The 144,179-nt window shown below is 47.4% G+C and overlaps 2 protein-coding genes and 1 long non-coding RNA gene across 3 annotated transcripts; all 3 read right to left on the reverse strand.

Moving 5' to 3' along the window:
• Positions 1-3,536: 3,536 nt before the first annotated feature.
• LOC115083553 (zinc finger protein 585A-like) lies at positions 3,537-12,781 on the reverse strand. Its single transcript, XM_029587443.1, is given in 3 exon segments — positions 3,537-3,829; positions 3,831-6,664; positions 12,728-12,781. Coding segments are annotated over 3 exon segments (3,138 nt in total). The 5' UTR covers positions 12,768-12,781; the 3' UTR covers positions 3,537-3,565.
• A 3,169-nt stretch (positions 12,782-15,950) lies between these two features.
• On the reverse strand, positions 15,951-116,360 carry LOC115083554. The gene is made up of 4 exons (XR_003854354.1): positions 116,242-116,360; positions 115,688-115,754; positions 115,488-115,578; positions 15,951-16,684 (listed from the first exon to the last, which is right to left on the reverse strand). It is a non-coding gene; the product is annotated as an uncharacterized LOC115083554 (long non-coding RNA).
• Positions 77,831-88,169, reverse strand: LOC115083552 (zinc finger protein 585A-like). Its single transcript, XM_029587442.1, has 2 exons — positions 88,115-88,169; positions 77,831-81,275 (listed from the first exon to the last, which is right to left on the reverse strand). The coding sequence occupies exons 1-2, from the start codon at positions 88,152-88,154 to the stop codon at positions 77,965-77,967; spliced, it is 3,351 nt and encodes a 1,116-aa protein (XP_029443302.1). The 5' UTR covers positions 88,155-88,169; the 3' UTR covers positions 77,831-77,964.
• Positions 116,361-144,179: the final 27,819 nt, after the last annotated feature.

A 144,179-nucleotide genomic window follows, 5' to 3' on the forward strand; every position in this document is an offset into this window, starting at 1 on the left:
GCTGAAGAACCGCCGGCGAATGGGACCTTCCGGCAGCGGTAGCGGCCCCGGGGAATATTACGTCGTGGGGCGGACACGAATGGAGGGGGAAGGGAGGGGGGAGAGGTTAGAACCTCTAACATGCATCCCTGGCGGTCTGGCGCGAAAAAGACAAGCCTGTGAAGAAATAAAAAACAAACACTTACCCGACTCTAGAGAGGGGAGACAGTAAGGAAAGAAACAGGCCTGTCAGTAAGTAGCATGGGGGGGGGGGGGGGAAGTCAATGGAGTGAAGAGCTCCGAACTACAACCAGCCCCCTTTCAAAATTTTACTTTTCTGTTGTTTTTTTTTGTCAGCTTGATCCCTTAGAAAATAAGGTAAGAGAAAGCAAAAACAGTAGCCTAGGTGAGACAAGAAAACTCCACCAAGCTATTGAAAACAAGGGGAACTGGAATTCCCCTGCTCCTTCTGCTGGAGTCAGAACACTACTGGGCTACGAGACCTGAGATATGGGCGTATGTAGCTCCTCCCCTAGAAGTTTGGTCTGACTCCCTCTGCTGGACGGGGGACATAACCCACCGTCTGGACTGATCCTGGTACGTACAGGGAATGGCCCGTTCTAAAGTCTACTCCCCGCTTGTGTCCAGTTTCTAATTTACCAATTCTTTGTAGTATACTTAAACGTTTTTCATTTGTTTTTTTCTGCAAATATGATACCCTTGCTTTCAGTTTACCCCGAGCCACCGTTTTAAAGCATTCCCAAACTGTAGCTGCTGTTACATCTTCCCTAATGTTTTCCTGTAAACATTGTGTCATTTCCTGTTCCAAAACGTCACAATATTCTTGATTGTTTAGAAGGCTTTCATTAAGTCTCCAATATCAATCCCCAGATTGAACCCCCAAGCCCTTTAGTGTGTTCCAGATGGCTGCATGGTCTGACCAGGTTATGGGCTCTATCCCCATATCCTGTACTTTATTCATCAGGGCTTTGTTAACTAAGAAACAGTCAATCCGGGAATAAGACTGGTGCACCTTAGAATAAAATGCCATGCGTCAATTAAGTTCCATTCTTGCAGGAGGAATTTTAATCCCTTTCTGTGAGCTCTCGAATAATCACCAGGTCCCTTACTAGAATCTAGGAACGGATATCTAGTCAAATTAAAATCGCCTCCAATTAGGAGTTTGCCCTCACTCATTGCTTCATAGTATTGGATAGTTGTATCAAGAATGGCCCTTGCCCAGAATTTGGTGCATACACGTTAATCAATGTATATATGGCCGAGCCCAACATAAATTTAAGGATAAGGTATCTACCCTCGGTATCACGCACAACCGAGAGTACGTTCACAGTAACAGATTTAGCAAAAAGGATCGTTACCCCACCGCTGAGAAATATTGATTGGGAAAATGGGTGGAGATCATTAATATTTTATTTTTTTTCCTCAAATGTGTTTCCTGGCATAACAGGATATCTACCCGATCCCAGATTGCATCTTGTAGTAGGCATTTTCTCTTACGTTGGGTATTTAGACCTTTAACATTCCAAGAACATATTTTGAGTTCTCCCATATTAGCGGCAAATTACGTAGAACGCGATTCTGTCACCCACTGTACAAAGCACAAGATACACCATACCCCATATATACATAATGACAATCCTTCCGTTATATAGACACTCGTAGCCTCCCCAATAACTGCCCTACGATCCTGCTGTGGTGAGTCCCCACAAGGCTCCTCCCTGTGGGTGGAGTCAACTCTTGCCACAGTCTAAGGGCCCACTTTCTAGTTCAACACACACAGAACGTAACACTCCTAACCCTGCCCACAAAGCTGAATGGGGAAAGGGACCCTGTTACTGCTGCACTCGTTCACTATGCTCTGTGTATGGAAGTTGCAGAGCAAAAAACACTCTGAACCACTCAATGAGTGATGACACTCACCCCACGCACTGAGCCTGATGTCACCTTTGCCACCAGAAAAAAAACAGGTCTATTGTGTAACGCCACTTGCCATCCCTAACATTCACTCAGGGTAACCCTGTGGTCACTTGGAAGATCCCGCCAAGCACTGCCCAGGCCAGCCTACACCAGCATGGCAATTTCTTATGTTCTTATACTGGTACCTGCCACCTGAATTCCTGCTTGCCTCTTGGCAAATTGCCCACCCACAAGCTATCCCCTGGTGGTTTCTAGGGACACTGAGGCCCCTCACAACAAGGGTCACACAGTTCCTAGAAATACACCCCCAGACCATCATTACAGATTATTGGGATCATTAGTTCAAGACAGGGAGAGCTAACAAACCAATACGTTTATTAAGAAAAAGTAGGAACAGTGACCAGATAAAAGATTTAAACTGTAAACAGAAATAGGCAAAAAAGGACGATACTGCAAAAGTTAACTGAACATTTTCAATACTTAGCTGGGGAGGTCAGGAAAAAGGCTGTCCACTCTCGTTTGTTTGGAACGGGTCCACAGAAACTGAACAGGGCCTCAGCACAGAGATCTTCCTCTTCACTGCTAGCTGAGGCTGGAGAGTTCCAGAACCCTCAGGGTAAGTTCTCTGTCTCCAGGGCCAATCAGGAAACACAGTATTAATAGTGAGCTTTCTGGCCAATGGCACTGCAGGGTGTGTTTTAGTGTTACATCTACTCAGGGCTGCTGGGATGTGAATGCTGATCAAGCCACCTTCAGTCAAGGCAGCATCCAAAGCCTCTGCCTGAACTACAGTGCAGCGGTCAAACACTACCTGCAAGCCAGCACACAGGGAATGAGCTCTCTGGGGAAAAGTGTCACATGGCAAAAAAATAAACTACAAATCATGCAAAACCCCCATGTTGCCAAAATCGCTACTTAGCTGAATAACATATTCAGCTAAGTAGCACTGCTCCGATCCACCCACTGCCCACCCATAACTTACTCAGCCATTGAACATAACTGGATATTCAGTAGCAGTAAGATAGATGGATAAGTCCTAATTATCCAGTTTTCTGACATCTGAATATCAACCTCCCTGATTCTTATAGCTTATGTGATGGAAATGGAGAAGTTTTATTGTTCTTGCATCCAGCATTTTAATATCTTTATTAGGCCAGTCTTCAATTCCAAAACTATATGAAAGCATATTAACTGAATTTGACTCCTGTGCAACTTTTCTGGTGGCTTGCAAAGTCTTCCTTTCTACTGAAGTTTTACCAGACACAGTACATTAACTTGATTTTCCTCCAGTATGAATTTTCTGATGCTGCATGAGTGATGTCTTCTGACTAAAGCTTTTACCACATTCAGTACATTTATTTTTTTTTAAACTTTCTTTATTAGGTTTTTCAAAGATTTACAAAGCACAACTCTCAAAGAAATAAAAGTAGTGTTATACAACAATGAATGATATTGAACAAGCAAAACCTAGAATTTTAACCTCCCCCTTCCCCTTCAAAAAACTCCAGCCCTCCCTATTTCCCCCCCCTCCCCCCTCTACCCACCCACTGTACACGGGATTAACAAGTATAAATGTCTTTATGCCAGTATTCCAAGATCCTTATGTCGTGTTCTCTGCGTAATAAACTTGTCCGCTGGTGAAGAAGGCTCATTGCATCGTCTGGCAGTTGTATGTCATCTTTTCCAAAGCCCATGGATCTCGATAATTTCCAATGCGTGGAGTTAAATATTTTGTAAACGCTGCCCATATGAGCTTAGTCTGCACAGATCTCTTTGGTGACTCTGGCTTAATAATAGCGTGCTCCATACAGCAAAGGCGAATCATTTTCTGGAACCAATTGTCATAGTTAGGGGGGTAATTATCTGTCCAATTTGCAAGAATGACTTGTTTCCCCACCTTCAGTACATTTAAATGAATTTCCTCCAGTATGGATTCTCTGATGCTGCTTGAGAGACGTCTTCTGACTAAAACTTTTATTACATTCAATAAATTTAAAAGGTTTTTCTCCTGTATGGACTCTCTGATGCAGCATGAGAGAGTGCTTTCGACTAAAGCTTTTACCACATTCAGTACATTTAAACGGTTTCTCTCCAGTATGCGTTCTCTGATGCATTGTAAGATATGTTTTGTCACTGAAGCCTTTCCCACATTCAGTACATTTAAATGGTTTTTCTCCAGTATGGATTCTCTGATGCTGCATGAGAGATCGCTTCTGACAAAAGCCTTTACCACATTCAGTACATTTAAATGGTTTTTCTCCAGTATGGATTATCTGATGCTGCATGAGCGATCCCATCTGACAAAAGCTTTTACCACATTCACTACATTTAAATTGTTTTTCTCCAGTATGGATTATCTGATGCTGCATGAGATGTGTCTTCCTACTAAAGCTTTTACCACATTCAGTACAAGTAAATGGTTTTTCTCCTGTATGGATTCTCTGATGCAATGTAAGACATGCTTTGGATCTGAAGCCTTTACCACATTCAGTACATTTAAATGGTTTCTCTCCAGTATGGATTCTCTGGTGCACTGTAAGAGCTTTTTGGTCTCTGAAGCCTTTACCACATTCAGTACATTTAAATGGTTTTTCTCCAGTATGGATTATCTGATGCTTCATGAAAGATGGCTTCCAATTAAAGCTTTTACCACATTCAGTACATTTAAATGGTTTTTCTCCAGTATGGATTCTCTGATGCAATATGAGAGATGTCTTCCGACTGAAGCTTTTACCACATTCAGTACATTTAAATGGTTTTTCTCCAGTATGGATTCTCTGATGCCGCATGAAAGATGTCTTCCAATTAAAGCTTTTACCACATTCAGTACATTTAAACGGTTTCTCTCCAGTATGCGTTCTCTGATGCACTGTAAGATATGTTTGGTCACTGAAGCCTTTCCCAGATTCAGTACATTTAAATCGTTTTTCGCCAGTATGGATTCTCTGATGCTGCATGAAAGATGGCTTCCAATTAAAGCTTTTACCACATTCAGTACATTTAAATGGTTTCTCTCCACTATGGATTATCTGATGTTGCATGAGATTTGTCTTCCTACTAAAGCTTTTACCACATTCAGGACATTTAAATCGTTTTTCTCCAGTATGGATTCTCTGATGCAATGTAAGACATGCCTTGGATCTGAAGCCTTTACCACATTCAGTACATTTAAATGGTTTCTCTCCAGTATGGATTCTCTGGTGCACTGTAAGAGCTTTTTGCTCGCTGAAGCTTTTACCACATTCAGTACATTTAAATGGTTTCTCTCCAGTATGGATTCTCTGGTGCACTGTAAGAGCTTGTTGGTCGCTGAAGCCTTTACCACATTCAGTACATTTAAATGGTTGCTCTCCACTATGGATTCTCTGATGCCGCATGAAAGATAGCTTCCAATGAAAGCCTTTACCACATTCAGTACATTTAAATGGTTGCTCTCCAGTATGGATTCTCTGGTGCTGCATGAAAGATGGCTTCCAATTAAAGCTTTTACCACATTCAGTACACTTAAATGGTTTCTCTCTTGTATGGACTCTTTCATGCAATTTGAGAGATATCTTCCGACTGAAGCTTTTACCACATTCAATACATTCAAAAGGTTTTTCTCCTGTATGAATTCTCTGATGCAATATGAGAGATATCTTCCGACTGAAGCTTTTACCACATTCAATACATTTAAATGTTTTTTCTCCGGTGTGGATTCGCTGGTGGATAATGAGATTGCACTTTTGGCTGAAGCTTTTACCACACACAGTGCATATAAATTGACTTTCTACTTTGGGGATTTTCTTCTGTTCAGAGTCAACTGCCTTACCACGGATGCTTTTTTCAGACTGAATGCAAGACAATGGTCTTTCACCAGTAAGTTTTTTTCTGCCTCTTAAAATGACTTCCCCCTCACATAAACTTTTATTGCATTCATTACTTGAAAATGCTCTCTCTCCTGGTTGGAATTTTCGTTGTCTTGTGAAGTTTCCTTTCTGATTGAAGTTTCTGTCACCATCAGTACTAATGAATAATTCTTCTCTCTGTATTGCTTGGTTTATTATTAGGTCTTGCATTTGAATGTTTTCTCCACTTTCAGAACATGAAAATGTTCTCTCTTCGATCTCCATTTTCTGATGATGTAATGAAGAGAACTCAGAACTGTAAGATTCTCCATCTTGAGGGCAATGAGAGGGTCTCTTACCTGTGTGCGTTCTTTGGTATATTAATAAGGATTCCCTGCAAGAAAAGGTTTTCTTGCATTCGATACAAGTGAAAGTGCTCCCTTCAGTGTGGATTCTCTGGTGTAATTTCAGAGATAACTTCTGTTTGCATGGAAAAGGTCTTGCTCCTGGGTGATTTCTCTGGTGCAACACAAAATGACACTTTCTATTAAAGTTTTTCCCACAGGTGTCACAGTGAAAGGATTTCTTCCCTTCCTCCTCTTTCTGCTGGAAGTCAGAAGTTATTTGATCACTGTTATTACTTTGGAAGGGATTCTCTCTTCTCAGATGTCTCTGGTGCTCAGGAATGTCTGTGAACTCCCTGTCACTTCTCTCACAAGCAGTGACTCCATCCGGTGAGTCTCCTGCAGAGTCTTGCTCCTTCTTCTCTGATTCCTTCTGTCTTTGGCTAATGTCTCCCCCCTCAATCCTCTGGGCAAGATTCTCACAGACATTTCCTGATTGTCTTGGTGTAAGTGCTAATACTATAGGGTGTTCTTCTCGATTCTCCTCCCTCTTCTCTTTCTGTATGACCTCATTGTCTGCTGGATATAAAAAGAAGGAATTAATCATGTGTAAGTGACAATGGCATGGAAAGCTACCAATAACCTGAGATGATTATTTGATCCTTCTGAACGTCTCAACACATGGTATCTCTGATATTAAAGAATTCTATGACTTAGCAGAAAGCTTTATGTGATGCCTATGAAAACTTATCTAAGCTGTCTTTATAGAAATATTCAGAGAAGTTAAGAAAATCAATGAGTTCTCTCTACCATACTGCGTAGGATGCAGAAAGAAAGCTGATGCAATATAGGAACTTTGGAGATCACACAGGTCCCTCCTTTAGGATTCCTATAGGTCTGGTTCCTCTGGGCTTATCTTTTTATTTATTTAATAACATTTATAATCTGCTTATAGTGGATCTGCCAAACTAAACATTATAATAACAAGTTAAAATAATAATCATGGACCATTAACCTTCAGCGATCTAAAAACAAGGGTTAAAATTTTAAATTTAATCTACTGCTACAGCAGCAACTGAAGTAATTCACACAGCAGTAGAGTTGCATGATCCCAAGGAAAGCTTCTTATAACTAAACGGGCTGTGGATGTTTGGAGCGTCTGCAAGGCTCGCAGGCTAGAGTGAGGCAGACCAATCCCTAACTTGATGCAATCATCAACAGTAGAGGGCAAAATAGATTGTACATCCAGATTGCCTCTCCCAGCAGATTCAGAAACCCAGGAATAAATGGGTTACAGTGGGCTCTGGTAGAACAAGATCTGTAACTCAGACACCCAATTTCCCCAACTTTGCAGCATCCTGTATATCCACCCCACTACTCCCACACAGGAGTCAGACATCCAGAATTAAAAAACCCAGGAAGGTGAAATTACTACTCAGCTGATAATTTTCTCTCCTCTAGGACAAGCAAGCCTGTCCACATAAGTGGGTTATGCACACCTACCAGCAGATGGAGACAGAAACCAACTGACTCGCTGATGTCACCCTCATATAGCCCTGTACTGACGTCAGTGTTCCAGTATTCTGCAAAAGCCAACTGTGGCAACTAATTAACACTAGAACTGTAAGTCCGGAGTTAAAAACACTTCCTCCCCCACTCATTCACTTCTTTTTTTTCTTCCAGCGAGCAAAGCACTGGGCTCAGACGAGAAGGAAATGCAGAAGCCGTAACAGACAAAGGCGGCAAACACTTACAAGGCCCTTAGACAACCCGAAGATCTGCATAGGCCTACGAATTCTACCTCAAATAATGTCCCTGAGAAAGGGGAAATAGAAAAATCAGTACAGTCCTGTAGAGGCAGCTCAGGGCAGGATTGTGGCTTGGCCTGCCTCTCAGAGAGGAAAGGAAATTATCAGGTAAGTAGTAATTTCACCTTCCTCTGCATCCAGGCAGGCCAGTCCACACAAGTGGGATGTACCAAAGCTACTTCCTCGTAAGGGAGGAGGCTGCTCATGTTCTCTCAACACCTGCTCCAGCAAAAGACGCAACTTCTCGAACCCTCACCACCATACAGTAATGCTTGGAGAAGGGATATAACCAAGACAACGTCACTGCTAGGCAAATCTTCAACAAAGAAACAAACTATACCTCTGTCCAAGGTACCAGTTCCTAAATGTAATCCACTTTGAAGTGCTGAATAAAGTGCAAAAAGCGGAATATAAATCTAAATAAATAAATACCGTTTGCACTGTCGAACGAGCCCTAATTAGCCTGGGTAATGGCAGATCCACATCCACCTACGCCGCTGTAATCCCATCTTTAATCCAAACTGCCACTGTGGTACGAGAAGCTGTTTCTCATGAAGTACGAAGAGACGATCTGTTCTCCGCAAGGTCTCAGTAACCCTAAGTTAATGCAACAGATGTCTCCGCACATCCAAGGGATGCCACATCCACCGCTCCATCCAACGAGGGCAACAATATGGACAGATTGAAAGAAAAAGTCAGGTACCACCTTGGACATGAAGGAAGGTACAGTCCTAACCTATACTCTGTCCAGTGTAAGCACCAGAAACGGGAAACTACCGAAGAGGAAGAAATGTGGGGCCTGCCAAGAAGGTCAGCACCAAGGTCAGGTACTAAAGCATACAAGTGTCCATAGTGGCAGTCAAACAGGCTTAACACCCTTAGAAAATCTAGACACTTCTGGATGCGATGGAAAAAGGTCTCCCTTGAACTCGACCCCTATACCAAGCCAAAGCTGCAACTTCTAACTTCAGCGTACTTAGCACCAGCCCGTTAGTCAAACCTTCCTGCTGAAATACCAAAATCAAAGAAATCACCGCTGTGGTGGGAACAGAGAACCATTCCCAAAGAACCTCCAGAGATGCACATTCGCCAAGGACACTAAACCTTCTCCTCTGGCCGAGGTACGGACCAATTCACAGCCCGCATCTGCTAAAAAGAGGGCAGAGAGATCCATAACCGTTCTGGAATTCACTCCAGAATCATCAACTTCCTGAGAGAGGAGCAGACAAGATCGTGCCACTAAGGCGTAACAGGAAGCAATCTGTAAGTCATCACCACTGCTTCAAAGGCCTGCTTAAGGATAGCCTCAAGCCCCTATCATGCTCAACCTTCAAGGCCACTCCTCCCTCCACAGAGATAATCATCTGATTAGAGATGGCACAGACAAGCGCATCCATGTTGGGAAAATAAACGCTCTCTCGCCGCTGGATCCAGGAGATACAGGCGTTCCAATGTACGACACCCTTTAAAATTTGCCTCTGCGGCGCCCTATTCAAGATCAATCATAGAAACATAGAAATGACGGCAGAAAAGGACCAAATGATCCATCCAGGCTGCCCATCAAGCTTATGGTAGCACCAGCCGCGCCATACAGGTTTCCCCCATAAAAGGGATCATCAGGAGGTGGCAACTGCCGTGGCATACAAGTTACCCCACACTTAGTTTCCCAAACTGCTAAACTCAGGGCCCTCGTTGTTCAATTCTTTGTTATCCCTTGTGTTGAAGCAGAGAGCAATGTTGGAGTTACATCACAAGTATAACGCTTATCAGTTAAGGGTAGTAACAGCCACATCAGCAAGTTACCCCCAGGCTTGGTTTCCCAGCCCGTAAAAGTCAGTCATGTGCTTGTTGGGTTGCTGTCCCCTTTTCCTCTTGCTGTTAAAGCAGAGAGCAATAATGAGTTGCATCAACAGTATGAAGGCTTGTTGGTTAAGGGCAGTAACCACCACACCAGCAAGTTACCCCTGAATGGCATCCATAACAGGGAAAAAACAAGAGGCTTTATGCAAGGAAGACAAAATAGGATTCTTCTTCGGTTCAGACATGGAATCCGCACCAAGAACACTCGGCATCTTTAATGTCTGGGAAATCAGGGCCGGCAGTTCATCTCTATGTAAAAAAGGCAACATGGTTCAATACGGTTCCAGGGTCTGCCTCATCATCAGTGCCATCCAGGTTCCTGTCGGGAACACCCTCAGCAAACTGAGACGAGCTCCGGCACTTAAACATAGAACTGGAAGAGGGAGGGTGAGGGTCCGACCTGGCAGGATTGGGCGAAGCTGAGGACTGTGCCTGAAGAAAGGATTGCAAACCCTGAAAAAAAAACTCTATAGTACGAGCCACAAACACAAACTGTGCGCACCACCAAACGGAAAACCTTGTGCGTGCAAATGTCGCTTCCAGAACTGGGCGCACAGCACATGTGCAGAGCCAGACGCACTAGAAGCACCAACGTTCCACTAGAGGGCAGTAAAGCAGGCACAAAAGCGGGCAAAAATGCAGCCTGCGGCCTTCCATGCGGCGTGCAAGAAACAAGCCTTGCAGTGGGGCCTAGCCCACCGGTAGCCACCTCAACCTGCCAAGTTCTGCCTAACACCACCGGGAGATGGGAACAAACGCCGGAACGGCGCACCAAGCACGGAGACCGGAGGAAGTCCTGCAGAGCCCTCTGTCATCACTACATTTTTTATTATTTGTATTTTTTTTAAACTCACCTGAGCTCAGCCCTTACCGGTGAGTACAGACACCACCGCTTTCGGCCTCCTGCACCCACTGCCTTTAAGCTGTACAATTGTTTAGCCTCAGCCTTACTGTTCCTTCTTCCAAAGGGTTTCAGTTCCCTAATTATCTTTATTTTAGATCAGACTGCTTGCTGTGGCTAAACCTTCGGGGGAGGCTTCTCTCCTGGATCCCTTTCTGTAATATAAGTCTCAGGAATCTCACAAGGAAGACTTTTTCTTTTTAGAATTTTACAGATAATTCATCTTTTATTAGTATTGAATCACAACAGTAAGCATAAGTTTCATTCTATGTAAATAGGTTATAAGTATTCCAGTATAACTGTAAGAATGGTCGTCTTCCTGGGGAGAAGGGTACAACGCAATGTACCTGCTGAGAGAGTGCAGGCCTTCTCCCAGTGTCCAGGGCTCCAACCACCCCTTATATACAGGTTTTTCTCTCTCTCTGACCTCAAGCCCTCTGCATGCAGTCAGCAGTCATCCTTCTGACCGCCAGGACACACATTTCCCTTCGTTCTACAAATAGCTTTACTTCTCCCATCTGTTTCCCCTTTGGTGCTCTCAGGCACGGTTTCCACAGATAAAACAAAACTTTGGGGTCACGGTGATTCACAGGCACATGCACCCGCCCTCTGCCAGATCCCAGGTTTCCCTGAGTTGCTGCAAAGGAACAAGAACAGTACAAGTTTCCACAGTTTTGCAGCCCTTATGCCTCAAAAGGTCATAGGTCATTGCAAAACTGTTACAAGGGTCAGGTCTTGTCTCTACATTTCCCTCTTGAGGAATTCCATGAATTAGGGATTCCTCACTATTAGGGAAAAATGAAAGAGCAATGGGTGCACGGGTAGGCAGGGCTCTTCAGCAGTGATTATAGATTATTCTTTTTCACTCAACGCACAATAAAGCTCTGGAATTTGTTGCCAGAGGATGTGGTGAGTGCAGTTAGTGTAGCTGGGCTCAAAAAAGGATTGGATAAGTTCTTGGAGGAGAAGTCCATTAACGGCAATTAATCAAGTTTACTTAGGGAATAGCCACTGCTATTAATTGCATCAGTAGCATTGGATCTTCTTGGTGTTTGGGTAATTGCCAGGTTCTTGTGGCCTGGTTTGGCCTCTGTTGGAAACAGGATGCTGGGCTTGATGGATCCTTGGTCTGACCCAGCATGGCAGTGTCTTATGTTCTTATTCAGAGGGGATCTGGGAAATCCCCACCACCACTTTTCTTCTCCTGGTGCTTCAGGTTTATCTCCCTTGCTACCTGCTCCATTGATGGCGCCGTGGCTGCAGTGATTGCCCCCGTGCTGTGAGTGTCCTTGCCCCTCCTTTGCTGCCTGTAGCCCCTCTTCCTGCTTTGGGTGATGTTCAGATGCGACGTAATGATTCCCGGAGCCCTAGTAATCTTATAATATATTGAGACAATAAAATAGGTTTCCCAATCTTACTTGTGTCTGTAGAAATTCTCTCACTTTTACTGGTTGAGGAAAAGGGATCTCAGGTATCAGCACAGGGAGGAGATCTCAGGGATGGGAGGGAGAGGGAAGGAGTATGAGAAGGCCAGGGATGGGGTGAGAATAAGGAGAGAGGATTAAGGACAGGAGATTAGAAAGTTTGAAAAAGAGGGGGAGGTTTGGAAATCTAGGATGGGGAAGAGGAGGAAGGAGAAGAGGAGGAAGGAGAAGAGGGGAGGATCTGGGAGCAGGGAGCAGGGGAGAGGTAGGAAGGAGAGAAGAGGAGGTTCCACTACCTGCAGACAGAATCTGAGATCCCGGGAGGGAGATCCAAATTGCTATTGCTGTAGTGGGGAGTGGGAGAGTGGCCCAGAAAAGAGAAGGAGATACTCCATGCCGCAGGAGACGGAGGGCTCTGGGGATACACCGGGCTGCTTCATTCTTACAGCATCAGTTATAAGCTGCCAATTTCTTATCAGGGGGTTCACTCCAGCTCTGTCTGCCTCAATCCCGCCCTTCCTGTTCCCTACACAAGAGAGGGGGGAAATCCAGGGCTGTGTGCACATTTACTGTGAGGCGCTGACCCAATGATGTTTAGTAAAACATCCTCTGTGTAAACTAGAAATGCAGATAATGCAGTCCTTACCTAGACCTAGAGAGCTCAGGGTCTCATAATTCTCCTTCATCACCTCCCTGTAAAGCTCCTTCTGCCCTTCATCTAAATACTCCCACTCCTCCTGGGAGAAAGAGACAGCGATGTCCTCAAACGTCACCCGGCACCTGAAACACAAACCAGAAACACTCAGGGACACGAGGAGGGGCTCAGCGGCTTTAACCTCTTAACATTTTATCATGGAAGAGAGGACACCAGGACCCCTCATCCCCAGGAACTGCCAGACTTGTTCCCCTGGAGTCAGTTTCCTTTCTGGACCTCGGGGTTTACAAGTCTAATCCCAGAGACAGAGAATATCAAACGTCTCTGCCTGGATAAATCAGTGAATAATAAAACCCAGGATCTCACAGAGCATTACCCAGAACCTCAGGAACATCTGATTCTGTCACATCAGGAGGGCTCGCTGTGCTCTCATCCTCCTGACTGCTCAGCCCCTAACCTTCGGTCATCTTTGATGCCGTTCCCTCCTTCTGCACATCCAAACACTGCTAAAGTGAGTCCGTTCCTCCTCTATAACTCTGCTTAAATCTCTCCCTTCCTCCTCGAGCCTGCCACCAAAACCCTCCTCCCCTCTCTTATCTCCTCCTGCTTAGACTTCTGTAACTCGCTCTTTGAATCGTTTTTCTCCCCTGCAATCTCTTCCACATTCAGCTGCATGACTTCTCTTCCTTTAACCTCGCTGTGATCTTCTCAGGTCGCTACATTGGCTCTCTGTCCACTTCCACCTACAGCTCAAGCTTCTCTCCCTCCCCTCACTCTGCAGCTCCTCATTTCTTTCTTTTCTCTCCCTTCCTCGTGATCGCTGTTCATCAGGCAAGTTGCCCTTATCTGTCTCTTTCTCCACCACTTTTCAATTCTGTGCTTTCCACCCTGCTTTGCCGAGTGCCTGGAAGAGACTTCCTGAGTCCGTGTGTATTGCTCCCTCTCTGGCCATATTCAAATCCAGTTTAAAAACTCGCCTTCTTGGGGTTGGATCCAAGATGGCTGCAAAGATAGACTCGCTCGGCATTGGATCCCTCGGGCGTGTTTACTTTGAGTCTCTTTTCTTGCTGCATTTTACCTGCGATGGGGAGAAAACGCAAACCAAGGTCTGAACCTTACCCTGCGGTTCCTCCGACGTTGCCTTTCTCCGGCCCGACGGACGCCCATGTGGGGCGCAGCGACACGAGGTCAGGGCTTCGGCCGCTGGAGAGTGGGGGAGGGGAATTTGAGCTCCCCCCTCTCTCCCTGGCTCAATATCGCCACTCAGCTATGAAGCTCTGTCACACGAAAGCTTAAAGCCATCGATCTTCCTCGTCACTCAGAAACAAAAACCCAGCGAGCTTCTGGCCAAGCCAATTGAGATTTTGTAAAACAAACTGAAGGAACTCAGTGAATGCAAGAAAAAAACTGTAGCGCAAGCCCCAGGCAGCGGAAGCGCCTTCTCGGGAATCTTTACTGCTTGCAAAGAAAGGGGAAGCCTCACAGGGCTGGGGGAAGAGTTAATATTTCCAGCTGGAAAGGAGATGGAGAAGGCCTGCAAGCTAACAAATTTACTCTCACTGGCAGAATGCACCGGCAAGGAGAAACGGCTGAGCAGGGGCAGAAGATGTAAAATCGTTATTCTGCCCTGCAAACGGAGGACTCCACCGACACTGCAGACCTTCTCGCATTCCTCAGATGTGAATTCAATGGCGAGATGCTGGAGGAAGTGCTGGTTTTTTTTCAGGTCCCATTCCAGTTCCTGCTTCCAGGCGTAGACGTCTTGGGGTATCCACTCCTCGGGGGCCCTCTCCTCATCTTGGCTATCCGCTCCTCGGAGGGCCTTTCGCTTGGGACGTCTGCCTGCCCCATTCCCCGGGGCTTCCCTGGAACCTTAAGCCACACTTCCGTGAGTACCACGCTCCGCAGACTCCTTCCTGTGCTACCGAGGATTCCTCTGGTGTACCCCGCTTCGCGGACCATTACCATCCCTACTGAGGTCCTCACCTGGTGTTCCCGGCTCCGCCGGATCACTATCATGCTCTACTGAGGATCTTCAGCAGTGAGTATCCCCCCGCGTCCACCGTGGGCCCTTACCCACCCTCTATTAAAGGGGCCTCAGCCACGTGCCCTGGCTCTGTCGGGGACCAGCTACTCAGCACTCCCTGAGGACCCTCTCCAGTGTACCCTGCTCCGCGGACCGTTACCATCTCTTCTAAGGACCTCATTGGTGGACCCCGCTCTGCGGACCACTAGTGACTCAGCTGAGGACCTGCTTCAGGTGTACCTGCTCCGCGGACCACTACCATCTCTACTGAAGACATCATCAGTGTACCTCGCTCTGCAGCTCATCATCTACATTACGGAGGTATCCACTCGGGGTATTCTCCTATCCATGGACCCGGTGTCTCTGAGACCTTCTCTCTGACACCCCCCGCTCTGCAGGTTGTGTCACCCTTTCTCTTTAATACAGACTCTAGCCTGATACTGTGTCTGACGTCACTGTGATGGGGAGGCTCACAGGGCTCTCCCTGTGGGCGGTACCATCTCTCACCTCGGCCCAGGGCCCAGACACGAACTAATCCTAATACAGAGGAGTTCTTCTCTACTTACCCGGGCTCAGCGCTTACCGACTGAGTACAGAGACGGTCTCTGGCTGTGGGGGGAGAGGGCTAAGGCCTTCACCGCCGCACTCAGCTTCCTGCACCCGCCTCCTTTCAGCTGCTTCAGCAGCAAAGTCCACGCCAGGAACCAGCTACTGGACCAAGGCAATCTCTGAGGGATCTCGGAAATCGCCTCAGGATTTCTCAACTGGGGGAGGGACCTTTAGGTATCACCACAGGAGAACGGGGCTCGATCTTTCTTCAATTGGTACGGGGATAGCACCTGCACAACTGCTGGGAGACGGAGAGACACTGGATGGCTGAGGTCACTGCAGGGGTGTATCTAGGATGACATCAGCTTTGAAATCTGACTCCGTCTCCATCTGCTGGCAGGGGAGCATCACCCATTGGTCCTGGGTCCATCCAGCTACACGCTAGGAAATTTGTTTTTTAAATTGACTTTGTTGTTCATTTTAGTTTATTATCCATAGATGTTTTTACTATTTATGTTGTAACATTTATATTGAATTTAATGTTTTGTTTTTAATCATTTATAATTTTTAATTGATTTTATTTATATTTATACTGTGAACTGTTATCAGAATAACGGTATATACAATAATATAAACAAAATAAATAAATACAAGCGGGGGAGGGAGAGGTATAGACGTGACCTGGCTGAGAACTGAACACTAAAAATGACCAAGGTTTAGAAAATTAGTTTTTGGATTCAACTTCTTCTTCCTTGAAATTTGTGGACCAGCAACAAGAGACAGAAGATCTTTATACATTTAATTTTCATTAGAAAAGAAATGTTCTTAATTGGAGGAAGAGATTCCTTAGATATTTGCAGAGCCTCCCCTAAATAATGATTAATCGTCTCCCCTGGTGAAATATTACCTCTTGGGAAAGTTGATAATTCTAAAATATTTCTCTTTTGGCAACATTTTCCATATTCTTTATTTTTCTTCTAACAAACTTTATCCTGAATGGACACAGGAGAATTAATGAGTACATTTCCCACCTTGTTCTCCAGCGCCTGCAGCCGCTTAGCATGAGCAGAGATTTTCTTCTCCCGGGTCACTGAGGAGATTTCCTCTTCAGTCCTTCCCAACTTGCTGCTCATTGTTGCCTCCGGCCGCCCCACAACCAAAGTCCTGGGCTGCAGTGGATCCAGAGCCAGCCCTGCCCCCTCCTCTGAGCCTGGGGGCTCTGCCAGAGGCTGCATCGAGGAGGGATCTGGCTCCACTGAAGTCCCAGAACCCATAAAGCCATCCATCGGCTCGACAGGAACATCCATAAGAGACGGGCAAGATTTAGACTTTCCCTTTCTATTCGATGTAGTCAGCATCAGAGACAGGTCGGGCTGAGGACACGAGAAAGAGAGAATTTGGAGAGTTAATTCCATCCTGTACCGGGCACTTTGTGAATTAACAGAAAACCCTCTCAGCACCTTTGTATCAAACCCATCCCATTTAAACAGCGCTAACTCCCAAAACTCACATAGCAACAATCCTATCTATGAAATAACAAAACCAGAAATGAGGTAGGCTGCCCTAAAGCAGCTGTATAATGAACTTTTTGTAATGGAGAAGTTACTTACCTGATAATTTCGTTTTCCTTAGTGTAGACAGATGGACTCAGGACCAATGGGTATTGTGCTTTCCTGATAGCAGATGGGAGACGGAGTCAGATTTCAAAGCTGACGTCAGCCTGCATAAACCCGTGCAGCGTGCTTAGCTCTTTAGTATTCTCCTCGAAAAGCCAGGGTGGATATGTGTTGCTTGATACTTGATTACACTTGAGTATACTGGATTAACTTTGAACATAATTGGTTTAGCTCTTACCTTTCCAACCAAAATTACAAAGTCAAAATTGGCAACCACATATCTAAGGAAATTCCCCTTATGCAAGGAGTCCCTCAAGGCTCCTCACTATCATCTACTTTATTTAACATTTATCTATTACCCCTCTGCCATCTCCTCTCCAACCTTAAGCTTCCACACGTTTTGTATGCTGATGATGTACAAATCCTCATTCCGATATCTGACTCAATACCTAAAGCCCTTGAAATTTGGGATACCACTCTCGCTTCCATCAACAACCTCTTAAATACCATACAACTTGCACTTAATACCACAAAAACGAAACTCATGATTATATCTTCTCCCACACCCCTACATACCACTCCTACAACACTCATAACTTTTCCACACATGCAATTCTCCCACCAAGTCCGAGACCTGGAGTCATACTTGACGATCAAATGACACTCAAAAAATTTATTAACGCAATACTCAGAGAGTGTTTTTCAAGATACATACACTCAAAAAACTTAAATCTTTACTTCACCTTTCTGACTTCCGCACAGTTCTACAAGCTATGATATTTTCCAAAATTGACTATTGTAATTCACTTCTATTAGGCCTACCCAAAAACTCCATCCACCCTCTACAAATCCTGCAAAATACTGCAGCTCGTATCCTTACCAATATTACCTCAAAGGAACATATTACCCCTATTTTGAAAGGGTTACATTTGCTCCCTATTCAATCTCGCATACAATACAAGACACTATCACTCATTCATAAAGCCCTCCACAATCCCGAAATGAAATGGTTTAATAACTCATTACAATTTCAGACATCTAACAGACCAATTAGAAATCCATACCTCGCCACCTTACAGACCCCCTCGCCCAAACTATTTAACCATGCATCTACCAAAGCCCGAGCTCTTTCCTTATCTGGCCCCATGTTATGGAACACTATGCCCACGGAACTACGTCTTGAGTTGTCTCCTAAGATATTCAAGCAAAAACTCAAGAAGACATGGTTATTCACTCAAGCCTATACATGATACCTACATGTATTTCTACACCCTATATTTACCCTTCGTTTATTCACCTAATACCTTTTCTTTATGCACCAATTCTGTCTCGCTCCGTACAACTACCCTGTACCTTTAATACACCTTTATTTAACCGCTACTCTGTGGTATCGCCTTCACTCCCTCCATATGCCATCTCTAAGTTACAACTCCATTTTTCACTACTCCCTTTCATATTATATTTATAGTGTTCCTAGGCTCCCTATATTTTTCGTTTAAGTTATGTTTAATTGATATATATTGCATTATTTATGTTTACTTGTTTTATGTATAAGACTTTATATTATCTTCATGTTAAATGTATAATGCCCTGGCGTATGTTCCTGTTCTCTGTACACCGACGCGCTATCTCTGATGAGCGGCGGTATATAAAAAACAATAAATAAATAAAATAAATAAACAGGTTCAACTGATTATATATATAAAAACGTTTTGGTACTGGAGACTGCCGGTGCGCTGAAACAATAAACGCCGACACCTTAACAGTTGTCTTAACAGAAAAGTAGGCCGAGGCTTACCCGTACAGTCTCGAGATTGATATCAGAGGTTCTCTATTTCTGGAGCAGCTGTGGGCGGGGTACTGAGTCCATCTGTCTACACTAAGGAAAACGAAATTATCAGGTAAGCAATTTCTCCATTTCCTAGCATGTAGCCAGACGGACTCAGGACCAGTGGGATATACAAAAGCTACTGCCCTACTGGGTGGGAGACTGCCCATGGCCCACTTAGTGCTACCCGTGCGAAGGCTGTATCCTCCCTGGCCTGGACATCCAGGCGGTAGAACCTGGAGAAGGTGTGTAGGGAGCACCATGTTGCTGCCCGACAGATCTCGGCTGGTGAAAGCAGCCTGGTTTCAGCCCAGGAGACTGCCTGGGCCCTTGTAGAATGCACCTTGACCTGTAGAGGTAATGGTCTTCCAGCCTCTATGTAGGCAGCGTTGATTACTTCTTTGATCCAGCGGGCTATGGTCACCCGCGATGCTGCGTCCCTTTGTTTCTTCCCGCTGTTAAAAATGAAAAGGTAATCAGTTTTGCGCAAGGATTCTGATCTCTTGAGGTATCGGACTAGGATTCTCCAACATTCAAGTGGCGAAGGAGACATGAGTCTTCTGAATCTTTGTGTTCATCTGGTGATGGTAAGGATATGGTCTGGTTCATATGGAACTGGGAAACCACTTTCGGAAGGAAGGATGGTACCGTACATAACATAAGACACTGCCATGCTGGGTCAGACCAAGGGTCCATCAAGCCCAGCATCCTGTTTCCAACAGAGGCCAAACCAGGCCACAAGAACCTGGCAATTACCCAAACACTTTACCATAAGAAAAAAATCAGCAGAACCAGGGGTCACGATTTGAAGCTCCAGGGAGGAAGATTCAGAACCAATGTCAGGAAGTATTTCTTCACGGAGAGGGTGGTGGATGCCTGGAATGCCCTTCCGGAGGAAGTGGTGAAGACCAGAACTGTGAAGGACTTCAAAGGGGCGTGGGATAAACACTGTGGATCTATAAAGTCAAGAGGCCGCCAATGAAGAGTAGGTGACTCGCCAGAATGATGGCTAATGCCTGGAGACAATACCCTTATTCAATAAACATACACATGGTTACTGTGACTCCAACATCACTCTAAGCTTCAACAGCAAGAGGAAATGTGGAAAAAAGGATTTGCACTCACAAAGACGGGAGTAGCTGGCTTGTTACGGCGGTTACTACCCCAAACCAAATATCCAAATTACTACCTCCACCTTCCTCTATTCTGATGCCTTTCAACTAGCTTGATCACTCCATTCTTATACTTCACTTTCAATGCATATCCAGCATAGTTCTCTGCTTCAACAGCAGGGGAGAAGAAAAACTGTTACTTCACACATCCAGCAGAGATCTCTGCTTAAACGGCAGGGGAGAAGAAATAAGGGTTCGCACTCACAAAGTGGGGAGTAGCTGGCTTGTTACGGCGGTTACTACCCCAAACCAGATGTACCTGATACTTCACTCTCGACGCATATCCAGCATGGCTCTCTGCTTCAACGGCAGGGGAGAAGAAAAAAACTGATACCTCACGCATATCCAGCATAGCTCCCTGCTTCAACGGCAGGGGAGAAGATAAACAACCAATAAGGGCAGTATAACATAATCTGGGTAAAAACAAATAAGCATGGGTGTAGCTTGCTTATTGCGGCGGTTACTACCCCTACTACCTCTAACTAATCAAGCTAGATATTTCACTTGGATGCAGCTCCATCACCACTCTCTACATTAATGGCGGGGGTGGAAGGGAATTAGAACCAAGAGCTAAGAGAAACAGATAAGTATGAGAGAAAAAAATGAGGGAAGCTTGCTGGGCAGACTGGATGGGCCATTTGGTCTTCTTCTGCCGTCATTTCTATGTTTCTATATATGTTTCTATAAGATCCCATGCTACTGATGCAATTAATAGCAGTGGCTATTCCCTAAGTAAACTTGATTAATAGCCGTACGCAGCTCTATGGGACCTGGGGTAAACCCGAGAAACGGTTCTCGACAGGATAATGCTTGAAGTACAGAGATGCACTGAGCTGAGCATACTGCGATCAAGAATGCAGTCTTTAAAACCATAAGAACATAAGAAATTGCCATGCTGGGTCAGACCAAGGGTCCATCAAGCCCAGCATCCTGTTTCCAACAAAGGCCAAACCAGGCCACAAGAACCTGGCAATTATCCAAACACTAAGAAGATCCCATGCTACTGACCTCAAGAGGCGTAGAGACAGGCCGCTTGTTGGTCTGACCCTGACCCTAGAAGTCTAGTACTAGGTTGAGGTTCCACAGAGGCACCGGCCACTTTAAAGGTGGCCAAAGTTGTTTAACTCCTTTCAGAAGCAAGACACATCAGGATGAGTTGACAGTCTGATGCCGTATGCTTCGGGCCTAAAACAGGCCAGTGCTGCGACTTGAACTTTGAGGGAGTTGAGAGACAACCCCTTCTGCATGCCGTCCTGAAGGAATTCTAGGATCGTGGGAATCTTGGCTGTCCTCAGAAGGAGGGCGCGGTCTTCACACCAGGCTTCGAATACTCTCCAGATCCATATGTAAGACAGAGATGTGGAGAACTTGCGTGCTCGGAGCAGGGTGTCAATCACAGCTTTTGAGGAGCTGCACTTCTTTAAGTTAGTCCTCTCAAGGGCCATACCGTAAGAGAGAATCGAACTGGGTCTTCGTGGGAGATCGGTCCCTGCTGAAGAAGGTCCCTGTGTGGCGGTAGACGCAGAGGATTCCCCGCCAATAGTCTTCGCATGTCCGCGTACCATGGTCTTCTTGGCCAATCTGGGGCAACTAGTCCCCTGTGGTGCTCTATCTTTTGAATCACCCTGCCCAGTAGCGGCCAGGATGGGAAGGCATACAGGAGGTCTTCCTCTGGCCAGCTCTGTACGAGAGCGTTGATTCCTTGAGACTGTGGTTCTCGTCTGCAGCTGAAGAATCTGGGGACCTGGGCATTGTGACGAGTTGCTAGGCGGTCTATGGCTGGGGGACCCCATTGATTCACTATCATCTGGAAGGCTGTATTCGCCAGTGACCATTCTCCCGGGTCTAGGCTCTCTCTGCTGAGGTAATCCGCTGAGATGTTGTCTTTTCCCACGATGTGGGAGGCCGAGATCCCTTGCAGGTTTGTTTCTGCCCACTTCATGAGAGGGTCTATTTCCAGAGACACCTGCTGGCTCCTGGTTCCTCCCTGGCAGTTGTTGTAGGCCACGGTTGTGGCGTTGTCTGACATGACTGACAGACTCGCCTCGGAGTCTGTGGCTGAATCGCAGGCAGGCTAGTCTGACCGCTCGAGCTTCCAGGCGGTTTATGTTCCATTCTGCCTCTTCTTTGTTCCATTGTCCCTGGGCTGTTAGTTCCTGACAGTGGGCTCCCCACCATCGCAGACTCGCATCCGTGGTGAGCAAGATCTACTTTGCTGCAGACAGGTTTATGCCTCTGCTTAGGTGTTCTTACTGTAGCCACCACTGAAGCTGATGCCGAACCACTGTCGGTAGCTGGAGGCGAATTAAGTAGTTCTGGGACACTGGATTCCATCGTGACAATAGGGAGCGTTGCAGTGGTCGCATATGGGCCCTTGCCCATGGAACAACTTACAGAGTTGAGGTCATGAGGCCGAGGACTTGAAGGTAGTCCCATACCTTGGGGCGAATCGAGTTCAACAGTTTCGCAATTGACCCATCAGTTTCCTTCTCCTTGGAGGGGGAAGGTAGACTTTGTCCAGCTTGGTATCGAACCGGACACCCAGGTATTCTAGTGGCTGGGAAGGCTGTAGGCAGCTCTTGGCTGTGTTCACGACCCACCCGAGCTCTTGTAGTAAGTTCTTGACTCTGGTGGTCGCGTGGCGTCTCTCCTCTGGAGACTCTGCTCTGATCAGCCGATCATCCAAGTAAGGATGTACCAGAACTCCTTCTTTCCTCAGTGCAGCCGCCACTACCACCATAATTTTGGTGAAGGCTCTGGGAGCGGTGGCTAGTCCGAAGGGTAGCATTCGAAATTGGTAATGATTGCCCAGTATCGCGAAGCGCAGGAAGCGCTGGTAGTCCTGATGGACCGGAACGTGAAGGTAGGCTTCGGATAGGTCCAGGGAGGTTAGGAATTCCTGCCATTATGACAGAGCGTAGGGTTTCCATGCAGAAGGGTGGTATCTTCAGATAATGGTTGGTGGCCTTAAGGTCCAGGATGGGTCAGAATGTTCCTTCTTTCTTGGGAACAATAAAATAGATGGAATAGTGACCAGTATTTTGTTGAGACATAGGCACCAGAGTTATTGCCTTCAGGCTGAGTAGGCTTGCTCGCGTGGTTTCCACTGCCAGTCTCTTGGAGTGGGAGTGGCATGGTGATCTCATAAATTTGTCTGGGGGATGCTTTGGAATTCTAGGGCGTACCCCTCTCGAATGATCGTTAGGCTCCAATTATCTGTTGTTACTTCGACCCATCTTTGGTAGAACAGGGTAAGTCTGCCCCTATGTCTTCTTCCTGTGGATGGGTCTGCATCTTCTCATTGTGGGGCACGGCCGGAGCCTGCCCCTGAGCTTGCTCTTCTCTTAACGTGTTTGTTCCGAAAGGACTGAAACCTTCCTGTAGTACAAGGGGCTTGGGACTGTGTGTTCCTGTAAGGTTTAAAACGCTGCAATCCTCTACCCTTGATTCTTCGAGGGGAGGAGCATTGATATGTTCTTTAGTTCCTGTCTTCAGGTAATCGGGGTATTGGAGATTCGCCCCATTTGTTGGCCAACATCTCCAGTTCGCTTCCGAATAGGAGAGATCCTTTAAAAGGCATTTTTGTGAGATTCGCCTTGGAAGTTGCGCCAGACGACCATTTTCGGAGCCATAATTGTCTTCTGGCTGCCACTGTGGCGGCGACACCCCTGGACGATGTGTGCACGAGATCAGCAGTAGCATCAGTGAGGAAGGAGACCGCAGGTTCCATTGCTTCTCCGGGTGTGGTAGCGTCTCTGGAGAGGATCAAATAGGAACGTGCCACCAAGGCGCAGCAGGAGGCAATTTGTAGCGTCAATGCTGAGACAAAGGACTGCTTAAGGATGGCTTCCAGCCTTCTGTCTTGGGTGTCCTTCAGTGCCGCTCCTCCGTCCACAGGGATTGTGGTGTGTTTTAAGACACCGCAGATCATAGCGCCCAGTTTAGGGAAGCGTAGAAGTTCCTTGGCTGTGGGTTCCAGCGGGTATAGGGCTTCTAGTGCCCGTCCCCCCTTTAAAACTGGCCTCTGGAGCATTCCATTCCATGTCAATCGGTTCCTTGATGGGCTCTAACATAGGAAAATAGCATGAGGCTTTACGGAGGTACACCAACATGGGATTCTTTTTAGGTTCCACTGTAGGGTCCATGCCTGGGAGACCCAGTGTCTTCATAGTTTGGGATACGAGGGCTGGTAATTCGTCTTTGTGGAAGAATCGGAGCATGGTCCAGTATGGCTTCATCCCTGGGGGGGATTTCCCCTTCTTCCAGGGAGTCTGTTTCCTCCTCTGCGGTGTCTGGATCCCCATCCGGGATGATCTTGGATAGGAGAGGCATGTCTCGAGAGCCTCGGGAGGTGCTGGGAAGGGCTTGTGCTTCCGGCAGAGTTTGAGGCAAGTGGACAGCCAGGGCTGGTTGCGCCTGGACAAAGGTTTGCAGCCCTTTGAAAAATTCCACCCAGGAGAAGGTTCCTGGGTCCATGATGATGCCAGGAGGGATTGTAGTGGTAGCCCCAGAGGAAATTTCCTGTGGGGGCGCCGAATTGGACATAGTTAGGTCCGGGGTGCCATCATCAGTGGTTCCGGATCCCTCTCCTGGCTGTGGGAGGTCTTGATTGGGCTCTCCCTGGTTCTGTTCGCACTGCTGGCACAGAAGGGATTCTAAATCAGGCTGCGCAGCTCTCAAGTGGCAGACTGGGCAAAGGAAGGGTCCCTTGGCCTTCTTGGATGGTGGTGCCATTGTTTGCGCGCGTGTAGAGCTTGAAAACTCGTCCGTGCGAGAGTTATGCGCGCAGATGCTCTTAGTTGTGCGTGTCGGGGGGGGGGGGGGGCACAGAAGTTATGCGCAGTACGTATGCACAAGTTATGCGTGCAGGTGGCGGATTTTGTGCTCATGGCACAGTTATGTGTGCAGTTGTGCGCGCCACTATGCGCACAACCCAGAAGTGCGTGCAGTTAGGAGTGTATCCCTACGGACGCGCTCAAGTTAGGCACCTCGAGCTTCTGGCCTGCTCCGCGTGTACTGTCTGTGAGGGGGGAAGATGGCGCCGATGACCCCAGCAACAAGATGGCGGCCCCCCCAGAGGGTCTCCACGTGTGTGGACCCTCGCACCAGATCGGGGCCTAGCCAGAGGATGGCTGCCCAACCCGATTTAAACCTCGTCGGAAGAAGGTCGGTACGGCTGTTCGAGCCTTGGAGATCGGAGACTTAGAAGAAAAGGTTTCTACCTTACCTGGACTCGGTGCTTATCGGTCGCGTGCCGGGCGGTCTCCAGCTGCCGGGGAAGAGGGAAATACCTTCACCGCCACGCTCAAATCTGCACCCGCTGCCTTTCAGCCACCCTGGGGGCTACGTCCACGCTGGGAATCGGCCGGCGGACTAAGGCTCACCTCTGAGGGATATCGAATTGACCCCAGGAAAGTCTCGACTGGGGGAGGGACCCTTAGGTTTCACCGCAGGAGAAGCAGGGCTCTGTTCTTAAAAGTAAATTTTCCTCTTTCTTGTAAATGTTACACTATTCTTTTGGATAGTGTCCGCATCTGCTATGGGAGATGGAGAAATACTGAAGAGCTAAGCATGCTGCATGGGTATATGTAGGCTGACGTCAGCTTTGAAATCTGACTCCGTCTCCCAACTGCTATCAGGAGAGCACAATACCCACTGGTCCCGAGTCCATCTGTCCACACTAAAGAAAACGAAATTATCAGGTAAGTAACTTCTCCATTATCTGGTCGGTGTGGCTTGTAAGCTGCATGGAGCAGGGACCATCTACACGCTAGGAAATATGTGAATTAGAGATTTATTTATTTTAAATCTTTTCTATACCGTCATTCGGTGGGGACCGTCACAACGGTTTACAGTAAGGCACATAAAAGTAATGATACTACAATTTGTCCATTTACACAGGTGCCATAAGGTTCAGTAACATAGTTTGTAATCAATGTTAATTGTTAAATACCCCTTACCCTTCCCCTGTTACTTGTAATTTCCGTTGCTTTTGTTCCATGTAAACCGAGGTGATGTTTCGACTAACATCGGTATAAAAGACTTTTAAATAAATAAATAAAGATAGCAAGTAGCATATTTAAGACTAATCGGAGAAAATTCTCTCTCACTCAACGCACAATAAAGCTCTGGAATTTGTTGCCAGAGGATGTGGTGAGTGCAGTTAGTGTAGCTAGGCTCAAAAAAGGTTTGGATAAGGAAGTCCATTAACAGCTATTAATCAATTATACTTAGGGAATAGCCACTGCTATTAATTGCATCAGTAGCATGGGATCTTCTTAGTGTTTGGGTAATTGCCAGGTTCTTGAGGCCCGGTTTGGCCTCTGTTGGAAACAGGATGCTGGGCTTGATGGACCTTTGGTCTGACCCAGCATAGCAATTTCTTATGTTCTTAATCATGTCCAGGTCTCTCTGTCTCAGTTTTGAGTACAGAACTAACTTTATAATTGTAACTTGTCCTTTAGTGAATATGCGCTATCTATTAAGAAAACGACACACTTGGTGATTACTGGAGTGTGTGTGGGTGTTTAATTGTTCGTGCTTTGCTCCTCCCTGGCTTCTATTCTCCCTTCTCTTTTTGAAAAGCTTGTTTAAAGAGCCAGGTTTTTAAACTTCTTCTAAAGGTTTTGTTGTCTCTTTGTAATCTTAAATCCAAGGGCATGGAGTTCCATAGCATGGGTCCTGCCAATGATAGCCTGTGTTAGTCTTGCAGTTTTGACTGATGGAATGGTTAGGAGTGCTTTGTTTGCTGACCTTAGGTTTCTGTTAGGGACGTGTACACGGAGGGCTGTATTTAACCAGTCTGCATGTTCGTTATGTATTAACTTGTGTATGGTGCACAGTGTTTTGTATTGTATTCTTTGTTCAATGGGAAGCCAGTGTAGTTCAGCCAGTGTTTCAGTGATGTGATCTCTTTTACTTTTGCCAGTTAAAACTCTTGCAGCCGAGTTTTGCAGAACCTGCAATGGTCTTAGTGAGGTGTATGGAAGACCTAGTAGAAGTGCATTACAATAATCAGTGCTTGCAAATATTAGTGCTTGTAGTACTGATCGAAAGTTGGCGGTTGTTAGAAGTGGTTTCAAGTCTTCTGAGGACCATGAGTTTAGCATATCCTTCCTTTACTTTTAGAGCTATATGTTGTTTTAAGCTTAGTTCTGTGTCAATTATTACTCCTAGATTCCGTACTTTCTCTGCTAGTATTATTTGTTGGTTGTTATTGAGTGTGATTGGGCTTTGTTTGATCTCCATGTTTTTCATTTTAAATGTAGGAATTCTGTCTTCTCTGTATTAATTACTAATTCCATTTGGTTTAGCAGCTGTTTGATGATATCTAGATACATGTTGGCTATGTTTAATGTTTTCTCAATTGTATCGTCAATGGGTAGAATTAATTGAATGTCATCAGCGTATATATAGTGTGTGATTCCCAGACCAGCCAGCAGGTGGCATAGTGGTAGCAGGTATATGTTGAAAAGTGTGGCAGAGAGGGCGGATCCCTGTGGTACCCCCGTTTGCAGGTTTATTTTTTCGGATATAGCGTCTTTAATTTGTACTTGAAAATATCTGTTACTGAGATATGATCTAAACTACTTGATTGTTTTGTTGTTTAAACCTATTTCTTCTAGTCTATTTAAAAGTATGTCATGATTTACAGTGTCAAAGGCTGCTGACAGGTCAAGATCTTTTTAAATAAATAAAAATCTATTCCCTGCTGGAAAACTTTAGCCCCTACATGTGACAGGGGCCAACCAATGGCATCGGTAGCCCCTGTCACATGGTAGGGGCCGAAGGCCACCGCCGCCATTTTGCTTAGTGGCAACAGAGGCCCCTGGAGCAGCAGATCGCTCCCGGGATCTCCGCTGGACCAGTAGCGGGGGTGTCGGGAGGGTGGCACTCAGGGGGAGGCAGGGCGAGTCGGGAGCTGGCTGCCTGCCGCGGCGCCCCCCCAAGTCTCCGGCTGCAGCGATCTTCTTTCTGTGAGTGTGTGTGTATGTGAGAAAGGAATCTGCCAGTTTAAGAAAAAGAAATATGATAATACATATACCTCAACTTTTGAAAAGCTGGATGAAAGATGAAATTACTGAATTTTAAGCATCCCTCTTCTGGAAAATAAAATGTAACTTAAAGTGGGAAGAGACAAATACTAAAGCAAAAAAAATTAAAGTATTTAAAATGTTCATCTCAGCAAATTCACAAATTTAAGATACTGATGCCAGGTGGGGTTTGGTTGGATTTTTTTTTTAAGCCTAATTTAAGCATGACGACTAGAATAGAATCTGAAACGGTTTTGCTTTTTTTTTTTAAGCCTTTAGAAAATGTATATTTTTAAATGACTAAGACTGGAATCTTACCAGTTAAAAGGGAAGCTAAGGATGACTTTCTGTTCCATATCTCCCACATGAATAATCATACGACTGATAGTTTGAAGAAAGACACTTGCTTTATTGCCTGAAAGCGTAAAACAAGAGAAGCTGTACGGTGTGGGTAGCTGTCCCTTGGGAGGACAGAACCTGAAGGAAGGGTGTCATTTCGCCTTCTGATAGGAATGTGGTTTTCTTATTTAACAGTTGGGAGCATCACTTTCACTTTTAGTAAAAGTGAAAAATGCTGCAAGTCTGAAAGCAAGGTTCTTCTGTGAGAGTGTAATGTGTATGTGAGACAGGGAGGGTGCTTCTGTATGTGTGTGGTGTATATGTGAGTCAGGGAGGGTGCTTGTGTGCGTCAATGTGTGTGTGAGAGAGATGGAGCATGTTTTTGGCTGGCTTGTGGATGTGAGAGGGCATGTGTGTGATTGAGCCTGTTTGCGTGAGATAAAACATTTGTGTGTAAGTGAAATAGAGCATGTGTGTGATTGAAAGCCTGTGTGTAAGTAAGAGAAAGCGAGAGCATTGTGTGATTGAGAGAGACTGGCCAGAGAGGTGACATGTGTATGTGTGAGAAAGACTGATCAGGGAGATGACTGGTGTTTGTGTGTGAGTGTGTGTGTGTGTGTGGGGGGGAGAGAGACTGAGACTGGTTGGGGAGATGATTGGTGTGTGAGAGACAGAAACCGGTCCTGAGGGTGTGACGTGCGTGTACGTGTGTGTGTGTGTACGTACGTGTGTGAAAAGAGACTGGTTGTGGTCCCTAAGGAAGAGGACTGTGAGGACAGCTTCAGCAGCTACTGCTGCTTCTGGTATGGCCTGCAAGAGAAAGGAGTAGGAGAACTGCTGGAGAGGGTAGGTAAAGGTGGCTTTTTAAGTTCATTTTTCTTGATTGACTACCATTTTAATTATTGGGTAGTATGTGATGTGTCTGCTGTTTGAAATATTTTATTGGTGTTTGGTAAAGGTTTCAAAATTTGCTTGAGTCTTTAATTATTGGATATTCTATTCATCAGCTGTTTTGAAATTCTTTTATTTGTAATTTTATAATGGAGAAATTACTTACCTGATAATTTTGTTTTCCTTAGTGTAGACAGATGGACTCAGGACCAATGGGTATAGTGTGCTCATGCTAGCAGTTGGAGACGGATCAGATTTCAATCTGACGTCAGCACGTAGTACATATACCCCTGCAGGAAGTGCAGAATCTCAGTATTCTTTCTTGCAAAGCATTATGGATATATGTGTGGCTGACCGAATGATTAACTTAATGTGATTACTCTGATTAGATTGAATTGGTTGATCGACTATAGCTGGAGACCGCTAGTGTCCTCAGCCGGAAGGCGTCGACACCTGGCAGGGTGGATGCCCTATGTTACATAAGACATGGCTTACCTTGATTCGATGAACCACCATGTATAACGGCAGCCGAGGGTGGGCTGCTGAGTCCATCTGTCTACACGAAGGAAACCGAAATTATCAGGTAAGTAATTTCTCCTAGCGTGTAGCAGATGGACTCAGGCCCAATGGGATGTATAAAAGCTACTCCCGAACTGGGTGGGAGGCTTCCCATGATCCAATAGGGATTGCTCTTGCAAATGCTGTGTCTTCCCGAGCCTGGACATCCAGACGGTAGAATCTGGAGAAGGTATGAGTGGAGGACCACGTTGCCGCCCTGCAGACCTTGGCAGGTGACAGTATTCTGTTTTCTGCCCAGGACACCGCCTGGGCTTCTGATGGAATGGGCCATGACCTATAGAGGTGGTGGGTTTCCCCGCTTCTACATAGGCCGCCTTGATGACTTCTTTAAGCCAGCGGGCAATGGTTGTCCGTGGGGTTGCTTCCCCTTGCTTCTTCCCGCTGTGAAGGACGAACAGGTGGTCCTTCTTTCGTACTAGTTCTGACATTTCCAGGTATCTGGATAGGAGTCTGCCAGTGTCGAGATGGCGTAGGGATCGGCCTTCTTCCGAGTTCTTCAAACCTTCCATCGTTGGTAATGATATGGTTTGGTTGAGGTGGAAGTGTGATACCACTTTGGGTAGGAAGGAAGGGACCGTGCGTAGATGGATGGTCCCTATCCGGCAGGACAGCGCTTGTAGCTCTGAGATGCAGCGGGCCGAGCATACGGCCAGCAAGAACACCATCTTAAAGGATAGTAGACGGAGAGAGAGAGAGGCCTAGGAGGGGTCTGAAAGCGGGTCCCGCTAGGAATTCCAAAACTAGGTTGAGGTTCCACAGGGGCACTGGCCACTTCAGTGGTGGGCGAATGTGTTTTACCCCTTTCAGGAATTGAGAGACATCTGGGTGCACGGCAATGCTGTTGCCCTCGCTCCTGGAACCGTAGCATGACTGTGCTGCCCCCTGAACCATGATTGAGTTGAGGGACAGGCCCTTCTGAAGTCCATTCTGTAAGAATTCCAAAATTATGGGGACTTTAGCGGCTGTGGTTTGGTGCAGTGATCTTTGCAGCAGGCTTCAAATATTCTCCAGATCCTTATGTGCATTAGCGAAGTGGAGAACTTGCGTGCTCGGAGGAGGTATCTGTTACTGTCCCTGAGTATCCCTTCTTCCTCAGTCGGGCCCTCTCAATGGCCAGACCATAAGAGGGAATTGAGCAGGATCCTCATGGAGGATGGGGCCTTGTTGAGGTAGGTCCCTGTGTGGGGACAGGGGTAGAGGATCCCCTGCCAGTAGTCTTCTTGGCCAGTCCGGGGCCACTAGAAGAACTAGGTCTCTGTGTCGCCGAATCTTGTGAATGATCGCGCCCAGCAGGGGCCATGGGGAAAATGCGTATAGTAGGGTCCCCGGAGGCCAGGTCTGTACCAGGGCGTCGATCCCTTGTGACTGAGGGTCTCGCCTGCGACTGAAATGTCTGGGTACTTGAGCGTTGGATCTGTTCGCTAGCAGATCCATGTCCGGCGTCCCCCACCGATCCACTATCATCTTGAAGGCTGTGGATGACAGCTTCCATTCTCCCGGGTTTAGGCTTTCTTTGCTGAGGAAGTCTGCCGTGGTGTTGTCCTTCCCGGCGATGTGGACAGCGGTGATGTCCTGGAGATTGCTTCCGCCCAGGTCATCAGGGGGGCTATTTCTAAGGATACCTGTTGGTTTCTGGTTCCGCCCTGCTGGTTGATGTATGCCACCGTGGTGGCGTTGTCCGACATCACTCTGACCGCTTTATTTCGGAGTCTGAGGGCAAATCGCAGGCAGGCTAACCTGACTGCCCATGACTCTAGTCGGTTGATGTTCCACCCCGCCTCGTCTTTGCTCCACCACCCTTGGGCGGTTAGTTCTTCGCAGTGTGCTCCCCATCCGCTTAGACTGGCATCTGTGGTGAGCAGGGTCCAGGTTGAGGAGGATATTCTTGATCCCCAGCTCATGTGGTTGGACTGTAGCCACCACCGTAGCTGGGTCCGAACTCTGGTCGGTAGGGGTAGATGTTCGGTGTAGTTCTGTGATCGTGGACTCCACCGAGATAGGAGTGAGCGCTGCAAGGGTCTCATGTGAGCTCGCGCCCATGGTACTACTTCTAATGTGGATGCCATTAGACCGAGGACTTGTAGGCAATCCCAAGCTGTGGGCCGGGTGGCGCTCAGCAGGGTCTGGAGTCTGTTCCGCAGCTTTGATCTCCTCGTGGGGGTCAGGCTGACCTTGTCCTCCTTGGTGTCGAATCGGACTCCTAGGTATTTCAGCGACTGTGATGGTTGCTCGGTGGCTCTCCTCCGGTGAGTTTGCCCTGATCAGCCAATCGTCCAGGTAGGGATGGACGAGGATTCCTTCCTTCCTGAGTGCCACTGCTACCACTACTATTACCTTGTAAAGGTCCGCGGTGCGGTGGCTAACACGAAGGGTAGAGCCCGGGATTGGTAGTGTTGATTCAGGACCTTGAAGCATAAGTAGCGCTGGTGTTCCTGATGGATTGGGCTGTGCCAGTAGGCCTCCGACAGGGCCAGGGATGTGAAGAACTCTCCTGGCTGTATTGCACAAATGACTGACCGCAGGGTTTCCATGTGAAATCTTGGGACCCTTAGGTGTCGGTTGGCTGACTTGAGGTCCAGGATGGGCCTGAATGTGCCCTCTTTCTTGGGTACGATGAAGTAAATAGAGTAATGCCCAGAATTTATCTCCCGTGCAGGCACTGTGGTTATGGCCTTTAGGGTCAGGAGTCTGGTCAGAGTAGCCTCTACTGCCGCCCTCTTGAGGGGGTGGCAGGGAGATTCCACGAACTTGTCCGGAGGTGTTCGGAGGAATTCCAGGTAGTACCCTTCTCGGATGATGGCTAGATGTGTCTGTTCCGAAAGGGCTGGTTTCTGGCCGGAGGACGGAGTGCTTGGTAGCTATTCCTGTACGGGTTGAAGCGTTGTGAGCTTCTGCCTCTGGATGGCCTGGGGAAGGGACGCTGGTTTTTCTTTGTCTTGTCTTCTGGCAGACGAAGTAATAGCGAGTCGTCCCATTTGTTAGCCAGTTTCTCTAGTTCGCTGCCGAACAGGAGGGATCCCTTGAAGGGCATCCTTGTGAGGCGTGTCTTGGGGGAGGCGCCGGCCGACCAATTTCGCAGCCAGAGTTGGCTCCTGGCTGCCCCTGGGGATGACACTCCCCTGGCTGCTGAGCGTACTAGATCCGAGGCAGCATCAGTGAGGAACGAAAGCGTTGGTTCCAACTCTTCCCCCGGGGTGTTGTTCCTGGCTAGAGATAAAGAGGAACGTGTCACCACGGTGCAGCAGGTCGTAATTTGTAGGGACATAGCTGCCACCTCAAAGGCTTGTTTCAGTATGGCTTGCAGGTGCCGGTCATGTGCATCCTTGAGGGCCGCCCCTCCCTCCACTGGTGCGGTGGGGCGCTTAGCGGCTGCGCAAAGTATAGCGTCTACCTTGGGGCACGCTAGCAGCTCCTTGGGTCCAGGGGGTACATGTCGAAAAGGCTCGACCCCCTTTGAATGAGGACTCTGGCGCATTCTACTCCAGGTTGATTAGCTGTTGCGCCGCCTGTAGGAGGAGAAAATGGTGGGCCGTCTGTCGAAGGCCCTCTAGCAGGGGGTTCCATTCTAGGTTTCCCCCGGGGTGCCATATACCAGGTCCGGAAGCTCGTCCTTAGAGAAGAATGGTCTCATGGTTCGATGCGGCTCCATCCCCGAGGGGAGGTCTCTCTCCTCGAGGGGCTCAACTTCTTCTTTGGAGAAATCCGTGTCCCTGTAGGTGGGGCTTCTGGATGGTGGGAGCCTGTGCTTAGGCCTTGAGGTGCCTAGGGCACGAGGATCTTCCGGTGCATATGTTCAGTCTGCATCTTGACAAGGGCGTAAATCCCCTTTAAATGACTCCACCCAGGAGATCGATGCTGGGTCTAAGTTGAGGGGCGCCGGTGCCCTGGGCGTCCCCGTCTGTGGGCCAGCTAGGTCCGGGGTGCTCCCTGAGGAGCTAGCACTGGGACCTGGGTGGGAAAGGCCCTGGCCTGGTCTCCCAGGGCCTCCTCACCATGTGCGCATAGGGCGTCCGTTTCCTCGCTCTGTGCGGCTCTGAAGTGGCATGCAGGGCAGAGGCCTTGGGCTTTTATGCCTATTTCTGGAGGTGCCGCTTCTGTGGACGCGTAAGCTCTTATGCGCTCCATGCGTCTGGAATATGCGCGCCGGTTTTGCTCCAAGCCCTTGGTATGCGCCTTGTACTGTGCGCGAAGCTTATGCGCGGAAGTTTTAATGTGCGCCTAAGGATGTGTGCCCAAAGTTGTGCGCCCAATTATCGGAGCCCACAATAAGCGCCCAATCATTGGGCGCCTAGCATAAATATGCGCCCAGCTATTTTTGGGCGTCTATAATGTGCGCTTAGCTTAAATTGTGCGCTCGATCGGGCGGGAAAGAGGGACAAGATGGTGCCGGCGAGCGAGCGGGCAATATGGCGGTCTCCACGTGTGCAGACCCTGCTCTCCTCGATCTTCGGAGACCAGTAAGTAAAGATGTACGCCTTACCTTGTCTTTGGCGCTTCCCGGTTGCGACCCGGGCGGTCTCCGGCTGTGGGGGGAGAGGGTGATTACTTTCACCGCCGCGCTCGAGGATGTGCGCCCGCCGCCTCTAAGCCGCGCCTGAACTCGTCTCGCTCGGGGGCTAAGTCCTCGCCGCGAACGGCTTCGGACCGAGGCTGCCTCTATGCTGCGCCCGAGCCCTTCTCACTCGGGGGCTAGGTCCCTGCCGCGATTCGGCCACCGGACCGAGGCTCTTACCTCCGAGGGACCACGGAAATCACCTCGGGAAACTCAACTGGGGGAGGGACCCGAGGGTATCACCGCAGGAGTGCGGGGCTCGCCTTCAGGTAGTTTTGTTTGTAGTTCTGTTCTTTTATTTTGTTCTCACGCTCGGCGAGCGTGAAGATAGCTCCCAACTGCTTTGGAGACGGAAAATACTGAGGTTCTGCACTTCCTGCAGGGGTATATGTACTAGGGCTGACGTCATATTGAAATCTGATCCGTCTCCAACTGCTAGCACGAGCACACTATGCCCATTGGTCCTGAGTCCATCTGCTACACGCCAGGAAATTATGATTAATGATTTAAATATCTTGATTATATTGATTTGTTTCATGAGGAATGGTCCAAGAAAACAAACCGGTAATCGATCCAAGGTGGCTGTCAGCAATGAACACAAGTGGATGGATCAGTGTAAAACAGGATTTTATTGAAGCTTGCCCGACTCTGGCCGAGTTTCGCTCAAAGAGCTGCCTCAGGGGCTTAAAAGCCACTTGAATTGGCTTGAATCATCTCAAAACTATCGCGTAGCAAAGTCAGAGAAGTGTTACACCTATGCTGAGCGGCGAGTGGGAATGCAATACCACTATTTTGCTTTTAAAAGCACTTGATCAGGATACTGTTTTAAAAGCCTGCTGTGTAACACTTCTCTGACTTTGCTACGCGATAGTTTTGAGATGATTCAAGCGGCTTTTAAGCCCCTGAGGCAGCTCTTTGAGCGAAACTCGGCCAGAGTCGGGCAAGCTTCAATAAAATCCTGTTTTATTTATTTATTTATTTAGCATTTTTCTATACCGACTTTCCAATAACAAAATTATTGATCAATTCGGTTTACATTTTAAACAACAACAACAATGACAAGTAAATGTTTTACAATGAACAGGTCGAATTAACTTGGATTAAGATATATGGGGGTAATAACATAATTAACTTGAGCGGTGCCTAATATAGGCTAGAGGTTGGGTTTTAATGATAGACTGCCAAAGATAATAGTCTGCCAAAGATCATGTGATTTCTAGAGAAGATCTATATAGTTCTCTAGCGTGTTACCACTGAGGGGATATTGGCAGGGATATTTCGCAGGTTGATGTTATGGGAAAGCTTGGTTGAATAACCAAGTCTTGAGTCTTTTTTTAAATGTAGTGGAGCATTGCAGTGATCTGAGCTCTGATGGGAGAGAGTTCCAGAGTTTAGGCCCAGCTGTGGAGAAAGCTCTTTTACTTAATGCTGACTTCATCGGTGGAATTTGAAGGTTGTTTTTGTAGGCTTGTCTCACTGGTCTGGAAGATGTGTGGAGTTGGAGAGGGAATGTGAGCTCGAGTGGTGCCAGGTTGTGTATTGCCTTGTGGGTTACTGAGAGCACTTTGAATAGTATTCTGAATTTGACGGGAAGCCAGTGTAGGCTTTTTAAGATGGGTGAGATGTGGTCTCTTTTGTTGGACTTGGTTAAGATCCTCGCTGCAGCGTTCTGCAGCATCTGTAGCGGTTTTATGGTGTTGGCAGGGAGACCCAGTAGAAGTGAGTTGCAGTAATCTATTTTCGTGAGAATGATTGCTTGTAGCACTAATCGGAAGTCTTTGAAATGTAGGAGTGGTCTCAGTCTTTTTAAGACTTGTAATTTGAAGAATCCATCCTTTACGATGTTATTTATGAGTGATCTGAAATTCATTTGGTTATCAAGTATAACTCCTAGATTTCTGACTTGTGGGGTTATTGTTAATTGAGTTGACAAGATGGTACTTGGAAGTGTGTAGGTTCCGTTTTGGGAAATGAGGAGATATTCTGTTTTGTTTTGATTAAGGATCAAGTTGAGGCTAGTGAGTAAGTTGTTGATGGCTTGTTGGCAAGAGTTCCAGAAGTCCAGAGTTTTTTGGAGAGATTCAGTAATTGGAATCAGTATCTGAACATCGTCTGCATATAAGTAGTGGACGAGATTCAGGTTGATGAGGAGCTGGCAGAGTGGCAGAAGGTAAATATTGAATAAGGTTGGAGAGAGTGATGATCCTTGTGGGACTCCTAAGTTGCAGGTGACTGGTTGAGATTCTTCCTTGTTGATCTTGACCTTATACTGTCTGTTCTGTAGGAACGATTTGAACCAGTTGAGGGCCTCATCTGTTTTACACCGATCCATCCTCATGAGGAATGGTGACAATTTTGTTTTTCCATTGTTGCACTGTATAGAGTCTGGTGTGATGTGTTTTACAGTTCAGTTTTTGTCTGCACATTTCTATTTATACTTTATGTGGCTTTATTCTGTATTTGATGAAAGTTTGTGTTCTGCATACAAAGACTGAGATGAAGCGTTCTTTTAGCATGTGGTTTCTCTGTAGGGATCCGTAGTAGCTTGGCATGTTCTGTTTTCCTGATAGGAGATGTATTGATATTTTAGATTCTGGTGTAATATTTGTGGTATTCTTTTTCATAGGTGGGGTTGTTATTGTTTGAGAGTGTTGGCAGATAGTACTGTGTTGATATGGGAGGACCATGCGGAAATATATCATAATGTGGGAAATGGAATTTGAGTGTTATTATTACAGTAATAATGATAAATATAGAGTGCTCTGTGTGGCCTACTCTGTGCTGCTATGGCCCTGTAGACAGGATGGTGCTATGGATGGGCTGGGAGGAATGGACTGCTAGAATTGTGCTCAAAGCTTTGATAAACATGGATGGAGCTGGGATGAATATAAAAAATTGTGACTTTTATGTACAAGCTATAAGAGAAATCATGTAGTTTGAAGCAGTTACTGCAAAAAGAGTAAGCTAGAAGCTGTGAAAAATTATGGCGCGGTTACTATAAAAAAGAGGAAGTTAGAAGCCGTGAAAAACTATGGCGCAGTTACTATAAAAGGAGGAAGTTAGAAGCCGTGAAAAACTATGGCGCAGTTACTGTAAAAAGAGGAAGTTAGAAGCTGTGAAAAACTATGGCGCAGTTACTATAAAAGGAGGAAGTTAGAAGCTGTGAAAAACTATGGCGCAGTTACTATAAAAAGAGGAAGTCAGAAGCTGTGAAAAACTATGGGGCAGTTACTATAAAAAGAGGAAGTTAGAAGCTGTGAAAAACTATGGGGCAGTTACTATAAAAGGAGGAAGTTAGAAGCCGTGAAAAACTATGGCGCAGTTACTATAAAAAGAGGAAGTTAGAAGCAGTGAAACTATGGGGCAGTTACTATAAAAAGAGGAAGTCAGAAGCCGTGAAAAACTATGGCGCAGTTACTATAAAAGGAGGAAGTTAGAAGCTGTGAAAAACTATGGGGCAGTTACTATAAAAGGAGGAAGCTAGAAGCTGTAAAAAACTATGGGGCAGTTACTATAAAAAGAGGAAGTTAGAAGCTGTGAAAAACTATGGCGCAGTTACTATAAAAGGAGGAAGTTAGAAGCTGTAAAAAACTATGGGGCAGTTACTATAAAAAGAGGAAGTTAGAAGCTGTGAAAAACTATGGGGCAGTTACTATAAAAAGAGGAAGTTAGAAGCCGTGAAAAACTATGGCGCAGTTACTGTAAAAAGAGGAAGCTAGAAGCCGTGAAACTATGGGGCAGTTACTATAAAAAGAGGAAGTCAGAAGCCGTGAAAAACTATGGCGCAGTTACTATAAAAGGAGGAAGTTAGAAGCTGTGAAAAACTATGGGGCAGTTACTATAAAAGGAGGAAGCTAGAAGCTGTAAAAAACTATGGGGCAGTTACTATAAAAAGAGGAAGTTAGAAGCTGTGAAAAACTATGGCGCAGTTACTATAAAAGGAGGAAGTTAGAAGCTGTAAAACTATGGCGCAGTTACTATAAAAAGAGGAAGTTAGAAGCCGTGAAAAACTATGGTGCAGTTACTATAAAAAGAGGAAGTTAGAAGCCGTGAAAAACTATGGCGCAGTTACTGTAAAAAGAGGAAGCTAGAAGCCGTGAAACTATGGGGCAGTTACTATAAAAGGAGGAAGTTAGAAGCTGTGAAAAACTATGGGGCAGTTACTATAAAAACTATGGGGCAGTTACTATAAAAGGAGGAAGTTAGAAGCTGTAAAAAACTATGGGGCAGTTACTATAAAAAGAGGAAGTTAGAAGCTGTAAAAAACTATGGGGCAGTTACTATAAAAAGAGGAAGTTAGAAGCTGTAAAACTATGGGGCAGTTACTATAAAAGGAGGAAGTTAGAAGCTGTAAAAAACTATGGGGCAGTTACTATAAAAGGAGGAAGTTAGAAGCTGTAAAACTATGGGGCAGTTCCTATAAAAGGAGGAAGTTAGAAGCTGTGAAAAACTATGGGGCAGTTACTATAAAAACTATGGGGCAGTTACTATAAAAGGAGGAAGTTAGAAGCTGTAAAAAACTATGGGGCAGTTACTATAAAAAGAGGAAGTTAGAAGCTGTAAAAAACTATGGGGCAGTTACTATAAAAAGAGGAAGTTAGAAGCTGTAAAACTATGGGGCAGTTACTATAAAAGGAGGAAGTTAGAAGCTGTAAAAAACTATGGGGCAGTTACTATAAAAGGAGGAAGTTAGAAGCTGTAAAACTATGGGGCAGTTCCTATAAAAGGAGGAAGTTGGAAGCTGCCAGAAAGCTTTATTATAAGGGAAAAGACAGTGGTATTAAACCATGTCCTGCAGAGGTCCCTTCTTATAGAAACACAACACCTGAGTAAAACTCCCCTTGTTATTAAGACCATGAGCAGGCCTAAGTAATGAACTGAAGTGCACAATTGCCTGTGCAGCTTCTGTGAAGTCAAATCTTTCTGCAGAAACCGTGAGCTGTAATATTAAGAGATGTTGAAAGCAGCCCATACCCCCCCCCCCTTTTTTCCTCTTGTTCCAGACTAGAATTAGGGAAGTACAAGAAAAGCAACAACCACAAGCCTCCTCCAACCCCCCTTCTCCTAACCTCCCCCCCCAATATGTACCAATGCAGAAAGAACAAGTTAACCGCAAGGCTTAAAAAGAGGAACTAAACTGAGTATATAAACCCCTGTATTTTAATAGCAAGCTTATGCCTCATTACTGACACCTGCTGGGGTTGGCTTTGGGTGCATCCATTTGCAAATGTTACAATAAAGACTTCCTTTCGCTGAATTTGTTCACTGTTTTATATTGCCCGCAAGGGAAAAGTGTGTTTTGTTTCCCACAGCACTGCTTGGGGCCGAGCTTTATTGCAGTCGCTAAAGAATCATCATTCTGCGACTGCTGGTGGAGCTGCTCAGGTGGCCAGGTTTTCATGAAAGAACAAGCACTTTTTTCCCAAAAAACCAAGCCCCAAAACATGTGAGATTGAAAGTTCAGTCCCCTCACGCTCATTCCCCCTTCCTCTCATTGCAGACAAGAGGCTGAACCCATGCTTTCAGTTCACCTTCCTCTTCCCACGCTGTGCAGTACCTTTTACCCTACTTAGCCCAGTTCCTTACTTTAGCCATAGATCAAAACCATTCAGTAGCGTAGCAGCCAATGATGGAAACAGCAGGTATGGACAGGCTTTCTTACAGAGGTGATCTTCTGCAGGGAGAAGAAATGAAAGAGAAAAAAAAGGCAAAATTAGATGAAAGCAAAAGTGGTATAGAACAAATAAAAAAAATAGCATTACAAGTTTCCATCACATTTTTTACCTGTAGTCAGCAGGTATGGGCAAGCTTTCTTTTTGTCAAAATAAGGATTTCTTACAAAGGTGATCTGCTGCAGGGAAGAAATGAGAAAAAAATAGATCAAGCGGTGTAGAACAAATTAAAAAACACCAGCTCCTCACACTCATTCCCCTCCAAGCACACCCCTGGCCCCCACACACTCATTCCCCCCTCCCCAGCCCCCCTCTAACCCCTAAACCCTCATTCCCCCTCCAAGCCCATCCCCGGCCCCCACACACTCATTCCCCCCTCTAACCCCTAAACCCTCATTCCCCCTCCAAGCCCATCCCCGGCCCCCACACACTCATTCCCCTCTCCCCAACCCATCTCTAACCCCTAAACCCTCATTCCCCCTCCAAGCCCATCCCCGGGCCCCACACACTCATTCCCCTCTCCCAACATAGCTATTCCTCCCCTCCTGATACCTGGCTGTACCCAGCTGAGTGCTCCCTCCCTTCTGCATTCAGCTCTGCAGCTGCACAGGAGATTCCTCCTCTGTTACACTGCCCTGCTGGGTCTAACAACCTCTGACTCCTGTGAGGCTCTGCCCTTCTGATTGGCTTATTGCTACAATAATTTAGGGTGCGCCTGCTAAGACAGGCCTCATCGGCGGCAGCAGCAGCCAATCACTTCAACATCAGAGCACAAGTCCGGCCCTCCAAGCCCAAAAGAACGCGATTGGCAGGAAAAATGGCCCAATTAAAAGCAACCCGCGAATAAAAAAAAAACCGCGAATGACTAGAACAAAAAGCCCAATTTCGCGGGAAATAAGCGAGGTTGGCAACACTGATGAGTCATCATTCTGCGACTGCTGGTGGAGCTGCTGCTGCCGATGAGTCATCACTCTGCGACTGCACGTGGAGCTGCTGGAGGGCAGTGTTGCCAACCTCGCTTATTTACCGCGAGATTGGGCTTCTTTTTTGTAGTCATTCGCGGGGTTTTTTTTCCGATTCGCGGGTTGCTTTTAATTGGGCTATTTTTTCTGCCAGTCGCGTTTTTTTGGGCTTGTTGGGCGGGACTTGTGCTCTGAATCATGTTACAGTGATTGGCTGCTGCGGTTAAGCCTGTCCATAGCAGGCGCACCCTATCCCTATATTGCAGCAGTAAGCCAATCAGAGCAGAGCTGCAAGCCTTGTTGATGCACAGGACACATTTTGTGGGCAGACCCACCCAGCACAGCATCACACGTGGGCGGAACAGAAAGGCCAGCAGCAGCATTGGAGGCAACAGCAAAGGAATCCAGAGTGTGCAGCTACAGCCAGGAATCAGGAGGGAAGGAGTTAGTATGTTGGGAGGGGGGAATGAGAGTGTGGGGGCCAGCGATGTGCTTGGAGGGGGCTGGGGAGAGGGGAATGAGTATGTGAGTGCCAGAGATGTGCTCAGAGGGGGGAATCAGTGTATGCGGGGCCAGAGATGTGCTTGGAGGGGTTAGGGAGGGGGAAATGAGAGTGTGGGGGCCAGAGATGTGCTTGGAGGGGTTAGGGAGGGTGGAATGAGAGTGTGGAGGCCAGAGATGTGCTTGGTGGGGGGTGGGGAATGAGTATGTGAGGCCAAAGATGTGCTCAGAGGGGGGAATGGGTGTGTGCGGGGCCAGAGATGTGCTCTGAGGGGTTAGGGAGGGGGGAATGAGTGTTTGCGGGGCCAGAGATGTGCTCTGAGGGGTTAGGGAGGGGGGAATGAGTATGTGGGGGCCAGAGATGTGCTTGGAGGGGGGTGGGGAGAGGGGAATGAGTATGTGAGTGCCAGAGATGTGCTCAGAGGGGGGAATCAGTGTGTGTGAGTGCCAGAGATGTGCTCAGAGGGGGGAATTAGTGTGTGCGGGGCCAGAGATGTGCTCTGAGGGGTTAGGGAGGGGGGAATGAGTGTTTGCGGGGCCAGAGATGTGCTCTGAGGGGTTAGGGAGGGGGGAATGAGTGTTTGCGGGGCCAGAGATGTGCTCTGAGGGGGGAATGGGTGTGTGCGGGGCCAGAGATGTGCTCAGAGGGGGGAATCAGTGTGTGGGGGCCAGAGATGTGCTCTGAGGGGGGAATGGGTGTGTGCGGGGCCAGAGATGTGCTCTGAGGGGTTAGGGAGGGGGGAATGAGTGTTTGCGGGGCCAGAGATGTGCTCTGAGGGGTTAGGGAGGGGGGAATGAGTGTTTGCGGGGCCAGAGATGTGCTCTGAGGGGTTAGGGAGGGGGGAATGAGTGTTTGCGGGGCCAGAGATGTGCTCTGAGGGGTTAGGGAGGGGGGAATGAGTGTTTGCGGGGCCAGAGATGTGCTCTGAGGGGTTAGGGAGGGGGGAATGAGTGTTTGCGGGGCCAGAGATGTGCTCTGAGGGGTTAGGGAGGCGGGAATGAGTGTTTGCGGGGCCAGAGATGTGCTCTGAGGGGTTAGGGAGGGGGGGAATGAGTATGTGGGGGCCAGAGATGTGCTTGGAGGGGGGTGGGGAGAGGGGAATGAGTATGTGAGTGCCAGAGATGTGCTCAGAGGGGGGAATTAGTGTGTGCGGGGCCAGAGATGTGCTCTGAGGGGTTAGGGAGGGGGGAATGAGTGTTTGCGGGGCCAGAGATGTGCTCTGAGGGGTTAGGGAGGGGGGAATGAGTATGTGGGGGCCAGAGATGTGCTTGGAGGGGGGTGGGGAGAGGGGAATGAGTATGTGAGTGCCAGAGATGTGCTCAGAGGGGGGAATCAGTGTGTGCGGGGCCAGAGATGTGCTCGGAGGGGTTAGGGAGGGGGGAATGAATGTGTGGGGGCCACAGATGCGCTCGGAGGGGTTAGGGAGGGGGGAATGAGTATGTGGGGGCCAGAGATGTGCTCGGAGGGGGATGGGGAGAGGGAAATGAATATGCGAGGGCGTTAAATGCTATAAAAAATAAAAAGTTTCAATCTCATGTGTTTTGGGCTTTTTTTGGGCTTGTTTTTTTTGGAAAAAAGAGCTTGTTTTTTTTGGAAAAAAGAGCTTGTTTTTTTTGGAAAAAAGTGCTTGTTCTTTCATGAAAACCTGGCAACACTGCTGGAGGGATTGTGCAGCAAAGGAAAAAGCGCGACAACATTGTGGGTTGCTGGCAGTTAGGTGGCCAGGCCAGACCTAACGCAACCGGCACAAATGATTTTTCCCCCCTGCAGAATGGGAAAAGAAATAGCCCAGCTGAGTGTAAAATAGCCCGTTCTGGCAACAATGTGTGCACTAGTGTGGGGCCATAATGTTTGCAGGTGAGCTAGGAGGAATCTCCCCCTGCTGTAGGTGTGTCGGAGGAATATTTATGCCAAAGAAAATATACATAAAGAAATTAGAAATTGTCTCATTAAAAGACATGCAATATATACTGCAGAAAAAGTACACCTGGAGAAATCTTGAACGGCAAAGAAGAAAAATATAATCTTCAAAAATGCATTAACCTAGTAACTCAGTAAAATGATCGCATCACCACATTGTACTTTTTAAATAAAATACAGCATGACCTTTCCTTGCCACTTCCCTGCAGCCACTATTTACTCTTTATTCCTGTGAAAAAAAACTCAGCTCACACTTCCTCCACTTCATAAGAACATAAGAAAGATGCCATACAGAGTCAGACGAAGGGTCCATCAAGCCCAGCATCCTGTTTCCACCAGGTTCCAACAAGTACGTGGCAAGTACCCAAACATAAAATAGATCCCATGCTACTATTGCCAGTAATAGTGAATATTCCCTAAGTCAACCTGATTAATAGCAGTTAATGAGCTTCTCCAGGAATCCGTCCAAATTTTTATAAACACAGGTACACTAAGTGTCCTAAGCACATGCTCTAGCAACGAATTCCGGAGCTTAATTGTGCATTGAAAAATACTTTTCTCCAGTTTGTTTTAAATTTGCTACTTTTAACTTCATGGAGTGCCAAGGGGGAGCAATTTTAGGCAGCAGAGTTTCAGGGCTGGCCTCACAGTCTGGGACAGTGGAAGCACTAGATGTACTAGGTAGTTGCCTAACGTTCTACAGTTTTTAGGGCGACAGCAGCAGCGGGACTGGATCAGGCTGGCAGAAGCTAATGCCCAAGCCTTGCTGTATCAGTGGGAACAAGCTCCCTGTTGCTTCTTCTACCACCCTTGCCCAAATGGTTGTCTCCCATTGTAGTGGCTTTCAGTAGCGCCATAACCCAACTTCACTTCCAAATTCATGGCAGCACTGACACTGCCACCTGTGCTCCCAGAAGCACATTTGAAATTGTGGGAATTGGCAAGAACACTCCAGGAGCTGGGGGAGTGGGGGGGTTGGGAGATAGAGGAAGTTAAGTTTTCTGGGACTGGAGGGGGAGTGAATGCATGGCTGAAGTCTTACGAGGTAAAAAACACTGTGCATATCCTCCAAACCTCAGGAAATTATATCATAAAAAAATGGAGGTAATCCAATAACTATTATACCATATTTAGATCCATTTGAATCAACTTCTTTATTAACCATTTACAATGGACCTATGTGAAACATTAAAACACATACCATATACCCAACTCTTTTACTACTCACACATTCATTCTCATACTTTACATACATGAGGAACTTTGTCAAACGCCTTCTGAAAATCCAAGTATACTACATCTACCGGTTCACCTTTATCCACATGTTTATTAACTCCTTCAAAAAAGTGAAGCAGATTTGTGAGGCAAGACTTGCCCTGGGTAAAGCCATGCTGACTTTGTTCCATTAAACCATGTCTTTCTATATGTTCTGTGATTTTGATGTTTAGAACACTTTCCACTATTTTTCCTGGCACTGAAGTCAGGCTAACCGGTCTGTAGTTTCCCGGATCGCCCCTGGAGCCCTTTTTAAATATTGGGGTTACATTTGCTATCCTCCAGTCTTCAGGTACAATGGATGATTTTAATGATAGTTTACAAATTTTTACTAATAGGTCTGAAATTTCATTTTTTAGTTCCTTCAGAACTCTGGGGTGTATACCATCCGGTCCAGGTGATTTACTACTCTTCAGTTTGTCAATCAGGTCTACCACATCTTCTAGGTTCACTGTGATTTGATTCAGTCCATCTAAATCATTACCCTTGAAAACCTTCTCCAGTACGGGTACCTCCCCAACATCCTCTTCAGTAAACACCGAAGCAAAGAAATCATTTAATCTTTCCGCGATGGCCTTATATTCTCTAAGTGCCCCTTTAACCCCTCAATCATCTAAGGGTCCAATTGACTCCCTCACAGGCTTTCTGCTTCGGATATATTTAAAAAAGTTTTTACTGTGCGTTTTTGCCTCTACGGCCAAATTCTTTTCAAATTCTCTCTTAGTCTTATTAATGTCTTACATTTAACTTGCCAATGTTTATGCATTATCCTATTTTCTTCTGTTGGATCCTTCTTCCAATTTTTGAATGAAGATCTTTTGGCTAAAATAGCTTCTTTCACCTCCCCTTTTAACCATGCCGGTAATCGTTTTGCCTTCTTTCCACCTTTCTTAATGTGTGGAATACATCTGGACTGTGCTTCTAGAATGGTATTTTTTAATAATGACTATGCCTCTTGCACACTTTTTACTTTTGTAGCTGCTCTTTTCAGTTTTTATGTAACAATTTTTCTCATTTTATCAAAGTTTCCCTTTTGAAAGTTTAGCACAAGAGCCGTGGAATTGCATACTGTTCCTCTTCCAGTCATTAATTCAAATTTGATCGTATTATGATCACTATTGCCAAGCGGCCCCACCACCATTATCTCTCTCACCAAATCCTGTGCTCCACTGAGAATTAGATCTAAAATTACTCCCTCTCGTCGGTTCCTGAACCAGTTGCTCCATAAAGCTATCATTTATTCCATCCAGAAACGTTATCTCTCTAGCGTGTCCCGATGATACATTTACCCAGTCAATATTGGGGTAATTGAAGTCTCGTAATCCAAACTGAGAAGGAGCAAAAACCTTGCACGTAAGCAAGTATCACAATACACTGGTGCAGGATAATGAATCTTTAATCACCACAAATTCAATAATAGTCATAATCAGTTCCAATGGATAAAAGATCTCAATGTTAATGATGGCGACTCCAAACCGTTCAAAATGACAGCGCTGTCATTTTGAACGGTTTGGAGTCGCCATCATTAACATTGAGATCTTTTATCCATTGGAACTGATTATGACTATTATTGAATTTGTGGTGATTAAAGATTCATTATCCTGCACCAGTGTATTGTGGTAATTGAAGTCTCCCATTATTACCGCACTACCAATTTGGTTAGCTTCCCTAATTTCTCTTAACATTCCACTGTTCGTCTCACCATCTTGACCAGGTGGACGGTAGTATACCCCTATCACTGTAGTCTTCCCTGACACACAAGGGATTTCTACCCATAAATATTCGATTGGCATTTAGTCTCATGCAGGATGTTTATCCTGTTGGACTCTATGCCATCCCGGACATAAAGCACCACACCGCCTCCCGGGTGCTCCTCTCTGTCACTGCGATATAATTTGTACCTCGGTATAGCACTGTCCCATTGGTTATCCTCTTTCCACCATGTCTCTGAGATGCCAATTAAGTCTGTCATCTTTCACTGCTATACATTCTTTTTTTTTTTAATTTATAAGTTTTATTGATTTTTGTACACGACTACATAATAATCACAACCAAGTGCTCATTACATGTGGGACACCGTATCACAATTCGTTACAAAACGCAGAGATATTCTAGAAAGTAACCACAACACTGAAAACATCGTGTGATAAACCTTGTCCCTCCCCCCATCCCAAACCCTTTGGGTAGATACCATGATACTCCGAATCGACAGAACTATAACATAGTAAAGAACACTCATATCTAGAGCAATGAATCTGTTATACATAGCAGGGTATATCTTATCAATAACACACTGTACTGCAAGAGCTTCTTAGCCCGTTAGCGGAATAACCGAGCTGAAGCACTGGTGCCTTCGGTGGTTTCTGGACTGGAATGTTAACCAAACGTTCTACCTTTCTCTTAGAATGATATGAATATTAGAGTTATAAAAGCAAGGTTATGATAACGACCACTTCTCATAATCTTTCCATATGTTAGAGAACTTATTAATTGTTTTATGTATGTGAGCTGTAATTTTCCCTAAAGTGTGCATAGATTGGACCAATGTTTGTATTTCTTGCAGCGACTGTACCAGCGGATCTTTCCATCTCCGCGCTATTGCACACCTTGCGGCTGTAACAACATATTTAATAAATAAATTATGAAAACGAGATATGTCTGCCAGTCCTTCATTCAGCAATGCATGCTGTGGTTGTACTGAAATCGATGTTCCCAACACTGTAGATAGCCAGGTAGACACCTCTGTCCAAAGTGATTGAATCTTGCTGCAGGTCCACCATAGATGGAAAAAGGTTCTCGGAGATTGACACAGTTTCCAGCACAATCCCGATGCATTGGCAGAGATGTGTTGCAATCGTGTAGGTGTCATGTACCATCTAAAAAGTAGTTTGTATCCATTTTCGATGTGGAGGGTTGAGATGAGCCCTTTGCCCACCTGCTGGGATATCCATCTCCAATCCTCTGCTGTCCAGCCACATTGCAGGTCACGCTCCCAAGCCACTATATGTGTGGCAGTCATAGACATAGTCCCAGCAAGCAAAGCATATAGTCTGGATATGTGTTTGCTAATCTTATCAGCCCCCCTGCACATCAACTCAAAAGAGGAAATACCACCAGCGAGAGCTCTTGCTATATGTTGTTGGAGAAAAAAGTGTCTAATTTGTAAATATTGATAGGTGTCCATGCTATCTAAATTAAATCTGTCACAGAGAGTGGAGAAGGAAGGGAAACCCCCAGGTTCCCAGATATGTGTCATCAAGGTTATACCCGCATACATCCAACGTGTGAATGCGAGTGGGTGACCGGCTGGAATGAAGGAACTATGGTGGAAGATATGCGAGCTATGAAAATAGGTATTTGAGCCCACTAAACCTCTTTTCCATTTCTCCCAGATATATAAATAGTCTGCACTGATGCCGGTAGAGCCACCGATGGGTGCCTAGTACTCTTTGGTTGCCATAGTAGAGCAGATATAGGGAAAGGTCCCATTAATGCCTGCTCTAAGAAGTCCCAGGGCTTTCTACATTTCATTTTGTGCCATTCAATTGCTGCCTTTAATTGAGCCGCCCCTTGATACCAGATTAAGTGTGGCATCCACATACCTCCTTGGGTTTTAGGTTTATACATTGTGGCCGCCGCTATTCTGGGTTTCTTACCCTTCCATAGGTATTTATTTAAACGTTTCTGCCATTTATCTAGTAAGTTATTGGGCACCACAATAGGTAAGGTTTGTAGAAGATATGATACGGGGCATGACATTCATCTTAATGACCGCTAGCCGACCTAGCCATGATATGTGGTAACGATCCCACTCCTCAAGGTCTTTATATATTTTAGCCATTAGAGGTGGATAATTAAGCTGAAAGAGGTCTGTCTCCTGTCCGATATAAATACCTAAATATTTTATTTTAGTATGTGCCCATTTGAATGGAAAATCTTTTTTCAGGTATGCTGCCAGCTCTGGAGGGACCGAAACATTTAATAATTCAGATTTCTCCCAATTTATTTTAAACCCGGATACTTGACTAAAGGCCGATATTTCTTCCGTGATAGCTTGTAAGGACTGATGGGGATCTGTGATGGTAAACAGGATGTCATCGGCAAACAGGGATAGCTTACAACCATAGTTCCCAACCTGAACGCCCTTGATACTCTCATTAAGGTGAACTCTGTGCGTGAACGGTTCCAGAAAAATGGCAAAAAGGAAGGGGGAGAGAGGGCACCCCTGCCTTGTCCCACGGCCAACTGTAAATGGCTGGGAGTATCCCCCATTAATTTTTAGGCATGCCTTGGGACATTCATATCATTTTTGTATCCATCTGATGTATCTGTCCCCAAATTGAAAAGCAGCCAAGGTCCCGAATAGAAACGGCCAGTGGACATAGTCGAAAGCCTTCTCAGCATCTATACCTAGAAGTATCAGACATTCATTCTGTGTTCTTGCCCACGATAATGTATCGATGATTTTGCGAACATTATCGGAAGCCATCCTTCCAGGTATAAACCCAGACTGATCTATGTGTATCAGATTCGGCAAGAGTGTATTGAGTCTATTGGCTAGTATCTTAGCTAAAAGTTTCAGGTCTAAATTGATAAGTGAAATGGGGCGGTACGAGCCGTACAAAGTTGGGTTTCGTCCCGGTTTTGCTATTAAAGTGACGCCTGCTAAATTACAATTCAGAGAAAAGGAAGCTGTGCCCTGTAGTGCATTAAAGAGATTGACTAGGAGGGGTATCAACATTGTGGCAAATTTTTTGTAAAAGCCAGCAGTGTACCCGTGTAGTCCTGGGGATTTTCTTATTTTCAGTGATTTAATGGCCCACGCCACTTCCATGCTAGTAATGTCTCTGTCCAATGTTTTTTGGTCGGCAGGGGATATCTTTGGTAAGGGGATGCGATTCAAATATTCAGCTATCTCCATTTGGTTAATTTGAGAATCTGTGGCATATAGGTCCACATAGAAACGTAGAAATCGTTCCCGTATGGCTAAGTTGGAAGTTAAGAGTTGGCCAGTTTCATCTTTTAGTTTGACAATATTATTAAAAGTTTGTCTAACTTTTAGTTTCCATGCAAGCTGCTTACCAGCCTTATTCCCACCTTCATAGTATAATTGCTTAGTAATTTCCAGCTTATGTGCTATTTGGGCTGCCTCTAATTCTCCGAGATGTTTTCTAAGTTTGTCTATTTGGTCCAAAACCTTTGTGTCTCCTGTTTGCGTGTGAACATTCCCCAAATCTTGTAATTTTAGAAGTGTATCTTGTTTGTCCTTGATTCTCTGTTTCTTAAGGTAGGATCCCCTAGCAATTAATCTGCCCCTTATAACTACTTTTAAACACTCCCATAGAGTCACTGGTGAGCGTGCAGAGGAAACATTGGTTTGTAGATATACCTGTATATCTGTTTGTAACTGTTGACAAAAGGCATTATCCTCTAAGAGGTTATCGTTCAATTTCCAGTATTGCATACCCCTATCATAGGACTCAATGTGTAGGTCCATAGTAACAGGACTATGGTCTGACCATGTAATAGGTCCAATAAGGGGCTTGGAAGTTTGATTAATACAACTCTTATCAACGAGGAAGTAGTCAATTCTGGAATGGGATTGGTGGATTCTAGAGTAGAATGTGTAGGTTCTAGCCTTAGGGTTCCAAATTCTCCATATATCCAATAGCCCATTATCAGTAAGAAAATTTTTAAAGAGACGGCATTCTTTCTTAAAGCTATAGGAGGTAATCTGAGAACTGTCCAAGTAGGGATTAACAACCAAATTAAAATCTCCCCCCATGATCACATTTTCTGCTCCACATTGTTCTAGGAGATTGGTCAATTTAGATAGAAATGTGCCCTGGCCTGTATTCAGTGCATAAATATTTAGAAACGTATATCGCTGACCACCGATCACTATAATGAGAAGTATGTAGCGGCCCTCCGCGTCCGGGTAGAAGGCCACTTCTTCAAAAATTAAGTCCTTATGGATCAGTATGCCTACCCCAAGATATTTGTGCATTAACGGTCTAGGGGCCCAGTATTGTGAAGGGTAAGAATTTTGTTTAAGCAAGCGTTCATATCTTCTCTTTAAGAGTGTCTCTTGGACAAATGCAATGGAGGCATGGTGGAAAGCCAAATCGGTAAAGAGAGAGTGCCGTTTCGCAGGGGAGTTTAGTCCCTTAACATTAAGGGAGTATAGAGTAAGGGTAGTCATAGTGAGAATGATTGCCCAATTGAACTTGAGAGAGCGTCATAGGCCAGTTAGGTCGTGCGCATGCCCTCCCCTCATTCCAGATGTGTTCATTCCCTTGTCTCAATAACAATTCAAAACAAGTGTTCGCACATAAAACATGATATTGTATCTGTCTGGTATCCAGTATTACAAAAAAAAATCTGAGCTTTGGTATCACCCCCTTGCCTTCCCGTACCCTCATCAGCCGAGCCCCTATAAGGGGTCCCTACTGAGATAAAGTATAGAGAGATTGCCATCCAACAAAGGCCTCTTTTACCTGACAGCAATAATTTTTAAATTTAGCAAGTTTAATAGCATTTGTACTCCTTCATAAGAAAAAGTGTCCTGGTAGATCGTTGAGCACTGTCCCGCTGCTTATTGCTGCTTATGGCACAAAATTTAAGCTGAAAATGAAATAATAGAGGGACCGTAACCAGAGGTGAAACAACATAAGATTTTAGGAACAATACTTATCAGAAGAGTTCCATCCACTTTGACAAGTAAGTTGAAAACCAGCTAGACTAGGGAACCTTCTCAGGTGGGATCGCGGTTGTTAGCCTGAGGTGCTGGATGGCGTCGCAGCCGCTTGTCCCCCCTGTTGACTCTCTGCCATTTCGGCGGGTCTTCCCTTCAACTGACTGGTTTTGCTGGCGCTGCTATGTCAGCAAGCCCAGTGAGGCTGGCATTCTATAAGACTCTAGACGCCTCATCTAGCGATTTAACTTGATGGGTCTCCCCCTTCAGGGAGAAGCTCATCCCAAATGGAAATAGCCACCGATATTTCACATTTTCTTTTCGGAGGCAGTCTGTGATAGGCTTTAGTTCACGCCTCTTCTTTATTGTAGTGGCGGATAGGTCTGCAAATACCATGATTTCATGGCCCTGCCATTTCCACTCGGCTTGCCGACGAGCAATCATGGCTACCTTATCTTTGATTGCGAACTCGTGGTAGCAGGCTATAATGTCTTTTTGCCTGTTGTTGTCCCTTGGCCCTAAGACCCTGTGTGCCCGAGCTATTTTGATAGAAGCTCTCTGGTCAGAGTCCGAGAGAGTCATCCCTTCTGCAAGCAGCATTTCGCTGATCTGAGTTACCACCATAGTGCAGTCTTAATATTCGGGAGTCTCTGGTATGCCGCGAAATCTTCAGTTTTGTCTCCTAGAGCGATTTTTGAGGTCCTCAACCTTTTCCTGTAGACTCACGATATTGGAGTTCAGTGCCAGAATGTTTTCGGCGTTGTGCTTAAGGTCCTCCGAATTTGCCTCTGCCCTTGTCTCCACCTCGAAGAGACGGCGGCCATGTTCATCAAGCTCTCCCTTGAGATCGTCGATCGAGCTCATAATCTCGCTTGTATTTTTTGAGATGTCTGACTTTAGATCTGACTTCAAGTCTTCGAGCCAACTTTTCATGTCGGCTTTCGAGGGGGAGATCGCTTTCATCCGCGTCAGACGAATCATGCTGTGCCTCTTCCTCTGGAGCAGTCGTCTCCCCCATCTCCAGTGCTGTTCCACAGGCCTCTTCGTCCACGGCTAGTTTATGGTATGAAAACTTCTTTAAATCTATATTTTTCCGCCTAGTCGTCATCAGTCTTAGTTGAGATAGGAATGTGAGCCAAAAACGCAGGGCTTAAGCTGCAGATGGCAGAGATTTGAGGAGATTCAGAATGTTGTCAGGAGAGGTTTTCCTTTAGGCAGCCATTTGTCAGGATGACGTCACCTCTCTTCTTCACTGCTATGCATTCTAATTCTCCCATCTTACTTCTTAGACTTCTAGCATTAGCATACAAACATTTCAAAGTTTGTTTTTTGTTTGTATTTTCATTCTGCTTTTTAATTGATAGGGATGTTAGAATTTTTTAGCTCAGGTGAGTTTTTAGTTACAGGCACTTGAACTAATTTTCTAATTGCAGTAACTATTGCTATCATACTTAAGCTTATAGCTCTGTACTGTTTGATTAAGATAAGATTTGAGAAGTATAATGCCTCATAAGTTAATCACACGCCTTAAAAGATTATAACTTTCACCTGAATAAAGAGACTTATTTTCATACAACCAGTTTGGTTCATTTCTTTTAATAACTCTATTGGAGAATCCTCATCTCTAAAAAATAAACTCCTTCCCTAAGGGCTGAAGCGTCTTATGAAAAGGTAGGATAGGAGCAGAGCATATCCTGTCATTCACTGGCAGTATCACTTGTAGGAATGAAAACTATCAGAGCTGTAATCACCGATCTAATGAAGAAATCACAGTTTACCACATTTCATGTGTGATATATGACCATAAAAACAGAAAATCTGAATCAAATGTAGGGAGACAAGAATAAGGTGCACTCGGTTGGGGTCAGATAGCAGCATGAGAGGATCTGGGTGGGGCAGACCTGGGGATGTTCATGGATTCCCTATTTGAATGAAAACAAAGGGGTAGATTTTAAAACCTTGGCGCGCGTAAATCCCAGGGTTTACGCGTGTGGCCGGAACTTACGCGCGCCGGGCCAAGTTTCAAAAGATCCCGGCCACGAGAGTAAACCCCGGGACGCGTGTAAGTGCCGGGGCTATAAAAGGGGGTGGTCCGGAGCAAAAGGTAAAATGTAAAAAAATTGGGGTAGCTAGGATAGGGAGAGGGAGAGGAGGAACTGGGAGGGAACTGGGGGAGGCCCTGATGCGTCAGCGTGCGTATTTGCAAAATTATACCCCCCTTGTGCGCGCTGACCCATAACTTTATAACATGCGAGCGCCAGCGAGCGCATGTTATAAAATCGTGCGTCCATGTGTGCGGGCCGGGTAGCGCTCTGACATGGACGCGCGCGCGTACGTTTTGAAAATCTACCCCCAAATGTTTTCTAGCTCTGTTGATGTAATACTACTTAAAGACCACTAGATGGCACTTTATGTGTGTGAGCATTGTATTGATCTGGTAAGGTGATGTTGGGGAAATAGTGTGGATGTTGCCTTAAAGACTTGGGCTGCCGTGATTGGGTCATCCAGGGTTAGCGGGATCTGTAAAAGGTTTGAGTTTTGCTCTTTCTGCCCTGCCCATTCCAGAAGTGGGTTGGGGGATTGGAGCCTCCAGAAATGTGATCTTCTGGAGTTGCCAGACTGAGGGCTCCTCCTCCTGCCCCGAGGAGCTTACCAGAGGGGTGACGTGGTGAGAGGCCAGGAGCTCAGGGGTGGAGTCACCATCTGCATGATGGTATATTGAACCCACCAAACAAATTTGGAAGGAGTGACCCTTAAGCTATAGGGAAATCCCGTTCCATCATTGTATGTACCCTTCAGGGATTGCGCCATCAAATAATTTTGATACTTTTTCTGGGGGGCAGAGATTGTATTTGTCTAGAGGCTGTTCAAAGGCAATAGCAGACAAAGTCAAGGGAGTTGCAGGGTCAGTTGCCAGTCTGATTCCTGGCTAGTTCTTGTCCATAAGAGCTCCAAGCTTCAAAAGCTAAGTAGAGGATATTATTCCTGCCTGAAACCTGGATGTTTGCTCAGCCTGCTGCACTGAAGGGCAGGGAGTGTGGACCAGTGGTTCTCAACCTTTAGTCTATCAGGACCCACCTGAGAGATGAGGCTCACATGCGTGACACACGGAGCACATGACCATCATGGGACTAAATACAGGCACATGCTCTGCATCCACAGGAGTCCCCCGCGTCCTAACAATGAGTGCAGAGCAGAACTGACATTCCCTGTACAACTCCCCATACAAAAAGATCTTCTGATTCTGGGGTCATCTTAACAGCATCACAAACTCCCTGTACTACCAGGTGCATTGTAAAATAATACAAACACCCCCCTCGCTGTGCACATCTATCAAACCTCAGCAGCACTAACTCCAAGAAATGAAACAGCACCAGCCCTACCCATGAAAAAGCAGCAGCTCACCCCCAGTGCAATATCCTATTGAGGAAAAAATACAATACATAAGGCAGATACAAACCCCATCTCAGTCACAGACAGAGCTGCCTTCACCTAATACAGAATAAAAGAGCCCAAATTACAAATGCAGAAACTAAAACTGGAATGGAAACCCCAAGACCACCTTCTGCATGCAGTGCAAAACTGGAGACTAGAAACAGAAATATATTTCCTCCTGCACTGAGCAAAGCTCAGAGAGAGAAGAAATGCATATTCTCAAAACTGACATAGTATGGCCCTTGTACCCCGTCCCTCCCCTCCATGCCCCCATCACCCCTCACTTCTCCCAGCTACTCACTCATCCCCTCACCTGCTCCTATCCCTGTCCTACATTCCTGACACCCCCCACCCTCTACTTCCTCTTCCCCGGGCTCCCTCTCCCCTAATCAGCTCTTTCTGTCCTTCCCTCTCCCCTTCCCTACCCAGAATCCCTCTGACCACCTCTTTCCTACCCCTCCCTGCTCAGCATCCCCCACTCCCCTCTCCCCCAACCCAGCTGCCCCACACCTCCATCTCTCCCTACCCAGCAACCCTAACCTCCTTTCCCCCACCCCTGACTCCCTATCTCCCAAGGCCTTCCTGCCCAGCACATTGCCCCCTCCTCCTGGCTCTCAGTCAGCAGAAAAGCCTTCAGTCCAATCCAGAGTCTCCCTCCCTCGTTATCAGCAGCAGATGAGGGCAAGAAGCACTTAGGAGAGGAAGATGAGGCAGCAGCAGCAGCGGATCTACACAGCTTGCACCTCTCTCCCTTATGCTCCTGCTTTCACATCCAGGCTCCATGGGATGAAGAGAGCATCAGCAGCCTCACTGCCAGGCCAGGCCGAGGAAGATAAAGTTGGTGTCCTGCCGGGCCCATATGAATAGGAGGTGGTGATATCGTGCTCTGATCTGGGTGCAGGCGGAGGGAACAGGCCAGGAAGAGGAGAAGGAAGCAAGAGCAGCTTCCTGTCATAGTCACTAAAAGAGAAGTCAGCCAACTCCTGTCCAGACTGATGAGGAAAGATGAGTCCTCTGCTGGCTCTGCGGCACAACTCCCGGGACTTCGCGACTCAGTAGTGTTGCTAAAGCCAGAAGAATGCTGGGCTGCACAGAGAGAGGAATAACCAGTAAGAAAAAGGAGGTGGTGATGCCCTTGTACAGGCCCTCGGTGAGGCCTCACCTGGAGTACTGTGCTCAGTTCTGGTGCCCGTATCGCAAAAGGGACAGAGACAGGATGGAGGCGGTCCAGAGAAGGGCGACCAAAATGGTGGGAGGTCTCCATCAAATTACTTATGAGGAGAGGCTGAAGGACCTGAATATGTACACCCTGGAGGAGAGGAGGTGCAGGGGAGATAGGATACAGACCTTCAGGTTTTAATGATGCACAATCGACAAACCTTCTCCGTTCAACAGAAATCAATAGAACTAGGGATCAAGAAATGAAACTCCAGGGAGGACGACTCAGAACCAATGTCAGGAAACATTTCTTCACGGAGAGGGTGATGAATGCCTGGAATGTCCTTCCAGGGTAAGTGGTGAAGACAAAAACAGTGAAAGATTTCAAAGGGGCGTGGGATAAACATTAAGGACACCTAAAGGCTGGAGGATAGAAAGGAAGAAATGCGTACATGGGATATCTTGCTGGTGGGGCAGTTACTACCCTTAACCAATAAGCCTTCATACTGTTAATGCAACTCCATCATTGCTCTCTGCTTCCACAGCAAGAGGAAAAGGGGAATTAGATTCAGACAGCAACCAACAAGGACATTGAATTTTACAGTCTGGGAAAACATAAGCATGGGGGTAACTTGCTGATGTGCCTGTTACTACCCTTATCTATTTATTTATTATTTTTGTTTAAATCTTGAACACAGCAGAGATACCCAAAAAAACAGCTTAATATAGACTTTTTATATCTGACTATAATGAAAAGAAAGCAATTGTACACAGAAGCAATTATACACAGCGGCCTCCTATAATAACTTTAGTAGTCATCAGGAACAAACGTATCTGCCCAGGTAAGAGTCTCCAAGCTGTACCTTGTACCCGAGTCCTTGCTTCTGCCATGCCTTGGCTTGGGGCTCTTCCCTGGGTCGTGCCGTGGCCCAAGGGCTCACAACGCTGTTCAGAGATGACCGCGCCTCCGTGCCTCAGAGCGTGACGGCCGACGGAGGTCGCGCTCGTAACAGAATCCGAAGGCCTCCAAGCCCTCAGCTCGTAACAGCAGCCGGAGGACGCACTCGTAACAATAGTAATGTGAAGATCCTTTTCCCAGTGGTTGATATGTGCTGGGGGATGTGAAAGATCAGCGTTGAAAAAAGCATATATCCGAGATATCAACCTTTTAAGTGTCCCTGCTTGGTCACCATAGCCTTCAAACAGTGATTTCCCCCTGGTTAAATCCGTTTGAACATATTTCTGGGATAGATAGTGCCGCAGTTGGCAATAAAAGTAATGATCCGAGGCAGGTAAATTGTAGTTTTTGCCTGAGCTCTGAAAAATCCATTAACTTACCGCTGTACCAAAGATGCTCTAAGCGAGAACATCCTTGTCTCCCCATCTCACTGCCCTGCTTCTAGAGGCACCAGGCGGAAAATCTGGATTATAAAATATCGGAGTCCTAGGGAAATATTGCCTGTGACCCACCAATAAAGTCTTCCATTGGTCCCTTAATTTCAATGTGAGAGCGACCGAGGGGATGGCTCCCGTGTCTTTCTGTCTGTCCTTACTTGGTAGCCATACTTGGGAGGCAGGTGACATCCCGCGTAGCAGGTCCGTTTCCAACCGCACCCAGCGCTTATTTGTCCCCTGGTTATGCCAATCAATTACCCTGCGCAGTTGGGATGCGACATAATAGTGTAACCGTCTCTTTTCTGTCAGTAAGGAGGTCCAGACAACTGATCCGTAAAGATAGACTTTTATTGCCAGCAAGATGCAGCTAAGACAACGGCTTAGTACAACTGCATGCCACGCCCCCTTCGGAGCAAACCTTTATACATTTTACAGTTCTTATCTTTCACACATGCGTTCTGGTTTTGCTGAACAAACATTTTACAAACTGCTGAACAAGCAATAGCTAGCGTGGTCTCTAGTAGGCGTAGCTTATGATCAGACTATTGTTTCGTCATTTAATTGACGGGTTAGACATTTGCGACGGCGTTCGTATTAATACAATACAAAATATGAATCCAAAATGGAGTCATGTTCACTAAACGTTAGTGCGTAAGTACGTCATTACGTATTAGGTTCCGTTTGCGTTGCAAATGTTAGTAAATCAAAATGGCTGTGCGTTTCACTGCAGCATGATGAGACGAGAGGCGTCACAGCTGTGCAGTCTTCAGGGGTTCATGGAATCGAACTCCTTCATTCCCCCCTTTGATACTTCAACGTCGAGGAAAAGTGGAAGTATCACTTGTAGCTGTTAGATAACTGGAAAGAGAAATAAGAATTAATACATGGAGTTTGCAATTTGGACCCTAAAATGCTGCCAGGTCGTTGGTTACTTCACGGGTTTGAGACGGATGGGCCCTATAGGCGTCACCCCCCTTTGTAGCCCGACTTACCCTAGCAACAAAAGTGGTCCAGGGGATGTTCGACTAATGGGAGTATTAGAGTTTGGTTTCAAAATAATCGTTATCTGAAGTATCAGAGTCAAAAGATATATCAGAGTCAGATGCATTAGAATCAGGGAATGGGGAAATTGACACATACTTATTGATCATCATAACATGAGCTGCAGCTCTGCGATCGGCAATGGTTTCAATCATTGATCTGAGATTTCTGAAAATAAGAGGTAGACAGAAAGGGAACAAAATGCAAGTTAGAATAAAAAATAGCAGAGGAAAGAGAATGTCCTTTAATCCGGGAATGGAGGTGAGCCAATTTGGTAATGAAGAAGTCCAATCAAGGACACCGGTCCAGGTTTGCACAGGAACATGGGCTAACCGGATCATTCGGTCAGTAATTTCCTCGATTACTTTACTCTTATCATCAATCTGCAAACAACAATTGGAGAGATTAAATTTACCACAGACACCACCTTCTTGTGCTAGGAGGTAATCCAAGGCTAAACGATTTTGGTAGACAGCTGTAATTATTTTGGTATTTTGTTTGGCAAGGATATTGAGAGCCATTGCAGAATCGTTAGTCAGCATTTCTAATACTGCTTGCAGGCGAATGATGCGATTTAACATGTATATAGGAGTTCTATATCCATAGGAGCCATCCTCAGCCCATGTGGCCGGGCCATAGTATTGTACAATGCGTTCAGGAGGCCACTCCTGATCCTTCCAATCTCCAATAGAAACTTTAGGTGTTCTGCGACGCTTGTTTGGCTTCATGGGGCTGTAAACGGGTACGCCTAATGTTTCTCCCGCTGTGATTGGCAAGAGAAAGAAACTTGGTCGTATGGTGGCTAGGAAACAAGTGCCATACCAGTTGAGTGGTAACAATTCATATGCCCGTCGGCCACAAACGAAGTAGTAGCCGTCTGGTGCAGCGAAGATGGTAGTTGGCACTCCAGCTGCTGTCCACGTTTTGTTGAGGGTTTTTTCAGTCCACATGGTAGTGGGCATTGTGAAATTCTCAGTTTGCCACCAGGTTTGTTTAGTTAGATTAGCAGTAAGCACCCCAGTACATGGGGAATTACCAACAGAGGTAGTATATATTCGGGAATGTTGTCGAGAAATACACTGTCTGCCAATGACATCGGTCTGGAGAGCCCATTCGTATGGGTGTGGTTTTCGTTTGTAAGTTATAGTCGTGTTTAATTGGTTAAGATCGGTTTGGAAGACTTCTTTAGCTTCCCACGGCCATTGCTCTCCAGTGTTCGTTCCTCCGCAGACAAAACAGTTTTTAACTTCGAGGGAGAGAGCTATATTCTCAGCCAGATTGACAAACATATTCTTTGCTTGATTGGAGAAAGCATGTTTTCTCAATTCTTCTGATGCGTGGGATATTTCATCGAAGAAAGATTGATAGCCTACTACAGTAGTTTGATGGATGATTGGTCGAGGCTTGTCTCGACGCTGGGTGATGGTCATGTAAGTCATGGGGTCTTTTCCTGTACCATCGATTCCAAAGCCCCAAGTATCTTGCCAGGGAAATCCTTCACCTCGTATTGGCCATTGTATGGACATGATATTACCAGCTACTGTAGTTAATCTGCCAATTCCATGGCAGCCATGATATCCACCTCCTGTATAGTCACATACCAGAGCCCATCCTGATAAAATTAAGTCTCCTTGACATGGTAGCCAATTTGATGGGTTGGCTACCCGATTGTAAGGGCAAAGGTACTTGTGGTTGTGAGCGTAGGACTTTTTCCAGGACTGAGATCCGCAATGGAGGGCGTTAGGGTGTTTTCCAATGGCTTCACAGGCGTCGAAGGTTATTGTAGCTGTAGATTCTCCTCCGATAAGTACTTTGGTTGAGTTGATGTAGTATAGGATACCTTTTCCTTCTGGAACGATAGTTGAGGTATAGCTCTTTGGTAGTCCAGCGGTGAGGGTAATGTTATAGTACTTGGGAGTTGTTGGGGTATGACAAATGACTTTGTCATCTTGTAAACATCGGTGAAACGACTGGTATCCTTGAGTGGTATTCAATGCACATGCAGGCTGAGTTGCACATAAGGTTGGTGGCTGAGATTGGTGTATAATGGTAGAGACAATCTGGAATCCATCTGGAGTTGTGGTACGGATTAACTTGACACATTCAGTGCAGTTCTTGCTGAGAGGTAGAACAAGAGATGTAGCTCTAGAACAGGAAAGTAGTAGGATAATTTGTAGTAGTCTGTTTCTCATGGCCAGAAGTTGAAGGTGACACTTTGGTCTCGAGTTGTAAGTAGTTCAGTAGATTAATTCTGAAATGAAGAAAAATGTATATGTTAGTACTCTTTAGCAAAGTACTATAGTCATCTAATCTGGACTAGTCTGCTGCCTGTAGTGAGTGAACTTTAATTTGTTGTCCCCAATCCTGGAGACTTGCCAACTGGAGGCAGCAGGTTTTAGGCGAGTCCAGTGAATCCAGGAAGGACATCCAGAGACCTTTACAGCAGTAGGAGTGGTGAGTAGTACTGTGTATGGACCCTTCCATCGTGGTTTAAGAAAATCGGATTCATCCCAGTCTTTCATCCATACAGAGTTTCCAACCTGGAATGGATGAACTGGGGTTAGCAAAACCAATGGTTCAACGTTACATGCATAGTCCTGAATCGCGATGACTGTGTTATATAGTCCTTTGAGCTGATTACTGAGGGATAATTCTCCTTGTATCTGCAGTGATTCAGGGAAAGAGGGGAGAGGTGGAGGTCTTGCATACATCATCTCATAAGGTGTTAGACCAGATCGCTTTGGACTACATCTGATATGTAGCAAAGCTAAAGGTAGGACGTCTGGCCACTTGGTCTTTGTTTCTTGGCATAGTTTAGCTATCTGATTTTTCAAAGTTCTATTAGCTCGTTCAACAGATCCACTGCTCTGCGGTCGCCATGCGCAGTGCAAATGCCATGTGATTCCCAGAATTTTACTTAGTTGTTGGATAACGTCGCTGGTGAATGCTGGGCCATTGTCTGAATTAATTTGTCGTGGTAATCCGTAGCGTGGTAAGATTTGGTGAAGGAGCAAGGACGCAACTTCTTTGGAGGTTTCAGTTCGTGTCGGTGTGGCTTCGATCCATCCTGTATAGGTGCAGACAGCCACCAGCATTGCTTTATATCCTTTGGACGGAGTCATGTGAGTGAAGTCGATTTGGCAAACTTGAAATGGCGTAGTTCCTCTTAAAATATGTCCGGGTGATGGACCAGGTCCACTTCTAGGATTATTTTTTGCACATGTGACACATTGACTGATTGCATGCTTTGTTAATTGGATGATTTTATTGATGTAGTACGTTTTTCCCAGTAACTTTATTAGTGCATCTCGTCCGAGATGGGTTTTGTTATGAGCTTCCTTGACAATAGTCCAAGCTAATGTTTCCGGTATCCATATTCTGTTATCTTGTAGAATCCACCAGCCATTGTGATGGTGGAACTGTTCAGCTTGTGCCCAGTCATTTTCCTCTGTCGAATAGGTAGGGGTTTCTGTTGGAAATTGCAGAAGTGGACATGTTGTAGTTGGAATTGGCAATAGATGGGCGAGGGCTGCTTGTTTTGCTGCTTTATCTGCCCATTGGTTTCCTTTTGCAATGGGATCTGACTTTCCAGTGTGGGCTTTACAATGCATGACAGCTACTTTGTACGGTGCCCATACAGCATTTAGCAATTGATGTATTTCGGACGCGTTAGCCAATTGCTTTCCTTCAGCTGTTAGAAACCCTCGCTCCTTATATAGGGCTCCATGTACTTGGATTGTGAGGAAAGCATATTTGGAATCTGTATAAATATTCACAGTCTGTCCTTCTGCCAATTGTAAAGCTCGAGAGAGGGCTATTAGCTCAGCTTTTTGGGCTGATGTCCCAGGAGGTAAGGGCTCAGCTTCAATAATGTCGTCTTCAGAAACTACAGCATATCCAGCAACTCGAATTCCATCAATAACTTGGCTACTTCCATCAGTAAACAGTGTCCATGCTCCCTGCCATGGTTGATCTCTCAAGTCTGGTCTGCTGGAATGTATTGTAGTCATGACCTCCTCACAGTCATGTGCGACGGGTTCAGGTGCCGGCATAAGAGTAGCCGGGTTTAAATTTTTGCTATCCTGTATTTGGATTTCAGGAGTTTCACATAGCAGAGCTTGATACTTTACAAGACGTGAATTAGTCATCCATTTTGGTCCGTGAGTTTCTAGCAGTCCTTGAATGGTGTGGGGGGTCGTTACATTCAAGATTTGTCCAAAAGTTAATTTGACTGCTTCTGGAATTAGTAAGCATGCAGCTGCAATGCTTCGAAGACAACCTGGCCATCCTTTTGCAACATTGTCCATTCCTTTTGACAGATATGCAACAGGTCTTTCCCATGAGCCTAGAGTTTGAGTCAATACCCCAATGGCCATGCCTTTCTTTTCATCGACGAATAGATGGAAGGGTTTCATCACATCTGGCAATCCTAAGGCAGGTGGTTCAATCAAGGCATCTTTCAGTTGTTGTAAGCTTGTTAGTTCATGGGTTTCCCACTGAAAAGGCTGAGATTCTGCCTCCTTTCCCCGCAGCTTGTCGTACAGGGACTGGGCAATAACAGCGTAGTTAGCAATCCACAGCCTACAGTATCCTGCAGCTCCAAGGAACGCTCGGAGCTCTTTCTTGCAAGTGGGTACAGGTTGACCTCGTATTGAACTGGTACGGGATATTCCAAGGCAGCGGGTACCTTCCCGAATTTGGAATCCCAAGTATTCTACTTCCAATTCACAAATTTGCACCTTCTTTTTACTTGCACGGTATCCTTTTGAGTACAACGTCTTTAGTAAGTGGAGTGTGGCTATAGCACATTCGTGATACGTTTCACGAAACAACAGAAGGTCATCCACATACTGTATAACTGGCCCATACGTGACTTGGTACATCTTCAAGTCTTTTGCCAGTTGCTCCCCGAACATCGTGGGTGAGTGCTTAAATCCTTGCGGTAAGCGAGTCCATGTGTACTGCTGCTTGATTCCAGTTTGTGCATTTTCCCATGTGAAGGCAAAGATCTTCTGGCATTCTTCTGCTACTGGAACGGAGAAGAAAGCATCTTTGAGGTCAATGACACTGTACCACTTGGAGGTAGGGGAAACTTGAGCCAAGATTGAGTATGGATTTGGTACAAGGGCTACTAGATCTGCTACTTGATCATTCACTTTCCGTAAATCTTGTACAGGTCGGTAGTCAGAAGAACCGGGTTTCTTTACGGGCAGTAGAGGGGTGTTCCAAGCAGATCGGATTCGCCTGAGAATTCCCAAATCATACAGCCTCTGCAGGTGTATCTCAATTCCTTGTCTAGCCATATATGGAACGGGGTATTGAGGTTGATTGATAACCTGTGCATTCTGCTTCATCTCTATCCATATGGGGGTAGCATCGATAGCTATTCCTCCCGGGTTCTGTTCGGACCACACTTGGGGTACACTATCCATCAGTTGTCTGCGCTGTTCGTTAAGAGGGGTATCCCCTTCGTATCGATGCAGAGTGATTTGCTCAAGAACGGGGAGATGTAGTCTCCATTCCTCTTGTAGTGGACATATAAGAGAAACTGGACTATCGGCAAAGGATGCCTTGATTTCACCGGTAGGTTCGAACTGCAGGGTGGCCCTCAATTTACATAGGAGGTCTCTTCCTATGAGTGGTACTGGGCACCCTGGCACATAGAGGAATTGATGGGACACTAATTGTCCTCCTATTGTAACCTGCCGTTTCTGAAGGAAGGGAGCAGTTAATGGTTTTCCCGAAGCCCCGACTATAGAGATGTTTCTTGAAGTAGGCATGGTGATGGCTGTGGTCATCACAGATCGTTGAGCCCCCGTATCCAGCAGTCCTTTGAACGTTTCAGCCCCCACTTTTATCTCCACTAGGGGGTCTATGGGAAGGGTTCCCTTATCTAGTCATGCTTCACTATCTTCGCCGGAAGTTTCACCTACAGTCATCTGCCATTCCGTTTCTTTAGATTTGGGCGGAGTATATTCTTCCTGCCTTGCTTGCAGGGACTCCGGACACTCAGCCTTCCAATGCCCTTCCTGTTTACAATAAGCGCATTGATTGGTTTTCAATGGCATTCTCCCACCTCTAACTCCTCCTTCTCTACTTGCTCGTCCTCTTGGCAGCCCTCTAGAAGGTGGTCTGCCTCTTCCTCGGAATCCGGGATACCCGTGATACTGCCTGGACGGGTTCCCGAAATTAGTTTCTTCCAACGTTGCGGCTAACAAACTAACACGTTCTCTTAACCTTCTGGCTTCTTTCTTTTCCTTGCTGTCTCCATCCGGTTCTCGGTTCACATACACTTTATCAGCCATTACTTTTAATTGGCTGATATTCATGCCCTCGAACCCTTCCTGCTTTTGCAACTTCCGACGAATGTCTGGACAGGACTGGCTAACGAAGCTCATCACTATGATGGACTGATGTTTGGGATCTTCTGGGTCAAATGGGCTATATTGACGGTACGCATCCATTAATCGCTCCAAAAAATTTCCGGGGGACTCGTCTCTCTTCTGCACCACATCTTTAATTTTTCCCATGTTTACAACTCTCTGCTTCCCTTTCCTTAAAGCTTCCAGAAATGCGGTCTGATAGGCGGTAATGCGCTCCCGCCCTGCCGCGGTTTGGAAATCCCAGTTGGGATCCGCAGTCGGGGCTAAGTTTCTCACTACGTCTTCGGGACGTCCATCTGATCCGGCTCCTAATCGAGCTGCCTCTTCCATATTTAATTGTATCTGTCGGCGTTCTTCAGTGGTGAAAAGAATGGAGGCTAGGTGCCGAATGTCAGCCCAGTTGGGATTATGGGCTGCAAAAATGCCCCGTAAAAAGTCTATCATCTGTTCTGGTTTCTCAGCGTATGACGGCCCCAGCTGTTTCCAATTGAAAAGATCGCTGGATGTGAAAGGTATGTAGGTAAATAATCTTATTGTTTGCGTAGTGCGATGCTCGTTTTCTTCAGTTGGAACTACAGGAACGACAGTTGATGTTTCCCTGATTGGTAATTGTAAACTTGCTGCGGCTTGGGTCTTACTGCGAGTTCCGTCTGATACGGATGACTCGCCGCCGCTTTCTTCCTTGGCGGTTGCCGCTTCGGGCCGCTCTTCGTGAGCTGGTGCCATCCCTGGATCGGCTTGCGCATTGGAGGGAACTGGGGGACTTGGTGGCATAGGATGTGCCACAGGGTAACTAGGGGCATATGGTGGCGGCAAGATATTTTCAACGTCGGGCAATGCTGCGGCTGGCAGGGGTTTAATTTTTTTTTCTGGAGTCCGTGGATTCCCTTGTACTACAAATATGGCCGCCGCAGATGACGCATGCTCTTTAGATTCCAATATGGCCGCTTTGCCCTTTCTCTTCCGGTTTGGGGATTTCCGGTCTCCCATCTTACATGCTTGAGTCACCATTATGAGGGCGGCTCCCTCCACTAACTTCTTTGCCCATGTTGGAGGATTTTCGATAACTGCGATCCACGCGGTTATGTATGGTATATCCTCAGGGCAACCCGGATTCCCTTCTCGTACAACTACCCTCTGTACCCGTGTGGCCGTTTGGAAATTAAAAGTTCCTGTTGGAGGCCAATCCACACAGAAACTGGGCCATTTATGGGTACATCGTTGAATCATTCCGGGTTTTGTACACTTATGTCTATCGAACACTTCACTATAGTGTTCCGTCATGACTTTTAACGGAGTCGACCCGCTCCCTCCCATTAGGATAGAGTTCACAGACAAGGGAGGGAAAGGAAAACGGATAGGTAAGGGGTCCTTATCCGTCAGACACAAAAGGGTCACACTTGCCCCGACTAGAACGCGGTCGCCCGGTCTAGAACTGCGAGGCCATTCACTCTCTTTCACACAACAAGAAACCTATTCCCACTATCGTATATGTATTATTCCATGTTATCATTATTCCATGTTATCCGCGTGGTCTTCGGAACGTAATTCCTACTAACACACTGCGTGGGGTGTGATCAAGGCCCCCTCGGTCCGCCAGGGATAGACCGGGCTATTTCCTTAGCTAGCTAGTCTTTACTTATTTCCATGTACCCATAATACTCGCCTGCAGGGGTCTTCCGATCGTCACGAAAGCCTTCTTCCCGGATCATCAACCCAGAGATCTCGGCAGAAATTCTGTGGAACGATCCCCTCAGAAACCCGATCGCTGAACTCAGCGGTGGCCACTCACCAGGTGTATCAGGGGGACCGCTCCGCCACCAAACTACCGGACCTTCTGGAGAGCTAAAATAGCGTCTCCGGTACCTCCTGGCTGAGCTCGCCAAATGTAACCGTCTCTTTTCTGTCAGTAAGGAGGTCCAGACAACTGATCCGTAAAGATAGACTTTTATTGCCAGCAAGATGCAGCTAAGACAACGGCTTAGTACAACTGCATGCCACGCCCCCTTCGGAGCAAACCTTTATACATTTTACAGTTCTTATCTTTCACACATGCGTTCTGGTTTTGCTGAACAAACATTTTACAAACTGCTGAACAAGCAATAGCTAGCGTGGTCTCTAGTAGGCGTAGCTTATGATCAGACTATTGTTTCGTCATTTAATTGACGGGTTAGACATTTGCGACGGCGTTCGTATTAATACAATACAAAATATGAATCCAAAATGGAGTCATGTTCACTAAACGTTAGTGCGTAAGTACGTCATTACGTATTAGGTTCCGTTTGCGTTGCAAATGTTAGTAAATCAAAATGGCTGTGCGTTTCACTGCAGCATGATGAGACGAGAGGCGTCACAGCTGTGCAGTCTTCAGGGGTTCATGGAATCGAACTCCTTCAATAGCATTGAAGACATGGATCACTCAGACCTAGAAACAATGCAGCCCTGCTCACTGGAGGTGGGCATCTTATTTTTTTTTAATTATATTTTTATTCATTTTCAACCATTACTACAAGTACAATGCACAAATAATCAAAATAAATTTACAAAGCATCAAATTTTAACCTATGAAATATTCCTCATATTTTCACTTAAATGAATGTATAATATTTTAGGCAAAATAAAGTAATCGGGGCTTGTAAAAAGCGGTAAAGGAAATCAATTACATTAATTAATTACAGCCAGCTAGCAACTTAGCTGGCTGGCAGTACAGTGGCCTCTTTCTACAATGCATCCAACTTATCAGTAATTTCTTACGGGTGGCCTTCCAAAAACTTATGCACATCTGCAGGTTCAAAGAAAACATATCTATTTTCTTTCTATGTCAATATACATTTGCAGGGATATTTAACAACAAATTTACCACCTCCTCTTTCTACTTCAGATTTCTTCCTCCTCTCTTGTGTAGTTCCTGATAAGTCAGGATAGGCCCATACCTTGGCACCATAAAACAATTTTAATCTATTGCGCATAAAGGGGTAGATTTTCAAATAACGCGAATAGGCGTACTTTTGCTGGCGCATCAGGCACAAGCAAAAGTACGCTGGATTTTAGCGGATACGCGCGGAGCCGCGCGTATCCGCTAAAATCCTGGATCGGCGCGCGCAAGGCTATGAATTCTGTATAGCCGGCGCGCGCCGAGCCGCGCAGCCTACCCCCGTTCCCTCCGAGACCGCTCCGAAATAGGAGCGGCCTCGGAGGGAACTTCCTTTTGCCCTCCCCTCACCTTCCCCTCCCTTCCCCTGCCTAACCGACCCACCCGGCTCTGTCTAAGCCCCCCCCTTACCTTTGTCGGGTGATTTACGCCTCCCTCCGGGAAGCGTAAATCCCCGCGCGCCAGCGGGCCACTAGCGCGCCAGGACGCGACCTGGGGGCGGGTCCAGAGGGCGCGGCCACGCCCCCGGGCCGGGCCTGCCCCCAAAACGCTCCCGGCACACCCCCTAAACGCCGCGACGACCGGGCCCGCCCCCGACACGCCCCCCTCGGAGAACCCCGGGACTTACGCGAGTCCCGGGGTCTGCGCGCGCCGGTGAGCCTATGTAAAATAGGCCCACCGGCGCGCAGGGCCCTGCTCACCTAAATCCGCCCGGTTTTGGGCGGATTTAGGCGAGCAGGGCTCTTAAAATCCGCCCCTGAGTGTTTAAACACCAGCTCGATATCCGTTAACAAGGTAAATGAGACAAATATACAAACTCCGTGAATGCCGGTATAGAAAAATACAAATAAAATAAAATAAAATAAATAAATAAATAATGTTCTTCTCTGTTTAATATCAGTTTCTGAAGGTGGTGGGCACCTTAAACTGAAATAGTTTCTGTTGTCATCTCCGAAAGGTGAGATCAGGCACTGCGATGGGTAGTGTCTGAAACAGGTATCCTAATCGAGGTAGAATATTCATTTTAATAGCGGCAATTCTACCAAGCCAGGATAAATCTGTACGTTCCCACTTTTGAAGGGCCACAAAAATTTTCCCCCACAATCCCTCATAATTTATTTTATACAAGTCAGCAAGGTTGGGGCCCTATTTTCACTCCGAGGTATTTTAATGCGGTTTGTACGATTTTAAAAGGAAACTTCTTTTTAATCTGCCGTAGGTGGTCGCCAGGGAGGGTGACATTCAGAAGTTCAGATTTATCCATGTTCAGTTTGTACCCAGAAACCGCACTAAAAAGTTTAATCTCCTCTATCAACGGCCCTAGGGAGTGAGTCGGCTGGGCTACAGTGAACAAGCTGTCATCCGCAACCATCGTGAGTTTGTAACCATACCCTCCTACAGAGATCCCCTTTATCTCCGCCTCCCCTCGAATTTTCAGGGCCAGGGGCTCTAAATATAGCGCAAAGAGTAGGGGTGACAAGGGGCAGCCCTGTCCAGTGCCCCGTTCAATCCCAAAGGATTTTGAATATCCCCCAGTTACCTTAATACAGGCACTAAGGGAGGAGTAAAGCCTCTTTATTTTTTTTTTCAGAATCATTTTTATTTCCAGGACATACAAGTCAGGACACCAAGGTGAGCAAAACAGCAATAACAATAAACTGTGGGACAACGTCCACCACTCAGGAGCCCAACCTGCACGCCCTTTTCTTCAGTTAGGGGCAGATTTTAAAAACTTGCGCAAGTGCGTACTTTTGTTCGCACAGCAGGCGCGAACAAAAGTACGCTGGATGTTATAAGATACGTGCGTAGCCGCGCGTATCTTATAAAATCCGGGGTCGGCACGCGCAAGGGGGTGCACATTTGTGCAACCTGCGCGCGCCGAGCCCAGCGCGCACTGCCTGTTCCCTCCGAGGCTGCTCCGATTTCGGAGCGGCCTCGGAGGGAACTTTCCTTCCCCCTCCCCCCACCTTCCCCTCCCTAACCCACCTCCCCGGCCCTATCTAAACCCCCCCCTTACCTTTGTCGGCTAAGTTACGCCTGCTGAAAGCAGGCATAACTTTGTGCACGTCGGCCGGCTGCCCCGCTCCATGGTCCGGTCCCGGGGGCCGCGGCCACACCCCCGGAACGCCCCCGGGCCGAAACCACGCCCATGTGACCGCCCCCGAAATGCTGCGCCCCGCCCCCGAAATGCCGCGTCATCCCGCCACACCCCCGAAGGAAGCCCCGGGACTTACGCGCGTCCCGGGGCTTTACGCGCGCCGGCGGCCTCTGCAAAATAGGCGCGCCGGCGCGTGAGGGCCTTTTAAAATCCGCCCCTTAGAGCGCAACCACAAACATAACACATCCCCCCTACAAATGTAACCCATACACACCCCCACATTCATACCTCACACACCCTTCAGTCCCTAATGAGTCCCCCCCCCACCCTCGGGAGTCAAAGTAATAGAGACCCTACGGCCTCGTAGAGAAAGTGCACCGTAGTGTCCACAGTGCTACCAGAGAAGGCGAGGGGAGCAGTGTCGCTATTAAGAGTCAGCGCCAGGCTGTTTGACATCCAGTTGCTGTTACACCGGTTTGTATATCCTGGGGTAGTAGAAGGAAGCAGGCAGACCAATAGTCACAATAAGATTTATCATACGGGCGTGAGTGTGCGAGAACGGCAAGCCTCTCCATTTGCATAGCCGAGGCAAGTCGAAGGTGCCAGGCGTGAAGTGCAGGACACGTAGCAGGTTCGATCCATGGAGCTAGCATCGTGCGGCAGGCTAGAAGGATGGCGGTGCGTTCAAACCTGTCCATTGCCCCATCTACCGCAACTACGCTTCCCGGTAGCCCAGCCAAAAGAAGACGGCCGGACCTTCGGAGATTAATCCGTAAGCATTGGGCTATGAGTGTGAAGACCCCATCCCAAAATACTTGCAAGGTCGAGCAATTGAAAAGTCTGTGAGCCAGAGTGCCCAAGTCCAAGCCGCATTTAATACACTGAACAGATGGCAAGCGGCCCATTCGGTATCGTAGCACATCATCACAGATAAGATGGTGTAAGATGTGGCTGGCCCACAATCAACAGTATATCATCTGCAAATAGCGCTATTTTCATTTGATGCCTCCCAATATGAAGGCCCCAAAACTCCTTGTCCTGGCGAAGGTGAATAGCTAGGGGCTCCAGGGCTAACACAAATAAAAGGGGGGACAGGGGACATCCCTGGCGGACCCCACAGTGTAGGGGAAAGGGTTCAGTCAACACGCCATTAATCAGAATCTTGGCACTGGGGCCCGCTTACAAGGCCTGAGCCAAGTCAGAAAATTCCCCTCAAAGCCATCATTTTGTAAACCCCAGAAAGATACTCCCAGGAGAGAGAGTCGAAAGCCTTTGCGGCATCTAGACTCAAAATAAGGGCCTCGACGCGAGGATGGTAGCTCAAGGCCGCAATCCGTTGCCAAACGTTTTTAAGCCCCTGACGTCCCCGGATAAATCCGGTTTGATCAGAGCGTATAAGGGTAGGGAGAATCACGTTCAGCCGGGCTGCCAACACTGCTGTGAATATCTTTACATCACTGTTTATCAAGGAGATGGGGCGGTAAGAACCCACCTCCTGGGGATCTTTCCCAGGCTTGGGGAGCAGGATTATGGTGGGACTGGTTTTCTGCTGCGCTAACCGCCTGTCCCAAGAGTAGGCCATTAAGGTATTGCCCTAGAACAAGGAGCACTGGGAACTTTAAGATCTTATAAAAATTCAGGACCCAGGCCGTCAGGTCCCGCCGCCTTTCCGGGCTTCAAGCCGTGAATGACCGCATGGAGTTCACCAACTCGAATAGGGGCCATTCAACCACAACTGGTGATCACGTGTCAGCCTGGGCCAAGAAAAAGCTTTAAGGAGCTGAGAGGATGCTTCTAAACTGCTAGGTTTTGCTGCGTATAAGCCCCGGTAGTATCTAAAGATCTCTCAGCAATATCCGACACCGTAGGTTTAGGGACCCCCCTCCCATCCTTTATACAGGTAATAAGCAGTGAGGGCCAAAATCTCCTGGTTACGCTTTTTGTTTTGGGTCGCAACGTAAGCAGTAATAGCGCCCTCCTAACTGCCTTCCCTGCGTCCAAAGCACAGCAGGGGAGACGTCCGCTTGTGAGTTATTGGGTATCTATTCCTCCCGCTGCTCTTTTAAGTATTGATGAAAACCCCTATCCAGCATGAGACCTGGGGACACGCGCCACGAAAAGGGGGGTTTCACGGGAGGCCCAATCCCTATGCTTACTGGAAAGCGCTATCGCGGCTCCTCAGCCTAAGCCGCCAGGATCAAAAAGAGTAGTAGCCACAGTCCGGCATGAAAATCTCGGCATACGCATGGTGCAACACTTTACATGATATACTCCCCCCTCCTCTCCCACCCTCTCCCTTCTCCACCCATCCCCCACAACATTACACACATCTCTGCAAAATAGCCATTCATACCCATGAACTCCAAGAGCCACAGGCCACTAGCGCTCCCCCTTGGTGAGTACCGGCAGCCCCCTCTGACCCCCCCCCCAGCAGATCAAAAACACAGAAAAGTGAACAGTGATAATGAAATTTAACCAATTAACCTTGATAGACAACTGGAAAACAAGGGATGAAGTGAGAACCCTTCCGCGGATAATAGAGGCCCGTTCCAAACAAACGAGAGCCGGGACAGAGTTCAGGCCTTTCGTGGTTCCATCGCCCTCCGTCTCTCTGCGCAAATGGAGAGACTTAGGAACTTTCCCTCAACACAGAAGGAGATTCAAAAGTCAGTAAAGGGAACCCAGGCAGCACGTGGCATGTAACAGGAGTAATAGTGACCAGGAGCCTACTGAACGCAGCAGGGCTGAAGTACGTCTTGTCTGTAGTATTCCACATTCTCAGTATCTCCAGACCGGAGAAGTCAGATGCTCACGCAGGGCCCTCTGGTGTCAGAGTGGTTAGGAAGTGAGACGCTTCCTCCTTGGTAGTCAGGAACAGTGTCTGATTTGCGTGCTGTATGCGCAGCCACGCCAGATAGAGCAGTGTGAAAGTGATTCCACATTTATGTAGCTCTGTACACGCCAGCACTTAACGCTGTACAGTTACCACAGCCAAGAAATCATTGAAAAGAAGTATTCTACTGCCCAAGAACTCCAGGACAGGATGTTTCCTATATTCTCTCATGATATGAACTTTATGACTCCAATTCAGAATGCGGTCCATCACAGGACGCGAGCATCCTCCCACCTCGTGCGTCTGTCCCATCCTGTGAACCCACGAGCTGTGCCAGGCCCAATTTATTTGGAAGCCAGTCCTCCAAGAATACATAAATTTCAGGATCTGACACCGATTCCGGCAAGCCCACGATTCGAAGATTATTGCAGCGATTTCTATTTTCTTGATTCACTATCCTCTCTAGTACAGTATTTTGTAGATTAAGCAAAAGCTGTACCTGCTGTTCCGAGGCCACGAGGCGATCATCTTGTTCCCCCACGCGCTGCTCCATACCGTCCAGCCTCTTTGCCTGGCCCTCTACTGCACCCTTTACATCATCCATGGCCGTTTGTATTTTTGTTAGTCTGTTGTCGAGAGCCGCGGAGACTCTCGACGAGATCTGGAGCAGCACGTCTTCAGAGATAGACGCTAGCTGTTTTGGGCTGTTGGCCCTGGCCGCCGTAGCAGTGCCGGCACGGCGATGGCACATACCGCGTTTCCCGGTGCCGATTTCGCCCGGAGACACGGCGTTTCAACGCTCCAGGCGAGAAGGACCCTGCCGGTTGCCACCGGGTGTACAGGGAATCATTTTGCACGGTGATGATAAAGGATTTGGGGGAGAGGGTCGCGGAGCTCGTTCCTTAGGCTTCCACCGCGGGTGACGTCATCCCTGGAAGTCAGAGCCTCTTAATCCATGTTAAGAAATTACCCCCATTACCATTTTTTCTAAAACCAAAAATAAATATTCCCAATGGACCAAGTCAAACGCTTTTTCTGCATCTACTGTGAGTAAGATCATAGGAAGCTGAGGTGCCTTAGCATGACCTAGGATGTCTATTGCCCTTCTCACATTATCTGCTGCTAAGCGACCAGGCCCAAAGCCGGTCTGATCTGGGTGGATCAGTAGGGTAGCTACCCTTCCCAAACTAGTTGCTAAGATTTTTAAATCCAAGTTTATTAAAGAGATGGGTCTATACAATCCACATTAAGTGTTGTCTGTACGCAGCTTAGCTAAGATAGTAATTCCTGCTTTGTTAGCATGAGTGGTAATTTGACCATCTTCCAATAGACTATTAAATGCTGCCACCAAAGTTTGAGATACCACCTTGGTCAGTTTTTTATAGAAGCAGGCTGTAAAGCCATCTATACCTGGTGATTTTCCCAATTTTAAATCTTTAATGGCTTGGAGTACCTCCAACTCTGTGATAGCTTGATTTAGTGTCCCAGCTTGAGATTCATCCAAACGAGGAAGTGGTATAACAGCTAAATAGTTTGTTTTATTTATTTATTTAAAGTTTTTATATACCGACATTCATCAAAGATATCACATCGGTTCACAGTGTAACAAGAACAGACGCCTGGGGCAGCATTTTTTTACATCGAACAGTATTCAGTTATAACACGGCAACAAGATAGTAATTAAGGGAAGGGGAAATAGTAGGGGAGATTTGAATATAGAACTGAATGATTAAGAACAATATATACAAATATATACATTATGAGCAGAGTACAAGGTATATTGGGCAATATTTGATATGAGATAGAGAGGGGGAGAAGGGGAGGAGGGTGGAGCGGCTGGACAGAGGGCAAGGAGGGCTTAGGTGTATGCTTTAGTGAAAAGCCAGTTTTATACGCCTTGTTTGGTGATATCAGATCTCCCAGTGTACAGTTGCTGATAAAACTGGGTAAATCGATTACATATACTATCATTGTCTGTGACCACCTCTCTGGTTTCCAACCGAATTTTCAGTATTTGATTATGAATCATCCTAACTCTCAATTTCCTAGCTAACTGGCTTCCTGCCTTATTACCCCCCTCGAAAAATACTTGTTTAGCTTTGTCCAATTGAAAGGCAACATCCTGTACAGATAAATCCTTTAATTCACTGCGTAAATGCTCTAGCTGTTGGCCCGTTCTAAAGTCTACTCCCCGCTTGTGTCTAATTTCTAATTTACCAATCCTTTGTAGTAAACTTAAATGTTTTTCATTTGTTTTTTTCTGCAAATATGATGCCCTTGCTATCAGTTTACCCCGAGCCACCGTTTTAAAGCATTCCCAAACTGTAGCTGCTGTTACATCTTCAGTAGTATTTTCCTGTAAATATTGTGTCATTTCCCATTCCAAAACGTCATAATATTCTTGGTCGTTTAGAAGGCTTTCATTAAGTCTCCAATATTGCTCCCCGGGATGAACCCCCAAGCCCTTTAGTGTGATCCAGATGGCAGCATGGTCTGACCAGGTTATGGGCGCTATCCCCGTATCCTGTACTTTATTCATCAGAGCTTTGTCAACTAAGAAACAATCAATCCGGGAATAAGACTGGTGCACCTTAGAATAAAATGTATAGTTACAGTCAGTGGTATGTAAAAGACGCCATGCGACAATTAAGTTCCATTCTTGCAGGAGGAATTTTAATCCCTTTCTGTTAGCTCCCGAATAACCACCAGGTCCCTTACTAGAATCTAGGAACGGATATCTAGTCAAATTAAAATCACCTCCAATTAGGAGTTTGCCCTCCACCCATTGATTCATAGTATTGGATAGTTGTATCAAGAATGGCCCTTGCCCAGAATTTGGTGCATACACGTTAATCAATGTATATATGGCCGAGCCCAACATAAATTTAAGGATAAGGTATCTACCCTCGGTATCACGCACAACCGAGAGTACGTTCACAGTAACAGATTTAGCAAAAAGGATCATTACCCCACCATATTTATTATCCTTAGTTGCCGCTGAGAAATATTGATTGGGAAAATGGGTGGAGATCATTAATATTTTATATTTTTTCCTCAAATGTGTTTCCTGGCATAACAGGATATCTACCCGATCCCAGATTGCATCTTGTAGTAGGCATTTTCTCTTACGTTGGGTATTTAGACCTTTAACATTCCAAGAACATATTTTGAGTTCTCCCATATTAGCAGCAAATTACATAGAACGCGATTCTGTCACTCACTGTACAAAGCACAAGATACACCATACCCCATATATACATAATGACAATCCTTCCGTTATATAGACACTCGTAGCCTCCCCAATAACTGCCCTACGATCCTGCTGTGGTGAGTCCCCACAAGGCTCCTCCCTGTGGGTGGAGTCAACTCTTGCCACAGTCTAAGGGCCCACTTTCTAGTTCAACACACACAGAACGTAACACTCCTAACCCTGCCCACAAAGCTGAATGGGGAAAGGGACCCTGTTACTGCTGCACTCGTTCACTATGCTCTGTGTATGGAAGTTGCAGAGCAAAAACCACTCTGAACCACTTAATGAGTGATGACACTCACCCCACGCACTGAGCCTGATGTCACCTTTGCCACCAGAAAAAAAACAGGTCTATTGTGTAACGCCACTTGCCATCCCTAACATTCACTCAGGGTAACCCTGTGGTCACTTGGAAGATCCCGCCAAGCACTGCCCAGGCCAGCCTACACCAGCATGGCAATTTCTTATGTTCTTATACTGGTACCTGCCACCTGAATTCCTGCTTGCCTCTGGGCAAATTGCCCACCCACAAGCTATCCCCTGGTGGTTTCTAGGGACACTGAGGCCCCTCACAACAAGGGTCACACAGTTCCTAGAAATACACCCACAGACCAACAATACAGATTATTGGGATCATTAGTTCAAGACAGGGAGAGCTAACAAACCAATAAGTTTATTAAGAAAAAGTAGGAACAGTGACCAGATAAAAGATTTAAACTGTAAACAGAAATAGGCAAAAAAGGACGATACTGCAAAAGTTAACTGAACACTTTTCAATACTTAGCTGGGGAGGTCAGGAAAAAGGCTGTCCACTCTCGTTTGTTTGGAACGGGTCCACAGAAGCTGAAAGGGCCTCAGCACAGAGATCTTCTTCCTCTTCACTGCTAGCTGAGGCTGGAGAGTTCCAGAACCATCAGGGTAAGTTCTCTGTCTCCAGGGCCAATCAGGAAACACAGTATTAATAGTGAGCTTTCTGGCCAATGGCACTGCAGGGTGTGTTTTAGTGTTACATGTACTCAGGGCTGCTGGGATGTGAATGCTGATCAAGCCACCTTCAGTCAAGGCAGCATCCAAAGCCTCTGCCTGAACTATAGTGCAGCGGTCAAACACTACCTGCAAGCCAGCACACAGGGAATGAGCTCTCTGGGGAAAAGTATCACATGGCAAAAAAATAAACTACAAATCATGCAAAACCCCCATGTTGCCAAAATCGCTACTTAGCTAAATAACATATTCAGCTAAGTAGCACTGCTCCGATCCACCCACTGCCCACCCATAACTTACTCAGCCATTGAACATAACTGGATATTCAGTAGCAGTAAGATAGATGGATAAGTCCTAATTATCCAGTTTTCTGACATCTGAATATCAACCTCCCCTGATTCTTATAGCTTATGTGATGGAAATGGAGAAGTTTTATTGTTCTTGCATCCAGCATTTTAATATCTTTATTAGGCCAGTCTTCTATTCCAAAACTATATGAAAGCATATTAACTGAATTTGGCTCCTGTGCAACTTTTCTGGTGGCTTGCAAAGTCTTCCTTTCTACTGAAGTTTTACCAGACACAGTACATTAACTTGATTTTCCTCCAGTATGAATTTTCTGATGCTGCATGAGTGATGTCTTCTGACTAAAGCTTTTACCACATTCAGTACATTTATTTTTTTTTTAAACTTTATTAGGTTTTTCAAAGATTTACAAAGCACAACTCTCAAAGAAATAAAAGTACTGTTATACAACAATGAATGATATTGAACAAGCAAAACCTAGAATTTTAACCTCCCCCTTCAAAAAACTCCAGCCCTCCCTATTTCCCCCCCTCCCCCCCTCTACCCACCCACTGTACACGGGATTAATAAGTATAAATGTCTTTATGCCAGTATTCCAAGATCCTTATGTCGTGTTCTCTGAGTAATAAACTTGTCCGCTGGTGAAGAAGGCTCATTGCATCATCTGGCAGTTGTGTGTCGTCTTTTCCAAAGCCCATGGATCTCGATAATTTCCAATGCGTGGAGTTAAATATTTTGTAAACGCTGCCCACATGAGCTTAGTCTGCACAGATCTCTTTGGTGACTCTGGCTTAATAATAGCGTGCTCCATAGAGCAAAGGCGAATCATTTTCTGGAACCAATTGTCATAGTTAGGGGGGTAATTATCTGTCCAATTTGCAAGAATGACTTGTTTCCCCACCTTCAGTACATTTAAATGAATTTCCTCCAGTATGGATTCTCTGATGCTGCATGAGAGACGTCTTCTGACTAAAACTTTTATTACATTCAATAAATTTAAAAGGTTTTTCTCCTGTATGGACTCTCTGATGCAGCATGAGAGAGTGCTTTTGACTAAAGCTTTTACCACATTCAGTACATTTAAACGGTTTCTCTCCAGTATGCGTTCTCTGATGCAATGTAAGAGATCTTTTGTCACTGAAGTCTTTCCCACATTCAGTACATTTAAATGGTTTCTCTCCAGTATGGATTCTCTGATGCCGCATGAAAGATGGCTTCCAATTAAAGCTTTTACCACATTCAGTACATTTAAACGGTTTCTCTCCAGTATGCGTTCTCTGATGCAATGTAAGAGATCTTTTGTCACTGAAGTCTTTACCACATTCAGTACATTTAAATGGTTTCTCTCCAGTATGGATTCTCTGATGCCGCATGAAAGATGGCTTCCGATTAAAGCTTTTACCACATTCAGTACATTTAAACAGTTTCTCTCCAGTATGCATTCTCTGATGCAATGTAAGAGATGTTTGGTCACTGAAGCTTTTTCCACATTCAGTACATTTAAATGGTTTCTCTCCAGTATGGATTCTCTGATGCTGTATAAGAGATTGCTTCTGACAAAAGCCTTTACCACATTCAGTACATTTAAATGGTTTTTCTCCAGTATGGATTCTCTGATGCAATATGAGAAATGTCTTCTTACTGAAGCTTTTACCACATTCAGTACATTTAAAGGGTTTTTCTCCAGTATGTGTTCTCTGATGCAAAATGAAAGGCGCCTCCCGAGTGAATCTTTTACCACATTCAGTACATGTAAATGGTTTTTCTCCAGTATGGATTCTCTGATGCCGTGTAAGACATGCCTTGGATCTGAAGCCTTTACCACATTCAGTGCATTTAAATGGTTTCTCTCCAGTATGGATTCTCTGGTGCACTGTAAGAGCTGTTTGGTCGCGGAAGCCTTTACCACATTCAGTACATTTAAATGTTTTTTCTCCAGTATGGATTCTCTGATGCTGCATGAGATGTCTCTTCCGACTAAAGCTTTTACCACATTCAGGACATTTAAATGGTTTTTCTCCAGTATGGATTCTCTGATGCAATATGAGAGATGTCTTCTGACTGAAGCTTTTACCACATTCAGTACATTTAAAGGGTTTTTCTTCAGTATGGATTATCTGATGCTGCATGAGATGTGTCTTCTGACTAAAGCTTTTACCACATTCAGGACATTTAAATGGTTTTTCTCCAGTATGGATTCTCTGATGCAATATGAGAGATGTCTTCTGACTGAAGCTTTTACCACATTCAGTACATTTAAAGGGTTTTTCTCCAGTATGTGTTCTCTGATGCAAAATGAAAGGCGCCTCCCGAGTGAATCTTTTACCACATTCAGTACATGTAAATGGTTTTTCTCCAGTATGGATTCTCTGATGCAATGTAAGACAGGCCTTGGATCTGAAGCCTTTACCACATTCAGTACATTTAAATGGTTTTTCTCCAGTATGGATTATCTGATGCTGCATGAGCGATCGCATCTGACAAAAGCTTTTGCCACATTCACTACATTCATATGGTTTTTCTCCAGTATGGATTATCTGATGCTGCATGAGATTTGTCTTCCGAATAAAGCTTTTACCACATTTAGGACATTTAAATGGTTTTTCTCCTGAATGGACTCTCTGATGCTGAATGAGATATGGCTTCAGATAAAAGCTTTTACCACATTCAGTACATTTAAATGGTTTCTCTCCAGTATGGATTATCTGATGCCGCATGAAAGATGGCTTCCAATTAAAGCTTTTACCACATTCAGTACATTTAAACGGTTTCTGTCCAGTATGGATTCTGTGATGCAATGTAAGAGATGCTTGGCTACTGACGCCTTTACCACATTCAGTACATTTAAATGGTTTCTCTCTTGTATGGACTCTTTGATGCTGCATGAGATATGTCTTCTGACTGAAGCTTTTACCACATTCAGTACATTCAAATGGTTTTTCTCCTGTATGAATTCTCTGATGCAATATGAGAGATGTCTTCTGACTGAAGCTTTTACCACATTCAGTACATTCAAAAGGTTTTTCTCCTGTATGAATTCTCTGATGCAATATGAGAGATTTCTTCCAACTGAAGCTTTTACCACATTCAATACATTTAAATGTTTTTTCTCCGGTGTGGATTCGCTGGTGGATAATGAGTTTGCACTTCTGGCTGAAGCTTTTACCACACTCAGTGCATATAAATTGACTTTCTACTTTGGGGATTTTCTTCTGTTCTGAGTCAACTGCCTTACCACGGAAGCTTTTTTCAGACTGAATGCAAGAAAATGGTCTTTCACCATTAAGTTTTTTTCTGCCTCTTAAAATGACTTCCCCCTCACATAAACTTTTATTGCATTCATTACTTGAAAATGCTCTCTCTCCTGGTTGGAATTTTCGTTGTCTTGTGAAGTTTCCTTTCCGATTGAAGTTTCTGTCACCATCAGTACTAATGAATAATTCTTCTCTCTGTATTGCTTGGTTTATTATTAGGTCTTGCATTTGAATGTTTTCTCCACTTTCAGAACATGAAAATGTTCTCTCTTCAATCTCCATTTTCTGATGATGTAATGAAGAGAACTCAGAACTGTAAGATTCTCCATCTTGAGGGCAATGAGAGGGTCTCTTACCTGTGTGCGTTCTTTGGTGTATTAATAAGGATTCCCTGCAAGAAAAGGTTTTCTTGCATTCGATACAAGTGAAAGTGCTCCCTTCAGTGTGGATTCTCTGGTGTAATTTCAGAGATAACTTCTGTTTGCATGGAAAAGGTCTCACTCCTGGGTGATTTCTCTGGTGCAACACAAAATGACACTTTCTATTAAAGTTTTTCGAACAGGTGACACAGTGAAAGGATTTCTTCCCTTCCTCCTCTTTCTGCTGGAAGTCAGAAGTTATTTGATCACTATTATTATTCTGGAAGGGATTCTCCCTTCTCGGGTGTCCCTGGTGCTCAGGGATGTCTGTGAACTCCCTGTCACTTCTCTCACAAGCAGTGACTCCATCCGGTGAGTCTCCTGCAGAGTCTTGCTCCTTCTTCTCTGATTCCTGCTGTCTTTGGCTAATGTCTCCCCCCTCAGTCCTCTGGGCAAGATTCTCACAGACATTTCCTGATTGTCTTGGTGTAAGTGCTAATACTATAGGGTGTTCTTCTCGATTCTCCTCCCTCTTCTCTTTCTGTATGACCTTATTGTCTGCTGGATATAAAAAGAAGGAATTAATCATGTGTAAGTGACAATGGCATGGAAAGCTACCAATAACCTGAGATGAGACGTTCAGAAGGATCAAATAATCAACACATGGGATCTCTGATATTAAAGAATTCTATGACTTAGCAGAAAGCTTTATGTGATGCCTATGAAAACTTATCTAAGCTGTCTTTATAGAAATATTCAGAGAAGTTAAGAAAATCAATGAGTTCTCTCTACCATACTGCGTAGGATGCAGAAAGAAAGCTGATGCAATACAGGAACTTTGGAGATCACAAAGGTCCCTCCTTTAGGATTCCTATAGGTCTGGTTCCTCTGGGCTTATCTTTTTATTTATTTAATAACATTTATAATCTGCTTATAGTGGATCTGCCAAACTAAACATTATAATAACAAGTTAAAATAATAATCATGGACCATTAACCTTCAGTGATCTAAAAACAAGGGTTAAAATTTTAAATTTAATCTACTGCTACAGCAGCAACTGAAGTAATTCACACAGCAGTAGAGTTGCATGATCCCAAGGAAAGCTTCTTATAACTAAACGGGCTGTGGATGTTTGGAGCGTCTGCAAGGCTCGCAGGCTAGAGTGAGGCAGACCAATCCCTAACTTGATGCAATCATCAACAGTAGAGGGCAAAATAGATTGTACATCCAGATTGCCTCTCCCAGCGGATTCAGAAACCCAGGAATAAATGGGTTACAGTGGGCTCTGGTAGAACAAGATCTGTAACTCAGACACCCAATTTCCCCAACTTTGCAGCATCCTGTATATCCACCCCACTACTCCCACACAGGAGTCAGACATCCAGAATTCAAAAACCCAGGAAGGTGAAATTACTACTCAGCTGATAATTTTCTCTCCTCTAGGACAAGCAAGCCTGTCTACATAAGTGGGTTATGCACACCTACCAGCAGATGGAGACAGAAACCAACTGACTCGCTGATGTCACCCTCATATAGCCCTGTGCTGACGTCAGTGTGCCAGTATTCTGCAAAAGCCGACTGTGGCAACTAATTAACACTAGAACTGTAAGTCTGGAGTTAAAAACACTTTCTCCCCCACTCATTCACTTCTTTTTTTTCTTCCAGCGAGCAAAGCACTGGGCTCAGATGAGAAGGAAATGCAGAAGCCGTAACAGACAAAGAAGGCAAACACTTACAAGGCCCTTAGATGACCCGAAGATCTGCATAGGCCTACGAATTCTACCTCCAATAATGTCCCTGAGAAAGGACAAATAGAAAAATCAGTACAGTCCTGTACAGGCAGCTCAGGGCAGGATTGTGGCTTGGCCTGCCTCTCAGAGAGGAAAGGAAATTATCAGGTAAGTAGTAATTTCACCTTCCTCTGCATCCCGGCAGGCCAGTCCCCACAAGAGGGATGTACCAAAGCTACTTCCTCGTAAGGAAGGAGGCTGCTCACGTTCTCAACACCGCTCCGGCAAAAGACGCAACTTCTCGAACCCTCACCACCATACAATAATGCTTGGAGAAGGGATGTAACCAAGACAACGTCACTGCTAGGCAAATCTCCAACAAAGAAAGAAACTATAACTCTGTCTCAGGTACCAGTTCCTAAATGTAATCCACTTTGAAGTGCTGAAAAAAGTGCAAAAAGTGGAATATAAATCTAAATAAATAAATACCGTTAGCACTGTCGTCGAACGAGCCCCAATTAGCCTGGGTAATGGCAGATCCACATCCACCTAAGCCGCTGTGATCACATCTTTAATCCAAACTGCCACTGTGGGACGAGAAGCTGTTTCTCATGAAGTACGAAGAGACGATCTGTTCTCCACAAGGTCTCAGTAACCCTAAGTTAATGCAACAGATGTCTCCGCACATCCAAGGGATGCCACATCCACCGCTCCATCCGAGGGCAACAATATGGACAGAGTGAAAGAAAAAGTCAGATACCACCTTGGACATGAAGGAAGGTACAGTCCTAACCTGTACTCTGTCCAGTGTAAGCACCAGAAACGGGAAGCTACCGAAGAGGAAGAAATGTGGGGCCTGCCAAGAAGGTCAACACCAAGGTCAGGTCCTAAAGCATACAAGTGTCCACAGTGGCAGTCAAACAGGCTTAACACCCTTAGAAAATCTAGACCCTTCTGGGTGCGATGAAAAAAAGGTCTCCCTTGAACTCGACCCCTATACCAAGCCAAAGCTGCAACTTCTAACTTCAGCGTACTTAGCACCAGCCCGTTAGTCAAACCTTCCTGCTGAAATACCAAAATCAAAGAAATCACCGCTGTGGTGGGAACAGAGAACCATTCCCAAAGAACCTCCAGAGACGCACATTCGCCAAGGACACCGAACCTACTCCTCTGGCCGAGGTACGGACCAATTCACAGCCCGCATCTGCTAAAAAGAGGGCAGAGAGATCCATTCCGCTCTGGAATTCACTCCAGAATCATCAACTTCCTGAGAGAGGAGCAGACAAGATCGTGCCACTAGGGCGCAACAGGAAGCAATCTGTAAAGTCATCACCACTGCTTCAAAGGCCTGCTTAAGGATAGCCTCAATCCCCCTATCATGCTCTACCTTCAAGGCCACTCCTCCCTCCACAGAGATAATCATCTGATTAGAGATGGCACAGACAAGCGCATCCATGTTGGGAAAATAAACACTCTCTCGCCGCTGGATCCAGGAGATACAGGCGTTCCAATGTACGACACTCTTTAAAATTTGCCTCTGCGGTGCCCCATTCAAGATCAATCATAGAAACATAGAAATGACAGCAGAAAAGGACCAAATGGTCCATCCAGGCTGCCCAGCAAGCTTATGGTAGCACCAGCCGCGCCATACAGGTTTCCCCATAAAGGGATCATCAGGAGGTGGCAACTGCCGTGGCATACAAGTTACCCCACACTTAGTTTCCCAAACTGCTAAACTCAGGGCCCTCGTTGTTCAATTCCTTGTTATCTCTTGCCGTTGAAGCAAAGAGCAATGTTGGAGTTACATCACAAGTATAAGGCTTATCGGTTAAGGGTTATAACAGCCACATCAGCAAGTTACCCCCAGGCTTGGTTTCCCAGCCCGTAAAAGTCAGTCGTGTGCTTGTTGGTTGCTGTCCCCTTTTCCTCTTGCTGTTAAAGCAGAAAGCAATAATGAGTTGCATCAACGGTATGAAGGCTTGTTGGTTAAGGGTAGTAACCACCACACCAGCAAGTTACCCCTGAATGGCATCCATAACAGGGAAAAAACAAGAGGCTTTATGCAAGGAAGACCAAATAGGATTCTTCTATGGTTCAGACATGGAATCTGCACCAAGAACACTCGGCATCTTTAATGTCTGGGAAATCAGGGCCGGCAGTTCATCTCTATGTAAAAAAGGCAACATGGTTCAATACGGTTCCAGGGTCTGCCTCATCATCAGTGCCATCCAGGTTCCTGTCGGGAACACCCGCAGCAAACTGAGGCGAGCTCCGGCACTTAAACATAGAACTGGAAGAGGGAGGGTGAGGGTCCGACCTGACAGGATTGGGCGAAGCTGAGGACTGCGCCTGAAGAAAGGATTGCAAACCCTGAAAAAAAACTCCACCCAAGAAAAAGCAGCCGGATCCAGGCCAAACCCGGAAGGAACTGGAGCAGGGCCCACTGAACCGCCATCCCCTGCGGAGGAACCAGTCAAGGGAGCTCCAAGATCCGGCGTTGCTCCAGACAGATCCTTAACCAGACCATCTTCAGGCTGGGAGGATCCAGGCTTAGCAAAATCAGAGGAACACAACTCTCCCTGAGCCTCTAAACAGCGCAGACACAGGTCAGAGGACACAGCAGGCTGAGATGCCCGAATATGACAGGCAGCACAGAGAGAAAGGCACTTAGGTTTCTTACTGACCAGCGCCATCAGTGCACAGACAACGGAGAATGTACGTCCAGCCAGCTCGCACCGAAAACTTGCAAGCGCACAAAATGTATGCGCACCCATAGTATGTGTCACAAACACACACACAAAGGGGTAGATTTTAAGAAAGTGCGCCTTCGCGTACTTTTGTTGGCGCACCAGCTGCAAACAAAAGTATGCTTGATTTTAGTAGATACGCGCGTAGCCGCGCGTATCTACTACTGGGGGCGGTTCCGGAGGGCGCGGCCACGCCCCCGGACCGCCCCGGGCCGAAACCATGCCCCCGGACCCTCCCCCAAAACGCCACATCCCACCCCCAAAACGCCGCGCCGATCCGCCCCCACCCCGCTCGAAAAACCCCGGGACTTACGCGAGTCCCGGGGCTCTGCGCGCGCCGGTAGGCCTATGGAACATAGGTGCACCGGTGCGCAAGGCCCTGCTCGCGTAAATCCGGGCGGATTTAAGCAAGCAGGGCTTTTAAAATCCGCCCCAAACTGTGCGCACCACCAAACGGAAAACCTTGTGCGTGCAAACGTCGCTTCCAGAACTGGGCACACAGCACGTGTGCAGAGCCAGACGCACTGGAAGCACCAACGTTGCACTAGAGGGCAGTAAAGCAGGCACAAAAGCGGGCAAAACTGCAGCCGCGGCCTTCCATGCGGCTTGCAAGAAACAAGCCTTGCAGTGGGGCCTAGCCCACCGGTGCCGCCCAACCTGCCAAGTTCCCCTAACACCAACGGGAGCAGGAACAAACGCCGGAACGGCGCACCAAGCACGGAGACCGGAGGAAGTCCTGCAGAGCCCTCTGTTATCACTACATTTTTTATTATTTGTATTTTTTTTAAACTTACCTGAGCTCAGCCCTTACCGGTGAGTACAGACACCACCGCTTTCGGCCTCCTGCACCCGCTGCCTTTAAGCTGTACAATTGTTTAGCCTCAGCCATACTGTTCCTTCTTCCAAAGGGTTTCAGTTCCCTAATTATCTTTATTTTTACATCAGACTGCTTGCTGTGGCTAAACCTTCGGGGGAGGCTTCTCTCCTGGATCCCTTTTCTGTAATACAAGTCTCAGGAATCTCACAGGAAGACTTGTTCTTTTTAGAATTTTACAGATAATTCATCTTTTATTAGTATTGAATCACAACAGCAAGCATAAGTTTCATTCTATGTAAATAGGTTATAAGTATTCCAGTATAACTGTAAGAATGGGCGTCTTCCTGGGGAGAAGGGTCCAACGCAATGTACCTGCTGAGAGAGTGCAGGCCTTCTCCCAGTGTCCAGGGCTCCAACCACCCCTTATATACAGGTGTTTCTCTCTCTCTGACCTCAAGCCCTCCGCATGCAGTCAGCAGTCATCCTTCTGACCCCCAGGACACACATTTTCCTTTGTTCTACAAATAGCTTAACTTCTCCCATCTGTTTCCCCTTTGGTGCTCTCAGGCACGGTTCCCACAGATAAAACAAAACTTTGGGGTCACGGTGATTCACAGGCACATGCACCCGCCCTCTGCCACATCCCAGGTTTCCCTGAGTTGCTGCAAAGGAACAAGAACAGTACAAGTTTCCAAGTGTTGCAGTCCTTATGCCTCAAAAGGTCATAGGTCGTTGCAAAACTGTTACAAGGGTCAGGTCTTGTCTCTACATTTCCCTCTTGAGGAATTCCAGAATTAGGGATTCCTCACTATTAGGGAAAAATGAAAGAGCAATGGGAGCACGGGTAGGCAGGGCTCTTCAGCAGTGATTATAGATTATTCTTTTTCACTCAACGCACAATAAAGCTCTGGAATTTGTTGCCAGAGGATGTGGTGAGTGCAGTTAGTGTAGCTGGGCTCAAAAAAGGTTTGGATAAGTTCTTGGAGGAGAAGTCCATTAACGGCAATTAATCAAGTTTACTTAGGGAATAGCCACTGTTATTAATTGCATCAGTAGCATGGGATCTTCTTGGTGTTTGGGTACTTGCCAGGTTCTTGTGGCCTGGTTTGGCCTCTGTTGGAAACAGGATGTTGGGCTTGATGGACCCTTGGTCTGACCCAGCATGGCAGTGTCCTATGTTCTTATTCAGAGGGGATCTGGGAAATCCCCACCACCACTTTTCTTCTCCTGGTGCTTCAGGTTTATCTCCCTTGCTACCTGCCCCATTGATGGCGCCGGGGCTGCAGTGATTGCCCCCGTGCTGTGAGTGTCCTTGCCCCTCCTTTGCTGCCTGTAGCCTCTCTTCCTGCTTTGGGTGATGTTCAGATGCGACGTAATGATTCCCGGAGCCCCAGTAATCTTATAATATATTGAGACAATAAAACAGGTTTCCCAATCTTACTTGTGTCTGTAGAAATTCTCTCACTTTTACTGGTTGAGGAAAAGGGATCTCAGGTATCAGCACAGGGAGGAGATCTCAGGGATGGGAGGGAGAGGGAAGGAGTATGAGAAGGCCAGGGATGGGGTGAGAATAAGGAGAGAGGATTAAGGACAGGAGATTAGAAAGTTTGAAAAAGAGGGGGAGGTTTGGAAATCTAGGATGGGGGAAGAGGAGGAAGGAGAAGAGGGGAGGATGGAGTAAGAGGGATTTCAGAGACGAGGATCGGGGATCGGGAGGAGGGGAGAGGTAGGAAGGAGAGAAGAGGAGGTTCCACTACCTGCAGACAGAATCTGAGATCCCGGGAGGGAGATCCAAATTGCTATTGCTGGAGTGGGGAGTGGGAGAGTGGCCCAGAAAAGAGAAGGAGATACTCCATGCCGCAGGAGAGGGAGGGCTCTGGGGATACACCGGGCTGCTTCATTCTTACAGCATCAGTGATCAGCTGCCAATTTCTTATCAGGGGGTTCAGCCCAGCTCTGTCTGCCTCAATCCCGCCCTTCCTGTTCCCTACACAAGAGAGGGGGGAAATCCAGGGCTGTGTGCACATTTACTGTGAGGCGCTGACCCAATGATGTTTGTAAAACATCCTCTGTGTAAACTAGAAATGCAGATAATGCAATCCTTACCTAGAACTAGAGAGCTCAGGGTCTCATAATTCTCCTTCATCACCTCCCTGTAAAGCTCCTTCTGCCCTTCATCCAAATACTCCCACTCCTCCTGGGAGAAAGAGACAGCGATGTCCTCAAACGTCACCCGCACCTGAAACACAAACCAGAAACACTCAGGGACACGAGGAGGGGCTCAGCGGCTTTAATCTCTTAACATTTTATCATGGAAGAGAGGACACCAGGACCCCTCATCCCCAGGAACTGCCAGACTTGTTCCCCTGGAGTCAGTTTCCTCCCTGGACCTCGGGGTTTACAAATCTAATCCCAGGACAGAGAATATCTAACGTCTCTGCCTGGATAAATCAGTGAATAATAAAACCCAGGATCTAACAGAGCATTACCCAGAACCTCAGGAACATCTGATTCTGTCACATCAGGAGGGCTCGCTGTGCTCTCATCCTCCTGACTGCTCAGCCCCTAACCTTGGGTCATCTTTGATGCCGTTCCCTCCTTCTGCACATCCAAAACACTGCTAAAGTGAGTCCGTTCCTCCTCTATAACTCTGCTTAAATCTCTCCCTTCCTCCTCGAGCCTGCCACCAAAACCCTCCTCCCTCTCTTATCTCCTCCTGCTTAGACTTCTGTAACTCGCTCTTTGAATCGTTTTTCTCCCCTGCAATCTCTTCCACATTCAGCTGCATGACTTCTCTTTCTTTAACCTCGCTGTGATCTTCTCAGGTCGCTACACTGGCTCTCTGTCCACTTCCACCTACAGCTCAAGCTTCTCTCCCTCCCCTCACTCTGCAGCTCCTCATGTCTTTCTTTTCTCTCCCTTCCTCGTGATCATCAGGCAAGTTGCCCTTATCTGTGTCTTTCTCCACCACTTTTCAAGAGACGACTGAGGGGGGATATGATAGAGGTGTTTAAAATCATGAGAGGTCTTGAACGAGTAGATGCGAATCGGTTATTTACTCTTTCGGATAATAGAAGGAATAGGTGGCTCTCCATTAAGTTAGCATGGGGCACATTTAAAACTAATCGGAGAAAGTTCTTTTTTACTCAACGCACAATAAAGCTCTGGAATTTGTTGCCAGAGGATGTGGTGAGTGCAGTTAGTGTAGCTGGGTTCAAAAAAGGTTTGGATAAGTTCTTGGTGGAGAAGTCAATTAACGGCTATTAATCAAGTTTACTTAGGGAATAGCCACTGCTATTAATTGCATCAGTAGCTTGGGATCTTCTTAGTGTTTGGGTACTTGCCAGGTTCTTGTGGCCTGGTTTGGCCTCTGTTGGAAACAGGATGCTGGGCTTGATGGACCCTTGGTCTGACCCAGTATGGCAGGTTCTTATGTTCTTATTTAGCCCTTGAAGCGGCTAAAGGCTGGGGAATGAGACTGTGATTTAGGCACAGGAAGGATTGTTCCTGGGATGGAAAGTCAGAGGATTCCCAGGCGTCTCACGCCAGACTCAGAAGAGGAGGAAAGCTTTTCTGCTACTGAGGCCGCAGCTCTTACAGACTGGAGGGGCTTTTGTTTCCAAGGTAAAATATTTATTTATTTATTTATTTATTTATTTTTAGTTTTTATAAACCGACGTTCCTGTATAAAATACATATCACACCGGTGTACAGTGAAATAAAACTGTCGCCACGTGGGTGGCTTACATTGTAACAAATAACATTTTAAATAACAATATAAATACATTTAACATTTTAACATTTAACATTTTAACAGATAACAAGAACAGGGAGGGATTTTCTGACCCAGCACAATTACCACAGTTCTTCATAGGTGAAGCCCCTGCGATACCAGCAGTGTCCCGTCCAAATGCACCGAGTGCCCCCATCGATGGAAACGGCCGCTGTCGTTCTATTGAGGAATTTCTTTGGTTAAAACATTTTTTCCTTAGGTTGGGGAAGTTTCGCTCCCCCTTATATGAGGACTTTATATTAGAGAAAGGAATAAGGAACTGACTGGAGAATTACTTGTGAGAAAATGTATCCTATTCTCTGTATTTCTGTATCAAGATGAATCTTGGGAATTTTGAAAATCTATAAATAAAACAATGTAAAAAAAAAAACCTCGCCTTCTTGCTGCTGCTTTTAAATCCTAAGTTCTCTCTGAGACGCTTCTTCAATATTCTGGTTTGTTGTGCAGGTTTGCCTTGATTAGACTGTAAGCTCCCTGGAGCAGGGACCGTCTCCTGTGTGTGTCTATACAGTGCTGGGTACACCTAGTAGTGCTTTAAACATGATAAACAGTAGCAGTAGTGCTAAATCCTAACATAGAGTTAGACATTTCAATGTCCGACTGCACATCGCTTTAAGATGTTTCTTTCAAATTAGGAGACGATCAAAATACAATCAATCAAATAAACAGCAGGGCAGGAAGAGTTTGGGGTCCTGGCTCCCATTTCCAGTTACTTCCATGGCTCACATGCCGGTTGATTAAGTGACGCATCCCATTTCAATAGAGCTTACAATCTAATCAAGACAGAGAGCCAGGGCAAAAAACACTTGGGGAATTTATTTTATTAACAAAATAGTTAAAATTAATGAGGCTGTAGAGGAGGAAGTGACATCATCGGGCTTGATGGCTGCCTGAGCCATGAGCTCCGCAGTTAATTTTCTACAAAAATAAAAAATGGGAGCGAGAAAGAAATTTAATATTGCCGAAATGCACACGAACCAGGTCTGAACGCTTGGGCGATGGCTGCAAAACAAAAAATGGTAGATTTCCAATGGTTTTCATACCGGAAGATGGGAGACCGAGGGGAGAAGACTGCCAACCAGGACACCGGAGGCGAACCCTCAGAGGACGCCTTTAATATAACCTCGGAGGAGGCGCCTACAAGAGCAGAATTTCGAGACTGGTTCTGCAGCCTCCAGCAAGACCGAAACACAAGAAATGCTGGGCGAGTTCCACGAAGAATTAGCTGCACTGGGGCAAGGGGTGGATGACAGACACTCGAATGGATGCACAAGCAGAAACCAGCAAACGGCTTCACGAGGCCTATTCTGAACTACAGGAAGAAAATCTGAGTGTGCGGGCCAAGTTGGCTGATCTGGAAAATAGGGCCAGAAGAGGAAACGTACGTTTCAGAGGATTTCATGAATCGAAGGAAATCGCTGACTGCACCGATACCATCCGCAGGTCCTGTGCATTCTTGCTGGAAGCTTCCCCAGAACGTGAGGGGGCCCAGCAGGCAACCATAAACTAGATAGGACCCATAGAGCCTTGAGAGCACCAGGTAATGGGCAACCAAGAGACATTATAGGATGCTTCCATGACTATAGCATAAAAGAACGAACAGCGGGAGCTGCACGGAAGGAAATGAGATGGACTTGGGAAAACCAGGAGATATCTGTATACGCGGACCTGTCTCAAGCCACACTCCAAAATAGACAGGAACTGAAAGAGGGGACTGCATTTCTTAGAAAAGAGAACATAAAATAGAGATGGATGCACCCCTTCGGCTTAACATATACCTGGAATGGCGAATCGCACGCCTCTTAAATATAGCGGACGCCATAAGAACCTTGAAGGATCGAGGATTCACTGCGACAACTGCGCAAGCAGTGGGTAAGGATCAACAGCCCAGATGATGAACAGTGGCCACCGCTCCTGTCCATAGACATAAATTACAAGACTTAACGGACAATTGGCAACTATTGGATATGTGGCGGACACATTTCCCCACATCTAGGTCATATACATTCTACTTCTTGATAGATAAAGCCTTATTCAATTACGTTTCTAGACCTGACTTAATTCCCGTAGCATGGTCGGACCATGCAGCAGTGATGTTAGATATTACCTTTGCTCAATATGGTAGGGGGATCTGATAAGGGGATCTGATTTTGGCGACTAAATGACTGCCTGCTAACAGATGACCAGTTTACTACATCTCTCATTACGAATATTCAGGATTATATTGAGTTAAATGATAACGGAGATGTTCCACCACCAATTGTATGGGAATCCCTTAAGGCATATCTACGGGGGTTATTAATATCCAGAGCTTCTCATGTCAAACAAGGGATGCTTTGGAAGCACAAGAACTGAGACAGGAGCTCATGAGACTGTCCCGTGAACACCAAAACCAGGGGTCCCAAGCCATTTTGAATAAATTGACTAAGACCAGGGAAGATTTATTGAGACTGGAGTCAGCCAAGATGGTTCACTTATTAGATTTAGCAAAACAAGAATATTTCGAGGGGGGAAACAAAGCAGGCAACAACGCAGCCCGCAAACTAAAGAAATTGACCTACCAAAATACCATCGCTAAAATTAAAGATGAGGGGATCATATATTGACCAATAACACAGAAATCAGGCAAAGATTTTTAGCTTTCTACAGTAAACTGTATGCCCCTGAGATCAATATACAGCCTGAAGCCATAGATAGATATTTAGAGACAATCCAATTACCTTCATTGACAGTGGAGGCGCAACAAGCTCTAGACGAGGAAATATCTACAGTAGAAATACTGAATGCGATCAAAACATTAAAATTAGGAAAATCTCCAGGCCCAGATGGCCTTATGGAGAGGTTTTATAAATGTTTCACCCCTTATATAGTCACATATCTGCAGAAAGTGTTTAACCACCTGAGGAATGGGGGAGCACTAGCCCATAATTGAAATGTAGTGGGAATAACTTTGCTCCTAAAGCCAGGTAGGGACCCCTCAATTTGCGGATTGTATAGACCAATTTCCTTATTAAATTTAGATCTCAAACTACTGGCAAAAATATTAGCATGGCGAATGAATAACTATATTACTACCCTCGTTCACCAAGATCAAGCGGGATTTATGCCGGGAAGGTTAGCTGGCGATAACATTCGCAAACTGATTGACTTGATGTGGTGGGCTTATGGGAAGCAGGTGGATGCCATTTTTCTATCAGTCGATGCCAAAAAGGCTTTTGACATGGTCCATTGCCTTTTCTATTTGGTGTACTGAGGAAGATAGGATTCGGACCGTTCTTCCACACTTGGATTACCAACTTGTATACAAAGCCCAAAGCCTGCCAAAAAAATCAATCACGGATATTTGGATTATTTTGTGGTGGGGAGGGGAACCAGACAGGGGTGTCCATTATCACCGCTATTTGCCATATTCTTAGAGCCCCTAGCGACTGTCATAAGGAATGATATCTATAGATCCGGTTTCACTTTTTCCCATAATACATTTAAATTATGCCTCTTCGCGGATGACGTTATGTTTACTGTTACCCAACCACAACAATCTCTATCAGCCATAGAACGAGTCATCCGGGACTTCAGTGCGGTATCGGGGTTCAAGGTGAACTGGGAGAAATCCGAGATCCTAAATGTTACTTGTAATCCTGAGACAGTACACAAAGAATTACATCCATTTTGATGGACCACCCAAAAGGTCAAATATCTGGGTATCTATTTATCCAAGCATCCTAAAGATCTGTTTAATTTGAATTATCCTCCTCTCCTAAAGAAAGCTTTCCTAGATCTGGATAGGTGGAGAAACCTTCACCTTTCATGGCTGGGTCGAACAGCCACCATACAAATGAACTTCCTTTCCAGACTACTGTTCCTATTCCAATCATTACCCATACCCACAACCAATGCTATTCTCAAACAATGGCAAAAACGGGTTTTCAGTTTCATTTGGAAAAAGAGACCACCCAGGGTTAGTAGATTTGTCCTCTATCAAAGTAAGGCAGATGGGGTTAAGTGTACCTAATCTTTCCTGGTACTACGTAGCGGCACAACCGAAACCCTAAGTAGTATGGCATCAAACAGTAGATATTAAACACTGGGCGATTATCGAGCAATCATTGATGCCTGAGATGCCCCTGGATGCTATACCCTGGCAGCCCAGGAAAACTTGGCGACTTTGCCCAACTATCAGGCCGAGCGCACCGTTAGCCCCAGTTTGAACGCGTGTTTTCCACTCGCTATTATTACCCCTCATACAGCAAGGGTAATTGCGCGTGGAAAACACGTGTCCAACCTCCCCATAACTAATAGCGCCCTCAACGTGCAAATGCATGTTGAGGGCGCTATTAGTTAGTCCTGCACGATACAGCCAAGCCGCACATTTTACTCTCAGAAATTAAAACCTGCCCAAAACTACTTTTCTGTATAGTGATAAAGTCGGAGGCCCCAAAATAAAATAAAAAATCTGCTCGCGGGTTGGAAAACGGACGCTCCATTTTGTCAAACCTGCTGACAGCCTCCTTTTTATCACGGGCCCTCATTTGCATACAGAATCGCACGTCCAGGAGAGTGGCCTGGGCGCGCGTCGGGAGAGCGGGCGCTCGCCTCGGAGCGCCGGCTCTCCCGTGCATTTTACTGAATCAGCCTGTATGTTACCAACTACGAGACACAGTAAATATTTGGGAAAGATGGAAAATAAAATTAGTAGGAAATAAACCCTTCCATTTGCTGACTCATCTGTTCCATTATATTTCCTTTCCCCTATGCCAATCGCTACAATCATTCCTTAGCTGGAAAAAACAGGGTATCTTCCGAACTGAACATCTATGGGGGGGAGAAGATATGAGTTCTTCTGATGCTTCAAGTCAGACATACAAGTTAACACCCTCGGACTGCCTAGCTTATCATCAAATCCAGCACTTTTGGAAGGGGAATAATATAGGGAAGGCTCTGGGTCTGGAAACGTCTCTATTCGAAGGCTATTGCTCGACCCCATTCCACTTCAAAGGTCTAATATCTAAAATATATAAATTATTAAATGTGAGTCTTACTAACATATAAGGGCCTGGGACAGAGACTTACCTAGAGAATATAATCAAAAGGAATGGTCGATAATATTTGAACTAGCAAATAAGGCATCAATATCATCCCTAGTGGTTGAAAATAGCTATAAGCAATTGTATAGATGGGACATAACCCCGGCATGTCTAATACTAATGGAAAATGTTGGAGGGGATGTGATTCAGTGGGCACATATATGCATATGTGGCGGGCAGGGGAATTGTATAATCCCTTTGTGGAAACAGATTGAACACAAGATATCCCAAACATTGAAGGACAAAATTCAGTTAAGGGTGGGCTTAGCTTTATTGAATGCAACTGACACGGTAACAATGGCTCAACCCCATCCCTTTGTCATACAAGCCTGTCCATCAGTCCAACCTATCATGAGGAGATCAGACAGTGTGGGGTAGATTTTATAATTTTGTTCGAGCGCGTAGTTTTGTTCGTGCACCAGGAGCGAACAAGAGTACGCGGGATTTCAATAGATACGCGCATAGCCACGCATATCCATTAAAATCCGGGATCGGCGTGCGCAAGGCTGCCGATTTTGAGCAGCCTGCGCGTGCCGAGACAAGCAGCCTGCCTCTGTTCCCTCCGAGGCCGCTCCGAAATCGGAGCGGCCTCGGAGGGAATTTTCTTTCGCCCTCCCCTCCCTTCCCCTACCTAACCCACCCCTCTGGCCCTATCTAACCCCCCCCCCTATCTTTAACTGCATGCGCCAGCGGGCTGCTGGTGCGCCAACACCCGACCCAGGGGCTGTTCCGGAGGGCGCGGCCACGCCCCCGGAACGCCCCCAGGCCGAAACCACGCCTGCAGCACTACCCCCGAAACGTCGCGTCACGCCCCGCCCCCAAAACGCCGTGTCACTCCGGGCACGCCCCCGACACGCCCCTTCATGCAAGCCCCGGGGACTTGCGCGCGCCGCCAAGCCTATGCAAAATAGGCTCGGCGCGCGCAGGGGGGGTTTGGGGTAGGTTTTCGGGGGGTATGCGCGTGCCCCTTTGAAAATCTACCCCTGTGCGTACAATGAATAAGCTGACGGCGAAAATACACCACTCCATGAAACGGTTCCACCGACCAGGGATGCCTACCTTCAATGGCGAGCCACAGAGTTACCAAAGGCGATGGCCAAAAACTATTGATGAAGAAAGGGATTATTAACCGCACAAGTCGCAGTTTTACCATTCGGGACTAAAGCATATCTATGACATATACATTGATGTGTGCAGATGGGGGAAGGGGAATCAAAAACCTTGGGGGAATAACGAGTCGGAGACCATAAAGTTATGTACTTTTATTTTTTTTGTTGTTCATCAATAAAAATGTTCCTACAAAAAAAAAATATTAATGAGGCTGCAAGAGGGATAGTCAGGGGTTATTGTTTTGTGTGGTTTGTTTTTTTTTCTATACCAACATTCGATCTCAATTGAGATAGCACACTGGTTTACATTCAGGTCTGTAGGTATTTCCCTATCCCCAGAGAGCTTACAATGTAAGTTTTTGTACCTGAGGCAATGGAGGGTAAAGTGACTTCCCCAAGGTCACAAGGAGCGACAGCGGGACTCGAACCCTGGTCTCCTGCTTTGTAGTCCACTGCTCTAACCACTGGGCTATTCCTCCTCCCAGGTTAAGATTTAAAAGCAGCCTCAAAAAGGTGGGTATTTAGATGGGATATAAATCAGAAGAGAGAGAGAGCATGACGCACCGGCTCAGGAAGTTTATTCCAAGCACACGGTGCCACCAGGGGAAAGCACGGAGTCGGGAATTGGGGGTAGAGAAGGGCACAGAAAGGAGTGACCTGCATGATGAGGGGTAGTGAGGAGCTGCAGAGTGAAGGCGCTTGTAGGTGAGTGTTATGATAACGTGTGTTTTGTGGATCCTTGGGTGCTGTGGGGATGACCACGGCCATGGGGCAGAGCCCCGTGAGGAGCCACAGCACTGGGCTAGACTCGTACACACAAAACACAGATAGTTCTTTATTAGCTGAAGAACTCGCTCTTTTCTTTCAGAAAAAAATTTCAAACACTCTAGCTCTGCTGCCCCTCAACACAACCCCACTCTCGCCTACTCCCATCTACTCCGGAACCAGCCTAGATAACTTCGAACCCATCTCATCCAAGGAGATGGGATCCCTCCTAAAGAGACTGAAACCATCCAGCCAGCGTCAGACCACATACCCACAAAACTTTTGCTACGTATCCCAGACATCATTTCGAGACCCCTAGCAGACATCATAAACTGCTCTTTATCCCAGGGAATATACCCTGACGCACTAAAATCCGCCTCTCTCAAACCCCTTCTGAAGAAACCCAACCTTGACACACAAGATCGCTCCAATTTCCGCCCTATTTCCAACCTCCCTTTTATTGCCAAAATCACTGAGAAACTGGTAAATCATCAACTTTCGGACTACCTAGATGAACACAAAATTCTCCACCCATCGCAATATGGTTTCCGCAAATCCTATAGCACGGAAACCCTCCTCCTTTCCCTCACGGATCACATCATCATGGGCCTGGACAAAGGGCAGTCATTCCTTTTAGTTTTACTTGACATCTCAGCAGCTTCCGATACGGTGAACCACTCCATTCTGTTAAACCGCCTCTCAGACATCGGACTTTCAGGATCTGTACACAGATGGTTCAATTCCTTCCTAAGCAATAGCAGTTTCAAGGTCAAAATCAACAATAAAGAATCACCCAGCTTCAACTCATCGCTAGGAGTTCCCCAAGGATCCTCCTTTCCCTCTGTCAGCTACTAACAAACCTAAAATTAACTCATTATCTCTACGCAGACGACGTACAGATTCTTATCCCCATAAAAGAATTCCTCTCAAAAACACTCATATTCTGGGAAAACTGCATCCAATCTATCAACCACCTCCTCAACAGCTTGAACCTAGTCCTTAATGCAGCCAAGATAGAAATACTTATCTCCTCGGACTCCACCTCTACCTCACCTCAGCTCAGCTCCTCACCAACCAAATTACACAAGTAAGAGACCTCGGAGTAATCCTCGACAACCGTCTGAATCTATAGAAAGCCACTAATAATATAACTAAAGACTGCTTTTACAAACTTCAAGTTCTAAAAAGGCTTAAACCCCTCCTCTACTCACACGATTTCAGGGCAGTCCTCCAAACCACACTCTTTGCCAAGATTGACTATTGTAACACACTTCTCCTAGGGCTTCCCCTCTCAACCACAAATCCACTACAGATGCTCCAGACCGCGGCAGCCAGAGTCTTGACCAACACCAATCGTGGAGACCACATTACACCCGTTCTCCGGAGCCTACACTGGCTTCCAATAAACCATAGAATTTTATACAAATCCATCACCATAATCCACAAATCTATTCACAAACATCTCCAGCTTGACCTCCAGATCCCACTCAGATTTCATACCTCCTCCAGACCGATCAGAGAACAGTACAAAGAATCTCTACACGTTCCCCCAACCAAAGTAGCACGCTACACAGCCACCAAAGAACGAGCATTCTAGATAGCTGGACCTACCCTTTAGAATTCTATCCCACTGGACCTCAGACTGGAACATTCCGGAAAAAACTCAAAATGTGGCTATTCCGCCAAGCTTTCCTATAATCGGTCCGAATTTAGAAACCTTTCAATTTACTTTCCTCACCAGCCATGTAGCTAATCTCTATTCATACAAAATGGTTATTTATTTATACAAAATGGTTATTCTCTCCCTTCCTCTCCGTCTCCTTTCCAGATTCCAAGTTTTGCTACACCTTGTTAAATGTAACTTTGCCTCCTGTTAAAGTCCTCTTGTTAATCAGTTGTTAATTTATGTTAACCCCCAGGTTCCTTGTAAACCGATCTGATATGATCCATATCATAAAGGTCTGCATATTACATAATTACCGGAGTGAAGGCTAATTGCTAAACCTCGGTATATAAAAGCACCGTATGTATGTATGTATGTATGTATGTATGTATGTATGTATGTATGTATGTATGTATTAAATAAATAAATAAACAAACAGACAGCTTGAAGATATCCACCAGAGGTGGCAGTAGTGAGGCAGTCTGTAGTTGCAGTCTTAGGGACCTCGGCAGAGGGAGCCCTTCTCTCCTAGATGACATCAGGCAGTTCTGCAGCAGGTCTCCCAGCGAGGAGATACTGTGGATGAGCTAGACAGAGTTAGAGTACTCACTAGGTGTTTGCTGTTGATATGCGATTCCACCAGGTCTGTTGTAGAAGGTACAGGAACCGAGGCAGGGAGAGCAGGCTCTCGAGGAGCGAGTACCTGTTCCCTGTAAGGCACCTGAAATAAAGCAGAGGGTCCCCAAGGAACAGGTACCCAGGTTAGCAGTTACCCCGAAGGGCAGAGAGAGAGCTTCCTGCGGCAGCATGGAACCAGCAGAGTAGCGTAGACAAGAACGAATTAGAGTCCTTGCTAACTCAATGAGCTAGCAAACTAGTGAAGGTAATATACCCTGATGGCGAGACGTCAGCATGAGGGAACGCCCTCAAGGTTCTTGCCAAGGGTGGTACAAAGACGTGGGTTGCGCACACACCTTAGTAGGTACCTGGGAGAAGCAATGGCGGGAGGCTGCACCATGCCGTTCCGGGGACGCCAAAGAGGTCGGCTTGAAGACGCGGCAGTAGCCATCTTTCCCAGGTAAGCGGGAGGAGCCGTGAATAAGGTGAGGCAAATGGGGTGAAGCTGTCTAGGACCGACGGACGCAACAGTGAGTAAGAGGAACTTGAACTGTAAGTGGGAATGGATAGGGAGCCAATGTAGTGACTTTAGAAGAGGGGTCATCTGGGTGTAGTAACTGTGGTGAAAGATAAGTCATGTAGCAGAATTTTGGATGGTTTGTAGTGGAGGGAGAAGGCTCATTGGGAGACCTGTGAGGAGCAGGTGGCAGAAGTCTAAGTGGGAGGAGATGAGCGAGTGGATAAGAAACATAGAAATGATGGCAGAAAAGGACCAAATGGTCCATCCAGTCTGCCTAATAAGCTTATGGTAACATCTGCTGCGCCTTGTAGGTTACCCCATGCTTATCAGTTTCCCACACTGTAAAGGTCAGGGCCCTCGTTAGCTGCTGTTTGAATTCAGTTCCCCATTATGCCTTGTCGTTGAAGCAGAGAACAATGTTTGAGTTGCATCAAAAGTACCAAGGCTTATCGGTTAAGGGTAGTAACCACCACATTAGCAAGTTACCCCCATACTTGTTTCCCCAGACCGTAAAAGTTGGGGCCTTCAGTGGTCATTGTATGAATCCAATTCCCCTTTTCCCTTTGACGCAGAGAACAATGAGCATAATTCTGGTAGTGTGTTCAGAAAGGAAGGGACAGATTTTGGAGATGTTACAGAGAAGGAAATTACACATTATGGCAGTGCTTTGGATATCTGTAATGAAGGAGAGAAAGGAGTCAAAGATGACCCCCAAGGTTATAGGTTAAAGCAGTGGTTCTCAACCCTGTCCTGGGGATCCCCCCAGCCAGTCAGGTTTTCAGGATATCCATAATGAATATGCATGAGAGAAAATGTGCATGTTGTAGAGGCAGTGCATGCAAATTTTCTCTCATGCATATTCATTGTGGATATACTGAAAACCTGACTGCCTGGGGGGGTCCCCAGGACAAGGTTGAGAACCACTGGGTTAAAGGGATTGGGAGTATTACAGTACTGACCAGAGTAATACAGAAGTAAGAGAGGAAGAGTGGTTTGGTTTTGGGGAGTAAGATAATGAGCTCTGTTTAAGGAGTTATTTAGTTAATGTGAAGAACTTTGTAAGTGATCGAAATTAGTGGAACAAAGATAATCACTAATATGACATTTTTCTTAGCTTGCTTGTAAAAAGAAACAAGTCATAAGATCAGAAATATCAACGAGCAGTTACTCAAGAGGCAAACTGTGCAGATAGGGAAAAGAAGACATCATGCACCCCTGCAGTCACTTCCGCACTGGGACCCTAAGACAGAATGCCATCGTGCTCGATAAGAGACACTGCTGGAGACCGGGCCCGCTGTGATTCTAAAATGAGCAAGTCAGCATTTCCCCCAAGCACTCAAAAACCTTTTTTTTTCTTACAAAAACAAACTTTAACGTCCCTAACAGTACAGGAAAAGTTACTTCCTGAAATGAGCTGGGACGTTAAATGTGCAGAGCTGCCACAGCAATCCAAAGATCTCTCCTGGTGGATGAGGGAACTGGACCACCAGCTATACACCCCCCACAGAGTCAAGGATCAAGACTTCAAAGGTCACCAACAACAGCTTCTCTACCTCAAACTAGGCGGGATGGCCCCACCAGGACCTAACAACCTCCTGAGAGGAAAGTTGGAAAACTATCCTCTTGTTTTTTCTTTTCTAGCTCCAGCCTGCAATTTTTATACCACTACCATATGCTGGAGACAGAGAAATACTGAGGGCACACGGGGTTAAGTAGCAATGTCAGTAAAGCTTTTCTTCTCTGTCTGCACCTGCTGGCAGGGAAACAATACCCACGAGTCTGCCCTGATCTGGGATATGAAAATTCAGAATCTAGAGGCAGTCATGGAAGACATGAGGAGGAATTTAGTGAATCTTGAAGAATAGTCTAGGGCAGTGGTCCCCAACCTGGGATCCACGATACCATAATAGGGGGTCTGCAATTGCCACCGGAAGTGAAGTGCTCCGGCCAGAAGTCTGTCCCGCACTTTTGTTGTCTGAACAGGGAAGATAATTGCATGGAGCCCAGTCATCACAGAAGTAGCAATCTGTAATGAATCTGAGATAGTTGTAGGTGGATCCCTGGGCCGGTAGCAGATGACCACGCCCCGGGGAGGATATCCCGAGAGGGACAACCAGCTAGGCTTAAGTATGGAGACAAACACATTAGTTCTTTTATTAAACAGGGTTTGAAACCACCAGAGGTGGCAGGAGTGAGCTGATATGCCCGGCGGGGCTGTCGTCCCTCAGGTACTGGAACGGCGCTCCAGGATGGCTGAGCAGTTGAGAAACTGTAGAAAAGTGAGTAGGCAGAGTAGGCAAAGTTCATGAACAGCACTAGATGACAAAACTCACAAGGTCTGAAGGAAGCTCAGGAGCTGGAATGGTTTAGGCCCGCGACGACCGAGTACCTAATTCCAGGGATAGCTCTGAGAGAGCGATGGTAACTCACAATTGTTTGTAGCAGCGATAGCTTCCAGGCACTAGAGAATCTTCAGAGTTTTCAGGAACATGGGCCCTCGAGGAGCGAGGACCGGTTCCTATCTGTAATCTGAAAGTAAAGAAAAGAGCGAGGCAGCCGAGGAGCGGGTACCTCTGGTAAGTCCGAGGAGGCAGAGTAGCTTGGAGGAATCCTAACCAGAATCGAATCCTCTCCTTGCTAACTCCATTAGATAGTGAAGTAGAGACCTTTAAATATAGGAAGCAGATGATGTTATCTCAGGGGGATGCCCGTGAGGTTCGCGCTCTTACTGGTACTTCAGTCAGACCACGCGCGCCCTAGGTCATCAGGCAACATGGCGGATCGTTGTGGTGACGGTCCGGGGACGCCACAGGGAGACAGCCTGGAGACGCCACGGCAGCCAGCCGTCCATCAGACCCGGAGGGAGTCGCCCCAGAGGTAAAGAGGGCAGAGTGAGGGAGTCGAGCAGAGACGATCACAACAGTTAAATCCTGTGGTAACTAAATTGGAGGATTTGGCTAAACAAGTTTAACTTTTTCTTCTTGTAAAACTTTAACACAACAACGCGTAATAGAGTCGGTACAACAGAACATAAGGAATTTAAAAGATTTGTATTTAAATGTAACAAAAGAAAATCAATCTTTGGAGAAATGACTTGAGAATATGGAAAATCAAGCACGTGGGAAAACTTTGAGACTGATTAATTTTCCCAAGGTCGCCCTGGTCTCGGCCAGAGATATTTGGGTGAAATATGCACAAGAAATATCGAAGCTTTCAGATCAGATGATGCCTCCGTTAACTAAAATGTAGTATGTGCCACCCTTGAAAGCAAAATCTGCTGAAGGCCAGGAATTCCAAGAACTTTCTCCTTTAAACATATCTGAGGTACTTGAAATATCTGATACAAATACTGCACAACCTGCAACATTGTTTCTTTCCTGTTGGAATCAGATAGGGATTTAGTGATGAAAATGTATTTTAGAAATATGAAAGAATTGTTTCTTCAGAGGAAATGGAGAAATTACTTATCTGATAATTTTGTTTTCCTTAGTGTAGACAGATAGACTCAGGACCAATGGGTATAGTGTACTCCTGACAGCAGTTGGGAGACGGATCAGATTTCAATCTGATGTCAGCCCTGGTACATATACCCCTGCAGGAAGTGCAGCTCTTCAGTATTCTCCTCGAAAAGCATTGTGGATATATGTGGGGCTGACTAATTAGAATAACTTCATAACTTGGTGAACTTGATTAACTTGAACTGGTTGAATTGGCTATAGCTGGAGACCGCCAGTGCCCTCAACTGGGAAACGTCGACACCCGGCAGGATGGGTGTCCTAGATGAAGGGAAGCATGGCTTACCTTCGATTCACTCGTTCCCGGGGATGTCCCCAGAGAATTCCATGAGGAACGGCAGCCGTGGGTGGGATGCTGAGTCCATCTGTCTACACTAAGGAAAACGAAATTATCAGTAAGTAATTTCTCCATTTCCTAGCGTGTAGCAGATGGACTCAGTACAAATGGGATGTACAAAAGCTTTACTCCCGGACCGGGCGGGAGGCTGCCTGAGGACCGTGTAAGAATGCCCTCGCAAATGCTGTGTCCTCCCTGGCCTGGACATCCAGACGGTAGAACCTGGAGAAGGTATGGAGGGAGGACCACGTCGCCGCTTTACATATTTCTGCCAGCGACATCATCCTGGACTCCGCCCAAGATGCTGCTTGGGCTCTGGTAGAATGAGCCTTGACCTGCAGAGGCGGTGACTTCCCGGCCGCCACGTAGGCCGCTCTGATGACTTCTTTAATCTAGCGGGCGATGGTGGGCCGTGAGGCCGCTTCCCCTTGTTTCTTCCCGCTGTGAAGGACAAACAGATGATCAGTTCTTCGTATCGTGTCTGTCATTACTTTGGAGAAATGACTTGAGAATATGGAAAATCAAGCACGTGGGAAAACTTTGAGACTGATTAATTTTCCCAAGGTCGCCCTGGTCTCGGCCAGAGATATTTGGGTGAAATATGCACAAGAAATATCGAAGCTTTCAGATCAGATGATGCCTCCGTTAACTAAAATGTAGTATGTGCCACCCTTGAAAGCAAAATCTGCTGAAGGCCAGGAATTCCAAGAACTTTCTCCTTTAAACATATCTGAGGTACTTGAAATATCTGATACAAATACTGCACAACCTGCAACATTGTTCAATTTGTTTATAAGTTCCTTTGCATACTTAACCCTAACTTGAATGCAAAAAGTTGTAATTCTGCTGTTGACTCTCTTCCTTTGTATTTTGCATATTACCCAGTTAGCCCCACCCTTGTTCATTGTAATTTCCTCTCACAGTTACCTGTAAACCGACATGATGTGTCCTACGAATGCCGGTATAAAAAAGTGTTAAATAAATAAATAAAAACAATTTCCAGATATCTGGGCAGCAATCTGCCAATGTGAAGATGGCATAGGAAATGTCCTTCTTCAGATTGCCGCAAACCCGCCGTGGTTGGCAAGGATATGGTCTGATTAAGGTGAAACTGGGAGACAACCTTCGGCAAGAAGGATGGAACCGTACGAAGATGGATAGCCTCGGGAGTGATCCGAAGAAAAGGATCTCGGCAGGACAGTGCTTGTAGTTCCGAAATGCGGCGTGCTGAACATACAGCCAGCAAGAACACCAACTTCAGAGTGAGAGAACGGAGAGACAGGCCCCGAAGGGGCCTGAAGGTTGATCCCACGAGGAAATCCAAAACTAAGTTGAGGTTCCACAAAGGCACTGGCCACTTCAGTGGCGGGCGAAGGTGCTTGACTCCTGTCAAGAAGCGAGACACGTCTGGGTGCGTGGCAATGGTCTTGCCATCCCTCCTGGGACCATAGCAAGACAGCGCAGCCACCTGAACCTTGATGGAGCTTAGGGAGAGACCCTTCTGAAGCCCATCCTGTAGGAAATCCAAAACAATCGGGATTGTGGTCGCATGTGGGTTAGCGCCGCACGCGTCGCACCAGGCTTCAAACACTCTCCAAATCCTGACGTAGGTGAGAGATGTGGAGAACTTGCGAGCCCGGAGGAGTGTATCTATCACGGGCTCCGAATAACCTCTTTTCTTCAGTCTAGCCTTCTCAATGGCCAGACCGTAAGCGAGAATTGAGCCGGATTCCCGTGAAGGATGGGACCTTGACGTAGCAGGTCCCTGAGTGGAGGCAGGGGAAGGGGCTCCCCTGCCAGTAGTCTTCTCATGTCCGCGTCTTGGCCAGTCTGGTGCCACTAGAAGAACTAGTCCCCGGTGTTTCCAAATCCTGTGGAGGAGGGTGCCCAGCAGGGGCCACGGGGGAAAGGCGTAGAGCAGGACCCCCTGTGGCCATGGCTGAACCAGGGCGTCGATCCCTTGAGAGGATGGATCTCGCTTGCGGCTGAAGTATCTTGGTACTTGCGCATTGGACCTGTCCGCTAGTAGGTCCATGTCCGGAATCCCCCAGTAGTCCACAATCATTTGGAAGGCTGTGGGGGACAGCCGCCATTCTCCCGGGTGTAGGCTCTCCCTGCTGAGGAAGTCTGCTGTGGTGTTGTCCTTTCCTGCAATGTGGACGGCGGAGATGTCTTGAAGATTCGCCTCCGCCCAAGCCATCAGCGGGGCTCTCTCGAGGGATACCTGTTGGCTTTTGGTTCCGCCCTGTCGGTTGATGTATGCCACCGTGGTGGCGTTGTCGGACATCAGTCTGACTGCTCTGTCCCGCAGTCTGTGAGCAAATTGCAGGCAGGCTAACCGAACTGCCCGTGCCTCTAGTCGGTTGATGTTCCATCCCGACTCTTCTCTGGTCCACCGCCCTTGTGCGGTGAGTTCTTCGCAGTGTGCTCCCCATCCGCTGAGGCTGGCATCTGTGGTGAGCAGAGTCCACGTGGGTGAGGACATCCTTGACCCCCTGCTCGTGTGGTTAGATTGAAACCACCACCGTAGCTGAGTCCGTACCCTGGCTGGTAGAGGGAGATGCCTGGAAAAATGCCGGAAGCGTGGGCTCCATCGAGAGAGCAGGGAGCGTTGTAGGGGTCTCATATGGGCCCTTGCCCAGGGTACCACCTCCAGGGTGGATGCCATGAGACCGAGAACTTGTAAATAATCCCCCGCTGTGGGCCGACTGGCTCCCATCAAGGACCGGAGATGCGTCTGAGTGCCGCTGCTACCACTACGACCACCTTGGTGAATGTCCGTGGTGACGTGGCCAACCAGAACGGCAGAGCTCGGAATTGGAAGTGGCGTCCCAGAACCTTGAAGCGTAGGTAGCGCTGATGATCCGGGTGGATCGGAATATGCAGGTAGGCCTCCGCCAAGTCTAAGGCCGTGAGGAATTCTCCAGGCTGTACCGCGGTCTTGACGGAGCGCAGGGTTTCCATGCGAAACCTCGGGACCTTTAGGTATCGATTGACCGACTTGAGGTCCAGTACAGGCCGAAAGGTGCCCCCTTTCTTGGGTACCATGAAATAAATGGAATAGTGTCCAGAATTCACTTCCCAGGCAGGTACTGGGATGATGGCTTTCAAAGACAGGAGCCTCGCCAGGGTAGCTTCCAATGCTGCCTTCTTGTGTATGAGACATGAAGATTCCACAAACTTGTCTGGAGGGAGATGATGAAAGTCCAGATAATACCCCTCTCTGATGATGGCGAGGACCCACTGGTCCGACGTAATCTCGACCCATCTGGGGTAGAAGAGGGTCAACCTGCCCCCTATGGCTCCATCCCCCAAATGAATCGGCGGATTCTCATTGGGAAGCGCGGCTAGGACCGGAACCCGGGCCTGCTCCCCTCTTGCGTCGCTTGGCCCGAAAGGACTGAGTCCGGGCCTGAGAACGAGGTGCTTGATAGCGACTTCTGTAAGGATTGAAGCGCTGGGAGCTTCGACCCCTAGAGGGCCTTGGAAAGGCATGCTGGTTCCTCCTAAACCGATCTTCCGGCAATCGAGGTACTGGAGAGGCGCCCCATGTGCTGGCCAGTTTGTCAAGGTCGCTGCCAAACAGGAAAGAGCCCTTAAAGGGCAATCTGGTGAGGCGTTTCTTCGAAGGAGCATCGGCTGACCAGTTCCGGATCCAGAGCTGCCTCCTGGCGGCTACGGAGGAGGAGATCCCTTTGGCTGTTGTCCGGACAAGGTCCGATGCCGCATCCGTGAGAAATGAGAGGGCCGACTCCATGTCTGCCGCCGGAGCGTTGTTCCTGACTTGTGACAAACAGGAACGCATCACCACTGTGCAGCAGGTCGCGATCCGCAAAGATAAAGCCACGACCTCAAAAGTCTGTTTCAGGATGGCGTCCAGTCGCCGGTCATGAGGCTCCCTAAGGGCCGCTCCCCCTTCCACTGGAATGGTAGTGCGCTTGACCACAGCGCTAATCAACGTGTCCACCTGAGGGCACGACAGCAACTGCTGGATAGCCGGTGCCAGGGGGTACATGCCCCTCATGGCCCAACCCCCTTTGAAGGAGGCCGCTGGTGCAGCCCACGCTAAATCTATCAGTTGCTGTGCCGCTTGCAAGAATGGAAAATGGCGGGTGGTAGGCTGAAGGCCCTCCAGCAGGGGGTTCTGAGCAGAAGGTACCGTAGTGCTAGGACCTGTAATATCCAACTCTGCCAGGCACTGAGACACCAGGTCGGAGAGATCCTCTTTAGGGAAGAACCGCCTCACGGTTCCATATGGCTCAATCCCTGAGGGAAGCTCCCCTTCGTCCGGGAGTTCGGACTCATCCGGTGAAAACTCCTGGTCAGACTGATCCGGACTAACTAGTGGCGGGAGGTCCCGCTCCCGATAAAGACGTGAGGGTCCAGGAACAGGATCCGCAGGAGCCGCAACCGCAGCAGCAACCGCAGCCGCCGTCATGGTCGCAGCCACAGCAGGAACAACAGGGCCTAGACGGGAAGCCGTTTGCATCTGTACAAAGGCATGAATTCCCTTGAAGAGATCCACCCAGAAAATTGAGGCAGACTCTAATCGCCGGGGTACAAGGTCCCCCGGGATTCCAGATTGATCGAAACTGCCCGTTAAATCCGGGGTAGCCCCTGGGGAACTGTCATGAAATCGTGGCTGAGACTGGTCCCGGCCCGAGGGTCCCACGGCCTCCTCACATTGGGCACAAAGGGAGTCTGGCTCTTCGCTGTGCGTGGTTCTAAGCTGGCATGCAGAGCAGAGGCCGAGGGCTTGAATGCCGGAGGCTGAAGGCGCCCCCACTGAAGACGCTGAGGCTTTCTGTTCCATTGAAGGCGCCCAATAATATGCCACAGTAATATACGCTTAAAATAACAAGTGCTGAAAAATATGCGGCAGCAATATACGCTTAAAATAACAAGCGCTGAACAATATGAGGCAGCAATATACGCTTAAGATAACAGGCGCTCAATAATATGCGGCAGCAATATACGCTTAAGAGAACAGGCGCTCAATAATAAGCGGCAGCAATATACGCTTAAGAGAACAGGCGCTCAATAATATGCGGCAGCAATATACGCTTGAGATAATAGGCGCTTAACATGCAGCAGCAATATACGCATAAACTAATCAGGCGCGTAATAATATGCGGCAGCAATATACGCTGAAGACAACAGGCGCTTAATAATATGCGGCAGCAGTATACGCTGAAGACAACAGGCGCTTAATTTATTTATTTATTTAAAAATATTTCTATACCGTCTTTTCAAACTAGTTTGATCAAGACGGTTTACAGGAATCAATTATATAGATCAAGTTAACCAAAAGATAATTTAAATAAAATAAAATAAAAATTAAAAATAAAAACAGCCACAGTTTAAAGAAAAACACAGAAAGAAAAAATACAATAAACCAACATAATCCCTACTCATAAAATAAATAAACTAATTTTTACAAAACAGATAAAGAGAGAAAGGAGATAAGTGAGCCTAAAACTTTAAACTTATGCAATCCAGGTTCCTAAGAAGTGTATAATCAAACAGTCAAAAACTGCAGAATACATGGCATAAAAAGATGAAATGTTCAATTTTCCAGATGACCATATGCAAGCTTAAATAAATAAGTTTTTACTGCCTTCTTAAATTCACTATGACTGGAGATTTGCCTTAAGGTGTTAGGAAGAGAATTCCACAACATCGGCCCCGCCACTGAAAAGGCCCTTTCCCTAGTCATATTAAGTCTTGCTAATCTGACAGTAGGGACATCAAGCAGATAATGCGACATTGATCTGAGATGTCTCATTGGTTTGTACAATCGTAAGGATGTGCAAAGCCATGTTGAGTCATGATCGTGAATTAATGAATGAATTATGGAGAGAACCTTACATTTTACTCGGAATTTAATCGGAAGCCAATGGAGCTTATACAGAATAGGGGAGATGTGATGTCTCAGAGGTAATCCTACTAAAAGACGGGCCGCTGAATTCTGTATTTGCTGCAATGGTTTGATCGCAGAATCTGGAAGACCCAAGAACAGACTGTTACAATAGTCTAAACCCAAGAACAAAAGGGACTGAAGCACAGTTTGAAAATCATTTTTGAAAAGTAAAGGTTTAAGTCTTTTTAAGGTATGCTTAATAATAATAATAAGCGGCAACAATATACGCTTAAGACAACAGGTGCTTAATAAAAAGCGGCAGCAATATACGCTCAATGTAATAGGCACTCAAGAAGATGCGGCCGCAATATGTTCAATGAAAAGCAATATGCGGTCAGCAATATGCGCTCAGTCAGAGACAGGCGCCTATCATGGGCGTACAATACCTGAAGAAGGCCAACAAAATGGCGCCCACCTCGGCATGTGCCGACAAGCCACGCTGCCGATCCTCTGTCCTTGGAGACCAAAACGTAAGAGATAATCGCCTTACCTGATCCTCGGCGCTTCCCGGCTGGAACCCGGGCGGTCTCCGGCTGCGGGGGGGAGAGGGCAAGTACCTTCACCGCCGCATTTAGAGGAAATGCATCCGCTGCCTCGTCCACGCCGGGACTGAGGCGCCTCGCCCGGGGGCTACGTCCCTGCCGCGATCCGGCCACCGGACCGAGGTCTTAAACCTCCGGGGGACCACGCAAATCACCCCGGGAAGCTCAATTGGGGGAGTGACCGATTGGTATCACCGCAGGAGCGCGGGGCTCGATGTTGCTGTAGAAATTTAGTTAAGAAGAAATAGAAAGTAGATTGGAAACACGCTCAGCAAGCGTGCAGGCTCTCCAAACTGCTTTGCAGACGGAAATTACTGAGTTGCTTCACTTCCTGTAGGGGTATATGTACCCGTGCTGACGTCAGATCAGTCTCCAACTGCTAGCACGAGCACACTATACCCATTTGTACTGAGTCCATCTGGCTACACGACAGGAAATTTCTCCATTTCCTAGCGTGTAGCAGATGGACTCAGGACCAATGGGATGTATAAAAGCTACTCCCGAACCGGGTGGGAGGCTGCCCGTGACCCACTCAGTACTGCCCTTGCAAATGCTGTATCCTCCTGAGCCTGAACGCCTAGACGGTAGCATCTGGCGAAGGTATGGATGGAGGACCATGTTGCCGCCCTGCAAATCTCGGCGGGTGACATCATTCTTGTTTCTGCCCAGGACGCTGCCTGGGCTCTGGTCAAATGGGCCTTGATCTGTAGAGGTGGAGGTTTCTCTGCTTCTACGTAGGCCGCTTTGATAACTTCCTTGATCCAGCGGGCTATGGTTGCCCGCAAGGCTGCTTCCCCTCGTCTTTTTCCGCTGTGAAGGATGAAAAGGTGGTCCGTTTTTCGTACGGGTTCCGACATTTCCAGGTATCTGGAAAGGATTCTGCCGATGTTGAGGTGGCGTAGACTACGGGCTTCTTCCGAATTCTTCAGGGCTTCCGCCGAAGGGAGCAAGATGGTCTGGTTCAGATGGAAGTGTGAGACCACTTTGGGAAGGAATGAAGGAACCGTGCATAGCTGAATGGATCCCGGGGTGAGCCTAAGGAACGGTTCACGGCAAGACAGTGCTTGCAGTTCAGAGATGCGCCGTGCTGAACAAACCACAAGTAAAAAGACAATCTTCAGGGTTAACTGGTGGAGTGACAGACCTCAGAGAGGACTGAAGGTGGTTCCAACCAGGAAGTCCAGAACGAGATTGAGATTCCACAGAGGTACCAGCCACTCGAATGTGTTTGACTCCTTTCAGGAAGAATGATACGTCTGGGTGAGAGGCTATGCTATTGCTCTTGGAGCTGAAGCATGACAGTGCAGCCACCTGTACTTTGATGGAGTTGAGGGACAGACCCTTCTGAAGTCCGCTCTGCAGGAATTCCAGGATCATGGGAACTCTAAGTGAGCGTGGATTGATGTCGTGATCTTTGCACCAGGCTTCAAATACTCTCCAGATCCTTATGTACATTAACAATATGGAGACCTTGTGCGCTCGGAGGGTGTAGATTACAGCCCTCGAGTATCCGCTCTTTTTCAGGCGAGCCCTCTCAATGGCCAGACCGTAAGAGCGAATTGAGCTGGGTCCTCGTGGAGGATCGGGCCTTGTTGTAGCAGATCCCGGTGTGGCGGTAGGGGGTTCCCTGCCAATAGTCTTCTCATGTCTGCGTACCATGGTCTTCTTGGCCAATCCGGAGCCACCAGAACTAGACCCCTGTGTAGCTGTATCTTGTGGATGATTGCGCCCAATAGAGGCCACGACGGGAAGGCGTATAGTAGGGTTCCCAGTGGCCAGGTCTGTACCAGGGCGACAATCCCTTGGGACTGCTGTTCCCGCCTGCGGCTGAAGTATCTGGGTACTTGGGCGTTGGATCTGTTGCCAGAAGGTCCATTTCCGGTGTTCCCCACCGGTTCACTATCATCTGGAAGGCTGCGGGCGACAGCCTCCATTCTCCTGGGTCTAGACTTTCTCTGCTGAGAAAGTCCGCCGTGATGTTGTCCTTCCCGGCGATGTGAATGGCGGAGATCTCCTGGAGATTTGCTTTCGCCCATGCCATCAGTGGGTTTATTTCCAGGGACACCTGTTGGCTTCTGGTTCCCCCCTGCCGGTTGATGTAGGCCACCGTTGTGGCATTGTCTGACATCACTCTGACCGCTTTGTCTTGAAGTCTGTGAGCGAACCGCAGGCAGGCAAGTCTGACTACCCGTGCTTCTAGGCGATTGATGTTCCATCCTGCCTCTTCTGTGTTCCACTGCCCTTGGGCGGTTAACTCCTCGCAGTGTGCTCCCCATCCCCGTAGACTGGCATCTGTGGTTCGCAGAGTCCAGGTTGAGGATGATAGCCTTGAGCCTCTGTTCATGTGGCTGGGCTGCAGCCACCACTGTAGTTGGGTCCGAACCCTGCCCGGGAGGGCTAGGTGTACGGCTTAGTTCTGTGACCGTGGGTTCCATCGGGACAGAAGCGAGTGTTGTAGAGGCCTGCCAAATAGGAGGGCTCCTTTGAAGGGCGTGTTTTGGAAGACGAGTCGGCCGACCAGCTTCGTAGCCAGAGTTGTCTCCTGGCCGCCACTGCCGATGATACTCCTCTGGCCGCTGTGCGCACTAGGTCTGAAGCCATGTCCGTCAGGAACGATACAGCTGGTTCCATGTCTTCTCCCGGGGTGTTGTTCCTGGCCTGGGATAAGTAGGCACGTCACCACGGTGCAGCAGGCCGCAATCTGAAGAGACATAGCGGCCACGTCAAATAACTGTTTAAGGATGGCTTCCAGATGCCGGTCATGCGCGTCCTTGAGTGCCGCTCCTCCCTCTACTGGAATGGTGGTGCGCTCGGAGACTACGCAGACCATGGCGTCCACTCTTGGGCATGTAAGCATATCTTTGGTTGCCGGATCCAGAGGGTACATGGCGGCCAAAGCTCGCCCCCCCTTTAAATGTGGACTCTGGAGCGTTCCATTCCAGGTCAATTAGCTGCTGTGCGGCTTGTAACAGGGGGAAATGACGGGAGGTCTGGTGCAGGCCTTCCAGTATGGGGTTCGTCTTAGGTTCCCCGGAGTCCCTGGGCCCGGGATAGCGAGCTCTGTCAGGCATTGGGAGACCAGGTCCGGGAGCTCGTCCTTTGCTAAGAAGTGTCCCATGGTTCGGTGGGGCTCTGTCCTCGGGGGGAGCTGCCCTTCTTCTAGGGGCTCGGCTTCCTCTTCTGAGATGTCTGTGTCCCCAAAGGTGGGGCTTCTTGGTGGTAAAAGCCTATGCCTAGGACTTGAGGGGCCTGGAGCATAAAGGTCCTTCTGCAGAGCATGTGGCTGGTCTGCCAGGGGATCCGTTTGCATCCGGACAAAGGCCTGAATCCCTTTGAAGAGTTCCACCCATGAGATAGACGACGGGTCCACCTTGAGTGGCGCTGGTTCCCTGGGGGTCCCTGACTGAGAAGGAGTCCCACTGGGATGGGTTAGCTCCGGGGTATCCCCTGAGGAGCTAGTACTCGGCCCTGGGCGGGACTGGCCCTGAAGTGGATCTCCCAGGGCCTCTGCCTCCTGGCTCTGGGCGGCCCTGATGTGGCCTGCTGGCCAGAGGCCTTGAGCTTTTACCTCCGTTTCTGGAGGTGCCATGGCTGCCTGCGCGTACATTTTATGCGCTCCGGTGTGCATGGTCACGCGCGTATTTGTGCGCTCAACCCGAGTTGTGCGTGCGGATAGCGGGGCGCGCGTATTCCATGCGCCCGGAGCTTGTGCGCGCCGCTTATGCACCCAAGGGCTCTGTGCGCACAATGTACACGCCCAAGTAATTTTATGCACACAGATAAACGTTATGCGCTCGGCCAGACGGCGAAGGACACGGCGAGGTTAAGGCCAAAATGGCGACAGCGACCACACGGGCAATATGGTGACTACCACGGAGGGTCTCCACGTGGGCAGACCCTTGGAAATGCTGGGGCCTGGCCCTGCTGGGGCGGATCAACCCGGTGGCGCTGGTCTCAGCCGATGACTTGCGCTCGTCCTCAATCCTCGGAGACCGGAACGGGTAAAGATTTCTACCTTACCTGGTCTTCGGCGCTTCGCGGCTGCGTTCCGGGTAGTCTCCGGCTGCGGGAGGAGAGGGTAAATACCTTCACCACCGCGTTTGAGGGAGCACCGGCTGCCTCTCAGCCGCGCCTGAGAATTCAGGGGCTAGGTCCTTGCCGTGACTCGGCCGCCGGACCGAGGGTCACCTCCGAGGGACCACGGAAATCACCTCGGGAATCTCAACTGGGGGAGGGACCCGAGGGTGTCACCGCAGGAGAGCGGGGCTCATCTTCAGTAAATTTTCTTCTATCAATTTTAGGTTTTCTCCTTGAATTTGGTTCTAACGCTCTGAGAGCGTGCAGATAGCTCCTAACTGCTATGGAGACGGAAATACTGAGGTTCTGCACTTCTGCAGGGGGTATATGTACTGGGGGCTGACGTCAGACTGAAATCTGATCCGTCTCCAATTGCTAACAGGAGTACACTATACCCATTGGTCCTGAGTCCATCTGCTACACGCTAGGAAATTATATATTTTATATTCCATGTCAACTGTTGAGGTTTATATCAAATAGAGTGACTCCCAGTACAGAAAGAATTGGCCCAGATGTACCTTCACCTCAGTAAACTGAGTAGTTCTTTATATGTAAGTTGTAAGTCCAACTACTAAATTCTTTGTTAGTAACAATGTTATAGTATGATTTCAAGCTCTCATGAGTACTGGATCTCTCTATTACTGAGGCCTGGATAATGCAGCCAATGCTTATGTTTGAATATGTATTTTGTTTCATTATAAATAATACTTGTGAAGGGCTGATATTTTTTCTTGCTCAGTCAAGATTATATTGATTGTTAAATGTAATAATGTCAATAAACAAAAAAAAAATTATAAAACAATAGCAAAGTAAAATTACAGGTTACAGAGAGCACAAAAGATAAATCTCAGGTTTCTGTGTGCAAGTAAAATAGTGAGCTTTGAGAAGAGTCTCTTGCAGGCTAACTCCCCTCTACTCTCTTTACGGGGTGGTGCTTAGCGCCCCCTTCCCCAATTCAAGCTTTGACCCCTAAATCCTAACATTTCAATGCTCAAGTTTCTGAAAGTCAAATTATTGTGAATCCTAAGGGCAACAATCAGAGCCGCTCATAAAAATGGCTGCAAACACAGATTGCGACTTAAAGACCTGGATTGCCACCTTGATTTCCTCTCCACGCTCCCAGTGCAGAGCCCCCCGCCTGGACCCCTTTACATTCAGTCCCGCTGCTTGAAGAAACCGTCACAGGGACACCAGAAAAAAACGGGTTGGAAAGACACCGCTTACCCTCCGGGGCTGAGCTTTATTGCAGTGGCTAAAGAATCATCACTCTGCGACAGCACCTGGAGCTCTGCTGCCGATGAGTCATCATTCTGCAACTGCTGGGGGAGCTGCTCAGGTTGCCAGGTTTTCATGAAAGAACAAGCACTTTTTTCCCAAAAAACCAAGCCCAAAACACGCGAGATTGAAAATTCAGTCTCCTCACGCTCATTCCCCCCTCCTCTCATTGCAGACAAGAGGCTGAACCCATGCTTTCAGTTCACCTTCCTCTTCCCACGCTGTGCAGTACCTTTTACCCTACTTAGCCCAGTTACTTACTTTAGCCATAGGAGATCAAAACCATTCAGTAGCGTAGCAGCCAATGACGGAAACAGCAGGTATGGACAGGCTTTCTTACAGAGGGGATCTTCTGCAGGGAGAAGAAATGAAAGAGAAAAAAAGGCAAAATTAGATGAAAGCAAAAAGTGATGTAGAACAAATAAAAAAAATAGCATTACAAGTTTCCATCACATTTTTACCTGTGGTCAGCAGGTATGGGCAAGCTTTCTTTTTGTCAAAATAAGGATTTCTTACAAAGGTGATCTGCTGCAGGGAAGAAATGAGAAAAAAATAGATCAAGTGGTGTAGAACCAATTAAAAAACACCATTCCCCTCTCCCCAGCCCCCTCTAAGCCCATCCCCGGCCCCCACACATTCATTCCCCCCTCCCAGCCCCCTCTAAGCCCATCCCCGGCCCCCACACATTCATTCCCCCCTCCAAGCCCATCCCTGGCCCCCACACACTCATTCCCCCCTCCCCAGCCCCCTCCAAGCCCATCCCTGGCTCCCACACACTCATTCCCCCCTCCCCAGCCCCCTCCAAGCCCATCCCTGGCTCCCACACACTCCCATCCCCCCTCCCCAGCCCCCTCCAAGCTCATCTTCTAGCCCCCAAACCCTCATTCCCCCTCCAAGCTCATCTCTGGCTCCTATAACACTCATTCCCCTCTCCCCAGCCCCCTCCAAGCTCATCTCTGGCTCCTATAACACTCATTCCCCTCTCCCAACATAGCCATTCCTCCCCTCCTGATACCTGGCTGTACCCAGCTGAGTGCTCCCTCCCTTCTGCATTCAGCTCTGCAGCTGCACAGGAGATTCCTCCTCTGTTACACTGCCCTGCTGAGTCTAACAACCTCTGACTCCTGTGAGGCTCTGCCCTTCTGATTGGCTTATTGCTACAATAATTTAGGGTGCGCCTGCTAAGACAGGGCCTCATCGGCGGGCAGCAGCAGCAGCCAATCACTTCAACCATCAGAGCACAAGTCCGGCCCTCCAAGCCCAAAAGAACGCGATTGGCAGGAAAAATGGGCCCAATTAAAAGCAACACCCGCGAATAAAAAAAAACCGCGAATGACTAGAACAAAAAGCCCAATTTCGTCGGGAAATAAGCGAGGTTGGCCACAACTGATGAGTCATCATTCTGCGACTGCTGGTGGAGCTCTGCTGCCGATGAGTCATCATTCTGCGACTGCTGGTGGAGCTCTGCTGCCGATGAGTCATCTCACTGCGACTGCTGGTGGAGCTGTTGCTGTCTCTGTGCGATCGTTCTGCGACCTGCACGTGGAGCTGCTGGAGGGATTGTGCAGCAAAGGAAGAAGCCGCAACAACATTCGGCTCGATCCAGTAAGGCCGCGGTAAAAACAGTGAGGTAGTGTCAGGCGCACCCTTCCTCCCCGCACGCACAGTTCTCTTCACTAACTCCCCGATACTCTCCTCTAATCGCATGCAAATGCATGCCGCGGCTGTGAAGCGGTAGGGAAGGGTTATGGCCGCGTAACCCATTTTACTGTATAGGCGCTTAATACAGCGCCTATACAGTAACCAGGGTGCGCTGGTACCTGTCATTTCAAATGACATTTGAAATGACAGGTACCAGGAAGTGTAAAAATCAAAATTTTTAAATACCTGTCGGAGGGCCGCGTGGGTCCAGGCGGCCGGCGGGATCCGGGGGGCCGGTGGTCGCGTGTTAAATCTAGGCCGCGGGCGGGTGGGCGCCTGTTCCGGGCGGCGGGGGGTGGACGCGCGTTAGTTTCAGACGGCCGCGTGGGTCCAGGCGGCCGGCGTGGGTCCAGGCGGCGGGAGCCGGGTGGTCGCGTGTTAAATCTAGGCCGCGGGCGGGTGGGCGCCTGTTCCGGGCAGCGGCGGCAGCGGGGGGACACGCGTTAGTTCGAGATGGCCGGCGGGCGGTGGGTGGTCGCGTGTTAAATCTAGGCCGGGTCCGCACAGGCGCACATTCACTGCCGGTGGGGGCTGCCTCTCCCGGCAGCCCCCACCGGCAGTGAATGAATGAATGCGCGCCTGTGCGACCCCTGCGATTCAGCGCTCAAGGCAGTCACATGCCGTGACGTCACGCCTTGAGCGCTGAATCGCAGGGGTCGCACAGGCGCACATTCATTCATTCACTGCCGGTGGGGGCTGCCGGGAGAGGCAGCCCCCACCGGCAGTGAATGAATTCATTCATCCAGGCGGAGGAGCCGGCTGCTTTCGCCACCGGCTCCTCCGCCTGGATGAATGAATGCGCGCCTGTGCGACCCCTGCAATTCGGCGCTCAAGGCGTGACGTCACGGCATGTGACTGCCTTGAGCGCTGAATCGCAGGGGTCGCACAGGCGCGCATTCATTCATTCACTGCCGGTGGGGGCTGCCGGGAGAGGCAGCCCCCACCGGCAGTGAATGAATTCATTCATCCAGGCGGAGGAGCCGGCTGCTTTCGCCACCGGCTCCTCCGCCTGGATGAATGAATGCGCGCCTGTGCGACCCCTGCAATTCGGCGCTCAAGGCGTGACGTCACGGCATGTGACTGCCTTGAGCGCTGAATCGCAGGGGTCGCACAGGCGCGCATTCATTCATTCACTGCCGGTGGGGGCTGCCGGGAGAGGCAGCCCCCACCGGCAGTGAATGTGCGCCTGTGCGGACCCGGCCTAGATTTAACACGCGACCACCCACCGCCCGCCGGCCGTCTCGAACTAACGCGTGTCCCCCCGCTGCCGCCGCCGCCGCCCGGAACAGGCGCCCACCCGCCCGCGGCCTAGATTTAACACGCGACCACCCGGCTCCCGCCGCCGCCGGCCGCCTGGACCCACGCGGCCCTCCGACAGGTATTTAAAAATTTTTATTTTTTCTTCTGACAGGTTTTATGTGTCCCACATCATTACATTTTCTCGATCATCTCTGTATCGCTTTTTTTTTAAATTGTGTTTTATTGTTTTTGAGTATCTTAAGCGGTGTCGATGGATTTGTTACTAGACTCACAGTCCTAACTCCTACTAGGGGGAGGCGGTAAACTAACACGTTACGGCCGCGGCAAAACAGTGCCTTACTAATGAGAGAACCTGAGCGCGCGTTACGGTATTGAAGGGGAATAGCTAATTCCTTCATTATACAGCTAATTCGTTCATTTACATGCCGGGTGCGGGAAGGGTTACGCGTCTGTTTTAAGAAGCACTACGGATGCGCAAAACTGGAGACTGTATCGCTGGTTTGCCTTACGCGTCCGAATTGTGCGCAGCGAGCTCGTTACAGACGAGAAATCTTCAACTGAACTTTACTGGATCGACCTGATTGTGGGTTGCAGGCAGTTAGGTGGTCAGCCCAGACCTAACGCACCCGGCACAAATGTTGTTTCCCCCCTGCAGAATGGAAAAAGAAATAGCCCAGCTGAGTGTGAAATAGCCCGTTCTGGCAACAATGTGTGCACTAGTGTGGGGCCGTAATGTTCGCAGGTGAGCTAGGAGGAATCTCCCCCTCCTGTAGGTGTGTCGGAGGAATATTTATGCCAAAGAAAATATACATAAAGAAATTAGAAATTCTCTCATGAAAAGAAATGCAATATACTGCAGAAAAAGTACACCTGGAGAAATCTTGAACGGCAAAAGAAGAAAAATATAATCTTCAAAATTGCATTAACCTAACCTAGTAACTCTGTAAAATGATCGCATCACCACGTGTACTTTTTAAATAAAATATAGCATGACCTTTCCTTGCCACTTCCCTGCAGCCACTATTTACTCTTTATTCCTGTGAAAAAAACTCAGCTCACACTTCCTCCACTTCATAAGAACATAAGAAAGATGCCATACCGAGTCAGACCAGGGTCCATCAAGCCCAGCATCCTGGGGTAGATTTCAAAGGGGTACGCGCGTACCCCCCAAAAAACCTACCCCCCCCCACGCGCCGAGCCTATTTTGCATAGGCTCGGTGGCGCGTGCAAGCCCCGGGACGCGCGTAAGTCCCTGGCTTGCATGGAGAGGCGTGCCGGGGGGGCGTGGCGGTCGTGACGCAGCGTTTCGGGGGCGTGGCGCGGGTGACGTGACGTTTCGGGGGTGTGGCGCGGATGACGTGACGTTTCAGGGGCGGCGCCGCGCATGGTTTCGTTCCGGGGGCGTTCCGGGGGTGTGGCCGCACCCTCCGGAACAGCCCCCGGGTCGGGTGTTGGCGAGCGCAGATTTACGTCTGCCTCCGGCAGGCGTAAATCCATCAGGTTTAGATAGGGCCAGGGGGGTGGGTGGGTTAGGGAGGGGGAGGGGAGGGAACGGAGGCAGGCTGCGTGGCTCATCACGCGCAGGCTGCCCAAAATCAGCAGCCTTGAGCGCGCCGATCCAGGATTTTAATGGATTGAAATCCCGCGTACTCTTGTTCGCGCTCGCACAAAATTATAAAATCTACCCCCCTGTTTCTACCAGGTTCCAACAAGTACGTGGCAAGTACCCAAACATAAAATAGATCCCATGCTACTATTGCCAGTAATAGCAGTGAATATTCCCTAAGTCAACCTGATTAATAGCAGTTAATGAACTTCTCCAGGAATTCGCCCAAACTTTTTATAAACCCAGGTACACTAAGGCAGGGGTCCCCAACCACCGGTCCGCGGACCGGACCGGGCCGTGGGAGTTTTTTGCCGGTCCGCGGCGCCGCCAAGCACCGGCAGGTGTGTCGCGCGCTCCCGGTCTCTCCCACTGCTCTTCCTTCCCTGCTGCCGTTGCCGCTGGGCTATCAGCACGTTCAAGCCCAGCGGGAACGGCAGCGGTGCAAAAAAAAAAGCTGTGGCAATCCGCGGCTGGCCTTTTCTTCTTCCCGCCTCTCCCCCCTCTGACCCGGAACAGGAAGTGATACGCGGTGCGCGGGAAGGAGAAAGAGCCGTGCCGCATGAAAAAATAGCAGCGGCGACAGCAGCATCGGCCCCCGAGCAATCGAAGCAGCTGATAATAGGTAAAGGAGACAGCAACGTGAGCCTCCCGCGGCCGATGGGATTCTTCTTTCTTGGCCTGCGGGGGCTGAGGAGGAGGTGGTGCAGCTACCGTTTGTGCTCGGGGGGGGGGGGGGGGAGAGGAAGTGAGTGAGAGAAAGAGAGAGAAGCAGGCAGCCAGCCTGTGTGTGACTGACTGGTCAGAGAGCTGATGTTGTGTGTGTGTGTGTGTGTGTGTGTATGTGAGAGACAATGAAAGTGATTGCTCAGGGAGATGACTGATGTGTATGTGAGAGTGTGAGACAGTCAGGGAGGTGACTGATGTGTGTGTGTGTGAGAGAGAGAAAAAGCATGGAAGTGAGAAGTCTGGGTATGTGGGGAAAGCATGGGCATAAGAAGCCTGGTGTTGTGGGGGTGAAAGAAAGCATGGGAGTGAGAAACCTGGGTGAGTGTGCATGCATGAGAGAGAGAGACTGCTTGGTAAGGTGACGGTGTGTGTGAGAGAAAAAGACTGGTGTGTGTGAATGTGAGAGAATGTGATTCAGGGAATGAGAAGCCTGTGCACGTGGAGAGTGAGCATGGAAATGAGAGAGACTGGTGTGTGTGTAACAGAGAGAAAGTGATTATGGGAATGAGAAGCCTGTGCATGTGAAGAGAAGTGAGCATGGGAGTGAGAAACCTGGGTGTGTGTGAGACACAGCATAGGAGGGAGAAGCCTGTATATCTGAAAGAGAACATGGGAGTGGGAAGCCTGTGTGTGTGTGTATGCATGAGCGAGATCAGGTGACTGGTGTGTGTGTGTGTGTGAGAGAGAGAGAGAGAAATAAAGTGATTATGGGAATGAGAAGCCTGTGCATGTGAAGAGTGAGCATGGGAGTGAGAAACCTGGGTGTGTGTGAGACACATCATGGGAGGGAGAAGCCTGTATATCTGAAAGAGAACATGGGAGTGAGAGACTGGTGAGTGTGTGTGTGTGTGTGAGAGAGAGAGGCAGAGAAAGTGATTATGAGAGTGAGAAGCCCAAATATGTAAGTAGAACACGGGAGTGGGAAGCCTGTGTGTGTGTGTATGGCATGAGAGAAACTGTTCAGGAAGGTGACTGGTGTGTGTGTGCCAAAGACTGTTTGGGGAGATGATTGGTGTGTGAGAGACAGAAACTGATCATGGGGGCATGACTGGTATGGTGTGTGTGAGAGACATGGGCCCTAAGGAAGAGGACCATGAGTATAGAGCTTAGCTTCTACTGCTGCTTCTGGTGTGTGCTATGGCCTGCAGGGAAGGGGGAGTAGGACAGCTGCTGGAGGGGGTAAGTAAAAGTGGCTTTTTAAGTTTATTTTTCTTGACTGCCATTATAATTGTGTGATGTCTGCTTTTTTGAAATATTTTATTGGTGTTTGGAGAATGTTTAATAGTTTTTATGAGTTTTTAATTGTTGGATGTTATTCTGTTAATAGTTGTTGTGAAACATTTATTCTGCTTATTAGTATAGTTTTACAATTATTTCTGTGTGGGGATCTATAGCTGCTTGCTAGTTGTGTTTTCCTAATAAGAGGTGTATTGGTTTTTAGGACCTGATTTAATATTTGTGGTGTTGCCTTTTCATAGTTAGGGTTGCTCCTGTTTGAGTGTATTCCATAATACAGGTGTAACTGTGTGCGGATTAGTTTATGTGCATTACTACAGATCCTGGGAGTATGTTAGGTCGGTTCTGTGTCTGTTACCGAGATGAGATATTTTGCTAGCATGTAAGCGTTTGTATCGGTCTTATTTGTTGTGTTTTCTCAAGAGAACATGCATTGGTGGTAAACTGCTATCTTTTCATAAGTAGGGCTATTGAGCCTGGAAGTAGAAGGAGTTTGAGTTACTGTTACTGAGATGTCACCAGAATATCTTTTTTGTAGGGTGAGTTGTATGGGGAATGTCATAATTCTGCTTTACATCCATTATTGTGGGTCAGGGGGGTTCCCGTGGATACAAACTGTACTTTTACATCTAGCCCCGTGACGATCATGGGTCAGTGTGCCATGCATGTGAGAACCTATGGTGAGTTGAGTCACATTCACATTATAAATGTCATAATTAAATGATAAGTATGCACTAAAATCCAACCCCCTCCATAACCCCGCCCCCATATGACTAAAGCCCCGCCCCTGCCCCGCCCTGCCGGGCCATGGAAAAATGGTCTTGCTTGAAGCCGGTCCCTGGTGCAAAAAAGGTTGGGGTCCACTGCACTAAGGGATAGATTTTCTAATTTTGCGCACCAGGCGCAAACAAAAGTACGCTGGATTTTATAAGATACGCGTGTAGCCGCGCGTATCTTATAAAATCCGGGGTCGGCGCGCTCAAGGGGGTGCACATTTGTGCAACCTGCGCGCGCCGAGTCCAGCGCGCACTGCCTGTTCCCTCCGAGGCCGTTCCGATTTCGGAGCGGCCTCGGAGGGAACTTTCCTTCGCCCTCCCCCCACCTCCCCCTCCCTTCCCCTACCTAACCCACCCCCCGGCCCTTTCTACCCCCCCCCCCCTTACCTTTGTTGCACGATTTACGCCTGCTAAAAGCAGACGTAAATCTGCGTGGCTGTCTATAAAGAAGGATGTCCAAGTGTACGTGGGATCACGCCCTATGGGGCGGATTTTCAGAGCCCTGCTCGCGTAAATCCGCCCAAAACCGGGCGGATTTACGCGAGCAGGGCCCTGCGCGCCGGTGAGCCTATTTTACATAGGCTCACCGGCGCGCGCAGAACCCCGGGACTCGCGTAAGTCCCGGGGTTTTCGGAGTGGGCGTGTCGGGAGGCGTGTCGGGGGCGGGGCCGGATCGCGCGGTGTTTCGGGGGCGTGCCGGCAGCGTTTTGGGGGCGGGTACGGGGGCGTGGCTACGGCCCGGGGCGGTCCGGGGGCGTGGCCGCGCCCTCCATACCCGCCCCCAGGTCGCGGCCCGGCGCGCAGGAGTCCCGTTCGCGCGCGGGGATTTAGGGAGGCGTAAATCCCCCGACAAAGGTAGGATGGGGGTTTAGACAGGGCCGGGCGGGTGGGTTAGGTAGGGGAAGGGAGGGGAAGGTGAGGGGAGGGCAAAGGAAAGTTCCCTTCTAGGCCGCTCCGATTTCGGAGCGGCCTAGAGGGAACGGGGGTAGGCTGCGCGGCTCGGCGCGCGCAGGCTATACGAAATCGATAGCCTTGCGCGCGCCGATCCAGGATTTTAGCCGATACGCGCGACTACGCGCGTATCGGCTAAAATCCAGCGTACTTTTGTTTGCGCCTGGAGCGCAAACAAAGTAGGCTATTCGCGCTCGTCTTAAAATCTACCCCTATATGCGCTAGGCAAAAACCTCCTGCCGGCCGTCCTTGGGGCCTTCTCCAGCCATTACTGGTCCCCGACGATCCATGGACGCACATTGCAACCGACTTCATCGTTGACTTACCATTATCCGAGGGGAACAATACTATATGGGTAACTGTGGAATGTTTTTCTAGAATGGCACACTTCGTGGCTCTTCCTGGAGTACCATCTGCCCCAGAACTTGCCAAACTATTCATACAACATATCTTCTGCCTTCATGGTATGCCTAAGCACATCATGTCGGACCGTGGGGTTCAGTTCAACCGCCCAGTTCTGGAGGGCACTGTGTCGTAAATTTGACATCGCATTAGATTTGACTTAGGCATATCACCCCCAATCTAATGGACAAACGGAGAGAATGAACAGAACCCTCAAGCAGAACCCTCCAGGCAGAATGACTGGGCGGAGTTACTACCATGGGCAGAATATGCCTTGAACTCACATCCGGCATCTGCTACAGCAGTGGTCCCCAACCTTTTTTGCACCAGGGACCGGCTTCAAGCAAGACCATTTTTCCATGGCCCGGCAAGGCAGGGTGGGGGGTGGGGCAGGGGCGGGGCTATGGATGGGGTTGGATTTTAGTGCATACTTATCATTTAATTATGACATTTATAATGTGAATGTGACTCAGCTCACCATAGGCTCAGAATGTCCATTCTCTCTCACACATACACTGTCACATACATACACATTCATGCTCTTATACCCAACCATTAGCTCTCACTCTCACAGACACTGACACAGTCTCAGGCTGTAAGATACTCTCTCCCCGTCCACCCCTCCCCCCCCCCCACACACACCCTCTTACTCCCCTGGATTTTCTCATACACACTCATGCTCTCACACTCACTGGCTCTCTCACAACCTCAGAACCTCTCTCATTCCTCTGCTGCCACTGTCACTGCTACCGCGTGGCTATTGGGGAGGTGCGGATTGCTGCTACTGGCACTGAAGCCCATTCTGCACATAGAGAAAGTGCTACTCTTGCACATTCCCAAAGATTACATGTGCCAATCAGTAAAAAGTAATTTATTTTTTTTTACATCTGCTGTCTGATCTTAGTTTTCTAATTGGTTGGTCACAGGCTTTTTTCCCCCACCTTCCCTTTCTTATTTTTTTCCAGTTCCTTTTATATTACCTTTTTTTCTATTTCTGTTCTCTCCATCTGTCTTCTTCCCTCAAACACACAGTCAGGTTCTCATTCTCACATGCTTTCTCTCTCTCTTTCTCTCTCTCTCTTTCTCTCACTCACACACACACACACAGGCTCTCACATGCTCTCTCATACAATCATTCATACACACAGTCTCTCACTGGCACATGCTCTCTGAGTCTCACACATACAGGCTCTCTCTCACTCCCACATGCTGTCTTGCTCAAGCCCAGGCTCTCACTGTCACAGGCTCTCTCTCATACAATCATTCACACACACAGGCTCTCACTGGCACATGCTGAGTCTCACACACACAGGCTCTCTCTCACTCCCACATGCTGTCTTGCTCAAGCACAGGCTCTCACTCTCACATGCTGTCTCTCTCACACATACAGAGGCTCTCACATGCTCTCTGCAAACATTCAGGTCCTCACTCCCACACACAGTCTCTTAACTCACTCCCACACACAATATCTAAACTCATCTCATACACGCACACACACACACTCTACAAACCCTCAGCCTCTCTCTCACCTCTGGGCCTCCTCTTCACGGGCCGCTGCAGGATGGGCTCTGCAGCGGCCCTGGTCTTCTCGGGCCGTGCTGCTCCTCTTCACGCGGCTGAAGCTGCTCCTCCTTCCTGCCTGCGCGGCTCCGGCAACATAGTTAACCGCTCAGCCGCGACGCGCTAATTTGTTTTTCGGGTCGTGGGTTTGGAGGTGGCGGGTCTCAAGCCTCGCCCCGCCTCCCCGCAGCAGCGGCAGCCAATGAATGGCAGCCGGGGAGAGCAGCGCCGCGGACCAGCAAAAAGCCCCCAACGGCCTGGTACTGGTCCGCGGACCGGTGGTTGGGGACCCCTGTGCTACAGGATCCACTCCTTTTCAAATTGTTTATGGCCATCAGCCACTTCCACCACGTCCTATACCATTGTCTGGCACGTCACCAGTAGCCCAAGCTACCGCTGATGAGATTCATCAACTCTTGGCTCAAACCAAGGATCTTCTTCAAAAGGCAGGACAACGGGCCAAAAGATACTATGATGCTCACCATCAAGCAGCTCCTCAATTTAAGCCAGGAGCAAGGTATGGCTCAGTACCAAATACATTCGGCTCAAGCTGCCCTCAGTGAGATTTGCTTCAGGATACATTGGACTCTTCACTGTCCTTCGCCGCCTAGGATCTCTAACTTACAGCTTGAAATTACCTCCCTCGTTGAAAATACACAACGCTTTCCACGTTTCACTCCTGAAACCACTCATCCTCTCTGAGTTCTCCGAGAAGACTCCTGACCCACAACCTGTGAATGCTGAACAAGACATTGCGTACAAGGTGGACGACATCCTAGATGTTCGTAAAAGAGGAAAGCATTGGAGTACCTCATTTCTTGGGAGGGATAAGGACCAGAGGAGAACAGCTGGGAACCTGTCATCAACATTTTGGATAAAGACATGATACACCTGTTCCATCGTACTCATCCTCGGAAGCCGACCCCCCCCGGGAAGGGCCCTAAGAAGGGGGTACTGTTGCGCAGACAGCTGCGACCTTTGCCGCTCACCTCTTTGCTACTCACAGTTCCTAGTCTGGGGAGAATGGCCGCCTCTGCCTCACCACGCCGACCTCTATGGTGTTCCCGGGACAGCATTGGCGCTTCTGGCAGCCATCTTTCTTCTGGGGTTACCTAAGGCGCATGCGTGCCTGCCCCCGTTTTGACCATGTCATGGCGGGAACCTCAGGGGTGTCCCCACCGCATGACATCATCCGCTCACAATACTTAAACCCAGCTGACCTTCCAAGCTATGAGTTAGCAAGGATTCCCATCCTGCTTAATTCCGCCATTCTGGGACTTTGCTTCTCTGTTCCTACGCTCCTGGCTGAATGTTCTCGGTACCCTCTCCTCGGGGTCCTTGTTGCACTCAGGGCTATCCACTCCTCAGTGAGCCATTTCCTTTCGCCTCACTTCCACTACCCCGTGAGTCTCTTCGCCGTTCCTTCACCGGACCTACGGTGCTTTCCACTACGGCTACCATGTCTGCTCTGAGTGAGTACTGGATCTGCTCTACATCTCTGCTTCACTCTCTGTGTGGATTCTCTGGTTACCCCGCTCTGTGGACCACTACCGGATCCATACTGTCTTGTGCAGACCTTTACCATCTACCTCCGGCCTACCCCGCATATGGACCACTACCGGATACATTCTGCACATAACGTCTGCAAGGAGAAATATCCTCCGGGTTATCCCGTGCTGCGGACCACTACCGGAGACAGCCTACACTACACTTCTACAAGAGGAGGTTTCCTCCGGGTTACCCCGCGCTGCGGACCACTACCGGAGAGACCAGCTTGCAGAGCACCAACTCAGGACTGATTCTTTTTTTTTTTTAATTGATAATTTTAAGGTAACAGAATATTGATACAAAACAGTGAGTTATGGCTAATACGGTACAATGAGAAACCATACACAAAATAAACTTTCAAAAAGAATGTATAATACAATATAAGGAACTGCAGAATATCTACTGTCAATGACTGCAATAAACAATAAACTTTATCCTGTTACAAGTAAGTTTTGTCTTTATGTCCAGAACTCCCTCCCCCCCCCCACATACACACACTAGAGTGATAGGGTATCAGCCATAACGACTAACGACTACTAAGCGCTACTAGGTAGCAATCTGCTGCATTTGCAGGTTATCCATGGTTGCCATTGGGTGTCAAATTTAGACATTTGATTATGTCTCACTGCAGTTAATTTGTTTAAATAACAGACCTTTATCAGTCTCGTCTGCACTTGCCTCAAGGAAGGAGCATCTACCTGTTTCCATTGGTAGGCTATTTCTGCCCGTGCTGCCAAAAGCTTTTGGCGGATAAGATACATAGACGGGTATGCTGGTGATGTTGAAAACAGCAAAACCCATCCATATATCAATTTTTCACATCGTGATCGTCAAGCTTTACGGTCCATAACGTCTGACCCTACTACAATTATAAAACCCGCGGACAAGGGGGGCAGCATAGTCATGTTGGATCGAGATCAATATATCACCAAGTTAAATACTCATCTTTCTGACACTAAATATTACAGCCCTCTTGAAGGAGATCCCACCAAGGAATTGGTCAGTACAATTGAAAGTCTATTGGAAGAAAAAGTGACTCCTTTTCTCACTCGCAAAGAGCGGAACTTTTTATTGGTACAACACCCACGGATTCCCATAATGTATGGGATTCCCAAAGTCCATAAATCCTTAGTTGATCCTCCACTGAGACCTATTGTGTCTAGTAACGGTTCAGTGTTGGAGCCGTTGGCGATTTTTCTGGACAAGTTTTTGAAACCCCATGTTCAAAAAATGAGGTCATATATTAAAGACACCACGGCAGTGCTCAAAATTTTGGAAAATCACACAATATTAAAGGACCCAACAATTTTGGTAACAATGGACGTTGTTTCTTTATACACTAATGTGTCCCATGCCACTGCCTTATTGACCATCGAAGAAACACTTAAGATCAATATGGAAGGTTCCAGGATTCCTTTTTGGTTTATTTTTTAAGTAGCCAAACTAGTCATTCAGAGAAACTATTTTTCTTTCAATGCTCAATTACTTGCAAATCCATGGTATAGCAATGGGGTCATCAGCAGCCCCTTCTATTGCCAACCTAGTCATGGATAGATTAGAAAGACTTCACATTTACAGGTCAAGATGGTTTGATGCGGTCTCTTTGTGGATCCGTTACATTGATGATCTCCTCATTTTTTGGAAACAAGATGTTGTCTCACTACAAACATTTTTTTCTTTGGGTTAACACAATTGACAAGGATTTACAATTCACCACACAACATAGTAGCACACACATAGCTTTTTTAGACATTGCCATTTCCATTCAAAATCAGCAACTTCACACATCCATTCACCGCAAACAGACAGAAAGAAATAATCTCCTCAGATATCACAGCTTTCACCCCAGAGCATTTAAACATGGCCTTCCTGTGAGCCAATTCTTTAGGCTCAGACGCCTATGTTCATCAGACGGCGATTTCAAAATTCAAGCCGGCAAAACTAGCAGAGAGATTTTTTTCCAGGGGATATCCATTCAGTGCAGTCCACAAAGCTTTCAAGAGAGCATGGTACTCTCCACGGACAGCCTTATTGGAATACAAAATTCAGGCGCCGGTGACCACAGATATCTGTGTACTTACACACACAGACAAATCCTATTTAATTATGCAGAGCATTAAAAGACACTGGCATGTCCTTCAGTTACATCAGATATTCACTGAACCCCCGATGTTTGCCTACCAGCGAAGTAAAAACCTGAGAGATTTTGTAGTGCACGCGGCCGTCACTCCACACAATACTGGCAGTCTACAAGGAAACCATACCGCCTGTGGCAACTGTGACATGTGCTCCATCACGATGGAGGGATCGTTTTGGCAACACCCCAAAACGAGTCACATATTTTACAAACGATCAGCGACAACCTGCAACTCCACGTTTGTGGTATATCTTATACAGTGCCCCTGCCAATTTGTGTATGTTGGCAGAACTAGCAGAAAAATCAAAACTCGGCTTTTCGAACATCGGAGTCATCTGAACACTTTAAATATGGAGGCGCCCATGGTGACTCATTGTACCTCATCTGGACATACTTTCGATCAACTTCGATGGACCATCCTTGAACAAATTGTACCCAATACTCGTGGAGGTGATATTAATCAAATTCTGAATACACGCGAACAATGGTGGATTTTCACTTTAGCATCTACATCCCCCAATGGCCTTAATGATTCTGTTGAATGGACATCGCTCTTCTAGTCTTTTCATCCGTTTCAAGTTAATTACTTTGACGTCATAATTAATTGGTTCCGCCTACTGCGGTAGGTACATAACCATTGCGCAAAATGGCGGATCCTGCTGCCCGAGAAAAGCTGCAGCCTAGTAGCAGAGCCAAGTGGCAGTGTCTGGGAATCGTAGGTATTAAGCAGTTTGCGATCTGAATTTAAACTGTTGTTTTGCAAGGAATTGATTACCTTGTTCCTGTTATTTTTCAGTATTGGCATTGTGCGGCCCCTGAGGAAGCTTTTGACAGAAACACGAGCCGTGTCGGGCCATCGCCAGCGTTCTATATCCCTACTGCATACTCCGCTACGATAAGTGTTTTTCATTGCCTTATATTGTAGTAAACTGACACAAGCTGTCATTACCTTAATGTGCAAACCCTAACAGAGAGACCGATGATTTGAACTTTCTGACGGTGCATTTGAAAAATCATCACCGCACAACCTTGATAGTGGCGTTCGAGGGCATTCACACGGTTAGCCCGCCACAATATATGAGGTCTCACTGTTTACAAAAATACAGGCTACGGCAAGTATTGTCGGTTTACATTGATGGTATTTAGAAATCTGGTATTATAAGATTCCATCACTCGTTTGTACAGATTTGATTTAAAACGGGTGATGTTGCTGAGACATTTAATAGAAAGAAGGCCGGGTCCCTGTTAATACAGACACCGACTACCTCGTAGATCAGCTGTGTTATACCATCCCAGTAATGTTTAATTATAGGACATTCCCACCACATGTAGATAGGACCCCTCAGCCCCACACTCTCTCCAGCAGCAGTCTGGTAGGCTTGGGTAAAATCTGTGTAACTTGACAGGGGTGATGTGCCATCGATAAAGCATCTTATTCTGTTATGGCCGCCGAGACTGAGCATTTCCCGATAGATGTGAAACAACGGGACCACTGTGGCGGGGTTATAGTAATGTGAAGATCCTTTTCCCAATGGATATGATCCTTTTCCCAATGATATGTGCTGGGGGATGTGAAAGATCAGCGTTGAAGAAAGCATATATCCGAGATATCAACCTTTTAAGTGTCCCTGCTTGGTCACAATAGCCTTCAAACAGTGATTTCCCCCTGGTTAGATCTGTATGAACATATTTCTGGGATAGATAGTGCCGCAGTTGGCAATAAAAGTAATGATCCGAGGCAGGTAAATTGTAGTTTTTGCCTGAGCTCTGAAAAATCCATTAACTTACCGCTGTACCAAAGATGCTCTAAGCGAGAACATCCTTATCTCCCCATCTCACTGCCCTGCTTCTAGAGGCACCAGGCGGAAAATCTGGATTATAAAATATCAGAGTCCTAGGGAAATATTGCCTGTGACCCACCAATAAAGTCTTCCATTGGTCCCATAATTTCAATGTGAGAGCGACCGAGGGGATGGCTCCCGTGTCTTTCTGTCTGTCCTTACTTGGTAGCCATACTTGGGAGGCAGGTGACATCCCGCGTAGGAGGTCCGTTTCCAACCGCACCCAGCGCTTATTTGTCCCCTGGTTATGCCAATCAATTACCCTGCACAGTTGGGATGCGACATAATAGCATTGAAGACATGGATCACTCAGACCTGGAAACAATGCAGCCCTGCTCACTGGAGGTGGGCGTCTTATTTTTTATTAATTATATTTTTATTCATTTTCAACCATTACTACAAGTACAATGCACAAATAATCAAAATAAATTTACAAAGCATCAAATTTTAACATATGAAATATTCCTCATATTTTCACTTAAATGAATATATAATATTTTAGGCAAAATAAAGTAATCGGGGCTTGTAAAAAGCGGTAAAGGAAATGAATTACATTTGCTATCCTAGCAACTTAGCTGGCTGGCAGTACAGTGGCCTCTTTCTACAATGCATCCAACTTATCAGTAATTTCTTACGGGTGGCCTTCCAAAAACTTATGCACATCTGCAGGTTCAAAGAAAACATATCTATTTTCTTTCTATGTTAATATACATTTGCAGGGATATTTAACAACAAATTTACCACCTCCTCTTTCTACTTCAGATTTCTTCCTCCTCTCTTGCGTAGTTCTCGATAAGTCAGGATAGGCCCATATCCTGGCACCATAAAACAATTTTAATCTATTGTGCATAAAGTGTTTAAACACCAGCTCGCTATCCGTTATCAAGGTAAATGAGACAAATAATGTTCTTCTCTGTTTAATATCAGTTTCTGAAGGTGGTGGGCACCTTAAACTGAAATAGTTTCCGTTGTCATCTCCGAAAGGTGAGATCAGGCACTGCCATGGGTAGTGTCTGAAACAGGTATCCTAATCTAGGTAGAATATTCATTTTAATAGCGGCAATTCTACCAAGCCAGGATAAATCCGTACGTTCCCACTTTTGAAGGGCCACAAGAATTTTCCCCCACAATCCCTCATAATTTATCTTATATAAGTCAGCAAGGTTGGGGCCTATTTTCACTCCGAGGTATTTTAATGTGGATTGTACGATTTTAAAAGGAAACTTCTTTTTAATCTGCCGTAGGTGGTCGCCAGGGAGGGTGACATTCAGAAGTTCAGATTTATCCATGTTCAGTTTGTACCCAGAAACCGCACTAAAAAGTTTAATCTCCTCTATCAACGGCCCTAGGGAATGAGTCGGCTGGGCTATAGTGAACAAGCTGTCATCCGCAACCATCGTGAGTTTGTAACCATACCCTCCTACAGAGATCCCCTTTATCTCCGCCTCCCCTCAAATTTTCATGGCCAGGGGCTCGAAATATAGCACGAAGAGTAAGGGTGACAAGGGGCAGCCCTGCCTAGTGCCCCGTTCAATCCCAAAGGATTTTGAATATCCCCCATTTACCTTAATACAGGCACTAAGGGAGGAGTAAAGCCTCTTTTTTTTTTTTTTTCAGAATCATTTTTATTTCCAGGACATACAAGTCAGGACACCAAGGTGAGCAAAACAGCAATAACAATAAACTGTGGGACAACGTCCACCACTCAGGAGCCCAACCTGCACGCCCTTTTCTTCAGTTAGGGGCAGATTTTAAAAACTTGCGCAAGTGCGTACTTTGTTTGCGCAGCAGGCGCGAACAAAAGTACGCTGGATTTTATAAGATACGCGCATAGCCGCGCGTCTCTTATAAAATCCGGGGTCGGCACGCGCAAGGGGGTGCACATTTGTGCAACCTGCGCGCGCCGAGCCCAGCACGCACTGCCTGTTCCCTCCGAGGCCGCTCCGATTTCGGAGCGGCCTCGGAGGGAACTTTCCTTCGCCCTCCCCCCACCTTCCCCTCCCTTCCCCTACCTAACCCACCTCCCCGGCCCTATCTAAACCCCCCCCTTACCTTTGTCGGCTAAGTTATGCGTGCTGAAAGCAGGCGTAACTTTGTGCACGTCGGCCGGCTGCCCCGCTCCGTGGTACGGTCCCAGGGGCCGCGGCCACGCCCCCGGAATGCCCCCGGGCCGAAACCACGCCCACGTGACCGCCCCCGAAATGCTGCGTCATCCCGCCACACCCCCGACAGGAAGCCCCGGGACTTACGCGCGTCCCGGGGCTTTACGCGCGCCGGCGGCCTCTGCAAATAGGCGTGCCGCCGCACGAGGGCCTTTTAAAATCCGCCCCTTAGAGCGTAACCACAAACATAACACATCCCCCCTACAAATGTAACCCATAGACACACCCACATTCATACCTCACACACCCTTCAGTCCCTAATGAGTCCCCCGCCTCCCCTCGGGAGTCAAAGTAATAGAGACCCTACGGCCTTGTAGAGAAAGTGCACCGTAGTGTCCACAGTGCTACCAGAGAAGGCGAGGAGTGCAGTGTCGCTATTAAGAGTCAGCGCCAGGCTGTTTGATATCCAGTTGCTGTTAAACCGGTTTGTATATCCTGGGGTAGTAGAAGGAAGCAGGCAGACCAATAGTCACAATAAGATTTATCATACGGGCGTGAGTGTGCAAGAACGGTAAGGCTCTCCATTTGCATAGCCGAGGCAAGTCGAAGGTACCAGGCGTGAAGTGCAGGACACGTAGCCGGTTCGATCCATGTAGCTAGTATCGTGCGGCAGGCTAGAAGGATGGTGGTGCGTCCAAACCTGTCCATTACCCCATCTACCGCAAACTACGCTTCCCGGTAGCCCGGCCAAAAGAAGACGGCCGGACCTTCGGAGATTAATCCGTAAGCATTGGGCTATGAGTGTGAAGATGCCATCCCAAAATACTTGCAAGGTCGAGCAATTGAAGTCTATGAGCCAGAGTGCCCAAGTCCAATCCGCATTTAATACACTGAACAGATGGCAAGCGGCCCATTCAATATCGTAGCACATCAACACAGATAAGATGGTGTAAGATGCAAAATTGTAGCTCATGGAGGGTAACATCTGGTATTGCTTTATACAGTGATTTAAAACAAGTGAGGATAGTTGAAACCGAGAGTTCCTCCCCCCAAGCTTCAGTCCAATACCGCACCACTGAGCGGACATGATTGGGTTCCCTATATTCCTTGCCCATTGTACTCCATCCTTTGATTCAGTTCTGTCTGAGAGCAACATCAAAAATCCGTTGGGCACAGGTCGATTCCAGACGAATCCGGAGTCCACTGAATGGAATGAAGGTAGTGGCGAGCCTGGAGATAGGCAAAGAAATGCCGGTGGGGGATCACATAGTCCCGTTGCAGAGAGGCAAAATCCACCACTGTGGGCGAGTCACGTTGGTAAGAGTGAAAAAGGAATGGCAGTCTTCTTTGCAACCAGTCATCAAACATGACTCGGTAGGAGGAAGTGACGTCACTTCCCCATGTAAGCAGCACTCCGGTACTGCTCCTCGAGCTTCTGGGCTATTTAGCTTTTTTTTCCCCGTTTCCAACGCTGGTCGAGCGCGCCAACGACTCCTGACCTCTTTCTCATTAAGCTGGGAATGACCTCGAAGAAGAAAACCCTCGATTTAAAGAAATTCTCCTATGCCCGCGGCGACGACGACCCCGATCCGGGAAAGTCCAAAATGGCGGCGGCCGATTCCCTCGCGGTGCAAGAGGAGGAGGCTGAAGAAATCACTGTTGCAGATGACTCCCCCCCCCTCCAGATCTGAGATGCGGAGGTGGTTTGGTGAACTGAGGCAAGATTTAAAATCCTACAAGCGGGAGATCGCTGATATGTTAGCCGGCATGAAAGAAGAGACAGCGGACTTGGTGCGCCGAGTGGACGAGAATGAATTGCGGTTGGACACCCAGGGCGAGGGCTGGGACGCCATGCGGAAGGAATAGGTGCTGCTCCAACAATCCTACAACTCCCTGGCAGAAAAGATGGAAGACATCGAAAATCGAAGCAGGAGATGTAACCTGAGGATCCGGGGAGTTCCGGAGTCTGAGGACTACCAGGATTGCGTGGAGGTGGTGAGGAGAATCTCTTTATTTTTCTGACTCAGGACGCAGACGCAGCATCTGAGCCCATTAAAGTGGAAAGAGCGCATCGGACCCTGGGTCCAAAGCTAGCTAACAAGCCCAGAGATATTGTGGTTGCTACCACTCATTTCAGCAGAAAGAAGCAATTTTTGGCATAGCCCCGGAGGCAAAGTCCTGGCAATGGGAGGGCCATGAGGCTCGCTATTTATGCGGACCTTTCCTCTGCTACATTGAGAAAAAGGCAGGAGTTTCATTGTGTAACTGTGAAGCTGACAGAAGCCAACATTCGCTACCATTGGCTGTATCCAGGGCGGGTTGGCCTTCACAGTTCAAGGCACGACTCACCGTATAAAATCGGTGAAAGAGGCAGTGGAAATACTACAACCTGAAGGTATCATGAGGCTATAAGCGGGCCAGGGGGCCAGGGGGCCTGGCTCTTCGACGTGCTCCTCAACCTCGCTGGCAAAGGGTCGCCAAGGGTCGGCGTCGACTGCAAAGGATTCAGCTGCGGAGCGTGCAGAGGAGGCCCCAGCGTGACATATATATACAAGCCGTTAAGGCCCGTTAAAACGGGCTACATCCCTCTGTCTCTCACCTCCCCCTCATTCTCTCTCCCCTCACTCTTCACCACCCCACCTACCTCCCTCCCTCACACTCACCCACTCCTCCCACCCTCCCTCTCCTCCCACTCAGTCCCTCCCTCCCACCTCAGTCTCACTCACTCCCACCCCCCCTCTCCTCCCCTCCCTCCTCTATCCCTCTCACTCAGTCCCACTCCCTCCCTCCCTCTCCAGTCCCAGCTCCCTCCCTCCCAGTCCCACTCCCTCCCTCCCCCACCACTCAGTCCCACTCAATCCCCCCTCTCCCCTCTCACTCAGTCCCACTCCCTCCCTCCTCTCACACTCCCACTCCCTCCCTCTCACTCAGTCCCACTCCCTCTCCCTCTCTCTCCTCCCCTCTCACTCAGTCCCTCCCTCTCTCTCTCCTCCCTCACTGCTGCCGCCCGTCTTCGCCGCTGCGGCCCTGACTCTCACCTCTCCCTCATTCTCACTCTCCCCTCCCTCTCACTCAGTCCCTCCCTCTCACTCAGTCCGTCCCTCCCAGCCCCTCACTCAATCCCTCCCTCCCAGCCCCTCCCCCTCACTCAATCCCTCCCTCTCACTCAGTCCCTCCCTCCCACTCTCTCACTCAGTCCCTCCCTCTCTCCTGGCCGCTGCCGCTACCGCTACTGCCGCCCGCTACTGCTACCGCCGCTACCGCCGCCGCCGCTACCGCTACCACCGCCCGCCGCCGCTACCGCCGCCGCCCGCTGCCGCTACCGCGCGCCGCCACTACCGCCGCCGCCGCCCGCCGCCGCTACCGCGCGCTGCCGCTACCGCTGCTGCCGCCGCCCGCTATCGCTACCGCCGCCGCCGCTACCGCCCGCTGCCGCTACCACCCGCTACCGCTACCGCAGGTGCCGCCGCCCGCTGCCGCCGCCATGTTGTTTTTTTTTTGACGCTGCCTAAGAACGACGTGCTCGCCCGCACATGCGCAGTAGAGCTGCTCTCTACTGCGCATTTGCGGGCACGTCGGTCAAGCTTCGTTTATTAGTATAGATATTTTTTTTTTTCTCTTTCCTCTTTCCCTTTCTGGAGTTTGTCTTCTTCTTTTGGAAAGCAAATGGATGGAATCGTTGTAGGGGTTATTTTGATCACCCCTTTACTAGCAGTCTTATTGCTCATTTGAGCACATTTTTCTGTTTGGATTTATATCGCAGGACTGTTCTTTAATTGTGTTGGCTGGGTACAGTTGAATTTTACTTCCGCCAAGCCCAGATGTTGAGTAACTTGGGGAGGGGTTTCCACTTCCTCCATGGGTGGATGGCACAAGGCGGTTGTGCCTTGGTTTAATTACACTGGGGGTAGGGGGGGGGGGAAGAGGGAGGGGGGTTGGGTTGAGGGGATATCTCGCTTGTTTGCCAGTTGAGTGGGTAATTTCTGCTGTAAATGGGGGACGATGCCATGGGGAATGGTCTTTTTTATGCTGTGGAGAACGTTTAAGTATGTTTATTGATGGTTAACTTTAAATTTTTATCCCTTAATGTGAGGGGTCTTAATACTCCAAGAAAGAGAAAACTACTGTTTAAAGAATTGGACCGTCTGCAGATCGATGTCGCTATGTTGCAAGAGACACATTTGCGAAAGAGGTATCAAAGATTAATGTGCAATCCCAGGTATCCATATCAATAGTAGCCTCCAAATACGCTGGGGTGGGAATATTGATTCAAAAGGATTGTCACTTTGAGTTAAAGGAGCAATACGAGGACCCTTCTGGGCGCTTTCTTATTTTAAAAATTCAAATAGGGGGCGAGATTTACACTCTAGTGTCGCTTTATGGCCCCACTTCGCAAAAGCTGGACTTCTACCAGGCACTGACCCCGATTTTGCATTCCAAGGTGGAAGGTCACTTAATTTTAGGGGGCGATTTCAATTTAATTTTAAATCCCAGGTTAGACACATCAGTGGGTTCAAGTTCGGATCCCAAAAAGGCTAGGGATGCACTGAAAGCCCTGCTTAAAAGCTTGGGGTTGCGGGACATGTGGAGATCCCGTAATCCCACCTCCAGGAATTACACCTTCTTCTCCTCTCCGCATCTTAGCTATTCTAGAATTGACATGTTCCTGGGAAGTACGGGCCTGTTACCTAGAATCTCCCGGCTTGATATTGAGCCTATACTGTGGTCAGACCACGCTCCTATTTGGTTTACATTGCAGGTGTGTGACTACGACCAGGGTACTAAATTTTGGAGACTCAATGAATCCCTATTAGACGATGTGGAATTTACTTCCCAGGTAGATGCAGCCATCCGGGAATATTTGCAATTCAATGATAACGGAGAGGTTAATCCTGTGGTTGTTTGGGAATGCCTTAAGGTGGTAATTCGGGGCAAGTTTATTGCCAGGGGAGCTTCCTTGAAGAAACAAAGGGAACAGGCTCGTGAACAACTGTTGGGTCAGCTTAAAGCTTTAGAAAGCTAACATAAAAAACAGGCTCCCCATTGACGTTAATACCTAAGTTACAAGATCTTAGGTCCCAAATAGCGTCACTGGATTCGGCGGCTATTGCTCACCAACTGCAAATAGCCCAACAAAAGTACTTTGAAGGGGGGAATCGGGCGGGGAAAGTTCTAGCCAATGTTTTAAAACGGAGGCAGGCTCAAACCGCTATTATTAAAATTAAAAACAAAAAAGGAGAGGTTCTGACAGACAATAAATCCATCCGATGGCGCTTCCATCAATTTTACTCTGAATTATATGAGATGGACAAAGATATCAGTCTAGAGGATATCGATAGATACCTAGAGGCCTCCAAGGTTACCAGTTTGGAGGAATCTCACCAACGAATATTGAATAAGGATATTACTGAGCAAGAAATTATCCATGCTATACGTTCTCTCAAACCCGGTAAATCGCCGGGAATCGATGGCTACACGGGCAGGTTCTACCAAACCTTTGCCTCTCTATTAGCACCGGTTCTCGCCCGAGTATTTCAAGCGTTGAAAGAGGGGGCAAAACTCTCTGATGCGGCTAATACTGCTGGTTTCACAATTCTAGCAAAACCGGGGAGGGACCCGGCGGTCTGTGGTTCTTACAGGCCTATATCCCTTATAAACATTGACCTCAAAATTTTAGCCAAAATACTGGCAACGCGTTTGAATAGCTTCATTGCTCAAATAATTCACCCGGACCAAGCGGGGTTCATCCCCGGCAGACAAGCCAGTGACAATGTTCACAAGATCATAGATTTATTTTGGTGGGTAAAAAAACATAACATCCCCGGCGGTTGGCCCTGGCGATAGACGCCGAGAAAGCGTTTGATATGGTGCACTGGCCATATCTCTTTGCGCTCTTGAGGAAATTACACTTTGGTGATACTTTTATACAATGGATCCAGCAGTTATACTCCAATCCCCTAGCCTGTATAAAATTAACGGGGGGATACTCACCTACTTTTCCTGTGCGACGAGGCACCAGACAAGGTTGCCCGCTTTCCCCGCTTCTTTTTGCAATTTTCTTAGAACCCTTTGCAAATATGGAATCCAGGGTGTGGAGGTGGGGAATTTTACCTCCAAACTGTCTCTGTTCGCAGACGACATCTTGCTTCTTGTAACTCACCCTGAGTCCTCTCTCCCGCCTTTAACTAGAGCTTTGGAAGAGTTTAGCAGTGTCTCGGGCTTTAGGCTCAATTGGGAAAAATCGGAGCTTTTGAATATTAACATTTCCAGCTCCTCTGAACATATACTTAAACAACAGTTCCGTTTTAAATGGGCGCCTGTTAAATTAAAATACTTGGGAGTGTATATTAGTGCTTCTCAGGACCTGTTTAGCTTAAATTATGGTAGGCTGTGGTCTGCTATACTCAGAGATCTGGAGGAGTGGAATAGATACAGCATTTCCTGGCTGGGCAGAATAGCCGCTGTCAAAATGACTGTGCTCCCCAAGCTGCTGTATTTGTTCCAAACATTACCGATTGCGGTACCCCGCCATAGTCTAGCCCAATGGCAAAAGCGGTTGCTGGTGTACATCTGGGGGGGTAAGCGGCCTCGTATTGCACGATCTACTCTCTATAGACATAGAAACCGGGGCGGTTTGGGGGTACCCAACTTGGAACGATATGATATGGCTGCACGTTTTAAATCTATAGTAGATTGGCATAAACAGGCTAATCCTAAGCAGTGGTTTAGTTTTAGTCAAGTATTACTTGGTGAGATACCTCTGTGTAGCTATCTGTGGCAACCTAAGAACACCTGGCTGATAAATCCAGAGGAAGTGGTGGCACCGACTTTAAGTTTAGACCTTCAATTCTGGTGCCGTCACAAGAGCACTGTGACGGGGTCCCGCGAGTTCCATGCCTCCACTTATATATATGCTAATAAACATTTTACTCCTGGATATGGCAGTAGGGCGGCCAATCGGCGGAAGGCTGGAGGTATACGGTATTGGGGACAAATCACAGGTTCCCAAGGTGTGCTTTCCTACCAGGATTTACGATCCCGATTTGGTGTACAGGCAGAGGATGTATTTTTCTATTTACAATTGAGTCATTATGCACGTACCTCCTCGTTATCTACCCACGTACAAATGGGAATATCAGAGTTTGAGAAGCTCTGTAGGAAGGCAGATTTTGCAATCAAGGTGCTGTCGGGGATGTATAATATGCTGGGTCTTGAACCTTGGGTGAAAACGAAAGCTATGTTAGCTTGGGAGCGGGATTTACAATGCACTTACTCTATATCGGAGTGGGAGAGGATTATCTTGGGTCTGGGCAAGGGTTTAATCGCAGCCTCATTATTGGAAAATTCCCTAAAGATGTTTTTTAGATGGTACTACTATCCCACTCGATTGCACAGTATGTCATCTCGCATGTCTGTTATGTGTTGGAGGGGCTGTCAGCGTGAAGGCAGTTACTTTCATATGTGGTGGTCTTGCCCTATTCTTCGCCCTCTGTGGCAAGCGGTGGAAAACTGGATGCAGCAGTTGTGTGGAGGTAAGGTGGAGTTACTACCTCAACATGCATTGTTGGGAACACCGTTGTTTTCTCAACCGGCGGGCCATAACAGTCTAGCAACTTTTATATGTACCGCCACTAGGAATGAAATAGCTAAGAAATGGAGAACTTCCACTATACCAACATTGGCGGAGGTACAGGTAAAAGTGGATCACATATACATTATGGCCGAAATTACAGCAAAACTCAGGAGGACATTGCGGTGGTTCCGGGATATCTGGTCAACCTATCGAGTTTGGAAGGAGGAGAGCGCTTGCTTGATCGCCTGAATGGATCTTCTCTGTCTATTGGAGTGTTGGACTTTCACATGCGGACTACCATTCCTCTACTTTTTCTTGCTAATGGATTTCCATTGGCAGAATACCCTCGTGCGTGTGACTGGCGGGGGGGGGGATGAATGTTTAATGCTCTGCAAAAACAAAGGGACACAGACTTATGTTTTCTTTTATTACTCAGGCTTTATTAATACACTGATGCTTTCATGATGCTCATGCATAACATGTGTATATGTGTGGTTTGGTATTTTATTTTGTCTTACCATGTTGTCACAATAACGGGAAGGGTACTACCTGTATTGATAATTTTATTTTATTTTATTTCTCTCAATGTGATACTGATGTACCCACATGTTGGTGACCTGATGTTACTGTTCTGTTGTCTTAATAAAACATTTCATTTCAAAAAAAAAAAATATGACTCGGTAATCCCTTCCCGGTACAAAGTTCCTGTTGCCCAAGAGTGAGAGCAACAGGGAGGTTGCGCCTACCAGGTGCGCCTGGGCCCGAAGCCATCTCCACACCAGGCGGCAGGGCCAAAGAAGCCGCAGGGAAACATCTAGGGTGCGAAGCGCTGTAGAGTCCACTTGGGGCCCAGGGGGCGGTGATATTAGTTAGCAGGCCCTCTTCACAGTTCACATACTGACTGAGTATCCACTCCCCCACAAACCTAAGTTGACACGCTACATAAAATAAGCGGAAGTCAGGCAACCCCAGTCCCCCCGTATCCCTGGAGTGCATCATAACTGGATATCTTAATCGAGCCTTCCCCCCGGCCCACAGAAACTTCTGGAAGGTGTGTTGTAACCAAAGAACATCTTTGTTAAGGAGCCAGTATGGGAGCATATGGAGTTTATAGAGTAATTTAGGAACGATTGCCATCTTAAGGAAGGCGCAATGTCCAAAAAACGAAAGCAGCAGAGGGCTCCAGGCCTTCAATTGGGGCCCCAGACCAAGCAATGTGGTTTTAATATTGAGGGCATAGAGCTCTGACAAGTCCCGTGGGATCCATACCCCCAGGTATTTGATCTTACCAGGCGCCCAAGTGAAGGGGAACTCCCCGGGCCAGGTATGCGGCAAGTGGAGGTCAAGCGAGAGGGCTTCTGATTTGGAAAAATTTATGGTGAGTCCCGCAATCTCTTTAAAGAGAGCAAAGCTCTTAAGAATATTCGGAACACTCTGCCGTGGCTGGCCCACAAACAACAGTATATTATCTGCAAATAGCGCTATTTTCATTTGATGCCTCCCAATACGAAGGCCCCAAAACTCCTTGTCCTGGCGAAGGTGAATAGCTAGGGGCTCCAGGGCTAACACAAATAAAAGGGGGAACAGGGGACATCCCTGGCGGACCCCACAGTGTAGGGGAAAGGGTTCAGTCAACACGCCATTAATCAGAATCTTGGCTCTGGGGCCCGCATACAAGGCCTGAGCCAAGTCAAAAAATTCCCCTCAAAGCCATAATTTTGTAAAGCCCAGAAAAGATACTCCCAGGAGAGAGAGTCGAAAGCCTTTGCGGCATCTAGACTCAAAATAAGGGCCTCGACGCGAGGATGGTAGCTCAAGGCCGCAATCAGCCGCCAAACGTTTTTAAGCCCCTGACGTCCCCGGATAAATCCGGTTTGATCAGAGCGTATAAGGGTAGGGAGAATCACGCTCAGCCGAGCTGCCAACACTGCTGTGAATATCTTTATATCATTGTTTATCAAGGAGATGGGGCGGTAAGAACCCACCTCCTGGGGATCTTTCCCAGGCTTGGGGAGCAGGATTATGGTGGACTGGTTTTCTGCTGCGCTAACCAATGTCCCAAGAGTAGGCCATTAAGGTATTGCCCTAGAACAAGTAGCACTGGGAACTTTAAGATCTTATAAAAATTCAGGACCCAGGCCGTCAGGTCCCGCCGCCTTTCCGGGCTTCAAGCCGTGAATGACCGCATGGAGTTCCCTATCTCGAATAGGGGCCATTGAACCACAGCTGGTGATCACGTGTCAGCCTGGGCCAAGAAAAAGCTTTAAGGAACTGAGAGGATGCTTCTAAACTGCTAGGTTTTGCCGCGTATAAGCCCCAGTAGTATCTAAAGATCTCTCAGCAATATCCGACACCGTAGATTTAGGGACCCCCTCCCATCCTTTATACAGGTAATAAGCGACTTAGGCCCCCTCGCCTTGATCAAATGCGCCAGCAGCTTACTGGGCCGGTTCCCATGTTGATAGAGTTGAAATTTATAGTAACAGAGAGACTTCGAGGCCTCTGGGGCAGCAGAGTATTTAGCCTTTCTTTAATGCCATAAACTATCTGTTTAGTGGCGGCCGACAAGGCTTGCATGTGCTATAATTGGGCTCGTTTAAGGTCAGCAGCGAGGGCCAAAATCTCCTGGTTACGCTTTTTGTTTTGGGTCACAACATAAGCAGTAATAGCGCCCCTCCTAACTGCCTTCCCTGCGTCCCAAAGCACAGCAGGGGAGACGTCCGCTTGTGAGTTATTGGGTATCTATTCCTCCCGCTGCTCTTTAAAGTATTGATGAAAACCCCTATCCAGCATGAGACCTGGGGATACGCGCCACGAAAAGGGGGGATTCACGGGAGGCCCAATCCCTATGCTTACCGGAAAGTGCTATCGCGCCAAGAGAGGCTATGGTCACTCGGGGGAAGAAGGACTCGGAAATCAGGAAATAATCTAACCGAGAGCAGGTATTGTGAGGCTGGGAAAACAAAGTGTAACTCCCTCTCCCCCGGGTGAAGGGCCCTCCAAATATCCATCAAGCCCAGTTCTTGACACAGAAAGTTTGCTCCCTGGCAGTGACCTTGACGGTCTATTACTTTGGGGGGGTTCCAATCCTCCTGCTTATTTGGTACAAAATTAAAGTCGCCCCCAAGCAGCAGGTCGTAGTGAATAAGCCCGGCCACAATCCCCACCAGATTAGCAAAAAAGTCCTGAGAGTATACATTCGGCGCATGCATGTTACACAGAGCTCTCCCTGCCTTCATCATCCTGCCCCACTCTGTCCTCCTGAAAGGGTCATTGTTTGGGAAGGAAAATAGCTACACCCCGTTTCCCTGAGGACTAAGAGGAAGAAAAGCAGAGCCCCACCCACTCCCTGCGCAGCTTGGCATGTTCTGTGCTCGGCAGGTGAGTCCCCTGAAGGGACACCCCCTGGGAGCCAAGTCTCTTAAAGGCCGTTAGCAACTTTTGCCTTTTAATAGGACAGTGGACACCATCCACATTCAAAGAAGTACTTTTTTTTTTTCCATTTGTATTTTATTGGAAGTAAATTGTAAACAA

Source organism: Rhinatrema bivittatum, chromosome 2, assembly GCF_901001135.1.
Source record: "Rhinatrema bivittatum chromosome 2, aRhiBiv1.1, whole genome shotgun sequence".
Classification (NCBI taxonomy): domain Eukaryota; kingdom Metazoa; phylum Chordata; class Amphibia; order Gymnophiona; family Rhinatrematidae; genus Rhinatrema; species Rhinatrema bivittatum.

Excerpts from the sequence above, each read along its gene's own strand:
- LOC115083552 (XM_029587442.1), bottom strand. The coding sequence starts at position 88,154 with ATGAAGGAGAATTATGAGACCCTGAGCTCTCTAGTTCTAG. Across the intron at positions 81,276-88,114 it reads CCTGAGCTCTCTAGTTCTAG|CAGACAATAAGGTCATACAG; the intron begins GTAAGGATTGCA and ends TTTTATATCCAG.